General features: G+C 48.8%; 7 protein-coding genes and 1 long non-coding RNA gene across 18 annotated transcripts; 4 read left to right on the top strand and 4 right to left on the bottom strand.

Moving 5' to 3' along the window:
• Positions 1-4,110: 4,110 nt before the first annotated feature.
• RAD54L (RAD54 like) lies at positions 4,111-23,802 on the top strand. 2 transcript variants are annotated; one of them, XM_054833733.1, is made up of 18 exons: positions 4,111-4,230; positions 4,334-4,414; positions 5,429-5,548; positions 6,309-6,369; positions 8,130-8,265; positions 9,055-9,124; positions 11,532-11,820; positions 12,205-12,329; positions 14,181-14,331; positions 16,170-16,296; positions 18,404-18,478; positions 18,914-19,044; positions 19,151-19,261; positions 19,406-19,529; positions 19,846-19,924; positions 20,012-20,191; positions 21,565-21,728; positions 22,916-23,802. In XM_054833733.1, exons 1-18 carry the CDS (start codon positions 4,228-4,230, stop codon positions 23,115-23,117), a joined length of 2,229 nt encoding a protein of 742 aa, XP_054689708.1. In that variant the 5' UTR covers positions 4,111-4,227; the 3' UTR covers positions 23,118-23,802. The 2 variants fall into 2 exon arrangements, with proteins under 2 accessions (XP_054689708.1, XP_054689709.1); XM_054833734.1 differs by lacking the exons at positions 4,111-4,230; positions 4,334-4,414; positions 8,130-8,265 and having other exon boundaries at positions 5,505-5,548.
• A 13-nt stretch (positions 23,803-23,815) lies between these two features.
• On the bottom strand, positions 23,816-32,792 carry LRRC41 (leucine rich repeat containing 41). 4 transcript variants are annotated; one of them, XM_054833729.1, is made up of 10 exons: positions 32,538-32,787; positions 32,365-32,451; positions 31,747-31,817; positions 29,809-30,958; positions 29,132-29,377; positions 28,084-28,248; positions 27,644-27,742; positions 27,036-27,158; positions 26,025-26,100; positions 23,816-24,797 (listed from the first exon to the last, which is right to left on the bottom strand). In XM_054833729.1, the coding sequence occupies exons 1-10, from the start codon at positions 32,692-32,694 to the stop codon at positions 24,563-24,565; spliced, it is 2,409 nt and encodes an 802-aa protein (XP_054689704.1). In that variant the 5' UTR covers positions 32,695-32,787; the 3' UTR covers positions 23,816-24,562. The 4 variants fall into 4 exon arrangements, 3 of the variants coding, with proteins under 3 accessions (XP_054689704.1, XP_054689705.1, XP_054689706.1); XM_054833730.1 differs by lacking the exon at positions 29,132-29,377 and having other exon boundaries at positions 23,939-24,797; positions 32,538-32,791; XR_008578057.1 differs by lacking the exon at positions 23,816-24,797 and having other exon boundaries at positions 27,568-27,742; positions 32,538-32,792.
• A 139-nt stretch (positions 32,793-32,931) lies between these two features.
• On the top strand, positions 32,932-34,388 carry LOC129209391 (cytochrome b-c1 complex subunit 6, mitochondrial). Its single transcript, XM_054833735.1, has 4 exons — positions 32,932-33,063; positions 33,155-33,178; positions 33,477-33,638; positions 34,127-34,388. Exons 1-4 carry the CDS (start codon positions 33,022-33,024, stop codon positions 34,157-34,159), a joined length of 261 nt encoding a protein of 86 aa, XP_054689710.1. The 5' UTR covers positions 32,932-33,021; the 3' UTR covers positions 34,160-34,388.
• A 985-nt stretch (positions 34,389-35,373) lies between these two features.
• Positions 35,374-38,953, top strand: NSUN4 (NOP2/Sun RNA methyltransferase 4). Of its 2 annotated transcripts, none has more exons than XM_054833599.1 (6): positions 35,374-35,492; positions 35,946-36,364; positions 36,528-36,682; positions 36,820-36,974; positions 37,638-37,762; positions 38,530-38,953. In XM_054833599.1, the coding sequence occupies exons 1-6, from the start codon at positions 35,388-35,390 to the stop codon at positions 38,801-38,803; spliced, it is 1,233 nt and encodes a 410-aa protein (XP_054689574.1). In that variant the 5' UTR covers positions 35,374-35,387; the 3' UTR covers positions 38,804-38,953. The 2 variants fall into 2 exon arrangements, with proteins under 2 accessions (XP_054689574.1, XP_054689575.1); XM_054833600.1 differs by having other exon boundaries at positions 35,374-35,488.
• A 513-nt stretch (positions 38,954-39,466) lies between these two features.
• Positions 39,467-49,717, bottom strand: LOC129209669 (vitamin D3 hydroxylase-associated protein-like). Of its 3 annotated transcripts, XM_054834428.1 has the most exons (15): positions 49,360-49,716; positions 47,887-48,000; positions 47,396-47,539; positions 46,307-46,440; positions 45,710-45,916; positions 45,218-45,258; positions 44,866-44,990; positions 44,116-44,241; positions 43,223-43,320; positions 42,955-43,054; positions 42,254-42,297; positions 41,764-41,803; positions 41,175-41,283; positions 40,677-40,822; positions 39,467-40,084 (listed from the first exon to the last, which is right to left on the bottom strand). In XM_054834428.1, the coding sequence occupies exons 1-15, from the start codon at positions 49,567-49,569 to the stop codon at positions 39,959-39,961; spliced, it is 1,764 nt and encodes a 587-aa protein (XP_054690403.1). In that variant the 5' UTR covers positions 49,570-49,716; the 3' UTR covers positions 39,467-39,958. The 3 variants fall into 3 exon arrangements, with proteins under 3 accessions (XP_054690403.1, XP_054690404.1, XP_054690405.1); XM_054834429.1 differs by lacking the exon at positions 44,116-44,241 and having other exon boundaries at positions 49,360-49,717; XM_054834430.1 differs by lacking the exon at positions 45,710-45,916.
• Positions 49,718-55,764: 6,047 nt separating this feature from the next.
• LOC129209616 (vitamin D3 hydroxylase-associated protein) lies at positions 55,765-67,964 on the bottom strand. The gene is made up of 15 exons (XM_054834287.1): positions 67,416-67,964; positions 66,306-66,419; positions 65,817-65,960; positions 65,350-65,483; positions 64,813-65,019; positions 64,222-64,262; positions 63,474-63,598; positions 62,571-62,696; positions 61,730-61,827; positions 60,953-61,052; positions 60,328-60,371; positions 59,630-59,669; positions 57,392-57,500; positions 56,363-56,508; positions 55,765-56,062 (listed from the first exon to the last, which is right to left on the bottom strand). Exons 1-15 carry the CDS (start codon positions 67,623-67,625, stop codon positions 55,934-55,936), a joined length of 1,767 nt encoding a protein of 588 aa, XP_054690262.1. The 5' UTR covers positions 67,626-67,964; the 3' UTR covers positions 55,765-55,933.
• A 2,374-nt stretch (positions 67,965-70,338) lies between these two features.
• On the bottom strand, positions 70,339-83,217 carry LOC129209506 (fatty-acid amide hydrolase 1-like). 2 transcript variants are annotated; one of them, XM_054834034.1, is made up of 17 exons: positions 82,823-83,217; positions 80,824-81,007; positions 80,400-80,689; positions 79,021-79,134; positions 78,167-78,310; positions 77,707-77,840; positions 76,390-76,596; positions 75,923-75,963; positions 75,228-75,352; positions 74,869-74,994; positions 73,603-73,700; positions 73,121-73,220; positions 72,771-72,811; positions 71,925-71,964; positions 71,250-71,358; positions 70,776-70,921; positions 70,339-70,684 (listed from the first exon to the last, which is right to left on the bottom strand). In XM_054834034.1, exons 3-17 carry the CDS (start codon positions 80,568-80,570, stop codon positions 70,556-70,558), a joined length of 1,725 nt encoding a protein of 574 aa, XP_054690009.1. In that variant the 5' UTR covers positions 80,571-80,689; positions 80,824-81,007; positions 82,823-83,217; the 3' UTR covers positions 70,339-70,555. The 2 variants fall into 2 exon arrangements, with proteins under 2 accessions (XP_054690009.1, XP_054690010.1); XM_054834035.1 differs by lacking the exon at positions 75,923-75,963 and having other exon boundaries at positions 76,493-76,596.
• Positions 83,184-87,101, top strand: LOC129209507 (uncharacterized). 3 transcript variants are annotated; one of them, XR_008578098.1, is made up of 4 exons: positions 83,184-83,654; positions 83,754-83,868; positions 83,957-84,076; positions 86,927-87,101. It is a non-coding gene; the product is annotated as an uncharacterized LOC129209507 (long non-coding RNA). The 3 variants fall into 3 exon arrangements; XR_008578097.1 differs by lacking the exon at positions 86,927-87,101 and having other exon boundaries at positions 83,184-83,428; positions 83,534-83,654; positions 83,957-85,029; XR_008578096.1 differs by lacking the exon at positions 86,927-87,101 and having other exon boundaries at positions 83,957-85,029.
• The last annotated feature ends 24,484 nt before the right edge of the window (positions 87,102-111,585 follow it).

Here is a 111,585-nt window from a genome sequence, read left to right on the forward strand (position 1 = left end):
GGGCAAGGAGGTATTTGGAGAGGGAAGCACCAAACCCATGAGGAAGCAGGCAGGTGTGCAGCACTTCTGGGGCTCACAGCTCACTGGAATAGCAGCTGTGGAGAATTCTCTCCCACTCCTTTTGCCTTTGCTGCTTTAAGGAAACAGGATTTTGTGGGTCTTTTTGTAAATAAACAAGATTACCAAAGATTTATTTTTTTTCTCTTCTAACAGTAATAAGGATTAGGTACCACTGGGGCCAAAGGGGCAGCAGTCATAAATGAATCACAAGAAACTGTGAAATCTAATATGTGATGCGTGATGGTGAAGGGCTCCGAGACTGAAGCAGTGCCACCCTGCTGCAGGACACCAGAGCCTTTGGGTGTGCTCACCACACAGCGGGGTTCAGGCTGAAGCGGGTGCTGTACGGCTGCGATGGAGGGTACCGCAGGGGCGGCTGGGTGGGATGTGGGTCAGCCCCACAGCCCTTCACCGCCAGGCACAGCTGTAAGTGCTCGAGCACTGTGGCAGCTCAGCAGCCAGACAGCCGGGGGTGGGAAGCATGTCAGCCACCCGACTCACATCAGTCTGGGCTCATGACTCAGTTTTCTTTTGGGTGACGTTCATGCAAACATGCTGAAAGCAGCGGCAGTGCTGGGATCCTTGCTGCTGAACCTCTGCCTCCGTCCAGCGTGCAGCCCGGCTGCATGTTGAATGGCACCTGACCTCCAGAAAGGAAGATTTTTCTTCCTGAAGTTAATATTTTTAAAGCACTTAATGTTTCCTCTCTCAATAAGTGGCTTTGGTGGAAGGGCAGTTGAGCTGTCTCTGGCAGTGATGAAATGGGATCACTACTCCAGCTGACAGCAACTTGGTATGATCATACTCAGTTTCCCTCCCGTGGTTTCCAAAGGAATTAACTGGAAGGATATTTAACTAATTACTTTCCCAGCTGAATATGGCCAAGCTATGCTGGTGCATGGGGGTCTTCATCCTGCAGTCCTGGTCCCTTCATAGCTTCATCTGAGAAGATCTAGGTGGCACCGCTGAATTTTGTTAAAGCTGTAGCTCTGCTCTTCTTATCATGATTACAGATTTTCACTGCCGCTTTTCATTACGGAATGGCTGAAGCTGTTAGATGAGGTCTGAGGTGTGCTTCCATCAGGAGACATTTTCTCACATTATCTCTCCCTCATGCTGTTTTCTGCCTGCCACAAAGGTCACAAGCTCGCTTGGGCAGGACCTGTCTTTATTCCTGCCTGCAAAGAGCTGGATATGAGGCTCTGATTCCTGCAACACATTTCTTAAAAGTTTCTGTGAGGAGCTGGGGAGGACCTGTGCTCTGCAGCAAAAGGAAGGAACCTTTTTTTTAAAAAAAAAGGATGTAAAAGAAGGAAGATCCCACAAATTAGGGAGGTCACGGGAAAGCCACTGCATCCAGCAGGGACTGGGTGGAATAGTGGTCCCACTGCAGCATGGGGGTGGTTGACACTGAGAGAATGCCATGCACTCACACCATGGTGGTGGCTGGAAGACAGGCTCTGCTTGATGATTTTTTTTTTTAACTGTTTTTTTTGGCCTAATCCTGTAGAGTCCCTGAGGAGGATGTTTGGCATCTTCTCCTCTCCTTGCTCATACTGGAGGGACTCAGCATCCTGCAGAGACAGCAAGGGAAATCACAGGATTATTCCCCATGGTGATTATCCTGTGATCTCTCAGGGCTGTATAAATGGGAGCTGATTACAGCTAGAAAAGGAGTAAATTGTGTAATTAGAAAGGGGGAAGAGGGGAGGACTTAACCTCTGCCTGAAGGTGCCAGTTTGGAGAGAAGAGTGGAAAAGAGAGTGCCAAGCGATGCCTGTGCTGGGACCTGCAGCACTGGAAAGGGCCATCGCTGACCTCATCCCTGGCTGCTCCTGTCGCCTCAGGCAAGGCTGTTGGACTTCCCCTCTGGAGAAAGAATGGAATGTTTCTTTCTGCTGTATCTCTTAGCCAGTTTCTTTGGGAAGAAAGGGAATCTCTCTCGTGCATGCCCACCTTGCCCCAGGCTTGCAGCATGGTCGGCTTAGGAGCAGGCTGGCTGTGCTCAGGCATTAGCATCACCCCAAATTTCCCTCTGGGACTTGTCATGAACGGTTAGAAGAGAAAAGCTGTTGCACGATGGAGTCCTCAGTGATCCTGTGTTGGGTGCAAGATGTCTAGGCTCTTTCTTGTCACTCTATGGAGAGCAGGAAAAAGCATTTTGCCTCCCTTTCCTCTTATTATTGACCCAGCCTGGCCTGGGCCAGAAAATGTGTCTGTTCCCATTGCAGGCAAAAAAGCATGCAGCAGAATTGCTCTCAAAGCTGTGGTAAGGGAGGTTAATGTGAATATTATTCATGCCAGGAAAAATAGCCAATTACCTTCCTATAGAACCACTCTCTGCCCAGTGAGCCAGTAATTGCAACATCTAACATTCGTCACTGAGCTCTGAAAGCACTTTGGGAATAAAATACTGGCAAATGGATTTGGATTTAAAAGGAAAAGACAGGGGGGAAAAATAAAGTTAAGGTACTAGATATTCGGGAGGTATAAATGGCTGCAGAGCATCTATGCCCACTTACACCTCATGTCCTAAAGATGCAAGAACTTGACTTTGTCTTATATCCCCTCTATTTTATGGTCCATGTTTTAGAGGTGCATAACTGTATTAACATAGATGTTTAATAAACTGAATAGAAAAATAGTAACTTGAGGTGAGGATAGTGTCAAAGGGGCTTCTTGTATTTCGTGATGTTTAAGAAGGTTGACTGTGCAACTGTGACTGAAGTGTTTGCAGTTAATTTATTGCCCAAGTTTACCAGTGAAACAACCAACCAAGGGGATATCCATCCTTCCCCTTCTCCTTTCCCTCCTTGCAGGAGGAAGGAAAGACAAAGTCCTTTTAAGAGCTGCAGCGCATCACATATTGAATTGTTTGCTTTGCTGGACTGCAGTGAAGGCCACGTTTCACTCCCCGCCTGTCCCCAGGTGTTCCACGGATGGCGTCTGGAGATGTGACAAATTTCCCAAGATCTATTAATGCTGGCAGCCGCAGAGGCCTCCGGGAACGCACAGGCTCCAGAGGACATGCTCCCAGTCCTGCAAGAGGCACATCTTGTGTCACAGGCTGTGTGGGAATCTCACCTTGAGGGTGCCTTCCCTGCCCGCTGATGGAAGAGTTAACTGCATGGATCAGAGGACTTGGCTTATTTCATGGCGTTGTTTGGGTTCCCCCTGCATAGCCAGAAGGAGAATTTAGCTGGGTGTGTCCAAAATGCTGTGATTTTGCAATTTGTAAAAAGTCTGTCCTTTAAATTGCTTGGTGAGCACCAGGCCTCATTTATCATGTCAGGTGTGATCCATGGAACAGGAACAGCCTCGCTTTTTCCTGAGGACTAGCCTGCCCTTCTCTTTCAAGGAAAACAAATCTACTCTCAAATTGCTGCTGCTCTGAGCTTGCTCTTCACCCTCCCCCCAGCTCCTTCCCCAAATACCCTTCTGGATGTACCAAAGGGATTGTCTTTTTGTTCTGCGAGTGCACAGAGGTGGTGGTCCATAATCAGGGCCTTAAGGTCCACCATACTCTGAACAAGTATGTAAAATAACATAAAATTGGATTGCTGTGAGCCAAGTGCAGGACCCAGCACTGAGCCTTGCTGAACCTCATACAATTGTCATACTGTCAGTCTGCCTGCCTGTCTGTCTGTCAGTCTGCCGGCCTGCCTTCCTGTCAGTCAGTCAGTCTGTCTGTCTGTCAGCCTGCCGGCCTGCCTTCCTGTCAGTCTGCTGGCCGGCCTGCCTGTCAGTCTGTCTGTCAGTCTGTCTGTCTTTCAGTCTGCCGGCCGGCCTGCCTGCCTGTCAGTCTGTCTGTCTTTCAGTCTGCCGGCCGGCCTGCCTGCCTGTCAGTCTGTCTGTCTTTCAGTCTGCCGGCCGGCCGGCCTGCCTGTCAGTCAGTCAGTCAGTCTGTCTGTCAGTCTGCCGGCCTGTCTGTCTGTCTGTCTCGGTGGGTCGGTCAAGCCCCCTTTCCTCCCTCCCTCCCTCCCTCCCTCCCTCAGCAGCGCCCCGAGCGGGTCGATGCGGCTCGGCGCTCGCTCGGCCATGCCTGTTGCCTCGGAGAAGGGGTGGGGCCGAGCCCGCCCAGTGCCTTTCCCGCCTCCATCTCGGCGCGCGCGAACCGCTCCGCGCGTGGGACGTTACCGTTCCCCCTCTTCCCTTCCCTGTGAGGCGATGGTGAGTGCCGGGGCGGGCGGGGGGCGCCGGGCCGGACCTGCGGGGCTGTGCGGCTCCCCGGCCTCGCTGCCCCCTCAGGCTGTGTGCTGTGCCTCTCTTCCAGAGGAGGAGCCTGGCCCCCAGCCAGCTGGCCAAGAGGAAGGCGGGCGACGAGGAGGAGGAGGAGGACCGGCACCTCCCGACGGTGAGCGAAGTGCCCCGGACGTAGCGGCCTCGGAGGGGAGGGAGGGGAACGCCCGCGCGTTGGGGCGGGCTCAGCCCCTTGTGGCACCCGGGGCCTCCGCAGCCATGGGCAGGGGGATGCGGTGCGGGGTGGCGGCGGACTCGCCGCTGCCGAGTCAGTCCCTGGAGGTTGTTATCGTGCCCGTCTTCTGGGGACTGAGGATCAGACCCCGAGTTTATGCTGTTTTCACCAGTTGGGAGAAGACTTGTGTCTGGGCATGTAGTTGGTAGAACTTCATCATGTACAGATGATGCTTCGCAACTATGGAAAACGCTGTCTGTGGGAGAGCTTCCAAGTGTTTTGTTTGAGGGCTGGTAACTAGGAACAGGTAGATGTTTAAGGCAAAACACAATGTTGTGATGCTATGTTCTGTGTCATACAGGTCAAAGAGTCTCACCTAGTGTTTTCTGTGTCACGTCCTTTCTTCTGTGCCAGCAAGTGGTCAAAGCCATGCCTCAATCTGAAGAGGACTGTGTTAAATCAGGAAATGGATCAATGACTTATTTATCTTCATGCCTTGCTAAGTGTCTGAAATTTAGGTTTCAGTGTGAGGCCTTTCACCTGCATAACAACAGATGCCATGGGAGCCTCTGGGGACTTTCATGTAGTTTGTTCCATGCTATTGACCCTTCCTTTTTTGTCCTTCTGCTTTCTGGGGGGGAGGGATGACAACAATAGGACAAATCTTAGCACAGACAAGCCTGCCCTTTTACAGGTTAGAAAGCAGTAGCTATTTTCTTAACTAGGAGAGTATTTTAACCTTCATGCAGGTCAAACTTTAGGTGACCTTGGTGGTGTTGCTGGTTCTGTCCTTTGGCAGTAGTGATGAGTGACGACTGTGTCTGTTCAGAGGTGCTCAGCTGGCTGGGTGGATTGCCTGTGTGGTTAGGTGCTTACTGAGTGTGACAGCGATGCATCTATCTTCTGGCCTCACCAGATGCCCCTGAGTTGTTTTGTCTTGGTTCTGTTTTTCAGACTCGTAAGAGGCAGAAGCCCGTCAGTGAGACGGAGAGTGGAGAATGTTACAGGTCGCCTTTCCGGAAACCCTTGGCTCAGCTGACCAACAGGCCTCACTGCCTGGATAGCAGTCAACATGTAAGTGGGTGTTACTGCTGGCATACCATAGCAGGTGGTTTGCATATGGAGCTCATTCATCAAGGGAGTCCAAGTGCTTCCATGGACTCATTTAATCAGAGGTGTTATGAAAGTGCCGCAGAGTCTTTAGGAGAGACCTCTGGCTAGCTCCAACCATGTTTAATGTTGAAGGAGGTGAGGTGGGGGAATTTTCTATAATGGAAATCCTGAATAAGAGAGTTCTTGTGGGGTCTAGGTGAAGGACGGTGCCCAGGGATGTGGGTAGCTTTCCACACAGATAGCTCACGTGCTGTCTGCTTGCTTGGTTCTCTCTGGGCTTCCGCTGCTGGAGACCAGGTGCTTGACTGGCTGCATGCTTGCTGGTCTGGAATGGATGTTTCTGCAATGGTAACCCAGCTCCTTTACAGGAAATGAATTGCCTGAATGAATTACCAAGGTGGGGGAAGCAATGGCATTTAAAGAAGTGAATAATGCCAGTGGGTTTGAGAAGATGGGAGTTATGAAAAATCAATTTCACACATTAGAAAACCCAAAGGAAAATGGTTTTGAAAAGCAGAGTTGGGGGGGGGGAATTGTCCTGGTTTGTTACTTTCTTCCTTTTGGATACTCTTGAAAATAGTTGGAATTGAAGCTTGAATAGATTGAATAGAGGGACTTTAAGCACTTGGCAAAATTGAGCTCTCAAAAAAATGTCCTGGGTTTGCCTTCTTGAGCAGTCTCTGATTTCAGACTTAAGTGTGTTTTCTTTCTGAATTCCTAGGAGGCTTTTATCCGCAGCATTTTGTCCAAACCCTTCAAAGTCCCCATTCCAAATTATAAAGGTAAGATGAGGAGGTTTAAGGATTGTCTGTGTTGACTGACTCGGGTAAAACAGATGATGCTCAGGCCTGTCAAATATATCTGTGGGGATTATTGTTATTTTTTGCACTGATGCATATGTTCCAGAAATCCTGACTTAATTTTGAAAGAAAAATACCAGCACATTAGCAAAGTCTTCATATTTCTCACTAGTGTTTAGTTTGGATAATCCCATATTTCAGAGTTGGATTTTGTATTCTTACTGCTATGTATTTGATGTAGTGCCAGAAGATTGTACACCATATCGCATATACAAAAGTAGATGAATTCCAAGCGATGAAGGTTTACCATCTAAATAATATCCTAATGATACTAACAGACAGAAGGCTGTAGGTGAAAAAGATAGCATGTGCCAGTTTTCTTTCTACTTGGCTTGGTGCGTTGAGTCTCAAGGTGATCTTCAAAGCAAGGCAGTTTTGAAGTTTAAAGCCTCAGCTGTTTGAATCAGTGAAACACGAGATCTTAGAAACAAACGGGCCTGTTCTAGTCCCTTTTTCCCCTTCACCATCCAGCTGAAAAATTCAAATGCAGATCAACCACTTTCACTCAAACTTTAGTTATAAAAATATGTCTGTAGGCAGACACTGACTATGAAATGACAAGCCCCAAAAGAGTTTGACAAAGTTAGCTTGCGGAAAAGCAGATTTGTCAGGAATCTGAAACAGAACTGTAACTGGGGAAGCTGCTTTCTGTGACTGTAATCTTCCTCTTTTAATTGGGAGATGAGGCTGTTTCATGTGCTCTTTTCTTGGTGTGCATGCACTGTTGCCTCAGCTTGTGATACACTTCGGTTTTGCAAGGAGCTTTAGCAAGCAGTGGGGAAATTGGCCCTGCTTGAATCTTTCCCAAGTAAAATCAATCCTGGGAACACAGTTGCCTGAGTTTTGATGGGAAAAGTGATTTCTTTGCATGTTCTTTTTATGTTCATCTCCATTCCAAAACTGTGACATCAAAATATAGTACTAGGAAAAGGAATTCATCCTTGGCTTCTGCTTTTCACAGAAATTGGCTCCAAGGCCAAACATCTACTATAGCTCAGCAGAGAGAAAATAATACCCTAGAGTAGGTAATGGCAGTATGGTGCTAACTGTGATACTGTAAAACTTCATCACTGTTAAAGATCAATTCCTGACCTTGCATAAAAGATACAACTCTGGCTAAGTCTGGGTTAGGTAATCCAAAAAGAGGATTTGACATTTGGGAATGTATTTATTGAGCTCCTGAGGTGTATGTTCTGGAATCCTCCTTGTCTGTCAAAAAACTAGAACAACAACCTTTGGGTACGAGGAGTAGCTCTGATGCCCAGAGATCACTGATGGAGACAATGTGCCTGTTTGTGGTTGGATGCCAGTGGCACAGGTCTGGGATGAAGCTGTCACTCACCTTGCAAGACGGCTTAAACTGTTGCGTGCCAGCGTATATGGCATCTGCTGCACCTAGTTGTACCTATTTTGGTGCACCCAGTGTGACGGGCAGCGCCATTGCTCCATCTTTGCCTCTGCTTCTTGTATTCTTTCTTGCCGCAGAGCTACCCACTGTGTGCTGACAGAGTGCTGCCAAACAACCACCCTGCGTGGGTTTGCTGTCTCCACCAGCTGTGCCTGCATCTCCACTCCAGCACCCAATTAATTCACTCAGACTCTTTAAATCAGGCTCTTTTGCAAGGCTCTGCTTTCTTCCAGGAAGCAGTTGTTCTTTGAGTTGTCCCTTTGTTTACTTTCAGGGCCATTGGGCTTGCGCGCGCTGGGTATCAAACGAGCAGGGCTGAGGAACCCGCTCCATGACCCTTTTGAGGAAGGAGCTCTGGTCCTGTATGAGCCCCCGCTGCTGAGTGCCCACGACCAGCTGAAAATAGACAAGTGAGTCATCACCTGGCACAAATGCTTCAGCTCTGACCTTGTACGTGTAGGTTTGTGTGCTTTCTTCCCAAAAAAGTGTCTGAGCTGGGGTCTGAACATCAAGTGAAGTTTGGTTCCAAGTATTCTGCCTCTGAATTGTTTCAGGTATGGTAACAATCAAAGAAGGAATGTACCCATGCTGGATTGTTTGTGTTCTTTCACCAGCTGTTTCATCTCCTGCTCATCAAAAACTTAAACTTGTTGCAGGGAATGAGGATGCACACATGGAGAAACTGCTTAGAAAATCTTATGGCTTAGTTGTTAGTCAGGGAACATCAGCATCTAGGGACCTGCAAAAGGAGATGACTGACAGTCAAATGTTAGGCTGCCTAATGGTTTTTATTCTGAAGTAGTTCCTTTTGTGCTGCTGTTATAACTTAAAAGGGCTGTCAGCTGGATCTTCATGGACAGAGGAGGGGGTTCCTCTCTCCAGTAATGTAGTTACAATATTGTTATTGAAACAAGGAAAATAATAATGATTTTTAAACTATGTCTCTGAACCACATTCTGCCCTTGTTTTAACCACAACCCAAATAGATGTTTTCACTGATGTTTTAGATTGTAGATCAGGACCCTGTGACTTGATTCTCAAAACTGAATTAATCCATTTTTCGCTTTCTTGTTGGCAGTTGCTTCCCTCATGCCACTGGGGAGTCCTCAGTATAGGAGTGAGATTTTTAAAAAAACCTAAACATATGCTGTGCTGAGTTCATTAATCGCACTGTCTTCTTCCTTGACTGCCTCCTGCAGGGACAAAGCACCTGTCCATGTTGTGGTGGATCCTGTCCTCAGTCGTGTTTTACGGCCCCATCAGAGAGAAGTAAGTTTTCCACTGGGACCTGGGAGAATGGCTGGAGAAATTGATGCTTTTCAAAAAGCTGTAGTTCCTTTGCTGGAATTGTTACCCACCAACTGTGACAGTCAAACAGACTCTAGTCTGTTGCAAATACAAAGTGAAACATTTGTTTTAATCATCCTCTTAGAGGTTTGAATGCTGCAAGTATTCTCTGTTCCGTGTTAAGCAAGAGGACATGCTGGGAGTATTACAGCAGTCCTGTTTGTCCTTAAAAATGTGGAAATTTACTGCTTGCTTGTGGGTGAGAACTTTCTCTTCTCTTGTCTCTGATCAATCAGAGTTAGAGCGCTCCCAGCCTAAACGTGATGCTGCCTAATGCACAGGTGTGTTCCCTGTGTTTGTAGGTCAGGTCAGCTCATAGTGGAAACTGGGGAGTTTCTGTGACCGTTGTGCACTGGTTATAAAAGGCTGACTTGTGTCACCAATGATATCTTAGGAAAAGACCAGATTCTGCAGTGAGATGGGATCTTGCAGAGTCAGGGCTCAAAGTCCAGCCTTATTGTGAAGTCTGGAGAGGTAGCTCTGCTGAGTGGCACTCAGTGTGCAAGGTGATGGGATAGAGTTGCAATAAATTATGTTGCAGCCCAGTCTTGAGTCGGGCAGGGCAGACTGTCCACCACTGTGTTTTGCTGGTCGGCAGAATTAATTGAATCTGCAGTCTGAGCAAGGAAACGCTAAGGCTCTTCTTTCTAGTACGATGGTTCCCAACACAGTGTGGAGTAGATTCCTACTTCATTGTGTTTTATTTGGAGGCTACCCTTTGTAGGTATGAACTGTCTGTGACCTATGTAGACTTGGAATTTGCCAGAAGCAAGTGCTGAAAAACATTTTATGTCATAAATATTTGCAACATCACAATATCGAACCAGTGTGTACTAATCTCCAAATATCTAACATAGGTATCTGGACAGTTGGAAGTTCATCACCGATGCAGTATGTTATCATTTAAGCCTAGAGGCAGCACAGATGGAAGCTGTGATTGCTGATCTTGCAGGCTAAGCGGGTCAAGCTGGATGTGTCCCTGCATGGGAGATCTTTAGATGGCTCTGGAAGCGCTGTAGGCTGCTCCTAGCTTGTACTTTTATCTCTGAATTGGTACTGAACCTGTGACCCAGTGTAATGCTTGTCTCTGGCTACATAGCTGGAGGCACTCTGCTTTTGGGTTAAGACGCTGCCTGCTGATGCTTTTGTCAAGTAATGATAGTTATGTTGGTGTCCTAGGCACGCTGTTTTTTTGACAGCTAGATATCTCTGATAAAGCAGTCTCTGTTCTAGTCTGACTAGTAAGTTTTTGCCTGCTAAAATTCCTATGCTGCTTTATTCAGGTGATGCTCCCAGACTGTTGGACAGCTTTGCTCTGTCTCTGTCATGTCTTTTGCCCAGTTGCTGGGAGGTTACCCAACTGGATCCCCAGCCGAATGCACTCTTCTAGTCAGTAACGTATTTCATAATTGTTCAACTGGCCTAAATAAACTTCATTAACTTCTTGTTAAGGGCCTAAGAAAGAAAGAAAAGGACTTGATAGTGCAAGTGAAGGTGCTCCATCTTTCAGTCCTAAATAGTGGAGCACAGAGGGGTGAATCCATCCAGGTGTGTTCGGCTGTGACCCTCAATCCCTGCTCTGTTGGCACAATGCAGGGAGCTTGTACATTCCCAGGACAATGCCCCGTTTTTTTCTGACACTCTATCATCATGTGATAGAGGAACATTTTTTGTTCTTTCCCCTTTTATCTGTGTTGGTAATGTGTCAGAGCCTAATGCAGGGCTGAGCTCTTCTCCCCATGTGATGTGGGCTATAACCTCAGCCCTGTTTCTTCTCTGAAGTTAAATCTGCTTTGGACCTTGAGCCCCCAGGTGAGTCATCATGCTTCTAGGCAGAAGCGATGAGGGCTGCTGAGGGTATTCTGGGAGTTAATCAGGCAGCAGAAACAATTCTGCTCTCTCTATGATTCTGTGTTTTTAAAACTACCTAATTGGGTGGTGTTAAGATGATTAACCTGTTTGCAGTGATTGATGCAGGTTAGCTGATGGCCTGGGCCTATCTAATGCAGCCAAGGGTAGAAATGTCTGGGAATTCATGTCAGGAAGCAAGTTGTAATTGTACAGTTAAAATGTAGTAGGATTTTGTGCATGTTATGAGGTACGTGTTGGCACCAGTAATGTTGTTCCAAACCAGATGCGGCTGCATTTTAGCTGCGTCTTGGGTGATTTCCCTCTGTCTCATTAGAACACTGCATGTCCCCAGGGATGTGCTACGCAGATTTGCTGTTTGTTATAGTATCAGTCCTGTGTGTTGCGGTAATGAAGCTGTAATGAAGTTGTCATTCTGCTGATGTCCCCGTCCTGCTCTGAGAGAACAATTTTTTCACAGGGAGTGAAATTCCTCTGGGACTGTGTGACGAGCCGGCGGATCCCTGGGAGTCACGGCTGTATCATGGCAGATGAAATGGGGCTGGGCAAAACCCTGCAGTGCATCACACTCATGTGGACGCTTCTCCGGCAAAGTCCAGACTGCAAGCCTGAAATTGAGAAAGCCATGGTGGTGTCTCCCTCCAGCCTGGTGAGAAACTGGTACAATGAAGTAGAGAAATGGCTGGGGGGAAGGATCCAGCCGCTGGCCATTGATGGAGGCTCCAAAGAAGAGATTGACCGTAAACTAGGTACAGAAATGTTTGCAAATGGTGCGGTTGGCTGGCTTAGGTCAAAATCTTGCATTGGAAGAAGCCTACAGCAGCTGATGTGAACATCTCTGAGCTGTCATTAGAGCTCTGGAGAGTGATTAAAGTCTCTCCACTAACATGTGCCTCTTCTTTGCTCCAGCCAGAAGCCAGGAAAGGAGTGGGCAGAGGTGGGAGGGGGATGGAAATGGGGCCAGTTGTCGGGAAAGGAGCATGGGTATACGTGGGTGGAAGGGATGCTACAGAGTAATTGAAACAGACAGGTTTTCCTAGATTTTTAAGGCAAAAGTTTTGACTAGAGAACTTGAACCCTTTTCTATTAGTTTTCCTCATCCATCTTTTTTCCTTTTCCGTTTCCATCTGCAGTTGGCTTTATGAACCAGCGTGGCCTGCGAGTGCCTTCACCGATCCTGATCATCTCCTATGAGACCTTCCGACTTCATGCCGAGGCATTACAGAAGGGCAGTGTTGGGCTGGTCATATGTGATGAGGTACAGGGGAACCTTTAAGGGTAATCTGTTCCCAGTAGTTTTTCCCAGATCTCAAGAAACTAACTCAGCTTTTTGAAAAGGGGAGAGGGCAGTGGGAAACAAGGTTTAGCTGTGGACAGGACTCTGGTATTTGAGAGGCTCTGGGTAAACTACTTGTCCATACTGGGTAAGCCTGAACAAGAGAGGGTGTTTTCAGGATCAGAGATAGGAAGAAAATCCAGGTGGTGGTAACTGTGGCCAGTTTGTAGGTCCCTGGCAGGGTGGGGGCACCTATTAGGGCTCTCTGTGTGAAATATGTAGCAGAAAGGAGGTCTGCTGCCTGTCTGACTCTGGAAGAGGCCTTACTCTGTTGGGATGGTAGTGCCCTGGCTCGCTGATCTGGTTTTCCTTTGTTCGTGTCTGTCTGTGCTAAAGTGGTAAGTACTTTCTGTTTGGCCTGGCCTCATGTTCTGCCCAGTAATTTTTAAATTGGCTCTGTTTTGAACAAGAGGTTGGACTGGAGACTCCTGAGGTTTCTCCCACCCTAAATGATTCTGTGATTGAGCATGCTCTTGTGTGTAGTGTTGGCTGCTGTCAGCCACTTTATCTGGCCATCTTACTCCGTGCTTGTGGCGGAGTTTGAAGGGCACTCCTGTGGCAGGACACACTTCCTCTGTCTGTAGTCTCCTGCTTGGGGCAGAGGTAGGAGAGCTGGGTGAGGAGTTACTTCATGTGCTGCTTGTTCAAGAGGAGACAGACCCAGCTTGACTCCTGGCTTGCTGACTGCTGGGTCTAGCTTTGCCAAGCCTGTGTTGTCAGGCTCTGCTTTCGCATGGCTGAAATGGAATTGTTTTTTCATTGATCGTTCCCTATTTGTGGTTATAGGTAGTGAGAGCCAGAGATGCTCTGAAGGACAAAATAAAGCAAATGCCCTCTGCCTCTTTGAAACGATCAAGCTGGGGGCCTCAGCCTGCTGAGGTGTCCTCTGCTGCCGGCTAGAGGGGATTTGTTAAATAGTGGTGCCACCCAGTGGTTTGGTTTTGTGTTTGTTAGAACGGTGTTAAGAGGAGCTTAAAAAGTGTGAGGAGCATCCTCACAAGCATAACTCCTGTCCACCTTTTATCTACCAGGTCCGTGACTGCCCACACCTCTCAGTGCCCCTGGGGTGGGGCCAGCAGCTAGGGATGTTGGGAATGCAGGTCCTTGGCCTTGTGTCTTCTGTATATTTCAAATAAATGCTCGGCTCTGCAGTGCTCTGGCACTTACAAAAAGCATGTCATCACTTAAGCTTTGTCCTACAGCATAGCACTCAGATGCTAATAAAGTTGCTTTTCCCAGGCATAGGAAATGGGGCCTGTATTCAGATTACCCCTGTTAGAGGTGCAGAACCTATTTTTATTAGTGTGCAAAGGCCTGGCAATCCTGGATGTAGGTGGTCTGAATGGCTTGTGATCTTGACCTTGGGTGATGCAATGTTACTGGTGCAGAGTTCAGTGCCTGGTGTTGGTAGCTGAAAACATCCCCATCATTGAACAGGAAACCATTCTCATCGTTAGACCACATGGTGGTTGTTATTTTCATGGTAGGCCCTCTTGCCTGGGTGTGATTCAGGTGTTCCTGGTCCAGGAAGCTTGTAATGTCACGTTTCCTCATGTTACTGCTTCAGGTTTCCCACCAGATTCTTGCCTTTGAAAGAAATCTGTTGCAATAGTTGAATACACATCCATAACTTAGTCCATCTACCAGGAATGGGAAAAGTGGTGAGATGCCTTGTGGGGCATACAGCATGTCAGTGTTGATGGGGATCTCCAAGCTGCTTCCCATCAGGACCACTGGATTTATCACTTTAATTCCTTTTTTCTTTTTTCAAAGGGCCATAGACTGAAGAACTCTGAGAACCAAACATACCAGGCTCTCAACAGCTTAAATACACCTCGACGAGTCCTTATCTCAGGCACCCCCATTCAGAATGACCTGCTTGAATATTTCAGCCTAGTGCATTTCGTCAATTCAGGCATTCTAGGTAAGAAGTGAATGTGTGAGACATATGCGGGAGGGGGAGGTTGCTGGCAGTGCCAGTGAAAGCAACAATCAAGATGTTAGAGGGAAGGTCGTGTACAGGTTGGAGATTTATTGTCCTTCAGTTTGTATCCAGAAAGTCTAGATCAGAGTCCTCTGTTCTAGAGGCTGGATATCATCAGAGCTCTGTTTCAAGAGGATTGTAATTTAAAGTACACCGATCTAACAGGTATTTTGGAAGGGGAATTAATAATTAAGGTAAAATAATTTATCTTGTGATCTTGTGTAGCTATACCGGTCAGCCAAAATGTCCGCGTAGGCTAGGAGTTACTCTGACAATAAGCCCTTGGAGATACTGTAGGAGTTGCTGGGCAGGAAGAGCCTGCTTGTAATCGTACTTCCCACAGCACTCCCAGGCAATAGCAAATTCAGAAATCTAAGCCAGGAATGATGTCTTTTAGGAGAGGGTCCGTGGAGAGGAGGGTTTGACATGACATGCTCTCTGCATTGAGCACCAAGACAGCCTGGTAGACAGCTTTTCCCTCTTCCCTCTCTTGTATCCATCTGCACAGGAGGTTGAAGTGCCTGGTGCAAGGCGGAATGGTGTACCTTGTGGCAGAGTTAGGCAACAAAGCCTGAATTTCTGGCAGTCTGCCATTCTACTTCCAGGTAATCTGAGAGAAAGCTGGGGGTGACGTCTAGCATGTGGAGTTAAGAGTGCTCTTGTGCTTTAAGGCAAAGGACGCCTGTGAATATGGGGTTAACTTCATCTGAGAGAGAATAAGAGTCTGGAGGTGAGATACTGATTAGTGTGAGTTTTCAGTGAGTTTCTACAATTGCTAGTAGCAGACTGAAATATTGTATCTCTGACTCCTATGCCCTGCTTATGTCTGCAAGCTCTGTTTTAATTTTAAAAGCAAAGTAGTCTTTGCATCCTCTCCTGCATCACTGGGTTACAAGCAGGTCTGTTGCTTTCCAGTGTGGAGCAGCTTGGCTTTGTCAAGAGAAGTCATTTTTTTCTGTCAAGGAATGGAAATAATCTGTAAATCATGCCCTTGTTGCTACAACTCACCACCCATGTTTGTCTCAGATTGTTTGGCGTCCAGTCCAAGAGGCTTCTCATTAATTCTAGTGCATGCACAACTCAGATTCTTAGTCTTAGAAGCAGCATTAGGGCTGTATCACTTTCTGTTCATCTGTTCTGCCCCCAGGATTTCTCAAGGAAAGGATGAGATGGGGTGGTAGATGTTCTACATCCACTTTTTCCATGTGCTTCAATTTTGGGTAGTTATTACAGGGAGCTGATGTGATTTCTCCTGCCTGCTTGACGTGTACTTTGGGCAAGGCTAGTCTCCCTGTGCTTCCAATTTGTCTCTTTCTGAGATGAGATTAATACTGTAAATACTGCCAGCAAAGCTGCATGCATGCAGAAGTCATTTTTCCCACTTTCAGCCTGTGACCAGTAATAAGCAACTGATTACAGATAATTTTGGAACAGGCACACATAATGCCTGTGCTATTGTTTGCAAGGACGAAATCTGGAAGTAAAAGTGTAGCTGGAATGGGAACAAAACCAGTACATGCTTGACTGGACTCAAGTTTAACTAAAATTGTATGACCTTTGGCAGTGCATTGTTGTTGGAGTACAAAATTATTTTCTGTTGTACAGATTTGCCTGTTTGAATCTTTCCTGGCTAGAAAGGAAAACAAACCATACTGATGGGGCAAGAGTTTCTTTTATCTGCTGGGCCCCATGCTTATGGTATGATAATGGGGGCAGTGGGGTACTAACCAAAATTTATTTGGTGGTAGTTGTCACCTTTTCACTTCTCTTTTGTACAGGGACTGCACAGGAATTTAAAAGACATTTTGAAATTCCCATCTTGAAAGGCAGAGATGCGGATGCAAGTGAAGCTGAGCGACACAAAGGAGAAGAGAGGCTTAAAGAGCTGATCAGTATTGTGAACAGGTGAACTTCATCCCTTGTCTCTTTGCAGAGCTTTTGCATAAACCCTTGGTATACACTGGTATGTTTCCAAATTACTGTTGTAGCTGTAATGAATTCTCTTGCCAGTTACGTCTATTCAGGAAGTGATTGTGCAAGTATTTATTGCCTAAGAAATCTACATAGCATGTAGCTTTACTCCTGAAAAATAGCACATTGAATTGGCACAGTTAGCTGCAGTCACCCGCAAGCAAACGTATGCAGATACTGAATCATGATTTGATTCTTATGTTTCTGTTTTCTCCTGGGATCTGAGGCAGCATTCTTTTATTTGTGTTAATGTAAATGCAGTGTAGACTGGCTCAGACTTGAGATCCATCCAGCCCAGATGTTGAGTGACAGATAGAAAGAGTATTAAGAATGTCACTCAGTTCTGCTGTTTGCCCAAGGCACAAAAAAGCCCAGATCACACTTTCATAGCTGTGTTGGCTCTGTAGGACTGTGATTAGACTACTAGTGTCAGAGATGTGACTTTTGATCTCCAGAAAACACCTCTGATGTAAAATGCTGTCTTATTTCTCTTTGGTTGATTTTTGGTATTTGTTTAAACCTGGTTTCTTTTCTCTTGAATACAACCAGTTTATCCACATCTGCTGGCAATCACTTGTCTCTCTCTAAGAACTCATACTAGAGACTCTTTTGAATTCCCAGCATTGCTGGTGTGTTCATTTTTTTCTTTTTTTTTTTTTTTTTTCAATCTGAGCTTTTGCAACCATCACAAATACAATCCTGCAGTTCATAGTCATGGTAAATTGAATTTCACGCTAAGTACAGCTTCTCTATAAAAACAGCCCTGATCTTGACTCAGGTCAGCTTGCAGAAGCCTAAGAGAAAGGAAAGGTTGGGAGGAGAAGAGCTTATTCCTTCTTGAGGTGCATTTATTTCTTTTTATAGTTGATGGAAAAGGGGTATAAAAGTGTGTTCAGGAATGCTTGTGTTGAGGTCTGTGTCCTTTCCTTTATTGTGCAACAGTCATGGTACACAAACAGGGAAGGTGAAGCACGTAGGTAGGAACAGATGAATCGGTTGAATTTGGTAGGAATTACAAATGAATGATGTAAAGGCATGTGGAATCATAGGTGTACGGCTGGAAAGGCCCTGGAGAAGGTGTCTAATATATCTTGCTGTTCTAAGGTAGAAGGTGTTAGATCTAAACTGTCCCTTACTTAAGCCCCACCCAGCACTGAAGACCTTATAAATTCCCCAGGACACCTTTTCCAGGGCATCACTGTCTTTGCAGTTAGAAAATGCTCCTAATGTGTAACATAAATCTTCCTTACTGCAGTTTAAGCCTGTTACTTTTCATCCTGCTGCTTATGGGTTTGGAGACCAGATTATTCCTTCCTTTGACAGATTTTGGGGCTGTCATATATCCCTGCTATCTTTCTTCTGTAGGTTTCATAATATCATATTTTCGATGTTGCCTGGCAGAACTGGGTTTCTGCATCTCTTTCTTATTCTGATTGCTCAGTGCAGCACTTTTTCTAGTCCATCCCATCTTTTCTAAAGTATGGTAGAGCTGCTTCATGGGGCGTTTCTAGAGCCCCAAAGGATATGCCCTTTGCTGAAATCTTTGGCCAGACAATGAAGCCATCTTGGCTGAGGATGGCTACTAAGTTATTACATGGGGAGCTGCCTGCTTGTGCTTTGGGTTATGTCCATAGTGTGTGGTGGTTAAATCCTGTCCTTGTTTGCTGTTCATGCTGCTGGTCTGTTGTAGCTCAAGTTGAGAATGCTTTTGGTAGTCTGAGGAAGAGCCGAGTTTCTCTCGTAAGGGACTTGGGCTCTGTTAGGTGGGATCATGCCTGATCCCTCCAAATCTCATGAACCAAATTTGGAAGCCTCACAAAGACAGTGGGTTTTATTGGGTTCTGTAGCGTGGGCTGATGAAGCCTCTCAGCATGGCTTCGTGTGGATGGTGGGTGTCTGGTCTTTGCCATGTGTTGGACTGTCACAGTCTTTTGGAGATAACGTATCGAAGGGACTGTGTTTTGAGCTCATGAGGAATAATAGTGATAAAACGGGGTTTTGATGTCATCCAAGCATCTGATCTTAATTTCCCTCCCTGCAGGTGTTTAATCCGAAGAACTTCAGACATCCTGTCCAAATACCTGCCAGTGAAGATTGAGCAGGTGGTCTGCTGCAGGTACCAAAAAGCATGTACTCTGCCTGGGAGATTGAAGGAGCAACAGGAAGGACTAAAACATTGCAAAAAGCCCTTCAGTACTTACAGTGACTGCTTCCCTCTAGGAATGAGATTGTAGCCATTGACAATATGTTGCTTTTCCTCCTGAAGCAAGGATGGACAACCCACAACTGGTGGTTCTGATAGCCAGCTGGTCTGCTCTGGGTAGCTGTGTACAGCAGAGCCTTGGGCTGTGCAGAGTATCTGCAAGCTTCTCTTCCAGCTCTGGACTGAGATAGCAATGGTCTGCCACAGCCTTGGAGGCAGTTCTAGGCTGTCCATGCTGTAGCTAAAAAAAATCAGGCTAAAAGGAATGCACTCTGTAGATAGAGGAGGAAGAAGCATGGGGCTGGTTTGGGCGTGGGCTGAGACTACAGAGCTCTTGTTCTGTTTCAGACTGACGCCTCTGCAGGCTGAGCTGTACAAGAACTTCCTGAAACAAGCCAAGCCAGTGGAGGAGCTGAAGGAGGGCAAAATCAGTGTGTCATCTCTCTCTTCCATCACGTCCTTGAAGAAGCTCTGCAATCGTGAGTCGTTCCACTCATGTAATGGGTTTGGGTTTTGCGCTGTTGGTGGGGTTTTTTGGGTCTCCTTTGTGCACCCCACAGTCCCTGAGCTCTGTTTGTTCCCCAGACCCTGCTCTTATCCATGATAAGTGTGTGGAAGAGGAAGAAGGTTTTATGGGAGCCCTGGACTTGTTCCCTGCTGGCTACAGCACCAAATCTGTGGAGCCCCAGCTTTCAGGTACTGTGGAACTCAAAAGTACAAATGTGCTGCCTAACACAGGCAACCATGAGACTGCATTTAGCATCTTATCAAGTGCCCCTCCAAGGTCTGGAATTTGGGAACTTCTGCTCTAGCTTTCTTCTTTCTTTCCTTTTTATCCAGGAAAGATGCTGGTTTTGGACTACATCCTTGCTGTTACAAAAAGCACCAGTAATGACAAGGTGGTTTTAGTGTCTAACTACACTCAGACACTGGACCTGTTTGAAAAGCTCTGCAGGAACAGGAGGTTTGTCTTTGGGCTTCGTTTGTTTAATCCTGCAAGACTGTACTTACAGCCTACACTGTAGAAGAAACTGGCTATTTCTAAAGTTTCTATCAACAGAAACTTGTGATCTGTCGTTTACCTCGGATGTTCCTGAATTTGAACTTAATGTGGCTGGTGCTTTGGCTACTGGGGTCACTCAGCAGAAAAGCTCTGGCCCTCTACAAAAGCTCCTAAAGCTCAGGCCCTCATTAGAAGGCTGTTTGTGAAAGATTTTTCTCTTTCAAGTAGGATGACCTAAAGGTCGCAGTCTGATTGTAGCAAATGCTGTATATTCTAGGTATTTATATGTCCGGCTGGATGGCACCATGTCCATTAAAAAGAGAGCGAAGATTGTAGAGCGATTCAACAGCCCCTCGGTAAGTAGAACCTGCCAGATCTGAGCAGCTGTGAGTAAAAGTATGGCTGCCTCTGCAGTTTAATCCAAGCCTGCTTTTTTTCCACAGAGCCCTGAGTTTATCTTCATGTTAAGCAGCAAAGCAGGTGGCTGTGGTTTGAATTTGATCGGGGCTAACAGACTGGTTATGTTTGACCCTGACTGGAATCCAGCTAATGACGAGCAGGCCATGGCTCGTGTGTGGCGGGATGGCCAGAAGAAGACATGCTATATCTATCGACTACTTTCAGTGAGTCTTACTCCTCTCACCTCCTCAACGTGGAGTTCATGGTGCCAGCCCAGACTGCGGCTGCTGTGATTGGGATCAGAGGGGGAAGAACCCTTTTATGTCAGTGACCAGAACTGATTGGAACTTAGTTGCTTCCTACCCTTAGATGTGTTGCCATGGAAAACCATGAAGGTTTGAGCTAGAGGGTCATTACTTCAAGCCTTAGTTTCTAATGGTGACTGGCTTCTGAGAAATAGAAACAACTGCAACTTTCCAGATCTGATGCTCCTTTGAAGTCATTTGGGCATCTGACTTCTTTAATGTTGTGGGATGTCTGATGCTGAAGTTGCGGTCTTTCAGTCTGGCTGAAGTCTGGTTTGGTTGGGTTTATTTGTACTTAATAAACAGCAAGTACATTCCCAGAATTACAGCAGCTTTTGGAATGGGGCTACCAGTTAGCAGGTGGGGTAACTGCTCTGTAAAGGAAAAGCCCGAAGGAGACTCATCTTTTCAGGCTACTTGTCTAGAAGTGCCAGTGATTACTGCTCAGAAATGTCCCCCCTCTGCCCTTGTTCACCTTATTAGTTCAGCCTGTGGGTGGGTTTGTTGTTGGTTTGGAGGGTTTTTTTGTAAGCTTGTGCTCCTTGATCAATTATTATTTTACTTTGACAAAGCAGATGTTCTTTGCCCATCTCTTCCTCACGGCGTTCCACTTTTTCTGTGACCTGGCTGCACCTGGAAGCAGGAAGGTCCTTTGCTTTCAGAACTAGCAAACCGGTCTGCAAATGATGACTAATCACCCTCCTCCTTTGTATTACATTTGTTTGCAAACCAAGCATTTTTCTCTTCGTGTTGCCTTAAAAATGTAGCCCATAGATGGGCTTTCTGCACATCTGTTCTAGAAGTAGTCATGTCCCTCCAGACAGCAGGCGTGATTGATCTGTGTGTGGGTGAACCAGCAAATTACTGCTGATGCTTGTGTCACCTAGGGCTGCCCTTGTTGCTGTATTTTAGGGGAAGTTGTGTTTGGGTTTTTTTGTGAGAGAGTGGCTGTAGCTGCTCAGCTCCTTTCCCTTCCTGTCAGCACAACCTGGTGCAATGTGCGAGCTCCAGCCACAAATGGCAGCTGCACTTCTTCCTCATCCATACATCCATTGGATCCTCTCCTTTAGCCACAGTGAAAGAGAAGAGAAGCAGAATTGGGTTAGATCAGCAACCAAGTAGGACGTGGTTAGAATGCAGCTAGTAAAACCTGCCTGTCATCTGTACTGGTCTGGCAAGGCACTAAATGGTCCTGACAGTTTACTGCCAGTTGATCTGTGACACTTTCCTGATGTAGTGTTCCTTTAACAAATGTCCCAACTGTGCTTCATTTCTGACCCCCTCTCCTGTAGACAGGGACCATAGAGGAGAAGATATTCCAGCGCCAGACCCACAAGAAGGCCCTCAGCAGCTGCGTGGTTGATGAAGAGCAGGATGTAGAAAGGCACTTCTCACTCGGGGAGCTGAAGGAGCTCTTCACATTGAATGAGACCACCACCAGTGACACCCATGACAAGTGAGTATACCGAATGACTAATGGATGGGGTCAGCAAAAAAAAACCCTCCACAGTTTGGCCTACTGATTCTGGGGTTCCTCAGGCAGCAGGAGGAAGCTTAGAGAGGGAGGGCCTCAAGTGTCTCTGCTTCTAAAGCTGTTAACCACCTGGAGATGAGCACTTCCTTGCTGTCCTCCCTTTTTGTTGTCTTGGAAAAGCTGTGCTGGCTGGACAGATGAGCAAACTATCTTTTTGCTGCCTGTGTTTGGAGGCTGTGAAATACTACACCTAGTGAAAAGAGAGAAAACGATCAAAGCTGTTCAAATTGGTGGAGCCCAACTTGGTTCTTCCTTGTTACTCTCTTCCTGGTAGTTTGTGACCTCCAAATGCTGAGCTGCTTCCTCTGCCAGGACTCCTCTATCTGCTAAGAATACATGAGGCCAGCCTAAGTGCTATTTTGGGGACTGAAAGAATTTTCTTCTCCATTCTCTGCCCTTCTCCCCTAACCCTGAGACCTGTGATATTGTAGCCACCAGAAGGAGGACAAGGAGTGCAGGAAAATGCTTCACTGTGATAGTTAAGTCTCTCAGTTCAGGCAAGAAGTGAAGAGGATTAGTTTTAAGCTGACTCAAAGCTTAGCTCTGTAGGTATCTGGTCTGCATGGCAACAAGCCTTGCTGGCAGGGCTGCTGCTGCTCTCTGTCTCCTTATGTGGCAGCTCAGCAAGCATCTCCAGAACAGCCTGAGCACAACCTGGTGGTGGGAGCTGGGATGGAGCGGTTTGGAGCATTGTGTGCTCTCTTGAACTCAATAAGACTGACGCAGCGCAAAGAATGTGTTAGCAGTGGGGATATTCACTTGAGATCTGCTCTAAGCAACATCCCTCACCTCTCAGGGGAAATTCCTGCTGAACTTCCTCTAGGTCCCACTGGACCATTCCCACATGGCTAAACATGGAGGGGGAGTGCCATTAGAAACAGAACCCTGGGGTTTCCAAAATGTGAGTCATTCCTTCTGTCATACATGCCAGAAGGCGGTTGTGTGTTCAAATTAAAGGTGGTAGTAATTCATCCTGTCTGAAAATCCAGTTGCCAGTGTTGCAGGTGAAGGGGAGTTAATCCAAATGTTACTGGGCTGCATTTTTAAACCACCTGTATGCTAAAGAAGCAGAGGAGCCTTGCACTGACCTTGTGCTGGCTCTGTTCCAGGATCAAGTGTCGTCGCTGTGTGAATGGCCACCAGGTACGGCCCCCTCCTGAAGGGTCTGACTGCACCTCTGACCTCTCCCAGTGGAACCACTGTGCCGATAAGCGGGGGCTGCAGGATTCCGTGCTGAAGGCTGCATGGGATGCTGCTGTCACCTTCACTTTCCATCATCACTCCCATGAGGAGCAGCGAGGGATTCCCTAACAGGTTACTGTCCCCTGTGGGGGCAAGGACAGGCTGCTGTGGCAGTCCACCCCACTTTAATCCCTTTCAGGGAAAGGGGCAGTGGGGAGCAGTACATGCTGGATTGTCGCGTGGCTGTGGTATAGCAGAACAGCGTGGTTTTGGAGAGGCTGGAAGGCCCTTAGCACTGGTCAGTCTACTGCAACAGCAAGGAATCTATGGCTTTTTCTCTGCTGTTCTCTTGTGTGCTTGAAAAACAGCCCTTTGTGAACTGGGAATAACTGGACCTTCTGTGCTTGATCAGATTCAGCACTGCTGCTTGTGCTGTTAGTGTCTGTGCCTTCCACTCAGCCAAGTTCTGCCTTCAGGTTTAAGTTAAGCCTGCAGTTACATAGCACTTGATGGGCACAGTCATGTTTTTTTCCTTGACAGCTCTAGCTTACAGCTGCTGATCAGAAACTTGCAGGATCCATTTCTGTTGTGAAATGTGAACCTTGCTGATTACTCGGGACCAAGAGGATTTATTCAAGGAAAAAAACATAATCAGCTTGTATGTTGAATATCTGGCCTGAAAGATCATGCAGGCAGTAAGAAATCAGGCTCTATTAAGGTAACTCTATTTCTAAAACCACTTGCTTTGTTATGGGCAGGATCCCCTGATCTAGCAATGTTTTAATTAGGTCACATTACAAGCCAGTAATAAAATTTACACTTTAGTACATTCTGGGTCTTAATACTTTTATTATAAAAATGTTACAAAAGAACAAACTATTCCAAACCTCTGTAAAATGACTGCAGACACTGGAGAGGCGCAACATGATTGCAAATAAACAGCAGGCTACTTGGTACATAAAGATTTTATTTTTTTGTATAAAGTAAAATTTTTCCAAATGTAGAAGGTTGAGGATGGGGGCTTTTCTAGCTTGTTTTCTACTCCCTTTAAGTGGAGGGAGGAGTTTTTATTTCACAGATCACAGAACGGTTGAAGTTGGAAGGGACCTCAAGGTCATATTGTCCAATGCCCCTGCTCAAAAGCAAGGTCACCTACAGCTGGTTGCCAAGGACCACAGCCAGGTGGCTTCTGAGTCTCTCCAACAATGGAGATAGTTATTGACAAGACATTGGCTGAAACAACATGAAATTTCTAACAACATACAGTGAAATAAATACCTGTTTGTTCAGAGATCTGCAGGAAGTCACTGAAGCTCATTTGGTATCTGTCCCACTTAAAATATTCAAACTGAGAAGATGGTAAGAGTTAGATCACCTGGAAATACAGCTGACCCACATGGTCTTGTGTGTCATGTCACTGTTGTACCCCTTCTTCAAATGAATAGAAAAGTGACAAGAACAACTGTACCCTGCTTGAACCAGGGAAGAAATCCCCACCCATGCTATGAAATAAATCTCATTGGCCAGGGACTGAACTGCTTAGGTTCCAGCTGATCAGTTTTCTCCTGCGTCCATCACATAACACTGATGTAGTCAGCAAAGGCCTGGGAGGAGTCCCACGAGTCGTTGACTACGCTGCACACTGCTTTGAGACGCCGAAGTGCTTCTTGAGCTGTTTCAGCATCCTGGTCCAGCCAATTTTGGAAGAGGCGGAGGTGTGTGAATTGAATCTGTCCCCCTCTCTGCTGGATATGGCTTTCCAGCTTCTTTGTGAACTCCAGGAGCCCATCGGGTTTGATGCAATTTGAGCTTTCCAGGGGAAAGAGGACAAAAAAAAAAAAGTCATTAAGAGTCTCAGCTATAATTTGAGCAGTTTAAATTACTATTCCTTCTAGTAACTACCAGTGCAGGTACTTGAGGATATTTCAAAGCAAAGTACAACTTTCTTCAGCAACACAAAGTGTGAGTTGTCTTTTAGTTTTGATGAAAAACAAAACTGAAGCACAGTACTATGAAGGGCTGGTAGCTTTTTAAAACTAAGGTAGTAACTACTGACAAGCTAAGCTTGTTATCCTGGCCTCCTTACTACTGACTTAAGTAGATGTAGCTGTGGCCTTAAAATGTAGCTGGACCCAAGCTGCTGGCTAAGCAGTGCCAGGAGCACTTCAGTCTCATAACAGCTGTCAGCTGCCTGGACCAAGGGGCCTGGCCCAACCTACAGGTCCCAGCACAGGCCTCAGCAGTAAGTGATCATTTCTCTCTTCCTTCTGAGAAAGTCTCAAGAGCATGTGTCAGATCCTGGTGTTTCTAGGGGATTAAAAGGTCATTTCACCTGCATATGAAGTTGCATGCTAGACTTAATCCTGTGAGAGGCACAGTAACAATCAGGATTCAAGGCTGCTGAAGGAGTGGCCATGGTTAAATAAATTGTCAGGCCTGCATTCTCAGCAATGTGAGCCATTAGGATGCAAAGAAGGCAGCAGGGGAAATCAAGCAAAAAAGTCATTAGTATTGCAGAAATGTCACCCTCTGTGTGCTTTGTGAAGGTTACTGCGTATCTTTATGGCCACTCAGGCTCAAGAAGAGAGCAGAAGTTCAGGCTGAAGACCAAAGGCAAAAGGAATGCAGAGGCATTCATGGGATCTGACATGCAATGACAGCATTCTCTCCCTATTCCAGAGCAGTGGGAACAGAGCTATTCACACTGATGCCTAAGAATAAATATATGTAGGGATGTTAGTTCTAACCTACAGCACAGGAGGAACTTGCAGCAGCCTCCCAAGGGAGCAGCAAACCAAAGCTGCTTTTAAGATGGAGCTTGACTCATTTATAAAAGGGACAGCAAGATGCCTCAGAGATGCTGGAGGTCCCTGAGGTTGTATGTGCTCATTGCAGTGTTTCTCTAAGCTTTTCTTGAGCACGTGTTCCCTTGAGGAAGGAACAAAACCATGTTCAGGCTTCTTCTGCTGTCTGAGCCCAGCTCAGCTCCAGCCCTCCCAAAACAAGAAATTCAGTGTGTTTAGAGCAGCAGAATACCTGACATCGAGCTGGCAAAGAGAAGAGGAGGAATCTTCAGAGAAAATATCTGCAAGGGCAACCAGCCTGTGATTCCCTAAGAGGGGAGAAATGCAGGTGTTAGATGCAAACTGGGAACTGTCTTAAATATTTAAATAGCCACAGGGCTGGGATAATAGTGCAGAAAGGAGGCTGTGAGCAGGTGCGTGCAGCACAAAGGGCTCATCTCTGCACCCTCAGTTTGTCCCCCTCAGTGGCCTAAAGCAAATTTGCCCCGCTGAGCAGAGTGTTGAAGGCAACAGAAACGTTTGCTGATGGAGCAATTTGTTTCACTAGAAAAATCCTGGTTTTGTTTGAGAAGTCAATATGCAGCTTTGTTTTAAAAACGGGCAGTAGTACCAGGGTTCAACTCAAACCTCAGAAATTAGGTGTATTTCAGGTGATCCCAAGCTTTCCCATTTCATTTCCTTAAAAGACCAGAAAATGATACTCTGGATTTACCTGAAATTCATTTCTCAGATATTTCTACTTGGCCTGTGATCCAAAAAGCCTATCATTTCTGTAAATTCAGTTCCACTTCTTTGACACAAACCCTTCCTTTACTTATCCCATCCCTCCAGTGGCTGCCAACACCTTTTAAGGCACAAAATACCCAAACTTGGGCGAAACCTGTGCCTCCTGATGAAAGGCAGCGCATCTGCTGGTGGACGTATTCCTGTTAAAGAGTCTGAAGCAGATTAGCGTTCACTCAAATCTGAAGTCCCACTGATACTTGCTTTTGCTGCAGAGAAAAGCAACCGCAATGACTGTGCAGCACCTGGGCTCTTGGTACATTGCTGAACTCAACTGAAATTCTGCCCTTAAAAAATGAACTTGGTGCTCCTTATTTTGTGAGCTAAATCCACTCTATTCATGCCTGTGTTTTCAGCACAGAGGTCACCACCTAGCAAAGGTCCTAACTCCAACCCTCAAGTTATCTCCAAGAGAGCTGGTCTAAAGTCAAGGTCCCACAGCAACATTCACAGTACGCACCAAGGCGATTCCCAGGCAGTTTGAGGCTCTTCAAAGATGAATTTCTTTTCACTGTATTGATTATTTCCGACAAAAATTCAGTAGTAGAGCTTTCAAACAGCCGGCAGAAGGAAAACGTTATTTCTATGAAAGAAATGGATTGACAGTACGTTAGTACTCCCTGGGCACTTCATTATTCCATAATTACATCCTGCAGACAGCTCCAGTCCTTAATCCGTATGCAAGAAGAAAGCTTCCCCAGCAGTGGATTGCATACAACAGTACCGCCGATCTGTCACGGGAAGAGAGCGGAGATCACACCCAGCGAAGTGGCTTTGCCAGCTGACCCAATTAAAGGCTAATGCGCTCTGCAGGTTAAAAACCTTTGTTTTATAGCTAAGAATATGGACTCTTCTTGGCAGCACACACCAGTTTTGCAGCTGTTCCTCTCTCTGCCCTACTGGCACAAAGAACCAGACACGTTCCCACTCTGCCAACAGCTATAGATCTGCCCCAGTGACATTTGATTAAACCTCACACATCTGAAGATCACCTCTTAAATGTCAGCCAGCCACAAGCAGCCACCTGTAGCACCTTTCCAGGCACCAGCACCCAGGAGTTTGCTGTACCTTGCAGTACGGGATCCTGAAGCAAAAGCAGAACTTCTTTCTGGTGCTCAGCCAGGTTCACATCATGAAAGCTCACTTTCTTCAAATTTGGATTATACTCTAAAAGCAAAACAAGTTCTCGGGTAAAGTACTGTACGTCCTTGGGATAAAAAAACCCTGATCCAACTACCAGCTAATGCTCAGAAACTGAGCTGGACTGTGGATAATTTGTGCTGGGTTGTGGGTAATTAAAAAGGAACCATCCTGCTGTGCAGGATCATTCACATGCTCAGCACAGGAAGTGGGATGGCTGACACCCATTTCCTTTTCTCAGGAGACAAGGACGTTCACACTGAAGAAATGGACCCACCTAAGCTGGCTTCATGCTAAAGGATGGAAGATCGCAGCAAGGAAGCTATGCTGTGTGTCACGGTGATGCTACCTAAAGCTCAGCAGAGTACCTTTGAGTGCCTCCAAAAGGAGCCCAAGCTCCTGAGCACAGGGCAGCGTGGCGCTGTCAAGGGACAACTGCTGGAGGGACTTTGACGCCTTGAGCACTGGCAGCAGGAACGCAGTGTGCAGAGGTTCCCTGGGGAATCGGATCTCCAGCTGCTCCAGGCAGCTATCTGAGGGAAGAAAAATAAACAACAATGAAAGAGCTTGGTCCGGGGTGCCCATCTTCAACATAGCTAGGTCCTAGAGCAAGCAAGAAGTCCACATGCCTGACGTGACTATCATTTAGGTTGGTAGAAAGTGCCTATGTGACACACCCTGCCTCACAGAGCTCTATGGCAGCTCAGACCTATGGTAACGTAAATCCCTTAAGGCTTATTTCAGGACTCCTGCCAGGCCACAGGGCCACCACTGCGTTCTGGCAGTGAAACAATGCTTGAGAAACCAGTCAGTGTCTTCCCAGAGCACAGCTCTTCACTGACCCACTCAATACACGCTCAGGCTTTGCTTACTGCTTTTCTGGTCATTCAGGGGCTAATAAGGGTGATGAGAGACCCATGAGCTGAGAACACACTGCTACAGCTCCCTGACTGTAATCCAGAGGTTTGGACAGTGCTTTGCCATCACGTGTGGTATTGTGACGATCAAGAGATGCTTTTCTTCTGCTTAAGGGTCTGTCCAAGGCTTAGAGCTGCCCAGTCAATAGGAAGGACAAAGCAGAAGCTCCCAACCAATGTACAGATCTGGTGGGATACACTCGTTGTATACGCTGCGTGGCCAGTCACTGCTAGCAGGTTATGACTGGATCTGTACAAAGCTGATGTTGCAGCAGGTTAGCATATAGCAATAAAATTGCTTTGTCCAAGACTCAGGCTCCACAGAGCATGTCACATACTGGAAAAGACAAACTGTAACACCATCTAAATCAGAAAAGTGAGGCTGTAATTGCTTAATTACACATCACACTAACAGTGCAGAGTTCAAATCTGCATGCCAAGCTTTTACGGCTCTATCTGCCTGCCACGTCCTGGTCATTGCTCAGAATTTGTTTCCTACCTGGGATTTCTGCCTTGCTGCAGCTTGGATTCCCCTCTGGCCTGTTCCCCTCCAGCTGACATTTGAGGTCGAAGCTGACTGAGAGCGTGTGGAGCTGGGGAAAGGCGCTTAGGATGCAGCGAACAAGCTCCATGCAAGGCATGTGGGAGAAGATGTCGCTCACACGCACCACACGGAGGTGGCAGTCCGAGTGGCGGGAGAGGGCCCGGAGCCCCGAGAGGATGCAGATGATGTTAGCGCCCAGGCCTGGAACAGCATTTGTACAAAAAGGTGTTAGCTGTGCCTGGTACAGGCACCAACACACACGCGGCTGGAGCTGCACCAATGGCCAGGCAACCCAAGTCAAAGCCTAAACTCCCAGACTGCTTTATCCACGTGTTCTTAAACTATGGCACTGATGGTGTATATGGGAGATGGAGATCTGGCTCTTCCCTTTGCCCTCTCTGGATGGCATTTAAGCACATGGCCAGGGGCTGTTTTGGGGCAGAAGGGCCCCATTCTCTCCCTCAAACAAGTCCTCACACTCGTTAACCATCTCTACCGATGCCATTCTCAAGATCAGGTACCAATACTCTTACAACACCCATTCCAGTAAAAATAAAATCAGGGTAAACCTGAGCAGTAAGTCAGACCATTAGACCAAGGCTGGAAGGAAGCAATCTGTTCATACCACTAACCGTTGTAAGACAGAACCAAGTTTTCTAAAGACACCCAGGAGCTCAGCAGGTTACTCAGAATCCGACAGGTCTCCTCAGTCAAAGGAATGGAGAACAATTCCAGTGTGGACACACTTCGGAAGCGGTGAGCAGCTTTCAGAGAAAAGATCCCAGCAGATCCTCCTCTTTTCTTACAGCCAGCATGGCCAGCGCACGGAGATCCTGGGGAGGAACTAGTCCAGTTCTCAGCGTTTTCTCCCTCTGTGGCACTGTTTTTGTCAAATAACCCTGAACTATCCTCTCTAGCAACAGTAAAAACAAAATCATACAGGTCTTCTGGGTCAGCATACAGTCTCCTGCTTCGTCTGAGGCAGCGACGTTTCTTCCCTACCGCAGATTTCAGCCGTCTGCGTGTCTTTCGGAGAATGGGATGATGGGACAGCTGGTCTGAGACCCAACGATGAGATCCTCCCTGAATACTGGTGTGGTCGCAGGGCACCTCGCCGCTCACCTCCTCACATGCTTGGTTTCGCAGAGGAGGACTTCTCGGTCCAGAGACGACAGAGTTCAGGCGAGCATCAGTCCTGCACCCACTCACCTCCGGGGCCCTGGGGGATCCCTCCTGGTTCTTGCCATCGCTCCACTCCCTCTCATTGCAATGGCCCCTCTCTGCTCGCTCTTGTGCTGGCTCCTGGCTTTGGGCTTTGTCCTCCCCTCTGCAAAGGCCACACAGGCTGCCGTGATACGTGAGGGCATTTCCCAAGCGCCAAAACCCAGCACTCATGCTCAAAATGAGGACGAGAAGAACCGTGTCAGGAACGGGCCAGGAATACATGGACACTTGGCTGACAGAGCCATGGTGAATCAGCCGGTGAAGAAGTAAAACCAGCGAACGCCTGATGGACTGGTCAGAGGAGAGGAGGTGCTGGAACTTCAGGATCCGCAGGGAGCCTGCCAGATTTTCAAGCACTTTCTGGTTGTGCTCAGCAGCGAGCTCCACTGCGCCCTGCAGCATGTTGCAGAGGGTAAGCTGGGAAACGTGTGGGGAGCTGTGGAGCAGTGGCGAAAAGTGATGGTCGTTGAGACGCCAGTCAGAGGAAACATCCAAGACACCATGAAGAACGTTTGAGAAGAACGTTTCAAGGAACTTCTTCCTCCAACAGGTTATATTCTGCAATTAAATTACCTTAGGTCAACCAGGGTAAAACCTATTCAACAGGACCATGTTAACAAGAAGTCAGCCATGATCTTTCTCATTCTTTTTCAGTTAAATTATTGCTCTCTGCTAACGTGGTAAATGCAGTGTCCAAGAAAACCTTCTGCTAGCACAAGTGAGACTACCTTCCTAGTTCTCAACATCCTTACTCAGTGTATTTGTTCAAAAACCATTACTCTCATCGCTATCTCTTCATCTTGCTTCTTAACCAATTTAAATGTATTCAGCGGTTTGAAGCTAAGCCAAGTTTTCACAGATTAAAAAACCACATCAGGAATTTTCTTCCCGAGCGTCTATTTATAGGCTGTGATTAAGTTGTGTGTTAACCATTCTTTTACGATACTGAATCAATGGAGCTGCTTCAGTTTTGTTACATAGACCATTCTTCCAAACTCTTCTATAAATCTTTTTCTAGCGCTTTCTAAGACATCAGCACATTTTTTTGCCAGTGTAGGTGGAAGATACTGTTTTTATCCTCTGTTTCCCCAAGAATTACATCTCTAAGGACAGAATTTATTTTTGCAGCACTCTCGCTATCGTGATATGTACACTACAATTCCCTTTATGAATCCTGTTCCCAAAATGATTACGATACCGCGGTCACACCTTGGTCCGGAGCTCTACAAACGCTTACAAACAAGCACCAGCAGCACCGTCAGGCTTAGAAATGAAACCTCGCAGAAGATGGCAGGAACGGGGGTGCCTGCGTCGTGCCCCTTCTCCCACCGGCAGTGTCCCCTCACCTCCGAGTTAGGCGGCCTGGTTTTCATCACGTCGTCCCACAGCTTGCGCCAGATGGGCTGCGTCGAGAGGCCTGGGGTGGGGAAAAAATAATCAAAAATAATCAAGCTTTCACCCCTTCTCCCCATATGAGCGTTCCCCCCTGGAGCTGTCCCCATGAACCCCTGCGGCGAAAGGACGGTGCTCTGCGGCCAGGGCAGACCACCGCCTCTTAAAGGACGTGATTTCAGAAGCGGCTGGTTCTGGTGGTCCCCCGGAGGAGCAGAGGTAGGGCAGGGCCCGCCGGAGCCCTGCCTGGGCACGGGACGGGGCTCCAGGATTTGGCCGCGGGGGCGTGTCCGAGCCCCGGTGGCGGGGGGCTGTGCTCCGCGGGCGTTCCCCCCTCCGGCCCAGGGCTCCAGCATCCATCCTGGAGGGGCTCGTCCCTCCTCTGGGGGTGCCCCCGGTGTGGGGCTCACCTCTCGGGGTCAGGGGCACCCCGCAGTGTGGGCGGGCGTCTGGGGTTTGTCGTCCGTCCGTGTCGTGTCCGTCCCCCCCCCCCCCCCCCGCCAGTTCTGGGGGCTCGTCCCTCCCGCCCGGGGGTACCCCCACGGGTTTGTCACCGTCCCCGCCGGTATCACCTGCTCTCCGCGCGGCGCCCTCGGCTCGCTCGAGGCGGAAGACGGTGAGAAGCGGCAGGAGCCCCCGCAGGAGGTGCCCGGGCAGCGCTGCGGAGAGCCAGAGGGAGACGGCGGCAGAGTGCGGGCAGGCCCCAGGCCCCGCGCCCCGCCGCCCCGAGCCGCCCGCGCCTTACCCCAGACGTCCCGCTCCAGGGCCCCCATGCTGCGGCTCACCGCCGCCGCGCTCAGCGCGAACAGGCTGCGCGGCTCCGCCACCATCGCCTCGCTCAGCGCCGCCGCCATCTTGGGAAGGCACACCCCCTCCCTCCCGCGCGCCGCCGCCGCCGCCATCTTGGGAGGAGGAGGGAGCTGGCGGCCATGTTGGGAAGGTCGCGTCCAGCGGCGTGCCCTTCCCGCGCGTGGCCGCACAGGCCAGCAGCGCAGCCAGGCCGAGCCAGCGCCAGGGTTGCGATCCCCAGGAAAAAGGGCGCGGCAGCCACCTTGAGACGGTCACAGGCGCAGCAGCTGCCGCCTGCCATGTTTGGAAGGGAAGCGCCCAGGCCCGAAGCACCACCCTCTGGGGAGGCGGTCCCAGCGCGCTGCGGGCGCGTTTCTGCTTCCGGGGCGGGCCGCGGCACTTCCGGCGGGTGACCCTGGCGAGTCCTTCTGGGTGGCGGGATGGGGCTGCGCGACACCGTCGTTCACGCCGGGGAGCCTGAGGTGAGGCCGGGCCGGCGGGGCTGCGCCGGACCCCCGCGGGACGTGGGCGGTCGGTAATGGCTGTGCTTTCTTTCTTTTTTCTTTTCCCCAGGAGGAGGAAGAGGAAGAGCTGGTGGTAAGACCGGGAGCGGGGCCTGGGGGGCCTGGGCCGCCCCAGCGCGGGGAGCTGGCAGGCCGCGGTGGCGGCGGGGGAGACCCGCAGCTCCCGGGGAAGAGGCCCGGTGCCTTTCAGCACTGATAAACAAACTCGTAGGGGTTCGGGCTCCCGTTGCCGCTTTGTGCTGGCGATCCGCAGCGATCCGGCTTGAATCCGGGCTTCGGTGTGGATATACGGCTTCCCCTTAAAGCAAAGGCCTGGGGGAAGACGGCGTCTCGAGGGTCTCCCCCTTCTCATGGCAGTCCCGTGTGTGCAGGATCCTCTAACCACGGTCCGGGAGCACTGTGAGCAGACAGAGAAATGCGTGAAGGCGCGGGAGCGGCTGGAGCTGTGCGACGCGCGGGTGTCCTCCAGGTCCCAGACGGAAGAGCAGTGCACAGAGGAGCTCTTTGACTTCCTGCACGCCAGGGACCACTGTGTAAGTGCAATGTTCCTGCTGGTGCTGGGAGCGGAGCTGCCCACAGCTGCGCTCCTGAGAGTGCAGACAGGTCAAGTGTGAGACACAGTAGCTGTTTGCTCAGGGAGCTCTGAAGAGCTGTGAGCCTTGATGCTTTTCCATGTTAAGTGTTTGGTTCCTCTTCGTTACAACAGTTGCAGCTGGGATTCGGTAGGTTATTAAACAACTAAATAAGCCAAATGCATTGTTTCTGCCCTGTAAATGGCACTCTGCTATTTCAGTGTTGTTTTTGCCGTTTTAAAGGTAAATCTTTTTAACCTGAGCTGAAACTTCATAAGAAATCTCATCCCGTTTGTTTTCTTGAATGACTTATCACAAAATGATGAGAAGAGCGGAGGACTGGGGGGCCAGGTGCATTAGTGGCCCAGAAATCCAAGATGCAGACGGTAACACCTGGTTGATTTCCAGCCCCAAACTGTGAGTTACCCAATGCTTTTGCCTCTTTTCAGGTTGCTCACAAACTCTTTAAGAACCTGAAGTGAAGGCAGAAGTGATTGTCCATCTGCTTCCACAGCCCATGTCGGCGGTTCCTGGATTCACAGCGCTGCTTCCCGCCGTTCATTCTCCATGCCAAGTATAAACCAGACGGCTTCCAGGCAGTGACTGAGCATCGCGTGTCACTGCCTCTGTTCTTGCGGAAGATGCGCAGCTGTGCAAAAACATGTCAATGTTCTGTAATTTTCCATATTAAACATAGAGTTCCCATGGAAATACCCTCTGTTTATTTCGTAGCTATTCTGCTTCTAACTTATATGGGGTTAAGATGAAGTTAGTGGGGGTCAGAGCCCAGGTTGTGGGGGGAGACTTTTCCTCACCTCTTTGCGCAGCCGTGATATGCGGTGGCTGGAGCCCAGTCCCACAGGTAAAATGTTTCCAAGCCCCACAAGACCAATATTTTTCACGCAGTAAGTTCTGACTAAGTTAAACTAAAGGAGTGACCCCTTTTCTAGGAGAGAAGTTTCCCACCTTTGAGGAAAACCATCGGCTGTCCCTCACTGTCACCTACTGCTGGAAGAGCCTCTGGGCTGCAGTCGGCTTCGCGGTCTTGCCCAGAGTGACCAGTCGTGTGGCTGCAGGCGGGCATGGTGATGGTGGTCCCGCTGCTCGAGCCCCAAGCAGAGCATGGGGGGTCACCGGGGGGAGCTGGAGCCCCTCTGTGCCAGTCCCCGGTCCCCCCTGCTGACCTGGGACCGTCCTGCAGAAGGTCAAGTTCATGCTCTGCCTGGTATTCTGAGCGGGATGTTTAGTAGCAGGAAAACTGATGTTTCAGGGGGCAGCGAATCCTTTCTCAGCTATTCCTCAAGGTGAAACCCCCACCTTTTAAATGTGGCTGTTCTTTATCAGCAGCTGCCTGTAACCCTTTTGCTGGTGGCTTTCAGGTTTAATCCCTAGTGGATTGACATGGAGCTTTATTAGGCTAAGCCTAGCATACCAATATTAGGCAGTTTTGGGGTTTTCGTAGTGCAGGCTCTGGAAAAAGAAGGTGCAGGGCCGGTCCGCCGTGCAGCCCGGTGCATTGCTGGACCCTTTTCAGCAGCGGGTGCCCAAACCCGGTTCCTCAGCGCCCGGGGAACCCAGGCGGGGGCTATTCGGCCGAGGGGGAGGGGGGGGCGGTCCGGCGGCGGAGCTGTGCGGGGCCCGGAGGGGGACGGGCTGGCGGCGGAGCGGTGCCGGTCCCGCCCCGGAAGGCGGTGCGGCGGAGCGCGGGCGATGGCGGCGCTGGGCGGGCGGGCGGCGGTAACGCTGCTGCTGCGGCGGGGGCCGCCGCCGGGGCTGGGACCGGGGCCGCGGCGGTACCGGTACAAGGAGAAGTGGGTGAGCGGGGCCGGAGCGGGTCCCTGCCCTGCACACCAGCACCCCCCATTACGCTGTTTGCCCCCCCCTCTTTTCTCCCCGCTAACCCTTTTGCACCCCGTTGCGTCCCTCTGGTCTCCCCGTTTCACCCCCTCGCACCTCTCACTGCGCCCTATAGCACCCCTCACCCGTTACACCCCCGTTACGCTGCTGTACGCAGCCGTTCCCCTCCTTCCGTACCCACCCCGCGCCCCCAGCCCCATTAAGCCGTTCCTGGTGCTGAACCCCCAGGGAACCACCAGCCCGTGGGTGTGGGGGGCACCATCACTTTCTGGGGCGCAGAAAGGCCCCAGGGACTTTTGGCAGCACAGAACGCGACACTGGATTCTTCCAGAAAAACATTTAGGCTGGGGGGGACACTGGGCTGTCGAGGTATTTTGTCTTTTAACATCTTTGGTATTTTTTCCACCCAAGGCTACCGTGGCCCCCCGCATCCCGCCCACGCGGCTGGCCCTGCACCACTTCGACATGAACTACAGCCTGCAGCTGAAGGACCTGTGGCCCTCTGTCCGCGCCAGCCTGCTCTGCGAGCAGAAGTACGGTGCCCTCGTCAACAACTTCTCTCCTGTCGACCACGTCACCCAAGAGCTGGAGCTGCTGAATGCTACTGATTTTGTTTCCGAAGCCCCCAAAAAGGCACAGCAATCGCAGCGGGGCACCGCTACGGAGGAAGCGGGGAGAGAGGAAAGCAGGTCTGGTGAGGGCAGAACAGTGATGCAGGCAGAGACGATGACGCAGGCAGAGACATCACCACCGCTTCGTGCCTCCATCAGCCCCAACATCAAGTGTTACACCTTCCCCAGGGGTGATATCACACGCTTTCGCCCTGCACGGTGAGACATCCCTGGGCCAGACCGCCCGCTGTCTTTGCCGGCCTCGGGGGCTGCACGTGTGTGAGCACACGCTGCCTCTGTACGTCCTCATCCTCGCTTCCAACTGCTGTTTTCTTTTCCCCTCGTGCGTTTGCTTTTTTTTATGCAAACTGGTGATTTCCAGGCCAGACACTCTGGGTCTCCTCAACTATTATCTCATGGACGCAGCATCTCTCCTGCCCGTCCTGGCGCTCAACGTCCAGCCGGATGAGTTTGTCCTTGACCTCTGTGCAGCTCCAGGTGGCAAGACTCTGGCTCTGCTGCAGACCGGGGTTTGCGGTAAGTGGAGGTGGGTGTTCCTTGTCCCCTGTGCCCATTAATGTCTGACCGTTAATCACTTCTCGTTATAAGAGTTGGGAATCGGATGTGCTTTTGCAAGAGTGACATTCCCGGTTGTGCGTGTTTTATCCTCTCAGGGCACCTGGCAGCCAATGATGTCTCCATTTCCCGGACAAAGAGGCTGTACCAGATTCTCCATAGCTATGTTCCCAAAGAAATCAGGAAAATTGTGAGCGTCACGTCCTGCGACGGAAGGGACTGGGGTCAGCTGGAAGGTGGCACTTTCCATAAGGTGGGTGATCGGGAACTGGTGAAGATAAACCCATCTAGGTCACTTTCATCCTGTTTCAGAGGAAGACAGCAGCTTACCCAACAGTATAATTGTATAGTTTTTCATAATCTTAAATGCAGAGAAAGAGATGAGACTAAGCCACAAACGGAGTAATATTTCCTCTTGCTCTGCCCTTCCTGCAGGATCTGGTGTATGCGTGGGCATCCGGAGTTGTACCTTTATCTGCCTGTGTAATAGTCCTTAAAAGATGCTGTTCTAGTCCATCACCTGCAAGGGGTTAAATGTGGAGATGAGATAACTCTTGTTTCTCAGCCACGTCCAGCCGCGGGAGCTGGGTTTGTTACCCCGGGAGGTGTCACTGCAGGAGCTCTGACCGCGCGTGGTTGCAGCTGTAGGTGCCGCAGTAACACGTACCGGGAAGACACACAGAGTAGAAACGCTAAATCAGGGCACGTGTGTGAGCGTGTGTCCACCATTTCTGTGTCTGTTTGCACATTTCTGAAACGTAAAAGCAGCCAGGGCGCACCCCTGCGCAGGGGCAGGTACCGAGAGCTGCTTGGTGCGTGGTAAGGGTGGAGGAGTCGGGCGAGGGGCAGGCTGTGCCAGGAGACTCGCTGAGCTTGACCTGTGCCCAGAACTGATGCAGGACCTCTGCTGCTGCAGGTCCTGGTGGATGTGCCCTGCACGACAGACAGGCACTCTGTCATGGAGCAGGAGAACAACATCTTCCACAAGAGAAGAACCAAGGAGCGTCAGATGTTGCCAATGCTGCAGCTGCAGCTGCTGATGTGAGTGAGCTCAAAGCTGTGTGTTTTGGTGCCATTTGTGTTACGAGAGCAGCTCTCCATGGCCAGCACTGACGCTTCTTGCTTTATGTGTCCCTGACCGGCCAATGTGGAAAGCGTGTGTAGTTTTCTGGAATGGCAGTAAGTGTAGGAAGGTGCAAATGTTCTCGGTCAGATCAAATGTCCTTCCTGCCCCAGCAGGAGCCACAGGAGGTCGGGATGAGGGTCTGAGGAGCAGGGTGGGTATAGTGTTGTCCCTTTGTGTGACGATCTCCCGGGTCCCAGCAGTCAGCCCTGGAGGATTCCCAAGTGTCCATATCTCCCAGCACGTGGGAGGATGTGGGGGTGCTTTGTCACCCCATTTTGCTGGGAAGGCTGGACGTGCTGACTGCGAGCTGGGGCAGTAAGGAAACAGAGTCCCATGGCAGCGCTGAGCTGCGAGAGCCTCTTCCCCTGTACGTACTCCTGTCCCATTCCTGTGGAGCTCAGAGCAGGATTACTCCTTCCAGCCGCTCTCCAGTAGCATCTCTCGCGTGTTACGTACCTTTTATCAATCTGAGCATCTATTTGACCCACATTGCCCTGGTCTAAACCAGTCCTCAAGTCGCAGTGACACAGTGAGAACTGCTGAGCCTGTGGAGTTCAAGGAGATTTGTCTCTCGCCTCCTACGAGTTATGTGCTGGCTTCCCAGTTTCGGTGGGTGGGAATGCTGGTGTCCCACGCAGTCCTCTTCTTCCTGTGACGGTGTGTGTGTTCATCTTGCCTGCAGGGCTGGGATCCTCGCTACCAAGCCGGGAGGAGAGGTGGTGTATTCTACGTGCTCCCTCTCCCCGCTGCAGAACGAGTATGTGATCGAGAGAGCGGTAGAAATTGCAGAAACCCAGTTTAACATCAGTATCCACGTTGAGGACTTGAGCCACTTTCGGACACTCTTCCAGGACACGTTTTTCTTCTTCTCAGATTGCCGGCTGGGGGAGCTTGTCCTGCCTCACCTCACAGCCAACTTTGGACCTATGTATTTCTGCAAATTACGTCGGATGTAGAAGCGGCGACAGACTGTGTGGTGGCTATCAGGAAATACCCCAAATTTCCAGGGAAAGAAAACTGCTTTATATTTATTTTTCTTTCTAAAATGTCTGAAAGAAAGTCTGCTTTTCGACTGCAGACATAGAGAATAAATGAGAAAGACCTGCTCTGGAGTCTCCTGAATATTCATCTGTTTGAGGTGTTTAATCTGGGAAAGAGAGAGAGGTCTTATCAGAGGGAGCAATTTGTCCATCCATCTCAGGATGGGGTAAATGGCCCTGTGCGGATGCTGCCCTCTCCCTCCTGTCCGACTGCTTTGATCCTACGTGAGCAGGTTTGGGTTAACAAACACCATCTGGGGATCTCAGCCTTTCTGTCCCAGATCTCACCATCTGCGTAATTGAGTTGCATCTGTCTCTGTTTATCTCCTACCTTCAGAAAGAGCAGCCTGAGGTCCTGAAATAGGAGGTTCCTAAGAATGCCCCTTGGAAATGTGCTTGGGATGCTCGAGATCTGGTGGGGGAAAGGCCAGTGACTGTTGCCATCCCTCACGGACAGGAAAGCTGTGGTTGAGCAGGAAGGTGTGAACACTCCCACGCTGGATGCCATTTAATGTCCAGTGGGAAGGTGTTTGTATGATTTTCAGTAATAACTGTGTATTCATATAATCATAACATCAGTGAAGGATTACTGGAGTTTATTATAAGAGTTCCTTAATAGCTACATTTTTATTTTTCTGAGCAAAATACAGTGATGGGAAGGGCAGACATGGCTCTGTTCCTTACCGGGCAGCCCAGAGTTACGTCCACATGAAGTTACTCCAGTGCCAGCAAGAAAATACTACTGAGCTTTTGTAATACTTTTCTCTCGGCATTGCCACGCTCCTGCAAGAGGCAGCATAGATGAAAGTGTGGATGAACCCCCATCCGTGTCCATCCTTCCAGGACAGTGCAGTTCATGGATTTATCTTCATTTGAACCCTGCTTAAGCCAGTCCTGCCCTCTGCATCGCATCTTGGTTCCTTACAGGAAGGAAGGCGGGGGGGTCGGGAAATGGCTTTTTCTTCCTCCTTCCCTCCTCGCTGTCACCTTTGCGCTTCCAGTTGCAAAGAAGTCGTGCAGGGCTGTCCCTTTCGCCTTGCTGCTGGCCCTGCAGGCGTGGGACCGTGGCGGCTATGCTGCTCTCTTCTCGCGGCTGAGGGTCTCCACCTCCTTCATGAACCGGAGGCACAGCTCCTCCTGCCAGGGCAAGGCCACGCACTGCACGGCCACGGGCAGCCCCACGGCTCCTGCCACAGCCTGCAGCGGGGACACAAGCCGTCAGGGGTCACCCGGGGGGAGGGCTCAGACCTCCAGCAGCTTTTGGAAACTTGGCGGGGAGGTTGGAGGCTGAGCCCTGCCATTCCAGCAGCATTAGTGCCCTGGGGCAGAGGGAAGGCTCTTGCTGTTCTTGTGATAGAAATGGTTGCCAAATCTTAGGCAGCCTGTTTAAGACCACCTCCACAGCCAGCTCCCTTTTTCTTCAGCATCCTCATTCCTGATCCATGCTCCGGTGACAGCCTGGGCCTGGTGAAGGGGTCATGGAGCAGGAGGAAAGTGCTGGGCAGCACTGTGGGCTGTGGCTGTCACAAGGACCTACTCGAAAGGAGCCACATGGCTCCCTTCTGGTTTCAGCCTATAATCCAGTTTGGGGGTGCTCCCCCAGTCCCTCCCCAAGCCTTAGTGATTTAGTTTTTTGGGGCTTGGGAGAAAAGGGATTTGTGAGATATATAAAGAAGAGGTGGGGATTTTTTTGCCCTCTGCTCACATTGATGGAGACATTTAAGAGCCCCTGGTATCAGTGAAACTAATACTTGAACATCTCTGCTCCACCACTTTCCTTGTCACATACCTGTTTCAGCGTCCGGTCCCAGGGGTCATCACAGCATCCTTGGTAAAGCTTTAGCTCTTCCTCATCAGCCTCTGTCACCGTGCTGACCCGTACAACCCCAGCAGGGAAGTTCAAGACATTGTAGAGCATCGTGGAGGAGATGGCAGCTGAGAGAAGCAGAAGAGAGAATGGAGGTAGTCACAGCCTCCTGTCTTCCTTCAAACTTACACATTACATGTTCACTGAAGCCCCTGAGAACCAGCTGCTGCTGGGAGGAGAGATTTCACAGAGCTGGTCATCTGCAGGTCCAAGTTCTACTGCAAGAAACAACTGCCATCAGATCACTTCATACATGTGTCTGTCTCCGTCTGCTCAGATAGACTTATGGTAGTTATTTTCCCTTCTTAATGCCAATAAAATGCTTAGGTGGGTGGAGAAGCTCCATGGTAGTGGATGTTCCTTTCTAGTCACAACCACTGTGGTCCTCTGTTCTCCCGGGCATGTCCCAGACTCACTTACTGAGGAGTTTCCCGGGGTATCCCGTGGTGAAGGCAGGCCCCAGGACAGGGCACAGCACAACGTCCAGCCGGAGTTCCCTCCACCGGGCGATGAACTCGGTGCGGTACACCTTGGGGAGGAGAGAGGAGACCACATGGAGGCCATATCCACACCTGGAGCATCTTGACTTCTCCAGGGTATGCACCAGGCTCTGGCATGGCCAAGGAGGCAGCCGCAGGCAGCTGTGCTCAAGGGAAGAGGCAGGGGAGCATGTGTCTGCCTCCACAGCACGTGGCCAGCCTGTGGCCAGGAATTGGGAAGGTCCCTCTTTAGCTGTCCCCGCTCCCAGGATAGCCTTTGTTGTGCTGGGACCGTCAAATGTGGGCATTTGGGAATGAGCACTGTGGGCAACCAGTAAAGTCCTGGCTGGGTTGAGCCAAAAGCCCATCTGCCCCGTTCCTGTCTCTTTTGTGCCTCTCCCCCCATCTTGTCTCCTCTCCAGCACCCCCCTGCATGACTCCTTTCCTAACTGATGACCCTCCGACCTGGCACTTGCCGTAAAGCCTCAACTTGTAGCAGGATGCCAGAGAGAAAAGTCCTCAAAACGTACCTCTATTTGATGGTGATGATTCCACATCTCCTTCACTGACCTACATGTGGAAATCGTAGCAATATTTTTAAACTTTAAGAGGAGGAGGAATTGCTTAAATAATCCTCCAGGTTGATAAACTCCTGTGATTTCAGCAATTACTTAAAACAATACATCTTTCACAATTTGACTGAAGTTTCCCTTTGGCATTTGGCCAAAGCAGTTAAGCAACAAACGTCTGGATGAAAGTTTCTCTTGTGAGTCTGGATTCAGTACTCATATCCACCACAGGCTTCCTGCCTGACGTTATCCACCCAAATCCCTCAATCCTTTCAGGATAACACTAGGGGCAGTGCGACCCTGGGGAGATGTGTTCCCAAAGCCACCTCCAGGATGGAGGGACAACCCCTGCAGAGAGCAGGTCATGAATCCAGTTCCCCCCACCATGGACACTTAGAGGAGAAGGTACCGTTTGTGTTCATGGACATCCCTAGGGATAATGCCATCTTACCTCATTCCACCCAAGGCGCTCAGGTAGTCAGCCAGGCGGGGAAACTGGAAAGGCAAGAGGTTCCTGTTAGGGACGTGACATGGGGGTGCAGTAACTTGTGCCACCCTGGGAAACCCCTGGTCCTGTCCTGCCTCTGTCCCTGGGAATGCTGCACTGAGGGTGAATGACGACGATTGAAAATGTTCCTCATGGTTCTGAATTTACTTTGCTTCCATCTTCTGGTTGTTGGTTCCCAATTTGTTTCTTGCAGGCCAATATTTCCTGCTCACAGAGGAATGCACTGACTTGAATCAAGTTGCCTTTCATTATTTTTGATAAATCAAACATTTTTTAGCTTGGTATCTCACAGAAACAAGACCTCTACAAGCACTTTGAATGCCTCCCACTCCCACACTCACCTTTTTGATCCTGTCAGCTGAGAACAAACCAACTGGATAGAGAGGCAGAGAAAATGGAGGGTGGAGGAGAGAAGCCCTACAAAAGGATGCTCAGCTAGTGAGAGGGCTACCGTGAGGGCCAGCCCTTATTAATGACCAGGAGTCCCCGTGAAGGTGTGATCTTTGAGAGGCCTCCAACACAGGGACAGAGCTTCAACCTCAAGTCCCTGTGCTGCAGTAATCCCAGCGCATGAATCTGTAGGAAACTGGGTGCTGCTGCCTTGCTGACACCACTCTGCCTTGAGCCTGAGGCCAGGGACTCACCAGAGGTTTAAGAATCAGAGCCAGCAGCTTCTTCCCCAGCTTCGGGATCTTGCAGCAATTCACCTGTGATTTCAAGTTTGGATCTACAATATCTCCTGTGCTGAGAGATGACAAGAGGAAGGGATCATGCCAGAGAAGCCCTTTCGCAGAAACCCGAGTATCTCCTGTTTGGGGTGGGAGAGGTGGGCTCGTTTTGCCTGTGCGTTGTGCTCATGGGCGTGGGGATGGAGGTGCCTTACAGCACTGCTGCCAGAGGGCTCCTACTTACAACACGTCCAACCAAGCATGGCCTCCATCAGCAAAAAATGTCTTCAGAAACAATTCATTCATGACGTAGTGGATCCGAGGTGGAGAAAAGGGCACCAGCTGCACCAAAACATAAGATAAGTTGGCAACCTGGGGATGTGAATAATTGCCAAGGCTTGATTGTGGATATACTTCAAAGGCAGAGCAGCACCCCTCTGGGCTCCACACTTTACCAGCCCACGCATCTCCCTGTGGGATTATTCCTCCCTGACAGCCATTTGGCTCAGCTCTGAGACCTCTCCAGAGCTGTTCCCTCCTCCATCCTGCTGCTGGCAGTCACTGAGCCAGAAACTGCATGTTTCCCACCTGTCGCAGCAGAATCAACATCTCTCAGACATGAACTCGCTTTGCTATGTAGAGCACCACCAGCCTGTTTCTACAGGGAGGGAAAGGCGTTTCCCATCCCATGTCCCACGGTCCAGGAAGGACAGAGGTCTCCATGAACATTGAGGACGAAAGAGGAAAACACCTCTCAGAGTCCTGCTGGGGAAGGACAGACCTAGAAAACGCCGGGGCAACCTTCCAGAGTCAAATGCAGCACTTTATGGATGCTGCTGTCTGGTGTGGACCACAGCCAGGGCGAGCAGAGATGGATTCATTACATCCCTGACTCCTTGAAGGTATAAGCTTGCTAATTGCTGGTGCTGTTTCCCCATGAGATGCAACGCTACCTTGGGTAGGCGTGTGTCTGCTTTGTGTTACATGGCTGCAGTAACTTAATCTCATACCTCTGGCAGGTCATTTATCCCACAACTGGGCTTGGGAGCTATGTCTGGTTTCTGAAGCGTGATTTCAGCAGCAAGGAGCAAAGCTGGGGACACCTCAGGGAGAAGAGCGCGGGGTGGTTGTGCTCACCTGGTGCCCGGCTGCCTGCAGAGCCCCCCTGGTTTCCTGCACCGCTCGCCGCATGCAAGGGGGCAGTGGGAAGTAGCCGTCTGTGTCGTAGTACCCAACCCGCAGAGGAGCAGAGCTGGAGTACACCTGGAGCAAAGAGCCACCACTTAAGCATTTCCAACCCCACTGGGGGCAGGACTGCCCACTGCAGAAGGGGACAAAAGCTCCAAATGTTAGGGAGTAACTAATTTTCTGGTTTGCTACTTATAGTTTCTATAGGTTACCCTTTCTAAATGTCCACCCCGCCTTTTTCTCCAGCTTCCCCTTCATCCCTCCCTTCAGACAGAGCACAGCCACTCCAGACCAGCAGACTCAACCATTGGTACAAAGGATAGAGGTGGAAACCCCCCCTGAAGTTCATCTGCTGCAGAGGGAAAGGAAAAGTCCTCAGTCGAGAGATTTCCTGCAGGAGTTTCTCCTCCTATCTCATCTTCCCCTAAACTTCTCCAGCTTTTTGCTCCTGGTGTTGCCTTCCTCCCCACTCTTTTCTGGGGTCTCTCAATCTGATAAGCTACACACCAACTGAGGACGCAGAAAGGATAACTACTTATTAACCTATTTTTTTTCTAATAATTATGAATTTTACCCTCAAAGAGAGCTACAAAGTTCCTGAAAACCAGTACCGTAAGGATAACTGGACCCTTAAAGAATGCATACATTGAGCATGCAGCACCCTCAAAAGACACAGGGCTTGCTGAATTAAGGACTCACCTCCTCATTGAAGGGGATGGGGGGCACGGTGGGGTCCAGCCAGAACATGTCCTGGCAGAGCAGCGCCTTCATGCAGAGGGCCAGGCTGTCCACATCCCTCGCCATCGGCCCCAGCGCGCAAGGAACTGGATTGGGACGAGAGAAAACGTCCACATTAAGCAAATGGGTGCACCAAACACTGGTCCACCCCTCTGCACCGCCACATTGGCTGCAAGGGACGATCAGGCAATGGGGTGGGATGTTTCAGATGGCCTCCTGATAGGTCTTGGCGAACTCTGGCTTTCCTCAGGCCTAGAGGTGGACGTAGGACTCTTCACAGCACATAGAGAAAAGCAATTAAAAATTCACGTACCTGCCAGGATCCCACTGACTGGGTCACCCACTCCAGACAGGCTGTAGGAAAAGAAAAATCAGGATATTATTGTTTCAGTAACTGTGAGATATTCCCAGGAGTGGGCTCTTCAGTTCAGCACCCAAAGCAGAAGGAAATTATTGAAAGTATTTGAAACAGAAAATTTTGGTCAAAAAACCCCTAAACCCCAACAAATCCTAATTTTTGTTTAACGAAAAATGTTCCATTTTGGTGTTATTTAACCGTTTTAGCCCCCTTTTCCTTTTAACTCCAGGTCAGATTTGCAATGACAACACTGCCCTTTCGAAACAAAACCTAGCAACGCTGCCTCTTGGGAGAGGTTTTGAGCAAAGCCAGCCTTTAAGAAACTGTCTTCTCCTCCCCCCCCCCCCCCCCCCCCTCCCAGTACTCCGTGAGTACCTTGCCCCTTCTGCTGAGTTTGACAATTAGCAGGCTCCTCACAGGGTGGGAAGGGCAGACCCCAGCACCCACCTGAGCCTTTCGGCTGTGGGTTTGAGCCCGCACAGCCCGCAGAAGCTGGACGGCAGGCGGATGCTGCCACCGACGTCCGAGCCAATGCCCAGGATGGAGCCTCCCCCTGCAATCAGGGCTCCCTCCCCTCCCGAGGAGCCCCCGGGGCTCTTCTGGTGGCTGAAGGGGTTCAAGGTCTGGCCAAAGATGGGATTGCTGCAGTCGTAGCTGGGGACAAGAAAACCAGAAAAGCAGGCTGTCAGCAACAGCCTTAAGCCTTGAGTTTGTTGGCTCTCCCTTGCAGTGAGCTTAGGTGGCATAGCCAGCCCCATCCTTCCATCCCGTAAATCCCTCGGGACATGGCTTATTCCCATGAGCCTCCTCTCTCCCTCCCATGCACAAGTGCACTTGATTTCTCTTATGTCACGGTAGGATTATTTCCTCATAATCTTATCTGAAAGCTATTTTCATTTGAACTGAGATTGTTGGCAGCTGATGGAAGAGGGACTCGTCCAGGCAACATCTCAGGAGACAGGAAGGATCCTGTCCCAGGACTACAGGCTAGGTTTTAGCTTCAGGAGAACAACCAGAGGGAAGATTTCTAATAATGTATGTTACTTGAAGAGGGATTGTGGCACGTTGGTCATTGCAAATGGGATGGCCCCCTGCCTCTTCAAAACCTTGACTAGGACGCTGTCCTCCTGCACTGGAGTGCCCAGGCATTGCACAAGCCCACAGGTCACCAGATGCCCCTGCAGAGAGCAGAAGTGACAATGGACATGGTCAGCACAGTGCCCGTGAAGTTTTGGAAGGATTATCTGCTGTCTCCTTTGGGGGGGGGATGGCGGTATTAACCCACTCCCTTGCAAGCCCTTGCATGAAGGGCCAAGGACTGCCTCTCCTGTCCTTGGCAGAGAGCTTAAGGGGTTAAGGCTTCTTCTGAAGCTGTCCTTGCTCTTGTCCATGCTATTTCTTTCTCCTGACCCAGATGCAACTCCATAGATGCACTAGCTCGGGATCAAACCCAGTGTCCTGCTGTCCAAGTGAAGCCACCATTGGATGTTCAGGGAGGGAATATACATCCCAGGCAAACACAGTGTGATCCTTTTTCAGTTAGCCTTGGTGGTTTGCTTTGGGGTTTGCTTTGGAGTTAGAGCCCTCTTAACTGTGTTGGTAAGTCAACATGGAGGAGACTGCCTAAGAAATTCAGCTCAGGAGTGTGTGGTCAATCCTCATCAGGGCTTGTCTGTGAGGGGGTCCCTGGTGCATCTCATGCACAGGCTCTTTGCTAAGAGTTTCAGTGGCCAGGCTACAGCACAACAGGGATTAGAGGTTAACAATTCCTGCTACTAATGACTTTCTAGAAGCTGAGCCATGTTCTTATCCCTGATACTGCAAACCTCTGAGCAGAAGTCTGAGTTATCGCCCAAATGACCATGTTGCCCAGCCTGTGCTGCCTCATGTATCAGAGAAGAAATCATTTGGGTGTATAACTATTCACCCCTTGGTTTTTTGCTGATGGAGGTTTCTAACTGCCAGGGTTGCAGCTGCAATGAGATGTGGGGCCATAGCCTCAGACCCAGCCAGGCTTCCCACGGTGTAAGCAGGGAGGGATCGGGCCCCTTCCCCATTCTCTGTGTCCCACCACTTCAACACCCAGCCCAGCTCATGATGTGTCAGACACCTCATGGGCACCAAGGGAAGCACCTTGTGGCCGATGTGATCCTTGATGCTGACGGGGATGCCATAGAGCAGCCCTTTCTCCCTCTGCTGTTGTATTTCCTGGAGCTGCTCCTCACACTCCGGGATAAAATGCCGCAAGCAGTTTGTCTGCTGGGTCACTTCCAGGGCCTTTGCCGGACATGTGGAGGAATAGGTGTTAGTTAAGAACGGCATCATTACACAACTGCATTCAGTAGCTACCTGGATCTTCAAAAGAAGGGCTAGTGGCTTGGCATGAATGGTAACCCCCCTCCCCAGAGCATCGCAGCTCAAGCCGTCTCAAAGGACTTTCCAGTGATGGGTCTGACCCAGGAGACAGAGAGATCCCTGTCTTTTCATATCTTTCTCCTGATATCTGCTATATTAAAGACTTGTCATAATCACCAGCTCTAACAAGTCTTCTCAGCCACCAACCCACACACCATGACATGGAGAACATAAGTTATTTGCCCATCACACGGCGGACAGGCGCTCACCTTCTCTAAGTATGTGTAGAGGACAGTCTTGGGGTACAGAGACCCTTCCTGTAGTCTCTCAGTGAGTTCCAGCAGGGGCAGGGACAGGATGGCATCCGTCTGGACATGGGGGACCTGCAAGGGGAAGATGAAGGGAATGCCAGGACAGCAGCTCCAGTTACCTTTTGGCTCAGAGGGGATAAGTCTCTTAAGTTTTGCCAACATTATCAACAGAGCTTGCTGGAAAGGTGGACCCTGCTTGTTGGGCTTTAGACCTTGAGCTGCTGAGTGTTTCATCCTGAGCTTGGATGTCATGAACATGATGCAAACACAGGAGCCCAGCTGTCTCTGAAGGTGTAGAAGAGCTTCATGCATCCACTGCAGCAGGAAGGTGGACAAGGCAATACCTCACATCAGAGCCTTCCTCCTGGCACTGTGGGACTGACCCACTGACCAAGAGTTAATCTCAGCTGGGCAAACACCAGCCTGGGCAGAAGGTACCAAAGTCCTTACACACAAGTCTTAGGCTGGCCCTTCACCCCTCAGAATGGGTACAGGCAGTGTGGGTCAGCCCAGTCTGAGGACAAACATCTAATAGCTCAAGCCCAGCAAACTGCAAAGAAGTCAGTAGGGACTTACAGGTGGGTAAGGTCTACTCAGGTGAAGAAGACTGGCAGTTCTTAGTGCCACTAGCTTTTTTTAAAGATTTTTATATCATATTTATATAAATATATTTAAGAAAAAAGGTTTTAAAGATACATATCGCTTGTAGCTGATATGCTTTATCTCCAAGTACGTTACCTGTGTAACCATGAGCTGGTTTAACCAGTACCTAGTCAGACATGAGCAGGGCAGGAAGGAAAGGTGGTTAGAAATCAGTGTTGCTGTAGGAATTCAGGGCCACATCCATGCTGGTTGGGCACCTGCCTCATTTGTCCCCATGTCATGTCCTGGCTGCTCCCAGGGGACACTGAATGCCCTGTGCTTCATTAGTGTTAAGTGAGGTCAAACACCTTCTGGGCAGCCTGCTGGGATGGGAGGTCTCACTTACTGGGAACCCTAGTGAAAGCTGTTTTGAAGACTCTCCAAGAGTCATCCATAAGCCAGGTTTTAGGGGTGCAGACAGATGAACTTAGAGTTAGGAAGAGTAAAAAGCTTTCTTGCTTCTACCTAAAGAGGCAAGAGACATTTCTAGATCCTGAAAGAACTGAGTTTTGGATCAACAAAGGTCCAGTGCTTCATCCAAAAACCTCTTCCCAGTGAGTAATTCACATCTCCCTGGCTGGAGACTCTCACCGCATCTCATCTAGCTTGAGGAGAGCAGTGATCTCCCTTCCTCCCAAGGCAGCCTTTTCTCTTGTTGACGGCTGCTGGCACATCTCCCCTGGACTCCTTGTTATAACAGCTATGGAGGCACGAGCTGGAAGGAGGAGCTGAAGAACAACATCAGCAGACACCCTGGTGGGACTCAGACCCCCCAGAAGGATGGGTTACCTGCTCCCTGAACTGCTGGACAGCCTTTGCCATTTTCTTCACACCTTCATCCCGGGTCCTCCGAGCCTCTTCCATTTTCTTCTGGATCTGCCTTTTGCCCAGCCATTTCCAGACACCCACGGCTGCCACTGAGCCACAGAGCAGGGCGAGGGCAGCAGAAGGGTCCACCTCCCTCTCTGGCAGGAGCTGTCTCAGCTGTTGCTGGATCATAACGTGGCCTTCTGGTCTCCAGGGATGGAGTGAGAAAGAAAAGCAAGGCAGGAGCAGGAGACCTTCTCTGCCTCCCCAGACCTGTCCCTCCTTGCAGCACTACTGCCTTGGATCAGCAAATAGTTTGTAGGTCCAAAGCTGACCCCTGCGAAGCTGCCTTCAGTGGAGCGTGCAGTGGAGAATAATTGACCGGGAAACGGAAAAGGTGAAGTTTGGCCAGTGAACCGTGGGGCATCAGGTTTACAGGGGCTTTCTGGACTGCGGAAGTTCTCAGCTGGGGAGGAAGGGCTGTGAGATCAGCTGAACAAAAGAAGCAAGGAAGTAGCTCCTCTCCTATTTCCTGCATTGCCTTGGAGTACAATGGGAGAAGGGGAAAAAACAGCTTGAAATAACAAGACTTCCCTGCGCAGGGATGGGGAATGGTACGACGAGAGGATGCATAGCTGTGGAGTACCCACTGCCTCACCAAATCCCTTAGCCTGTGCTGCTCCCATGGTGGCCAGAGGCTGTTTTAGGAGTCCTGTGGCATAGGGCTGCCGTGATGTCTGTATGCACCAGAAGGAGAGGCTCTTCCACCCCCCTGACAGAGCATGCTGATATGGCCTTAGGAGTGGAAAACCCCCCAGGGTTGCAGGCCAGAAGCAAACTATTTCCAACAGACATGGGGGCAGTTAGTGTCTGAGTTTTTTTCCAGCGCAGATGCCTCTCACCACACGCACACAAGAACCATGCACTGAGCTGAAGGCAACAACCCAGCCAACATCAGCCCCCAGACAAATGCCATGGTCTATCTGTGATCATCTCTGCTGCTTTTTGATGATGTGTTCCTATGGGAACCTATGAGTTCCACCTTGCAAAAGGTTCTTTGGGCAGCTAGATTGTGCATTGCAAAATTTTGCAAGGTTGCACTTTATGGCCAGAGGCCCACAACCTGATCCTCCTCCAACAGAGTGTGGAACTGGATACGGAGAGGAAGGTGAAGAGCCTCCTCCCATCAGGGCTAGGTAGTCCTCTAATGCTTGATTTTTTCATCCATTGTCATGTCCTTTCTTAGTGGTTATAAAAGTTCACCGTTGTTTTCTGTAACCATTTGTGTCGGTAAAGCATGTTCTTCTCTTTGTTCTTAACTGGGGAAATTTATGAAGCACTCTGAAAAATATTGGCTTTGGCATCCTCTGAGAAACAGTCTGGAGCTGACAGCAATTAGCTGCATGGTAACAAATGAAGCTGGCCTCTTACTGTATTCCCTTTCAGTGGTACCCTTCTCAGAGGGTGCCTCCTCGGCACAGGCACTGCTGGGTTTAGGAGAGCAGTGGCATGGGGCCGTGCCTGCAGCCCATCCAGCTCCAATCCATGCTGTGCTCCGACCCTGACCTTTAGACGCTTGGCAAATGTTTAATGGAGACAGTCAGCTGTGTCTGGACCCACCTGGCCTTTCAAAGGGCAGATTTATCAGCAGGCACAGCTGCATTTCCAGGTGGCCGGATGCTGCTGAGGAAGCTTCTTTCCCTATCAATATGCGAGCATCTCCACGTCCTTCATGAACCAGAGGTATGGCCCCTCCTGCCACGCACGTCACGGCCACGGGCAGCCCCGCGGCTCCTACCACAGCCTGCAGCAGGGACACAGGCAGCGGGGAGTGATGTAGGCAGTGAAGGTTGAATCCACCCTCAGGACCGGGATGAAAAATCTGAGCCTGTTTTGCACCCTCCGAGCAGACCTGCTGAGGTAATCCAAGAGCCATATGAAATTAAAGAGTCCCTGCCACGGAGGGGAGCAGCTACACGGAGGCGGATGGGCTGCGTCACGGTGGGTGGCTTTGTGTGGACCCACATCTAGGCAAAGGGGAGCAAAGTGGTGCTTGGGAGAAAACTGTGCTAAGAAGAGACCACTGTCCCCATGGGGAAACCGAGGCAGGGAAGCAAGTGGTGCCCCAAGTCAAATCTCAAGTCCATAGCAGAGGAGACAGACCCATCTGACTCACAGGTCAGTGTTCACTCCATATTGCACTGCTGTGCACTAAACAACCAAGGCCAAGTGCAATGTTTTTCTCGCCCGAAAGGATCCAGGTCCAAGATCAAACTCACCACTGGAGTTAAAGCCTCGACCCTTTTGACAAGAGTCAGCCTGTAGCAGCTGGTCTGGGATACCATTGTGGCATCCACGACATCTCCTTCACTGTGGGCCATCGCAGCAAACAGGCAGTTACACCAACTCAGACAGTCCACTCCTGTCTCCAGCAAGAGCTGCACCGTCTTTGCTTGCAAACCCAAAACTGCACCGACTTAACGTCATCAATGCCTTCAGCTCTCAAGCAGGCTGGGTTTTGACAGAAATTTTCCATAAACTATCTTCCCTCTAAATTGGTAATAATTATTTTTAAGTACACTTTGACTCCATTTTGATTAAAATGACAAAGAATAAATTCTGACAGTTGTATCTCATGATCCTGTTTTTGGAACCAAACATTGATGCACTTATTCAAAACAGTTTACAAAGCAAGATATGTTAACTATGCTGCTCTGAAAGAATTTTAAAGACATTTGACAAAAAGCTGAAATCACAGTGAAATGGGCTGCTCCCCTCTGGTAAAGTTGTTCCAGTTGGCTCAGAGGGCTGAATAAGTATTTTCTGGGAACTCTCCAGTTTCTGACTCATTTCAGCCTGGAATATCTATTGGAAGCATGAAACTTTCCTCAATTACACTCCAACTCCACCAACGCTCACACAACATAACAGCTGGTAAGAAACTTGCCACTACTTAATCTGCACCTTTCCAACAACCGACAACATCAGTTGAGAGGTGAGGGTCTGCTTCTATCAACCCTTTTTCATGTTGCTAAGCCAGGACCCCGCTGGCTCTCCCTAAATAAATTGCAATAGGATGGGGAGAGAAACCTCCCATACCAACCCTCACACCTCTGACAGCAGGGGCTGCTTTCTCTCCTGACCATCCCTACATCCTTCCCACTTCTGTGGGTGTTCCACTATTTTCCTTGGGCCTTTCCATAACCAAGTGGCTTGTACGGATCCTACTCACAACCTCTCCGGCAAGGTAGAGACACCATCAGCAAAGATGCTGCAGAGAGCTGTTAGTTCTTCACCAGAAGTACAGGAACATTCCTACTTCTTCCGTCACACCTGGTGTCTTGCACAGGTCTGACCCCACCGAGTAACAGCGGAGACCTCAGTGCCCTGATGGTGAAGGACTGGGATGTTCCAGCTGCTCCATGGCTGGGCACAAAGCTTGCAGTGGGAAGTACTGGTCTCACCATGGGCAAGCAGGGCAGGGGAGGAGCCAGGTGATTTGAGAGCAAAGTAGCACAACAGTTACAAGGGGGAAAAAAAAAAACAGACAAAAAGAAGAAAAAAAAAAGAAAAAGAGCAGATTGAGGCTGTGTTTGGAGATAAAAGGATTTGTGCAGCTAACAGCTGTTTCAGAGTGAAAGATGAACCAACCCTAATTCTTGCATTTTCCATTTTTTGTGTTTCAAGGGTGAGCCTTGCTATGTTAATGTGTTTCATTTCACCTATTTTTTTCTAAACAGTTGCTTTTAGCTACTTCAACTACCTCCTCCCTTGAAACTTGTTGAAATGAAAGTCTGGGACCCTGGGGGCACTGGTGTCTGTCCCTAATGCCCTCTGCCACTTTCTGTGACACCAGGGAGCTCCCTTTGCTTCAAATATTATGAGGCCGATTGACCTGTCCTAACAACTCATGTTCTGCTGGTATTGGTTCTGCTGGAGAGTTTTATTTGCTCTTGATGTTGTGGCTATACAAAGCCTAGCCTGCAAACTAAAGAAAAAAATCCCTGCAACATAAGGTAAAAGCAAATAAAAAGACCAGATTGTCTGATGACTCAACCTGTCAACGTCGCTCAGCTACTTATCTGGCTGCAGAACGAAATATGGGGTGAGGAGAACAGACTTAAATTCTTAGTAAAATCAGAAGGAGGAAAAATTACCAAAGACCACAACCAGGATATTGTGTTAGAGATGAGAGAATCAAGCGTAAATAAAGCCCTTTTGGCCCAAGCAGCATTACTACCTAATTCCCCGAGACAGAAGAAAGCCTGGACTTCGGTCAGTGCCCGGCGGCTGGACGAGTGCTCTGTAAACACACAGTGCAGGTCTCCGAGGGCTGCACAGCCTGAGCCAACAGCTTATGGTGAAGGGGCCACAGAAGCGTTCGAAACACAGCGACGCTGTGCCGGTGGGTGTGGGAAGGAGCTGACATCTTCTCGCCAGCCCGGGGGAAGGCTGGAGGAAGAACTCTCCTGCAAACCTAAAGTTATGCCCTACGAAAGGTCTTTCCCTCCTTGAGGTTCAGCGCCCGAGCTCACCAGACTGCTCTCAGCGTTGCCCTCTCCACTTTCCCCCCATGTTCTTGCAGCAATGCCAACTGACATAATGGACAACCTGTCTTGAGAAGGACCCTGAGTTTTACTCAGGAAGGTGCTTTGCTCTCTGCCAAGCCGAGGATCTTAGTTGCTCTTTAAATTCCTAAACAGACCCCTACATCTGGTCCAAACCTGTATCTTGTCTCCCTGATGCCTCTTCCATCTTTTCCTGCACCTGTCTCCACCTCATCCACGCAGCGCCAGGAAAGCTCTGGCTGAGCTGCAGACCACGGCTGAAAGCACCCATGCATTCTGCTTCGGTATCTGTTGGATCGTAGTGAAGACTTCCCTTTGGGTGCTGGGTCCTGGGAGCCAATGCTGTGGGATCCTGAGATCTAATGATTGGCTGGAGGCAGGAGAGGGGAGAGTGGGAGGAACAGCAAATCCCTTCCAGAGCCACCCACAAAGTGCAGCTGGAATGCAGAGCGCAAGTATGCATGGGGAAATTCCTTTTAGAAACAGGACCCTTTCACTTCACTCAGACTTGCAAAGACATGGAGGGGTACAGGGGCAAAGGGCACTGCTCTTTCCTTGCAAAACAACGTCTCCCTGTGCTCTTCCTAACCAGGAATACTACCTGGACAGGTTACCTGTTTAATGGTGAGCTCCCACCTTCCCTGTGAGAAGACAGCTAAAAATCCTTTGCTCCTGGTCAGAGAGAGCCACTGTAATTTGGCAGACTCCCATCAGGCAGGAGCTCTGTGGCTGGTGCCGCCCAGCAGCAATCTTGCAGAGGCAGGGCATCTTCTGGGAGCAGGGCTGTGCTATGGATCTTCTCCTTGCTCTGTGCTGAACGGAGGATGATGAGTCAAGCTGAGGAGTCAGGACTCACTCTGTGACTCAGACCTGCCTGTGACCGCGGGAAGCTGCTGGATGACTGCAGCATCCCTGCGCAGCCCCAGGGAGGCAGATAAATAACAACAGCAGTGTCACTCCTTGGCCCTGTGGGGGTCTCTTCCTGTTGGGGAAACACTGGCTCCAGCCCCAGTGCCTGGAGAAGGCATGGATCACCACTAACGATGCCTTTTCTCAAGGCACACTTGCTTATTCAAAGCATTTTGGTCTCCTCCATCACCACCACCTCTTCCTCCACCTTGAGAGCAAAGGACAGGTTGAGAAACAGCACACAATTGTCACGGTGACACTGGAAGCACCAAACAGTGCGAATAGTCTAAACATAGCCACAGAAATGCTTAAACTCACATTTTCCTCAAGTGCTTATAGGCAATAAAAGAAAACCAAACCAACCCAGCCCTCAAGCAACCTTCTTTTCCCGTTGCTTAACTGGAAGAAACAACGAGGAACCAGAGTGAAGGCAAAAAGGCAGACCATTTACCATTTCCTCACAGCTTATGCTGAGAGAAAGAAAATTAAGCTTTCCACTACTTACTGCACAATTAAACTGCAGAACCCACTGCCACTGTTTGGTGTGAAGATCAAGAGAGTAAATGAGTTCAGGAAGGGGCCCAACAAGTTCATGAAGGAGAGCTTTCTTAGCAGCTATTAAAAATGATGGGCTGACTGCAAGTCTTTGCCAAAAAGCCTCTTAGCCAACCAATGGCGCAGCCAGAGGGGGAATCCTGCACTTACTAGGTTATACTCTCCGACAAACATCTGCTCCTGCCCACTGTTGGAAGTAAAATATTGGGCCAAACAGCTCTTTGGTGTCATGTCATGCAACAGGTATCATTACACTATAGTTAGTGGACTCTGGTCCAGCATTAACTCTCATTCCTTTCTTTTGTTTTTTTTGACTCAATTTAACTCTAACAAAGAAGGGCAGTTTTGGCAGAGATGAGATTTTTGCTGACTAATTTTAAACAGCATTTATTGCCAGTTTATTGAAAACAGTGGTTCAGAGTCTGCAGGTCACTATCTACTTTGCTTTGTGCATCAGGTAGAAGGTGGCTGGAGTGAAGGGCAGGGAATGAAAAGTCATCATAGTGAAGGCAGGTTCCAAGAAATCACACATTTCTCTTTGTGCCATGGGTAAGCGTCTCCACCTCCTTCATGAACCGAAGGCAAAGCTCCTCCTGCCATGGCAGAGCCACGCATTGGACGGCCACTGGCAGCCCCACAGCTCCTTCCACAGCCTGCAAAAATTAAACACGGTGTTAAGTCAGAGCACCGGGGGAGACACACGAGGGAATGCTGTCTTTTGACATTATGGGAAGAGGGGCAAAAGGAAGACATGCAAGGGGATAGACATCAGGCTGGCGTACACCAGCCTAGCTGCACCACATTCAGGGTGGAAACATGGTATATGCAACTGCATTAGTAAACAAGCTCCCACTCTCATCAGGAGATGGAGAGAAGCCTTAGGACAACGTGCCAGTGGTGTCACTGTGCCAGTCATAGCTTTCTGCTAAGACTTAAGCTCTTTCCCCACTGACCTCTTTCAGCCTCTTATCCCAAGGGTCCCCATAGTGCCCTCGGTAGTGCTTCAGTTCTTCTTCGTCAGCTCTTGTGACCGTGCTGACCGGCACCACCCCAGCAGGGAAGTTTAAGACATTGTATAAATTGGTATAGGAGGTCGCAGCTGGAAAAGATCACACTAAGCATGAAAAATGGCACAATTTAGTGTGCTGGGCCAGCAGTAACTTTTGGATGATAATTTGGGTTGCAGGAATTGTGGTCTGGAGTTGCTGGACCTGAAAAGACTGTGAAACCCTACTGCCTTCAAAGGGACTTTTGGTAGGATGGTTTGTGGGCTGCATGGCTGCTGAGACCAAAAAGCCCCATGCCTTCATCTGTCAGTCAGGTGGAGGTTATCTGCTCCAGGAGAGACACATATGAGCGTTTGATCACAGAGTCTGTATCTGTGTCTCCCATACCCCAGGGAAAAATCCCAGCCATCTGCTCAAGATAATCCAGATGTCGAGCTCTGTAACACCGTCTTGGGGATTTTGGATCCCAAAGAACTGTTGCTAGAGAGGTGGAGGACCCTGACTGTTTGTTGGAAGCTATAAAAAATTGCTTCTTTCTGCAAGTCACAGGCAACAGAGCCTTTCTGCTATTTGCAAAGTCTTGGGAAATGTAAGATGGCCACATTCAGAAGAGCCCAGCCTTATGCTGAGGTCTACCACCCCTCTGACAACTATTCTCACAGCTACTCTCTGGTGAAAGAGTAGCTCTTGGGCTTTCTACAGGACAGACAATACAGGGAAAACTCACCCAGGAGTGACGGGGACAGATGTGCCACTAATTGCTGCCCCATAATAATCCAAACACCTGCAGCTCAGATGAGGTGAGGGTATGAGAAGACCCACCCAGAGGAGACCTCTCCTTTGCTTTCTTCCCCAGAGGAAAGACTAGGCACCACACATGGTTTGGGGAATGTCCAAGAGACCAAAACATCTTGCTCCAGCTCTGCCCACAAACACCACCATGGATGCATCCAGAGACATCTCAATGGAGATTACCAAATAGTTTTCCAGCATAGCCATGGTTAAAGGCTGGCCCCAGCACGGGACAAAGAATCACATCCAGCCTTAGCTTCCTCCATTTAGCAATGAATTCAGTGCAGTAAACCTAGAGGGAAAGACAGAGGAGATGACAAACAATGTCTGACAGCAGTGGCAGATCAATGCCTACAGCATAGGAAAAGGAGGAAAAAAACCTTCTTGGATACAACTGAAAAATCAAATAAAAATTGAGCTGTGCTTTGAAAGAGCCGACGGATTCTTCCACCTTTAGGTTTCCTCCCAGAATACCATGTGCTGCCCAGACCTAGACACTAATACTAGGAGAGCGTGTCAGAGTTGATTTCTTTGAGTATTAACCCAGTCCTTCCTGTGAACAGTTTTGTCTTTGAATTTTATTGGAGATCAACAAGAGTTTGAAGAATTATGTCTAGCTGACTAAAAAGTCAAATTTCCTGAAAGCTTTGGTTATTTTGGTAGAAGAATCTAGAAGACATTAATTAAAAATATTTTCACAAAACCTTCTTCATTCTGCATCAGGATACAGGTAAGAAAAAGAAGCAGCAACAGACAGCTAGGCAAGCCCGAGGTCTTCCCCCCAAAATGCAGGAGGCACAGCTTCAGACTCGTACGATGCTTCCAAGAGAGATCTAGATTTGTATTTTGGTTTTCCGCAGCTTTGCTGAACGTCAGGCAATGAATTAATCCATCCCCAAAGAGCTGTTCTACTTTGTCTTAGTAAATAGACAGGGAGGGACCACAGTATGGCTGCTTCTGCAGCCATCTTCTGGCTATAGGGACACATTTATCCCATGGTCCAGCCCCTCTTCTGCACAACTCTCTTACCCAAGTTTTCTTTAAGGGTCTTCCACATGTGTTACAAAAGTTTGTTTATTAGTCTGACCTCAATTTTCATCTGCAGTCTGACATCCTTCCTGCTAGAAGTTCAACAAATGAGATGGGTTTCCAGGAAATAAAGTCCATGTAACCTGATTTTTTTTTTTTCTGAGAGAAAAGCTGGTTGCTAGCCAAAAGTTTTGAATCAGCTTTTGTTTGATGTAGATGAAAAAAAATGTGAATATGGTTTCACTGAACAAAAACAATCCAAAATATCTCTGAGGTTGACAAACAGTTTTGAGTTTTCTTTTCGGTTGTTTTTTTTTTTTTTTTTTTTTGAGGGGGGAGGAGGAATCTGTTTTCACCAAAAAAACCCAAAACCCCACCATTTTCCTTCCAAACACTCCCATCAGCCCAGTGACCAGGCAGGTTTGTAGGAGTTTTTCTCTGCCCTAGACCTGCTGCAAGTGAGTGTGCAAGTCCATCGAGTGACTGGCACTGATGGAGGCTGCGTGGTGCAGGCTGGGGACACGTTTCTTCTCGGGGAGGGTTGTGAGGGTGTCCCAGGGAACACGGATCCTGCCTTGTGGGAGGACACCAAAACAGCTTGGCTTCTTCAGCCTTGCAAAACACCAGCTGGAAAGGGATACAATTGCTCTCTATAAATAGATGAAGGACAAGGGCGGCAGTGGAACATACCAGAGAGGAGAGACGCTACTTAAGCTCAAGGACAGGAATAAAATGAGGATAAACTGGAAGTGAATAAACAGACGGGAAATGTGAAAGTTTCCAACCATCAGAGCAGGGAGGACAGGAGCTGGCCAATAAAAACAAATGCAAACATAAAACTGAACTGGTTTTAAAGAGGAACCTGATCAGTTTGTGGGCAGCACTGGACTCAGTTGCCCAGGAGAATGCATGCTGTCCTATGTTCCTGATCCCAGATGAACTCCTACAAAATCCACCTAAACCAAAGAGTTCACAACTACAATTTTTGATTCCTAAGGTTTCTGCTTGATAGTTCAAGCATGGTCTTAGCTAGTGACAATAACACCTAATGTCTGAAATGAAGGATTTGCACCAAGAAATGGAAAGAAGAAGAAATGAAGCCTCATCTGTAGTGGCTGTTCTTATGCTATTTCTGCTTAGAAAATGCAAGGCAAAGGATAATCTTTCCTCCCCATCCTGTAGTAAGCAGAGTCTGCCAAATGAACATCTATTGCCCTGAGTTGTTATTGCTCCTTGCAAAGCTTGACTTTCAAAGAAAAACCCAGCTGCTTTATTTTCACATGATCCATTTCCTACCCCAAATCCATCACAGAGCTCAAAGCAATTGCTAAGAAACTTTGGGAATCTCTCACTATATTTAGTAAGAGGGAGAAAAAAATAATACCACATTACCGCCACTGCTCCATGCTGATCCCAGAGGTGTTTGGCAGACCTGGAAAGGTGGCAGAATTAATCAGCTTTGGGACTGTGGCAACAGAAAACAATTAACAAAATGCACAGACAGCCCATTGTTATGGAAACCACGTGATCCTTCTGGGAACAAGCTATAGGATCACCCAGCTGATTCCACTGGGTTCACATGTGCTTACAGGTACATCAAAAGAGCTGATGCTAAAAGCATGCCACCGTGTCCAGGTGCTGTGGCACCAAGACAAAGATTGTGGCAGTCTTCTAAATTCACTTGCTCCGGGTTTGGTGTATCTCTGTCTTTTGGAGGGGCAGGTACTTCACACCACACTGCGCCCATGTGCAGAGACCTCTGCATTAACTTGGCATATGATGCTCTGGGTACCAGAATCCACCTGACGGGGAAAGTAGCCCGTATCTGTCTGTGCTGATCTTCCTGGAGACATCCTAGTCCTGCCATGATGAGGATCCTTGAGCTCTTAAAATAATCTCTGGATGCATAGCCCCAGATAACACTGTGCTAAGCCCAGGTGGTGCTGAGGCAGCACATATTGATCTGGCTCAGCCTGTGCTGCACAGCCCTGTGACAAGGCTTCGCACAGCGAGCTGGCATCTACCTGCATGAATCGGTGGACGCATCCACGTGCATCCCCTTTCTCGAGAGCTACTTCAGTGCGTCTTACCCCACTCCGCAGAGAGCGCTGAGATCTCGAGCGATTCGTGGGTACTTTTGGAGGGAAAAGAAAAACCTGCGATTAGTCAACAACAATGCAGCTGAAATAGCTGGCTACCATGTCATTGCATTTTGGGCACACTTCTTGCCTGAGCAGAAGTTGCTCTGAAGAGTAGGTGTGGTATCCAATAAAGTGGTTTTACTCCCACATTACTTCATAATTTAATCACAACCACCCATGCCCTCTAGATCACACTGCTAGCCCTGGAAAGCATCTTCTGGATGTGGGGATGCTGTTTAGATCCTTGCTAGCGATATCCATTCTCTTGGGACCCATTGCTGGATGAGCTGTATGGCTCGTGGGTTCCTGAGAACAGATGATATTTCGACCTCCCCATGCAAAGCTCCCACAAAAAGATCCACTCAATCAGATCTACTTATCAGACCCACTTGATAAGTTCAGCCTGGGTTTAGGGACTAAGCGTATTTAAGTGTATTTCACTATGGAGCCTATCAGGCACTTAACATGAAGCACAAAGCACTCCCAGAGGGGAGCAGCCTACCTCCCTGCACACGGAAACTTCCCCGCCTTGCAAATTTCCTATAACACAGGTGAAACATGTCCACACACTTACTATGGGTTTCAAAATGATAGCCAAGATCCTCTTCACCAGAGTAGGAAGCCTGTAAGTATTGAACTGGGATTTGAGGTTGGGATCCACGATGTCTCCTTTGCTGGAAGGGCAGAGAGTGAAGAAGTCAGGACAAGCCACCTGTGCCAGAGCTACAGCAACAGCAGTGCTGTTTCCAGAGCAGGGTTTGTCTTAGCGGGGAGTTGCTAGAAGACAAAATCTACCTGTTTCAATCTGAAACACTGAAACAAGAGATGCTTGTGGGGTTTAGATGCTCAAGCGTAAGTGTTCACTGCAAAAGTTATAAAGAAATAAGTACTTTACTGCCTACATTGTCAGTGCCATAAAGGCTCTGGAGTGCTTTTCAGCGGTGGGGCCATGTACAGCCCTGGGGCCACGTACAGCCCTGGGCATGTTTCACCTTGAAGTGAGCAAGTGTCTGGGTGTGTGCGTGACTCCTAGCCAGGACTAACCCACCACACCTCTGTAGAAAGTTCTATAATGTGTGATGTTTCCCATCGCCAAGGACTAATCACACACAAAAGTAATTGCCACAGCACTGCTGGCACATGGTATCTTATTACCCTACTGTGTTATCCACATGTGTGAACTGCTCTTGTGAACTAGCTGCTGCTCGTGCTAAAATCATCCTTCCAGCAATTGCTCCTCTGCTGCCCATTACTGAGTTTGCACCCAGAAGAATATAAACACTCTTGATGCAACCACTGGCTATAGAGCGCCAAGTCTCATGACCCACACTGAAAAGGGTGTTTTACTCACAAGCAGTCCACCAGGTGAGCAGCACCATCTGAGAAAATCCCTCTGGTGAACAGCTCATCTACCACGTAGTCAATCTTGGGTGGTGCAAAGGGAACAAGCTGCAAGAAAACCATCCACGTTCAAGAGGTGACAAAGATGAATGATTCATAGAGCCCTATGTGAACCTCCCTGCCTCACTAGTGAGGTGACTGGGAAGTGGTGGGAAGCTTGGGCCCTCCTTGCTGCTGTAGAACAGCAAGACCTCATATTCAAAGGGACCTGGGTTAGCAGCCCACTGTCCTTTCCTGTCCCCAATGTATTAACACATATTGTGACCTGACACAGGCTCTACGCTGCACACATTTTTTAGAGGCTTCAAAACACCAAGTATTTTTAATTAATTTGCATCACTGGAACAACTCCCATATAGAAATTCCCATTAGTGGAACCACAGAATAATGTCAGGTAGAAGGGGTCCCTGAGGGGTCAACTGCTCCAACCCCCTTCCCACTTACCCACAAAGAAATCTGCAAACTGCGCTTAACAGCTGAGGGATTGCAGATACTGTTGTGAGTTTGATATTTATGGGGACACCAAACATGGTGGAGAAACCAGTGCTTTACAAAAGGTGACTTGGAGATATCTAAAGGTGATTCTCCTGTCTGCTAGGCCGGGAACGTAAGCAAGATCGCTTCAGTTTGGGAAATAAACTGTTGCACGTGCCTTCCTCTTCAGGATCCTTGCAGCAGGGAGGGATGGTGCCTGTTTTATAGGCAGCAAAAGCAGAGATGGCAAGTGACTTGCCCAAACTCTGTAAGGAGCAGGATAACAGCTCCAGGCAACCACAGGCACGAAAACCCACCGTATGGCCTGCATCCTGGAGGAGCTTTCTGGTCTGCTGGATGGCCCGTTTCATGCTGGGCGAGGGCTGGAAGTAGCCATCTCCTTCATAATACCCAATCCGAAGTGGCTTTGAACTGGTGTAAACCTATGAGAAGAGGAGCCATCACTTGCACACATGAGACGTACAAGATTGGACCATTCCCAGGGCTCAGGGAGGCAGCAACTGAGGTCTCCTGGGTTGGAGGAATGATGGGAGCAATAGGACTGGTGGAAAGCAGTGTCATTCAGAACATAGGTCTGCAGCAGTGGTCCTTGGAATGATCTTTCTGACCCCACCTCCTGCCATGTGAACACGGCCCAACTTTGAGAGAGAGCAGGTGTGATAGCACCTGTACAGTCCACGTGCCTGCGATGCCTGGCTATGGACAGAGTTCAGGGGCTGTTCCTCTAGGGCAAGCAAGGTCTGTATTGTCTGGGTGTCAGGGACAACTGGAAGATCCTAGGATCCTAGGGCCTGAGCCAGAAAGACACAACAAGATGGCAGAAGCAGAGAGCTAATGGCAAAGAGCAATGATTTCTTAGGTCAGTGACTGTTAAATCAGGCTCTCTAATTAAAGGTGTGAGGGGCGAATTCCTCTGATCAGGAGAAATCCCCCTTTAGGGATTGGGCCAGGATGGAGCCAACAAGCTTGTTCTGGACATTGCTGAGAAGGGGTCAGCATCCAGCAGGTCTCGTCAGGGCAAGCCAACCCTGCTGTGCGGCTGCTTCTTGTGGCTGCTCATGCTGGCTGCCCTCTGCTCAGAAGGACACTTACTTCCCCGGGCCCTTCACTATCTTGAGACATGAAACCAGATAGGAATCTCCCAAGATCTCACTTTGTTGCTGGGCAAATGGAAGCATGGGACTGCCTCTGAGCCTTACCTCCTCATCAAAGGGGAGGGGGGGCACAGTGGGGTCCAGCCGGAACATCTCCTCACAGAGCAGCGCCTTCATGCAGAGGGCTAGGCTGTCCACATCTCTCGCCATCGGCCCCAGCGTCCCTGTCACTGCAAGCACAAAGGTCCTGTCGTTGCAGGTAGATGGGCTGGTGCTGTCTCATAGTTACTGGTAGGGTCCCAGCATGATTTTCAGTCAGGCCAGAGAAGAGGAATGGGGAACGAGTGTAATGTGCAAGCAGCGAGCAAGGAGGACCAGCAGGAACAATCTGTAAGTCTCAGAGCAGAGGCAATGCACTGAGGCTGACCTTCTGGTGCAGGCTTCTGCAGGCACGATGCCCACTCAAGAGGAGGGCGGACTGCAGCCCTCCTGCCAACAGCAACATTGCCTGGCAGCAGCTGAAGCCAGCACAGTCTCCTGGAAGCATCTTCAGTGAAATTTCCCAGGCCTTTGGTATGCACATCTCACCTTTCTCACTGCCACGCATTGCATTGCCCGAATGGGTGTTGCTTCAATTCTGCTCAGATTCAGCTAACACCTACCACCATCCAGAACAGAATAAATGGTGCAAAAAGGTAATAGCACAAGGCAGGTCCTGGTCTAATAGACCAGTGGTTTTGACTGGTCATGGGACACATAACTGAGCAGGCACATTTGCTGGCATTTCAGCAGGAGGAGGAGATGTAACAAGCAAAGGTTTGGCATTAGTAATATATTATCTGGATGGACTTACCTGATTTCATTCCTATGATAGGAGAAACCACACCCAGTTTGCTAGGAACATAATGGGAGAAGCAGATTAGTAGCAGCTCTTGCGCTAAAGTAAGCTGCAGACTTTCCATTTGCCCCCAGTCAACATCTAGGAGGGAAAAAGGTCCTGCAAAGACTTGGCATTTTCTAGGCTAAGAAGACTTCCATGGGCTGTAAGCTGCTAGGGGCCAGAGAAAGTTTTTATCATCTCTTTTCCCTGGTGCATCTAATTCCTCATCTGTGAGCAAACCACCTCTGATAAACAGAAAACTCTTACAAGCAAAACAAGGACTGGAAAACATCTGGAAAGGAGATGACTCTGTAGTGTTTGCTTTCAGAATCCTGGCCAGGGCCATTAAAAGTAGAATAAATCTTTGCAGTGTTAACAGATGGAGATCACCACAGGTCATTAACAGAGTCCTTAGCCATAGCTGGCACAAGGAAACCGGCAGGTTAGGGTGCTAACTGAAACCTGTTGGAAACCACGGACCCTACTGTGAATTTTGATGCACTGTGGGGCACACTTTGCAGCCTCTACAGTGAGTGGAAGAAGAGAATAGATGTTGGCATGTACCTGATCCTGTTTCCTGTGGGTTTGAGCCCGCACAGCCCGCAGAAGCTGGACGGCAGGCGGATGCTGCCACCGACGTCCGAGCCGATGCCCAGGATGGAGCCTCCCCCTGCAATCAGGGCTCCCTCCCCTCCCGAGGAGCCCCCGGGGCTCTTCTGGTGGTTGAGAGGGTTCAGCGTCTGGCCGAAGATGAGGTTGCTGCAATCGTAGCTGGGGAGAGTAAGATCGGCAGGTGAGTGAGGTTCTTCTGTATCTGCAAACCATAAATACAGGGCACAGAGCATCCATGCAGGGATGAGTGCGGAATTAATCCCAGCAGGAAGAATCAGTATGAAGTAGATTTGTTGGGACAGCTGGATTTAAGAAGAAAGAGGCATCAAATATAAGAGAAATAATTTCAGATTGAACTGAGGAGGCAATTAACTCAACATGCATGATTGGCTTGGACAAGGGTGGGAGCTTGTGCATGTGGGCCCACCCTCTCTCAGATAGCAAGAGTCACATCTCATAGAGATTTCATGGCGGCAAACACATGATTACTTTATCATTGTCTGTGGGATGTTGGTTTTCACGAAGGGGACTGCCCCCTGGCTCTTCAGAACCTGGACGATGACGCTGTCTTCTTCCTTCACTTGGCCCAGAAACTTCACCATCCCTGCAGAGGAGACGTGGCCCTTGGGGATGGGAAGCAAAGCTCTTTAGGTACCAGGGAAGATGCTGCTTGGAGCTGCGACAATAACAAACATAAGTCCTGATGGGTCCTGTGACAATGTTCCCACCTAACTTTTCTCACAGGCAGACCAGGACCTGACTACCCCAGGGAAAACCAGATCAGAGCAACTTAGAAATTTCTGCAGGGGGGGAAAAAAAAAATCATCAGAGGAAATGCAGGTTTGCTGGTCCCACAGTATTTGGTAAGAGGGATCTCTTAGCCAGTCTTGATGAGGATGGGATATCCTGGGCTGTTCCCAGCCCCAGGCCAAGAGGCAAGGGAATTATGGATGTACCTTGCAGTTAATATGGTCCTTGATGCTGATGGGAATGCCATAGAGCAGCCCCTTCTCCTTCTGCTTCTTCAGTTTCTGGAGCTGATCCTCACAGCCATGAATGAAGTCTACCACGCAGTTCACCTCCTGGGTCACCTCCAAAGCCTCTCCAGAACAGAGAAGAGCAGTAAGACAGATGAATGGATGGAAGGAAGGAAACAGTATTTAAATTGAGTTTTCAAGCTGAAAATTTGATCTCCTCAAACCACTAGCATTCATCATTCAGACCTTACCTATAAACTTTAGATGTTTCTTGCTGGAATAATTTTCTGCCCTGGATCTCTCTCCTACTTATTTGCCCATAAACCACCCTTCAGACATCACAGTATTGACAAATTGTGATCCCCAGCACTGCTGGTTATCTCAGCAAATGAGCTGGTTTTTCAATTTGAAAGCCCCCGCTGCAGAAGAGCCCTGCAGCATTTCTCCCATGCTGGGAGTATCACTCACTTTGCCCATGTAGGAGTAGAGGACACTTTCTGGGGACAGTGACCCCTCTTTCAGCTTCTCTGCCAGCTCCACCATCGTCAGCGAGAGGACATGCTCAGCCTGGGTGCCTGGGTTCTACAGAGGGTAGGAAATTGGGTGCAGAGGGACAAAAATGACCAAAAAGGCTGATGCTGAGGCTGCGAATACCCATTTCTAACATCTGCCCAGCAATGGCCTTGAATGGAGAATTTTAGGAGACATTCCCTGTAGAAGTGCAGACCTCCCACATAGCACTGCGTGTGCTGGAGTGGGGAATTTGCTGACGGGGAATTTGCTGAGTCTTGGTTCATAAAAACAGAACCAAAACACACAGAACACTGCCTCTTGACTGGAGAGTTACATGAACCTGTACGAGAGGTTTGACCTCTCCCTGTTTACTCTCCTGCAGGCCTTCACCTCTCTCTACTAGACAATGTGTTGAATTCAGCAATTCAACCAGCTAAAGTTTTACAAAATTTATCATTAACATGGGGAAAAAAAAGTGTGCGGGCTGTTTGCAACCTCCCCCCCCCAAGAAAAGAATAGCAGTAGGTATTTATTATGGATTTATGACAAATCCTGAATCCAAGGACCTGACCTCCTAAAATCCAGGTGCTTCTTTACCTGGGCATGGGCAGGAGGAAATGGCTTTTGGTCACTGATGTGCAGATGTTGGAGAGATATGAAGCCCCCCCTGTACTCAGAGGATGATGGGGCAGACAGGTCCCTGTGGAGGGGCAGAGGTGAGGAGGATGGGAGAAGAAAGGCTTGGCAGTAGGGACACATGAGGAGAAAAGGGCATAGAGAGGTCCGGGGTGGCGATCTGATTCAGAGGGTCCCAAACTCTGATCCATCTTTTATCCTCAGAATTCCCTCAACAGGTTTGTATGAAGAAATACTTCCTTTATGCTGTTTTTATAGGAAGGTTTTTTGCAATAAGGGAGTGTGGTGACCCTCAAAAAAATCGGTGATGATCCAAAATGTGCACATACGCTAACCACCATTCAAAGAGGGATTGATCATCACTCCCCCATTTCTTTGGTTACCCAGTATACAATCCCTTCCTCCCAAACACACTTTCCCCCAACTTACCTCTTGTTTAAACCTGTGAGCTGCCTTCTCCATTCGCTGCAGGGCCAGATCCCGTGTCCTTCTCGCCTCCTCCATCTTCTGCTGGATCTGCCTATGCCCCAGCCATTTCAGTAGCACAATGGCTGCAGCTGAACCGCAGAGCAGAGCCGAGAGGGTGCGAGGGTCTCCCCACAATGGATCTAGGACCTGCCACAGTTGCTTTTGGGTCATGATTTCTCTCCCAGTCCTTCCCGTTCTAGTCCAGCTACAGAAACCTGGGTCTCCCAGCTTCTCCCAGGGAGGGCTGATGAACGCAGACTATGCAATTGCCTGCTGTGCAAGATCAGCTCTGAAGCAGAGTTGCATTAACAAAGTCCAGGAATGGACTTTTTAGACCATGGACTTTGAAAGAGTCTGCCTGCCCGAGAAGCACTGTGGGTCAGGCTGCAAAGCAGCGTGCTCAGCTCACGTTGGGTTTGGGGGGGATGTTCCCCAAGGCTGTGTCTCCCCAAGACACTGTCTGCTGCCACGCTTGACTACACACAGGGGACAGAGCTGATTAGAAAGCTGAATGTCTGCAAAAACCAGGTCTGGAGTGTCCCTGCTATACCCACATCTAATAATTAATTAGCACTTAAGCCCATTAACTAGAGGTGCTCTGCCATCATCTCTGTCCCTCAGGCAGCAGCATGTGCAGCCTTTTGAACCTGGGACAACATAGCTCTGCTTGTGCTGGGGAACATGGTGCTGGGGGTGAAATTGCACCTATTGGGGAAGAGGGACCTCAGGAGAACCAAGAGTATGAAGGTGCAAGAGGACACCGTGACTCTGGAAAGACAGTGTAGAAGGAGCTATGTGAAGGTGCCTTCAAGGATTATGACTGCTCTGTGTCATTTTCAAGCCAAGCCCCTTTCAAAGTCTTTTGGCAACCCAGATCCTGGGGACAGCACTTTTGGGAAATCCCATCTGATGGGCCCAGCATCCTATCTGCTCTCCAGTTTCTAAGCCATCTTCCAGCCAGCACAACGCGAAGGAGCCAGACCACATCGCCTTACCAGCCCCAGGAGCTGCCCCTTGCTCCCCACCCACAGGACTGTCCTGTGGCTTAGTGCAGAAAGGAGGGGCTGAAAAAATTAAGCTCCTCTCAAACCTCAAGGGTCTGCCTGCAAGCCCACAGGAAAGGAACAGGGGATGTCTCTGCAAGTTCATTGCCAAGATGCAAGGCAACATTGCTGTATCTGGAGAAATGCTGGCTCTGCTCCAGGCAGTACGGTAGCAGAGCTTGTAAGGAGGTTTTACCCAGGGTAATCATTGCTCTCTGGTGAAGAGGTCTTGTTTGGGGACCAAAAGCCAGTGATGGTGCTGCTATCATGTTACCTCGCTTGTTACAGACACGTCCCATGGGGTTGTTCCTGTGGCAGCAGGGAAGATGTCTGGGGAAGAAGCAAGACCTAGAGAAACTGGCTGCTGACTGGAAAGGCGAGGAGGATCCTCTATTTGGCCAGGACGGAGAGCAGAAAGCCAAACAACTCAATATGGATGCCACCAACCTCTCCCCACTGACTGTGGGGATGTCCTCTTCATTGCCCCATCCCAGCCTTCAGCTTCAGTGCTGCCATTCACACTGACCTCCCTCTGCCCAGGCTGGGCCGGGAGCAGCCTGTAGCTGGCCCTTTTTGGCAACCTCAAGTCCCCAGAGCAGCTTTGGCCCTGCTCAATGTTGCGTCCCTTGCCATGGTTCACTGGAGGTCTTTGCTCAGGGTTTCCAGTGAGGAGTGTTTACTGGTTCCAGTCCACCGGTGTCTTCGTAGTTTGGACTCCTGCACCCTGCCCACCTCCATGCCAGGGAGAGAGCAGTTAAACCAACAGAGCCACGCAGTGCTCAGCTCTCCGAGAGCATGGGCACACGTGGCATTGCCTCTCCTGGGACAAGCTCCTCCAGGCTTGAATTTTAAAATGCAAACAGATAAACATCATCCAGTATTTTCTGTGTGGGTAGGGAACACCCGCAACTGGTGCAAAACTCCACCCACACTCTTCTGGGGCTTGGCTTTACATAGCGTTCAGTCCTGGGATGCCTGGAGCTCCCTCTCTCCTTTTTTCAAAGCCTCTGTTAAAGAATCAGGGTCCTGGGGGCTGCTTTCTCCTAGGCTGGGACAAACCTCTCTGCCCAGCCCTTGAAAAGACCCCATGCTTTTGCACGACTCTGGCTTAAACACAACAATACATTAAAAAAACCAAACATGAATCCTGCCAGACCTTTGTTACAGTCTGCCTGTGACATTGCTGCATTGGGTAAACGCTTTTGCATTGCGGTATCTCTTTCTGGAGCACCCTTGGAAACGTGCCGGGAGCAGCCGACGCTGCCAATCCACGTGTTGGCAGCTACCAGTGGCTGGAAAACCTCACTGGAAAACCTGGCGTGACCCCCTCTGCCACACAGGGGGACGGGGTGTGCAGGGCAGGCTGTCTGTCTGTCCCCGGCACGCTGCTTTACACATGCAATACTGCGAGCTGAAGCCCTTCGCACCTCTGCTCTGGGGAAAGCAGGAGTAGGTGTCTGAAGGAGATGGGAGCTGATGATCCCTCCAGCTTTCTCCTCTGTGGCGTGCAGGGTGCCAGCAGCCCTGTGCTGTGGGAAGTGGTCCAGCTGCCTCCCTGCTTGCCAGAGCCTGCAGGCAGACTCAGCTTTGACCTTGGATTGCTAGTCTGCAGCAGGGAAAACACCAGATTTCATCCTCAGGGAGCTGAGGATGGAGGGGAAAACCCCTTTCCTACAGCACTCCAAGTAGGACTCTGAACGTCTTGGGCAAAACCAGTTCCCCTGCCTCAGTTTCCACATTTGTAAGAGAAAGATCATGTTCTTGCACTTCCTTGGGGAGTATTGAGAGGGTTATTAAAATCCACGCCAACCCCCCACACAAACACAGACCCAAAATAACACTTTCTGATAACAAAACATACTGTATTAGGACAATGATTGGAAGTGCTCCACCACTGCAGAGCTCGCCTCGCTTTCCCTTTGCACCCCAAAGCCAGCAGCCAGCACAGCCATCACCGCATCCTCACGGAGGGGAACACGAGTCCTGGGGGCAAGTCAGACCAAAGGACGACCTGTGGTGATGTGAGCTGGGATCCTGCTCCGGGCGAGCATGCGGGACTCAGACAATCCTGTTTTTCTTCAGGATGAGTGTCTCCACCTCCTTCATGAACCGGAGGCACAGCTCCTCCTGCCACGGCAAGGCCACGCACTGCACGGCCACCGGCAGCCCCACGCTGCCGTGAAAAGCCTGTGGCACAAACAGAGGGGGACAGGGCAGGGGGACGTCCAGGGGAAGAGATGGGGATGCTCACGCCCCTGGGGAACCTGGCGCCACTCACCTTTGCCAGGGTCCGGTCCCACCAGTCCTGAAAGTACCCCTTGTAGCTCTTTAGCTCCTCCTCATCCTCGTCCGTCACCATCGTGACGGGGACCACGCCGGCGGGGAAGTCCAAGGCGTTGTAGAGCATGGTGTAGCTGACTGCCACTGCAGGAGAGGGAGAGCTCAAAGCACCAGCCTGCTGCAGGGAAAGCCTTCGCCCCACTCTGCGTACACGAGCTGCCAGCTAGCCGGGCGCTTGCACTGGGAACTCGAGGGCTGCGGGACGGAACCCTGCCCCTCGGCTCCCGCATGCACCGGGGGGTTGTCCTGGGTGTACCCCACGGGCTGGGGCTGCAGCTGCCCCAAGAGCTGAGCTCTTCCCACCGCTGGCCGGTGCCTTGGGGATGTGAGGGCAGGAGGAAGAACGCTTCCCATCGATACTGGTGGAATGCCGCAGCAGGGATGTGCTGGAGACAAAGGTCGGCGGTCCTACCTGAGAGCTTCCCAGGGTAGCCGATGCCGAGAGCCGGGCCCAGCATGGGACAAAGCATGACGTCCAGATTCAGCTTCTTCCACTGGGCGGTGAACTGGTGACAAAACTCCTGAGGAGGAAACGCACTGGTGGTCAGCGGGGAGGATGTGCTGTCCCATGGCTGCTGGCTGAGGCGCTCCTTGGCCCTTCCCCAGGAGCATCCGTCAGTTGTGGGGTGAGCTACATCAGGCTATACATCCTGCTATAATCCATCCACTCTTTGCTGCCTGGCCAACAGCCCTCCCAGCGTACAAAGTACCCTCCCCCCTGCTAAAACTGGAGGTGGGGAAAGATTGAGCGTGGGGGCACATGGCAAGCTGGGACACAGGCATGGGTCTTGAGGAAACCAGAATGGAAATAAAGGCAAGTCTGCTGCAGCTGATGGCCTACGTTTTCAAGTGTAAGAGTAAAAAATTCAGGTCTGATTTGGGATCATGAATGTGTCTACAAGTGGTCCTAATTCTAAACATGCTGAGAACTTGCACACCCAAGTAAGATCTGTTGATAAGTGATGTATGTTCCTACCTCACATCACCAGTGACTTGATCATCTCCTAACCTTGGTGGGTATTGAATCTGCCTCTTCCCAAAGAGAAACAAAACAAAAACTATCTAACTCCAATTTGCAATGTTTTACCTCAATTTCATGATGAAGACTCCAGACTTCATCCACTGTGCTGAAAAAGGAAGCAAAACCAATGAAAGGCATCAAGAAGTGCTGCAAAAAGCAGCTTTAGGGGCAGGGAAGAGCATTAAAAAGCAGGTGGGCACAAGTTAGCTCCACTCCTGGAGCTGCAGCCAAGGGAAGGGAGGACTTTGGCAAAGCCCTGGCTTTCCTCGCAAGGGCTGGGGGTCTTATTGCTGCTTCTGCCCACGATGGAGGGCTGAAGACTAAAGGCAGATTGGTGTACTGCTGCTTTGGCCTGACAAGTGTCCAGCCCTACTACTGCCACTGCGCTGAGAAGGTGGAAGCCCAGGCACATAATTTCTCAAAGGCCAGGCTGGATGAGACAGACCGATCCTCTGGTGTGGGGACAGACACACTGCCTTGGTGGCACAGCACAAAATACACCCTCTCTGCTGCGGGATTTGAGTCCTTTCTCATCACTAATTGCCCAGCATTGACATCACAGCAAGGAAGAGGAAGCCTCCTGCCCTGTGCATTCACCTTCCTTCTGTCTTACGGTGCCCCTACCTCATGGCATGACGGATGCAGTAACCAGTTGAGATTGTATTTCATTCCCACAAGCATCATCCAGTTCTCAAGCAAGAACTTGTGAGCCCCCCCCCCCTCCTTCCATCCTCAGTACTAGGACAGTTTGCCAAACTCTGCAGGGTTATGGTGCTGAGATAAACTGCTCTCAGTTTGCTTCCACCCTTGTATTTTCTGCCTGGGGCAGCATCCCTAATGTAGCAAACACTGCTGCTCCTCAAAAGAGAAACCCAAATCTTCGCACATTTGTTCAGGCTCAGATTTACTCACTTTGTTCTCATGCTTCTTACGATATGTGAAAATCGAGGCACCTGTGAAGGAGAAAATAAACTTTAAAAAAAACAAAATAATTTACATTAATCCCAGCCCTGTCCTCTGAGACAGCTCTGTCACAAATACAAGCTGTTGACTCAGTGCTCATGGGCAGGACTCATGGATTTTCCCCAAAGCGGGGAGAGGAAGAACAGAAATAGCATCACTCCAGTTTGGAGATGTGTCTAAGTATAGCTAGGAAGCAGCGCCCAGAGACTTCTCTGTGGTAAAGCCTTACTACAATGGGAGACAAGTTATTCACCACCTATTGCTTAACTCCATCTTTGCTAGGAAGAAATGGACCTTACAAAGGGTTTGGCAATCCAGGAGAGGAGAGTTTTTAGCCAGTGCGGTGACTTTGCCAACCAGAGGAACAGCCCCATGCTGCTTTTCTCCAGCTCCCCTTTGCTGAAAGAGAAAAGGGTGTTTAGCTGAGCAGTGTTAGGAAGCAAACACAGTAGATCAGCTTTCACAAAGCCAACCCCTCTGAACAGTGTAGCTAAGTGACAAAAAGAGGTTTGCTCCATTCCTCTGGGCTCCTCTGATTCTCACAGTATTAACAGGATATCAGCACCCAGTTTCCTTTCATCTGTCAAGGCTGGTAACATCCCAAAGAGACTCAAGGTTTTGCTGAATCACTTGATGGTAAGCTCCCCAGTAAATCCCAGTACATATCAGCCACTATCTACATCCAGTAGATCTGCCACCTGTACCCAGACGCTAGCCAGACCCTAGGGGTGATTTCATAGGAAGGCACCGATCACACCAAACCATTCTGGGCTATACTTACAATTTCTTGAGAAAGGAGGCACCACCATCTGCAAACATTCCCCTGACACAGAAGTTAAAGATCACATAGTCCACATTCATAAGTTCAAAGGGCACCAGCTGGAAGGACAACGGAAGAGGAATCAGTGGCACAAGCACAAGGAAGCTATGTGAGAGAAGCCGTTGAAGGCTCACAATAGGCCAAGGTTGGCTGAGGTTTTCCTGGCAAGCCCTCAGGAAAGACTCTAGCATTTGAGGCCACCAGGTCCTCCCCATCCCATCCATCCTTCCCTGAAAAAACAGTTTTCCCTTTGAGCAACAACTGATGAGTCAAAAGATACAGGATGGGCTTGGCCCCCTGACGTCCATAGCAGCTCCAAGGCACAAAGGTCCCTCCAAAACTGGCAGTGGGTGACAGAGGGCATGAGTCTGTGCTCCCCACTTCACTCCTGATCCTTGTGCAAGGGTAAGGGGGAGGCGTGCAGCCATGACCATGCCTCACACACAGGAGATGTCTTGCTGAAATGGCAGAGAGGAGGAAGGAGACAACCTCTGTTCAGCACCCTAGAAACCCGAGACCCTAGGAATGGGTCTGGGTCAATATGTGACTGCTTGGCTAGAAAGGGTTTGCCATCTGCAACTGCCCTTTTGTTTTCTCCTTAGGTTCTTGTTTCCAGATACAAAACCAGGAGGTGGCTTTCCATGCAACATGCAGTAGATGTGTGGAACCGCTTGCCAAAGGGTATGATGCAGAAGAGGTGAAACTGGCTTGAGAATAAACTAAACAAGGACTTGGACAACAGCTTGTCACAGCCACTGAAGAGAGGTGGTCTGTCAGGCTCAGGAAACATGCTGAGCTGACAGTAATCGTACAGCACCAGGATTGTAACCTCCCTGGGGGAACTGCCTCAGGACCCAGGTTTTACAGCACCTAACACAGCGTGGATCTCAGCCTGGGTGTAAGTAAATGCACCCACTCTACAGACAAGTCATACAGCAGTTCGTCTACTCCCTAGCATGTGTTATGGGTCAGGGTGGGCACCCTTTTGTGTTCACTAGCACCTAAAGAGCACTGAGGTCCTGCTGACAGGGGAAATCAAGTTGCAATATAAAGAATTTCTCTGTTCCAGAAGCAGCTATCTATTTTCATCAAAGCTGTGGGAAGCTGAGTGGATTCCAGGCCCTCTTTCCCTGCCAAATTTGCTTGATGTTCACACACAGGTCCCAAAGACATGGTAGGAAGGAAGAATAGATGCAGCATGACTGTTGGATTCATACAACATCCTACCGTGTGGCCAGCATCCTCCAACAGCTGCTTCGTCTCCCGGACGGCACGTCTCATGGCAGGGCTTGGCATGGTGAAGAAATCGGTTTCATAGTAGCCTATGCGGAGGGGCTGCGTGCTGGAAAACACCTGCAGAGCAAGGCAGAACACCAGCTGGAAGGATGTCAGTGGCATCAGGAGCCAACAGTACACCCATGCCACACAGTGAGTCTGGAAAGCAGCACTTCTCTTGCCCACATGCCCACCCACAGCATGTGGCAGGATAGAACAGGTCCTGGAAGGCTCCCATGGGCCACTGGCATCTTCAACCTGAGTGATGCCAGGTCTTCTCAGAGACCTTTTCCCTCTTTGAGGTCCCTTACCTCTTCATTGAAGGGAAGGGGGGGCACTGTGCTGTCCAGGTTGAACATGTCCTCGCACAGGAGCGCCCGCATGCACAGCGCCAGGCTCTCCACATCTTTTGCCATCGGCCCCACTGCTGCGACCACTGGAAGAGACCAGAAGAGAGCATTCATGGTTGGGGGTCTTTCGAGGGCATGTCCTGCAAAAGCAGGACCTCTTGCCATCGTTTTGACTTAGTCTAGTGTTGGCAACAGTTCCTCTTTGAGAATTGGGCTGGGGATGCCTACAGGTGCCTTCCCACCAGCAGGCCCATCGTTATGGACCCAGAATTGTTATCCATCAACATGTACCCTGATGTCTCCATTTCATGGTTTACAAAATTAAACAAAAAGCTTTGTCGATCACAACACAAGGACAACATAAGATCCCCCCCCTTTTGACTGCTAATCCCACCTCCCATGAAGCAGTGGCAGACAATGCAGCAACCTGGGGTTTACAGGGTGTGTTGAGGTTTATGCGTTACACAAACTTCTCTTGCCTTATGCATATTCTGGTTTCTCAGGAATCATGTATGGGGGTGGCTCTCTGAAATAGTCCCTGAAAGGGAACCTGCTTCCCTCTCAGAATGTGTTGGAGCAGGTCCCCCATAATCAGCTGAGGGTCCTTCTCACCCCTGCCCTACTGCCCTCCCTGGGGGACAACCATCAATTCCTACCTGCCTTCTGCCCAAGGACACCAGAAATGATTCCTTTTTTACTGCGAAGAAAAGAGACGCACAAAATACAGCAGCTGAGTAGTTTTCACCGAAGGGAAGGGCTTTAAGCAGTAGCAAGTGGTAATGGAAACACTGCCCTCCCTTTGGAGATGCAGAGGTTGGCAGAATGAAGGGCCAAGGGGAAGGCCAAGAGAGACCAACCTAGGCCAGAATGATTTATGCCCTGTCAGTCAGGAACAGCCACCCCCTTAGCATGCAGATGGAGAGGTTTCCCCATCTCTGTTCTGAGTGGACCAATGCTTCCCTCCATACAGGTCCCAAAAATTCTGGGCAGGAGGTAGAAACGAGACCTTCCCAGTTCCTCCCAAATTTCCCCCTGCCCACAGAAGCAGGAACATCCCAGCACAGCAGTTGGTAGGGTGGCAGCTGGGTCTCACCCAGAGACATCACTGCATTACTCGCAGTACCTCAGTCTGTTCCCGGTAGGTTTGAGTGCACAGATCCCACAGAAGGCAGCAGGGAAACGCAGACTCCCTCCTACATCTGTCCCAAAGCCCAGGATGGACCCACCTCCTCCTATAAGTGCCCCTTCTCCACCAGAGGAGCCTCCGGGGCTTCTAGTGTAGAGCAGAGGGTTGAATGTCTGACCAAAGATTAAGTTCTTGCAGTCATAGCTAGAGAGAGAGAGAAAGAGAGATTGCAAATGAGAGGAATGTAGATATCTGCTGGTGTGGGACCCAGTCACAACAAAAAAACCCATCAGAAAGTAATTAGGTAATTCACTAGTTGTTACATTGGCATTGCTCAGTCTGAGGGGGCTTCCCGAAGCTCCCATGAAGACCACCAGCCTTTTCATGGCAGCCCCAGGACCTGGATTCACTGCCAGCTAATTTCAGTGTCACCAAGCCTTCCCCAGACAGACCCAGCAGCAGCACAAGGACATCAAACCTCCTGGAAAGGCTCCCCGTTCACGCTGTCCCAAGTGCCACAGGACATCCAAAGCAGCCCACCTGGAGCAGGTCCAGGCCCCCCCACCCTGGGGGGGCATTGCTGAGCCCCTGCTTGGGAACAGGCCGAATGCCAGCTGCAGCGATATTTGAACACCAGGTATCCCAGGAACTGGTGCAAAGTCTGATAATCCCTGGCACAACCTCTTTGCGTGGCCTTTTTTAAACGCGGTCAGGCATTGCCGCGGTGCCGTAAGGAAGGCATTTCACACGGCTGGGCAACAGTCGTCCACAGAGGAGCTTTACCAGAGTTCACTTGGCAGGACACGGGGACACTAGCAGGGTGGCTGTCCTGCAGAGCACACCTGACCTCACCCCATACCAACGATGTCAAGAGTGGTCTTGCCAGATACAGCAGGAGGTCTGGGAGCAGGACATTTTAGGTCATTAGCTTAACTAGCTAACAACCTTCCCCTTCCATGAATATGTGTTTGCACTGTGTAGTTAACAGAACCACCTCTGAGGGGTTAATAAAAAAAAAAAAAAAAAGAAGTGGTTTAAAAACATCCAGCACAGGAAAGAGGGCCAGCGATTTCTCTACTCTTCTCTTCCTCCTCCTCTTTTGTTTCTTTATTTAATTTGGAACTAGAATTAATTGTCATCCTGAACGTAAATGTGTTTATTTTTTTAAGTAAAACTTAAAGACACTAAGGATGGGGACCAGGAGTTGTTATTTAAAAAGAAGTGGGAAATGAGAATTAGACTTGATAGAAACTCTCACGTGAGATGAGGGTGGGAGGACTGCCGCCATGCCGAGGGAAGGGAGCACCCACCTACCTGATGAGGGACTGGGGAACATTGGTTTTGACAAACGGAATTGCCCCCTGTCTCCTGAGCACCTGCACCACCACGCTGTCCTCTGCCGCGGGTTTATTGAGGTTTTTTATAAACCCTAATGTGGAATCATGGCCCTGGGAACACAGGACAACAGGGTTCCAAATGGAGGATTGCAATTCCCCCTGCCCCCATATTTTTATCTATATATACAAGCATGTGCATGCACCTCCAACAACCCGTCCATCATGCGCACGTTGCGTAGTGTGTTTGTAGCAAATCTGACCAGCCTTCTTTCGGCTCATACGGGAGACGGGCAGCAAAGCCCATCACCTGCCAGGGCAGGCTATCCCACATCAGCTATGACAAAATCCAGCTATGACATTGAGGTCAAACCTCCCCCTGCCACCAAACTTCAAACGACAGGGGTCTCAGGATACATGCAGCATTGTGCTGGTGGTACCTGGCAGTCAATGGAGTCTTTGATGCTGACAGGCACCCCGTAGAGCAAACCCAGCTTCCCTGTCAGCTTCGCTTTCCGGAGCTGGGTCTCGCTTTCCTGCAGATACTCTGTGATGCAGTTGGTTTCCGTGGCGATTTGGAGGGCCTTGGGGAAAGCAGACAAAACCCGCAGGTGACACACAGCCTGCGGCATTGCGCAACAGCCTCCTGCTTTGCAAAGGACACCTCTCTTCCCAGTTTTCCACCTCCCCATCTGGGCAGTTGGTATCAGGGCAGCCCCTTCTGTTCCTTTTTCCAAGACATTTTCACGCCAAACTCCAAAATGTGTCTGGACACAGAGGGGCATAGCACCTGTGATGGACAGAGGCACCCAGCCCAGCAGAGTAACAACAGCTGTTGATCAGGCTTCCGGGGTAGCATAAAATAACAACCCCAAAGTGGGGACCCAGGAGGTGATCAAGGCATTACAGCAAAAGCAGAGAATGAAAGCGAACACTGAGTCTTACGAGGTTTAGCAACCCATTTGGAGATGGAGGGGAGACAATAGCAGCACTCTGCAATTTCCCTATAGCTATACCTGCCCCTGGGAAGGTATGGGCTCCCCCAGGGAGGTACGGGCTCTCCAGATGCTGAGCTTGCTGCTCCCCTTTGCTCCAAACCAGGCCAAGAGCCATGGCAGCCAGATGCCCAGCTCCTCCCTTGCTCACAGCGAAGTGCAGAGGGGCCCAGCACTAACCTGCAAGCAGTTACAGCTCAGCAGCGTTTTAACCTGCATTTGAACCTTGTGCTAGGCTTCTCCCAAGAGAGCCAGCCCCACCATTGGTGAGATGCTGCCCTACCACCCTTGCTCCTCACCTTGCCCACGTAGGCATAGAAGACATGGTCCGGAGGGAGGGAGCCATCCTGGAGTTTCTTGCAGAGCTCCGGCAAAGGCAGAGGGAGGATGGAGATCATGTTCACGGATGGATGCTAAGGGAAAGGTTGAACAGGCAATGACATACCTCTACCTCAGCTGGTGGGCTCCTCCTCTCCCCTTAGTGCCCACTGTAACCCATCCAACAAAATATCTGCTGTTTGGTGGCCAAATGCAGTATCTGCCTCAAGACTGCAATCCTGCTCCTACCCTGATCCCACCGAGCATGATGTGAAACCTGCAAGGCCAGAAGTAACCCAGGCTTTCTAAAGTTTTCTTTTCTTGGCCAGACCGGTCTCACCAAGCACCTGCTGTTTAAGGAAGTGCCTTTCGTGCAGTCTTGTTCAGACAGGTCTTGGCCAGGCCTGGGGGAACTGCTTGGTGCAATGATCTCTGCTGAATTACAGTGGGAATTGATGGCATTGTTAGAGACATTGCTACAGCAAGAAACAAAACTGGACCTGGTGCCAGCTCTTCTCCTGGCATCACCAAGGTATCCTACAGGGAAGCGCACAAACCAGGGAGCCCCTTGGCTGACAGCAGAGGGGTCATTTTTTTGGCCAGCAGAGATTTCCCTGCCACCTACTAAATACCATTAAAAAAAGCATCAAACCTCATCCTCCAAGCTGGACTCTGAACCTGAGCGAGTCCACTCCAACCACAGGTCAGGCAGTTTGATGGGACCGCAGCAGGTATGCCGTGGCCAAGCCAGATTTCTGGGCACCGTGCCTTGGCATCGCGTCCTGTCCCTGCGCACAGCGTCCTCGGGCTGCGCGGCTGCACTTTGGCCTCCGCTGATAACCCGTCGCTTCTCGCCTTCTCCTACCGCCTCCTCAGCGGCCAGGCTGAGCCTCCTACCATGGCGGAAGAGGCCGGAAAGCTTTCAGACGAGAGGCAGGGATTTTCTTCTCCCTGCCAGTTACGGTTTGCTGGCGCCTGCGCCGCTGTCCGTTATTCCCCGCTGCACCGGCTGCCCCGGGAAGCGTTTCTACCCTATCCCTGCTACGGAGGGGATCGCTGCATTGCTGGGGGGGTGGGGTGCATGCACATATAGATTTAGAAAGGAAAAAAAAAAAAAAAGAAAACTAAATCCCCGTAGCTCCGTATTAGGAGCCGGGATGCCAGGCCAGCTCTGCGAGAGCAGCCCCGCAGCTGCCCCCGGCAGGGAGACACCCCCCTGCCCGCGGGGAGGGCTGCACGCCCGCTGTCCCCGGGGCTGTGCTGAGGGGAAGGGGCAAGGGTGAGGAGCCATCGCCGAGCGGGCGGAGGCGGCTTGCCCTCCCGGGGCGCGGAGAGGAGAAGCGCGGCTTATTGCACCCACCTGCTCCCGAAAGCGCCGTACAGCCATCTCCATCTGCACCAAGCTCCGCTCCTGCCTCTGCCGCGCCTCCTTCACCTTCCTCCAGAGCCCGCTTCGCCGCCGCCATCGCAGCAGCAGCAGCAGCAGGCCGGCGGCCGAGCAGCAGAGCAGGGCGGGCGGGGGGACCCGCATGGCGAGGCTGACCGGCCGGGTGTGCCCCGCTCCTCCCGCTCCCGGCGCCTCCCCGCGCCCGGCCGGGTCCAAGGGCACCCGCTCTGTCGATGGGGAGGTGGGGAAGAGGGAGGCAAAACCTGGGGAGGATTCCCCGGGCGGGAGAGAGTTAGACTCTGGAAAGGGATTTAACCAGTTTGCTGCTTTGCGAGCAGCGGCACGGATAGGGAGGAGGAGATCTGGGAGCTGGAAAAGCTCCTGGATGAAAACTTACCCGTCCCTGTGCTGGGTGGTCTCTCTCTGATAAGGTTTATTTATTTTGCCGTTCCCTAAGGGAGGCTTTGATCTCCCTGTAATTTTTCAGCCTCTCTGGGGATAGTCTTGGCTAGGAGCATCAAAGCAGCAGAGGAGGAGTTCCGAAGATACCTGTCTCCTTTGCGTTTCCTGAAGCCAAGCAGCTGCGTGGGAAAAAGAAACAATAAATGTCCCAGCCTGTGCCCAGCAGAGTCCACTTCATCACCGGCAGAGCATGGGCGTGCCTGTGCTTTGCTAAGTGCTGCAGCTTCCAGCATAGAAGTCTGGCATCCCTGCTCAGGCTGGGGAGTGCTTTGCACTCAGTTTTGAGGGAAACTCCAAAATAAATTATTTGTCTCCAGCCCCACATGGGGTCTGTCCTTAAAAAAATCTTCACTGCTTGCAAAACTTCAGGAGCAAATATTTCAAGCTATCCAGTTTAGATGCTGCCCATAGGATTGTGGAAAACCTGCTGGGAAGGATTTGGGATGTCCTCTCCCTCCCCCTGCCTCCCAGCAAGATGAGCTGTGCCTAAGCCACCCTTGGCAGATGCTGAGCTAGAAAATGCAATGGAGGGTGATGTGCCCCAGACCTGATTTTCCTGGCCTTTTTCAGGCCACTGGCTTTACTTTCACCATCAGGCCATCAGAGCTACTTTAGCAGCACCCAAGCAGCTTGCACCAGAGCCTGGTGCCCTTTTTCCCCACTGTTTTTTTTTATTACTATTATTATTATTTTTCTTCTTCCCCCTTCTTTAAGACCGTGGGGCTCAGAGGATTATACAGTAATGCAAGCTTCCAAGGGTGCTGCAGTCCCCTGCACGCAGACTACTTGGGGCACAAGAAACTGCGAGGGGAGCAGGGTTGGGGGGGGTTCCCTTGCAGTGAGCTGGGAGGATGGGATCAGCTCAAGGTTGGTGAGAGCAGATGCTGTGATCCTTATCTCCTTCTCCCTTCCTTCTCATGCTGGAGGCTTCAGCTCTCCTCAGTTGCACTGATCTCACCCAATGGCAGCAAAATGCCAAAATAGGGCTGTTTCCCTGTAGGCAGTAAACCAAGGTGCACCTGAAGTCTTTTAACAGGAGAGCAGGAAAGGTGGTGAACTTTGGAGAAACAGAAGTTAAAAACTAGTTCTGGTGGAAGAGAAAATTACTTCTCCAACCCTCTTCCCCTTAGTTTAAACCCTGCTTAAAATCTCTCATGCAGGAACAATTTTCAATTTCTGCAGTTCAGCTTGTCAAAGGGAAGAAAACAAAATATGAGCTTTATGCCTGGAGCACCTGTGCCTCCGGGAGCTGCTGCTGGGGATCCCCCTTCTCCCCTCTCCTGGGCAAGTGTGTGTGTGTGGGGTGAATAAATGGGGTTGAGGTGTCAGGCAGGACAGTGGCAAGGCTTGGATCTCTGCTGGGGCTAGCCAGCTCCAGAAGGTTAACCCAGTGCATGGGGAACCCCAAAATGCAGCAGGTCTCTGCTGTGACCCAACTGCCAGCAGAGATGGGACAGGGCAGAGGACAGGGGGGCTCCAGCATAGGCAGGTGGCGGCTGGGGACACCCTGTCCAGGAAGATGTGCCTGGGACCGCCTAAGAGAGGTAAAATGGGTCTGGCCTTGCTCCCCGTGGGCTGGGGGGGGGGGGGGGGGCAACTGCTGGCTTGTGGAGCGAGCGATGCTCTGATGGCCCTATGGGACACTGGCCTGTCCTTGCCAGATGAGCAAGTGGAGATTTTCTGCTGCTATGTCCATAGGGCTGCCCATATGCTGCAGCAAAGGGGGCTTGAATATCAGCGTGCCAGAAATGAGGATGGATCCTGCCCCTGCACCTCCTGCGCTGCCTGGCAGGTCTGGAGCCTGTGGCTAAGGGAGGGTGAAAGGATCAGCTAGATCTGTAAAGGCTTTCTTCCCCCCACACCCCTCTGTGTGTCCACAGAGCCGCAACTGGGTGGGTACCACCACACCCTGGCTTCTATAACCCTGTGGTTACCAAAGGAGGGGCAGAAAGGCGGCGTCTTCTTCCAACTGTGACACATCACACATGATCAGCTGGACCGGCTCAGTCTGAAGGGCTAGCTAGCCCCTATTCATCAACACCAGAGCAGACGTCAAAAGCGTGGCAAGCACGCAGCAATATTTTCCTTAACAGTGTCTTCTGGCATCCAGAGAGTTGTGACTTCTCAAGCCAGAGGTTAGGTTTCAGTGACTAATAGCTGGGTGCTTGTACAGATATTTCTGGAGTGAAGCAATGCAATTCTGGCACTCACAGTGTCCTGCAGCAGGGAGATCCACAGTTTATCCACGTGCTTCAGGGAAGTGACGGCTCCTGTTTGCTGCCCTTGTCTGATTTCGTTTGCTGCTCCTTAATTTCAGAAGAGGCAACAAGCAACTGTTCGCTGTTCACCTGGGAATTTATATACTTCTCTTCTTCCATTTCAGCCTGCTGCTTTTAGAATGTGTCCCAGAGGTTAACAACCTGCTCCTGCCACCAGCTGCCAGACACCCCCCTCCCAGGATCTGGCCCTCTGGAAGAAGATCCAAGCTTCATTTACAGCAGCAAGTGGTCCCTCCTGCTTCATTTCTCCTCTACTTGCAGGTGCCTGGCTCTTGAGGGGGATTCATCAACATGATCTGCAAGAAGGTGAGGCAGCTCCTCAGAGCTGGAGTTTAACCCCTGCTCTGTCTCCATCCTGGTACACAGCTCCACAGCAGCCCTCCTGCTGCTAACCTGGGCCGTGAAGGAGCCGATGAAGAGAAAGTTTACCCAAGCTAACCACTGTGTAAAGACTCGGGAAAAGGTTGTCCAGCAGCTCAGGCAAGAGGTAGTGTCACGTGGGAGTGATTCCTTTCGGCCCTGCAAGAAAATGTCATGTTTCAGTCAAGTTGTTCACTTGGTGATGCCTTTGTTGTTCCCTTTGTAGTCACCTCTGCCTGTAGAAGGTGCTTGTTCTCCTCACTGATTGTGCTCCAGAGCTCTTGCCACTGGGAGGGCTGGTTGCTCCATAATCTGCTTCAAGCTGGAGTATCTGAGTTACCGTAAGTAGAGTGAACATATAGTTTGTGCCAGCTTTGTGGACTCTGCTCTGAGGCGGATTAGGAAGTGCTCATGTATTTTCTCCACCAGCACAGGGGAGGAGGAGCTGACCTGGAAGAGGACTGTGACCTGTACATGCAGCTTGCACTTGCACAAGCTCTCTTTGCTCGTTGTGCACCTGGCAGCTATTGCGTGGTAGCTTGATGGAGGGTAAGGAAAAGTTGAAGAGATCACAGCAGTGGGGTTCCCAGGATGACGAGGACCCTTGGGGAGATCCCTAAGATTGCTGAAGACACCTTAAGCAAATACTGCACCTGGCAAGCACTGGGATCAGGCTCTGAAAACCTCCTCTCTATACAAATGGGGGTGTGGAGACTCATTTCTAGTAGTGCCTGTGTTAGAGCAATCTAAGTCCATACAGCTTTGCATTTCATGTGAACATTAAAAAATAAGGAGAGGGGGGAAAAAAAGAGAGAGAGAAAGAAAATTTAAGTGGCTAAAATTACTCCTGTAGTTGTTTTACACAGCTGAATGAAGATAATTGTATTGGCAATTGTGAGTGATTACAGTATTATCTGCCATCAAAAAAGTTATTTTTTTGAACACTAAAGGAATTAATGATACATAAAACTGTGCTTAGATTGAGTGCATTCATCAGCAGAAATGCCTGGTGCTGGCACTGCTACACTGTAATTACTCCAGCCGCTCAGAGAAAGAGAGCAGGAGATAGGGGGCTATTGTGGATGCTGCCAAAGATTTACATACATTTACACGCTGAGCAGCTCTGGTGCTCCGGGAGGGAGGAGCAGAACCAGGGCAGCAAAGCTGATGGGTGGGGGGGCAAGTTTGGCCCCTGCTTTTTTTTTAGTGTGCATTACAGAGCAAAGAATAGGGGATCATCTCTGCGTTTAAAACTTTACAGGGTGAAGCTGGCATGGAGAAGATGGTTAAATGCTCCTCAGAATAGCAAGGGATGAGCCCAGGCTTTATAGGATGCTGCCTCATGGTGTCTGAATTGATAAAACCATTCCTGGGGTCACAGACAGTGAGTGCCCAGCCCTGGGAGACTGATGGTGGTGGTGAGAATGGCAGAGGTGGTGTCCTCAAGGGACATCTGCTGTGCCCTGTGCTTCAAGTGAGCCCATCATGCTGCTGCATTGGTAGGGCTGGGACGCTGGGTACATGTCGGTGGGGCAGGGTGAGGAAATCTAGAAGAAATGCTCCCTGGCTTGCTCCACACCTTGTGGCCCTTCAGCAAGGAGACACGATATTGGGTGGGGGGGGTGTTTACAGACTGGGGTAGCCCAGGAAAAGCTGTTACAGGGGTTGAGAGCAATCTGTGCAGAGCAGCAGGATGCTTCCCACAGGGCAAAGAATTTGGAAAAGGCTTTTAAAAGAAGGGCAGTGGGTTGCAGCCCCTTTATGGAGCCCATGGTCCCTCTCCAGTGATGGACCCATGCTTCACTCAAGCAGGGAATCTTAAAACCTTCCGTGATCTCCATCTTCTTCTGCACAGCTGCCTTCTGAGCTGTATCTTGAGCTAAATTAATAAAGAGGAGCACAGACCCTTTCCAGCCCATGAGGGAACACTGGGTAAGGCACGGCGAGCATCATTTGCAGCTCCAAGAAGACATCGCTGCTGGGTGCATTTGGCCTTTCGGTGTGAGCCACCAGAGAGCAGGATTGAGCTGCTGGCCTGGCACGAATCTCGCACCCGAAGGCTTTTGCGCCCTTAAACCCTGCACTGTATACTCTGAACTTGCGAGGAGCGTTGAACGAAGCAGAAAGCCCTTTTTTGGCTCTTTGGGTGATGGAGCAGCCCGAGCTTTTTTGGGGAGCAGTGCTTTGATTTTTCGGTTTTTACGTGCTCTTATAAAATGATGGGAGTTTTGCTGTTGGTCCATCTGGGCCAGGCTGGTTTTGCTAAGGAGGACATCCCTGCAGGACTTAATTCTGCAAACTGTGAGTCCTCAGAAACCTGCAGCTCTGCTGCTGCTGGGATTTGTTGCAGTGTCCAGGACTATGCCTCAAATCTGGCCGACTGCCTGCACTTTTGAATGAGTAGGGGCATCTCTACCTTCTCTGATTGCATATTGCAGAAAGGGGGAAACAGTTATCGTTATTTGTATTTGAAGCCCGGCAGGCCAAGTTTTGAGGCTAGCGGGGGGCAACCCCAAGTTTAATCCTTACAGTCTTCCCCCAAAGCAAGGTTCTTCCATAGTTTGGGGTCAAGATTTAAGTGGGGTCCTGAGTCATATCAGGGTCCTGAGCCGTCATCCATCTCTGAATGTGACTGGGCTGAATCCAGACCTCCTTGGCCACTGGTACTGTGGTTTTCCTTACCCGGAAAAAAGCACACAAATCCTGATTTTTATTTATTTATTTATTTTCCCCTGAGAACCCTGCTTTCTGAACAGGCCAGGAGAGGGAGACAGCCTGCCAGTTACTGCACAGCCCAGATTTCCAGCTCTCCCTGTTTGCCATGGGAAGGGAGCAAATGCACTTAAATACACACATTGATTTTCCCAGAGGGAAGGTCTGATCTGTGCAGGCCCCTGGCTGACCTGCAGTTTCCATTTACATAAGCAGGATGGGCATTGGGCGGGAGGGGAAACTGAGGCACAGAGCAGACTCATGCCTTGGTGGAGTTTGTTGGCGACATCCTTCTTTTTGAGAACCTCCTGGGTTCTCTTGCAGGTTGTGATTATTCTGTGTCAATCGGTGTAAACCTCCCCGTGCTCTGGGTCTGGGGTGAGCCCACCAGGTGGGCTATGGGGGGCCATTTTAGCATCACCTCAGATGTCACCCCTATAGGGACACACAACTCGTGCGATGCCAATGCACCTCCTGCCCCGTCCATGCCGAATGTCTGTTCAGTATCTTGCACAACGGCAGCTGGTCCCTGATTCAGACCCCCGTGATGGAGAAGCAGTGGGGACCCCCGGCTGGGGGTGAGCCATGGTGGCTGAGCTCACCCCAGCACCGTGAAGGTACAAGGGACATGAACGTGCATGGGCAGTGGCGCGGGGGCCTCGCTGAGTTCTGTATGTCATCTTCCAGGAGCGACTGGAAAGCTGCAAAGCATTGCGGCCCATGCTCACAGCAAGCAAGTCGATGGATCGATCGGTCCCTCCCGCCGCCCGTGTTTTTCCTCCCCCTCTCATCTCTCCCGGGCCCGCACTACTGAAGGACTGGTGAGATCACCCCTGCGCTGAAAATAAATAAATAAATAAATAAATAACCAAATAAAAATGCTGACGTGGAGAAGTCAATCAGCTTTGTGTGGCCTTGTAATATCTCATTTTATCCGCGCCACGCTTTATTAAATTCTCATAAACCTGTCAATGAGGACAGATACCATTTCAGTTTACCCCATTAGTTCTACACAATGACATCGGGGGAGAGGAAAATGGGGAGGTGCGGGGGAGGCACTCGGTGCGGAGAAAAGAGGAATGAATTTAAAGAAAGAAAAAAAAAAAAAAAAAAAAGAGAAACCCAGAGCCAAACTCAGCTTCGTGACAATAATGTAATAACATCGACGCCCAGGGAAAGTAATTGAATTAAGTGGCTTTTGTTAATGGTTTTAAGATTTAGAAATGTAAATAATAGTTAGGACTCTTTAATGGGACTCTGGTTTTAGGTAACTGCAGCCCTGAGAATAAGAAATGCTTTGCTGTTTAATATGATGTCAGATAGTTTTGTTACTCCTCCGGTTTCATGCCTGCAAAGCATATTTTGCAGTTTTAAAGCCGGGTGTGTTTATCATCTTTCCTTTCTAACTTCAGACGGAGCTTAATTCGGGAGTATTTGCATGAACCCTTCTTAGCCAGTCCCTATCAGTTATTTGCACCACCAGGAATAAAGTATTATTTCTCCCGAGCTGCTTTGGAGAACTTCCTGACTGCAGGGTTATTCTGCTCCGAAGCCTCCCGTCTATTTACATGTTCATTAAAGGCAGGCGGCAGCGGGTGCTCTCTGCGGCAGGGCCGGACTCGGCTCCCGGGAGTAACGCCGCTGGGAGCAGTGACGTTACACCGGGCTTAGGCCAGTGGGGATGGAGAATCCAGCCGACAGGTAGGATGAGCCGGGCGATTTAGAAATGACTTTCATGGGAACTCGTTCTGCTTAAAATATTATTGGATTTTCATTTAGGAACCTATCAAAGTGCAAGAATAAAGTCTGAGCTGCCTAACCCACATAGGTCTAAACAAACAGTCCTCCCTTCTGCTCCGGGATCTGACAGCTCGCGGATTGGAAAGAGTCCTTCGTTAAGGCACGGGCTGAGTCTCAGGGAAACCCACTGTGCCAGGCAGAATAGGGGGCTTTGCATTTATTCAGGCTGAAAATCTCCCCCGTTGCAGGGTGAAGGCGGACGCCTGTCCTGGCGCTCGCTGGCCTGTGCCGCAGGGATGCTGGCTTCCCTGCTTGTCCCCTTAACTCTGCCTCCCACATGGGGACCTGCAGCTCCGCTCCTGCCGTGCAGGGAGGTGAAAGCTCTCCGATGGCTTTTCCTCCAGCCCAAAAGCAAGTGAGCAGCTCTGCATACACCCTGTCACTCTAACACATCCTCGGGGAGCTTCTGGTTTGCTTCACCCGTAACCTGCAGTGATCTCTGCCATTGAATGGCTTCAGCTCTGCTTCTGTGGCTGGGGAGCCTGCCTCACGGCTGCGAGCTGTGCTTTCCATCCCGTGGGATCTCAGGACACTACACAGCCTCAAAAGCCTTCCACCATCACCTTCATAGGCTTGGATAGACAGAGAGCCTAAAAGACCCAAGCCAAACCTGACCCAGCTCACATGGGCAAAGAAGAGAGTTCTCAGATCATAAATGCAAAAATAAAGGGTTCAAGTTACACATTTCCCACAGGGGATTTCTTAAGTAGATTGTTTGCAAAAAAAAAAAAGAAATAGTTCAGTTCCTCTTGGAGAATTTGAGGTTTCTAGCTGCCGTCCATTTGCCATATTGCTGTACTTGAAGCTAAGCTGGGGTAGAACAGAGGGATTTGTTCCTTCCCTTATAGAAAAATAAGAATAAGAATAGCATTGCAATTATAACAAGAAAGACCTCACTATTGTCCCTCCATTAGAAAACCCAACTGCCCTGTTAACGATCAAATTCTTAAAACCAGCCTCTGACTTAGCAGCTTCCCTCTGACAGGTCCCTTTTTTCTGACCATGCCACTGTGGCACTGACCGTGGCAGAGGGAGAGGTGGCTGCAGGCTGGGCTCCTGCCCTGGGCTCTACTGCGGGTGCTGCGTCCTGATCTGGGGTGCTCGGTCCCAGCACAGCCCTTTTCCTGGGGAGGCTGTAATGCAAATGAGGTCGGTGGCTTTCCCTCCTCTGACATTCAGTGTGGAAACAAGAGAGGGATGGATGGTTGGAAATTTGGGGGTTCAGTGTTTTCTATGCATCACTGTTTCCCAGAGGTGGGCTGCAGGCTCAGCACCTGCCTCTCCTCTGGGATCCCGCTGGGATGCTGCTGTGTCCTCAAACAAACAGGACAGGATTTTTCTCCCTAAGCCAGATTCCTGCTGTCCTGTGTCCTTCCAGGGAACAAGTGACCTGCATTGGAGGAGAAGAGCCAGGGACCCGGGAGGGGTTCATGTCCTCCTCTGCCTCCAGCAATGCGAGGGGCCACTCTGTCTCCCTGATGGGAGGGCAGGGACAGCTTCGACTGTAGTCCATAGCTCTGCTTTGCCAGTCAGGGTGCTCAGCAATGCAGCAGGATAGCAGCTGGAAAGAGATTTACACAGCCCTATAGACAGGTAAGAAATATTTAATGCTTGGAGAGCCATTAAATAATTTGCCATGGTAAGACCCAGGCGATGCTATTTTCTGCAGATAAAAAGCAGGTTATTTTTCATTAGCTGCAAAAAGGCTGTTGGTGGCGGCGAAACTTGCCACTGGGTCTCTAGCTTGACACAACACGAGCAGATACGAGCAATATCCTAAAAAAATAATTGAAATCCACTGAGGACTGTGTTGAACTGCTTTTTTTTTAAGTGCATCAGGTGAAGCAACAAGGGGATGGAACGACCCTGATCCAGGAAACAGTGCCGATGGGTGGGGAGGCACATACGCAGGTACCTCGAATGGGAGATGGGAGGATGCTGGAGCCACTCCCAATCTGCCAAAACTGCATGTGGACAGGAGCCTGGCCCTGGCTGCAACATTTTGTCCAAACAAGACTGAGTTGCAGGGTTTTTGGTGGGACTGTCCTGGGACTGTCTTCACCAACAAACTCCCTGCTCAGCCAGGAGCCTGTTAGAAGCAGATGAGGGAAGACCAGCCCTGCGAGCCAAAGAAATTGGACTCCAAATGATTTACATGGAGCATGAGGGGCACCAGAAGGGCAGGCAGCCCAGAAAATGAGATTATAAACTATCATCCCCTGTTACACGCTGGGATGTGGCTACAGGGTGGCCCTCTGGCATCATTCAGGGAGGCAGGCGTGGTCTAGTGGTGAAAGCAGAAGGCTTTTGTCTCCTCAGATTGGAAAATCCCCCATCCTGAGGAGTGTCTAGGAATATGTTTGAATTTCTGCTTTCCCTCCTGCAGCCCTTTCCTGACCTGTGCGCGGTGCCTGACACCTTTAGAGGTCACAGGAACATCCTAAGTGGTCACTGCCGCATCTTGCTGTCCCCATGGCGTGGTCTGGAGATGTTTGTGAAGTCAGTGTAGGAGCAGCAGTCTGGTGGACTGAGATAGTGGAAGGGAAGAAGCCCTTCCTCCAGCTGGCCAGGTCCTATGGAATGTGGCACCTGAGGTGGACCAGCTCAAGCTAGCAGCTCTGGGGCTGGTGGTACCTGCAGGGCATTGCTCTGAAGTACTTTAAACACTGCATGTTTTGGGGAAAGGACAGGAGAAAAGAACCTGGACAGGGGATACAGGAGCCCTCATGTGGATGCACCAAGCTGCTTAAACTGTTTCAGGGTTCAAGCAAGGCCAATGTTGCATCTGAGCCAAGAAAATGCAAAATAGTTCATCTGCTCACATAAGCGTGAGACCCGCTGGTAGAGGCTTAGGTTTTTAATGTTCTTCACCTCTACGACATGAACCAATAGGAGGGGGAAAGAAGCCCTAAAAGGAGTCCTCAGAAGAGGCAGAGCCTGGTGTTTAATCTGCGCTGGCATGGAGGTAGTTAATAAGATAATCTCTGGGCCCTCTAACACAAAGAGAAAGTGAGTTTTCTGATCCATAAAGGATCAGTCTGCAGGAAGCCCCATCAGACTCCTCGGCGTGAAATTACACCACAGCAGGGGGGTACAGTCCTGCTACTGTACAACATTAAAGAGATGAATTAGGACTTGACATTCATGTGCTTAATATGCCTATTCCTGGCATTATCCCACAAGGACCAGTCACCACCAAGGACTTACGGTCACCGGGTCTAGGAAGGTATTTAGGGTTGCTCATTTGCTTCCTTCCAGAGCCAGGTTATCTGGCTTCCCTATCTAATTTCTCGGCATTAGGAGCAGGGGAGAGTGCAGCCCAGCTCTTCTATCTCACAGAAATCTGGTCTGGTGATTAAACACTGGGTGCACCCTCGTTGCTTGAATAAATCACAGCAATCCTCTGGACTGGTGTGTGTCGAATGAGGGAAAAAACATGATGTACAAAAAATCATGACTTGGTCCTCAAGGGGCTGAGAAAGGGGGAGAGCGCCAACCTTGAAAGTATGTCTCTCAGTTGCTGCTAATAAAAAATAAATGTTTGCTGGAAAGGAAAGCCCCAGCAGATCTACAACAGAAATTACTCGAACTGGGTTAGCCTCCCCAGTGTTAAACCGGCTGGAGGTGTGCCTTGGACAAACATGGGCACTCCAAGCTACTCTACTGAACGGGCTTTGCCGAGAAGCCAGAGCCTTTCCAAGCCCCCGTCTGGGCTGTGTGAAAGTTCCCACCCGTTTGAACTCCAAGCCAGGGCAGAGTGCTTTTGGTTTGCTTTTTATCCATGAAATATTTTGTTGAGAATAAAATTTTAGGGGGAGGGGGAGAACCTACTCCAAATTCTGGAAGAAATAAAAAGGAAAATGTTGGCTACGAGGCCGAATAGTTCTGGTTTTGAGCTGATCATTTTCCAAGAGAAAATCCAATTTTTTTTTCAGAAAGTAACTGTCCTGCAGGAAATTCCTGATTTCACGGGTGTGCCGCACTTCTGGCAAGAGCACTAGTGATCAAACTGATTGAAAAGCCATTTAATTGGAACTGTTTTAAGAACAAACTAAAATTTGGCAAAGTTAATGGGGGAAAGCACGGACAGGCCCAGGAGAAATAAATGAGAAGCAGAGTCCTCCCAGAAGCTGATTTTGCAATGGTCTGGCGTGGAGAAAGGGCGAGAGCCTCCCTGGCATGAGGACATCCCTGCAGCTGTGATCACATTGTGCAGCATGTGGGCACTTTGCACCCCACAAATCCTGCTCCTCCGACTCTCCTCTTCAACCATTTTCCCTGGGGAAAGGGAAGAAGGAATATGGTGGGAACCTGGGACTCATCCGGACATGGAAGCGATGCTCAGCCTGAACGTGCTGAGCATGAACATGTAGGATCAGTCCTGAGCCTGGTCGCGCAAAACTATTTCTTGTGTTGGACACAGTGGATGCCCAAATTTGTAACCTATTTCTAAGCACTTTGGATACAGACACGGTCTTGCTTGCCCCACTTGAGAAGGGATATAGCAGAGAGGTCACTAGGCAAATTAATGGAAGAAAGATGAATCGGAACTCTTAAACACAAAGCTGCGGTGTCGGTATGGGGACTGTACTACCATGCCCTTTTCCTTGTTTCTCCTGCCCTATGTAACCCATGGGGATGGAGATGAGCATTTCTAGGAGCTATTTTTTTCCTTAGGCTCAGACTTCATGGGAATATTTTTCTTCTTAAATGTAAATCAGAGCTAACATTGTCATTGGTGAAATCAAATAACAATTTATATCCAGATATCTTTACTCTTTTCCATGTAATAGAAGTTTTGGAGCTGGGCTCATACATCCTGACATCAAGCCAGGCATGGAGTTTCTTCTTGGACATATAGAGCAGTCTCTGGTGAATGCAATTGTCATCAGATAAGCAACAAATGGAGTTCATGGTTAAGGTGGCCGAATACCCCATCTCTATGCATAGGATATGCTCCCTGCAGTTGTTTTCTCTGCCTAGAGGCACCATCTCGGCGAGTGATGTGTGGTCACCACCCCATCTCCCAAATCTTCAACAAACTAGTCCTCAAGTCCAAATAAACACTTTCAGGATGAAATAAGAAATGAGCTTTGGATGCTGAAAACTGCCCAACATTTTGGTTGTCCCTTTGTCCAGACAGGGAAGACACAAAGTGTTCCCAAACCCGTTCTGTTGGTTTAAAATAAATCCCAAGAAAAACATCCCTAAGTAAACCAATGTGTGGAGACTGATGGAACACTTCGCACCTGAATGATAAATCCCCCTTCTCCAAGGGAGTGACGATTTTTTTTAGTGTGCTTGGCTTTTGTCTCCTATGAAATTAGAAGTCTCCTGCTGAGGGTTGGGTTTCATGTCTGGGTCACAGTTTCTACAGAAAGGAATTTTCATTAGGGTCTTGGAAACACTTAAGCCTCCCTGTGCAACTGATCTAGCTGAGCTTTTCATAACCAGCAGGACCATGGATGCCATCAGCAATCAGGGGTGAAATCTCAAGCAACCCGAGAAGGAGGTATGAGCCTTAGGATGAGACAGGGTCTCATAGCGAGATTAACATGGACTGTGAGGGTAATTAACCACAGTAACTGTTTGCTGAAGGTGAGGTGTGGGGTACCTCCTCATTGGCAGACTTTAGACCAGAGGATGGATTCCCTGTTTCAAGGGGGAGTTAATTCACGAAAGTCCTTTGGCGTGTGATGTGCAGGGCGACAGACCAGATTATGAAGCTGGAACAGAGATTTGGGGACCAGTCTAGCAATAGCTGAGTCCTCAGGCCACACAAAGTGTAAGAAGTAAATAACCATTCCCAACATATCAAATGACGTGGGAGAAAGAGTGTATCCCAAAGAGACATGAGACCTAGGAACTTCTCACAGGGCATAAAGCCCCAGATATACCCTGATCAGCAAAATTCAAAGAATATATTTCTTAGCCTGGGACTTGTCCTGTTTTCTGAGGACTTCCTGAAGGGACTAGTTCCTGCTCTATAGCAGCCCCTCATGGAGTTAAAGCAGGCATATATTTAAAACTACTTTTGCTTTTTTCTCTCCAATTTACACATCAATAGTTTGGGGTTATTTTTTTTTGGGGGGGGGTGTTTTGGGTTTTTTGTGTGTGTGTGTGTGTGTGTGTGTGTGTGTATGCTGTTTTCCAGTTATTCTCACTATTTTTCTCTGGACTCTCTCCAGCAAATACACATCTTCCTTGAAATAGTGCTCAACACCAAACATGCTTTTCCATCTCATGTCTAATCAGAGATGAGTAGAGAGAAGATGCATCCCCATGTCCTATGGGCTTTATCAGGGCTGTCCATGGTCGTAAAAGTGCCTCATGGGTATTGTACGGCTTAAACCAAGCAGTTACACTGAAAATCTGTGACAGCAGTTTTGTAGGCTGCAAATGGCACACTCTTTTCTGATTTTTTCCCTCTTATTGAATGTGATGAAAATGTGGAATGTGTCTCCTCCCCACATGCAGCTTTCTCTGAAGAGGCAAGATGCCAAAACCACAAAATGCTTTAAAAGGAAGCAAAATAACTGTTGTAAGGTGGCCCTCTTCCTCAGTCTGCTATATTCAAAGGTTTTCTGCATTGACTAAAACAATTTTTGACATATAATTGCAAGAGAAAAGAGCTGTAAAGACTCTACCATGGCTCATACCCTGATAATGGGTGATGATCCATTGCAATCCAGCTGAGCTCTTGAGGTTTGGGGTAAATCTGACGAGCTGTGAATCTAAAGCATCAATGAACGTACAAGGATATTCAGCCTCCTTTGACAAACAGGAAAACCAGAACAAAGAATGTGAAGCTTTTTCTCCAAACCACATGTAATGGGGCAGCGGAGACAACAGCAGCGAAACAGACATCTTTGACTTGCTCAAGGTCAAGGCTGCCCGGTTTCTTGGCTGAAAGTTAATCCTTTAGTGTGGGTGGTGGGAGCCCTATTTTTAGGTCTCTCTACTCTTTTATAGCTGATCAGATTTTTACCTCCTGGAAGCTGCTACACAGTCTCACAGTGCTCTTCTTGCAAGAACTTTTTTTTTTTGAGAATAAAACTGCTTTTTAAACATTTGGCAACTGAGGAGCATGCTTGGGTGGTGCTCTGGGCTCTTCAGACCCACCTTCTGTCTGGAGCAAGGCTGTTGCCAACACCAGGTCAGGTTGGCCATGGCTGTGTCTAGCCAAGTTTTTAAATCCTCCAAGGATGGAGATCCCCCACTTCTGGTGGCCTGCCCCAGAGCTGTACCACCATCGCGGCCAGGAATTCCTAATATTCAGTCCCAATCTCCCAAGCTGCAAGTGGCAGCTTTTGTCCCTTGTCATACCATCATCTTATAGAAGAAAAGTTTGGCTCCATCATCTTTGTGCCCCTCTTGAAGAATTTGTCAGCTGCAGCTTCCAGAAAGGGCTGGGAAGAAAGTGCTGATGGAGCTAGTGTGAATGCAACTGGGAACCAGAACCACCATGAAAGACTGGGATCCTGGGAGAGCTAGTCAGGGGCTGCTTTCCCAGTGCTGGGGATAACAGCTCTCTGAATTATCTGCACTCTCTTTAATGATCCAGATTGCCTGTGCCTTGTTGCAAGGCAGTTCCTCTTTAATCACGGTATTTAGAGCAATAATTGGGGTTGTAAGGGGTCTTTGGAGGATATCTGGGCCACACCTCACCTCGGTCATACTAGAGGCTGGAGTTGGTAGGAGCCCATCCTTCTTCATCAACTATACAGTAAGCTGAAAGCAAGTTCCTGGTTTCTAGGGAACTGAAGTGAGGCAGGATGGAGAGAGTGGTGTTGTCCTCAGAGTCCCACCATTTCCTTAGCTCTGGAGCTGTAGCACATGGTGCTGTTTTAAGCACACCGCAGAGGAGACTCACAATTATAGGGTCTGTGTGACAAGTATGAATGCTTCTCATGGGCTTGGACGGAGGCTCCTTCCATGCAGGAGTTGGTAACCTATGTTGGGAAGCTCTTCAGGGCAAGCAATGGGACTTATGTGTCTCTGAGTGCTGAAGGCTCCTGCTTTTGATGGGAATTACTGGGAGCTCCCCAATTATGTTCACTCATTTCATTTCTGCAGCAGACTTGTTGTGTGCTGCTGGGCAAGCCTCTCAGTGTCTCCCTGTTTCTGGTTCCTACCAGGAAAATGTCCACCGCCATCTTCTCCATTTAGGTGATGCACCTCTCTGAGGAACGGTTTATTTTTACACATGATGGCTATGTACAGCGCTTTGCACCACCGAGCTCTCATCCGGTGAGAAAAAAAAAAGCCTCAAGTGGGATAAAAAATAAATACTAAAAATAGCATGCTGCTGAGCAGGTTTGTGGGGCCGCTCTGCCCAGCGAGGCAGCCCTTAGGAATGCAACTAGAAAAAGGACACAGGGCAAGGGGAGAGACAGCCCTTTCCACCGGCCCCCACCTGCCCCTTTTTTCCCTACTGCGTGAACCTACTGTAGATTTCTTGAATTTCCCTTTGATGTTTATCTCCCCCCAGTAATTCTCTTCGGGGGATTTGCCAAAGCGACGGTTAGAAGAATACAGCCTGGAATAGGGCGGCCGAAGGGCGAAAGAATGTTAGAAACAGGATTAAGATCATATTCTACAAGCGGTTGTCAGCTGCTGAATAGGGCTAAAGTTTCTTATTGGGCCGGGGTGCCAGAATGCCTTTGGATTCTTCTCCCCTCTTTCCCTCCCCTCCGCAGGGCTTTCAGCGTGGCGAGGAAAGCATAATCATCGCCCTGAATGGGGAGGTGGGCTCTCGCAAACTTCACCCCATGGTGCAGAAGCTGGGAGAGGGGGTCAGGGCATTGCTGCGGGTGTTGCAGGCAGGCAACCCGGTTGCTTGGGAAAAATTTAAAAAATAAAATAAAAAAATGGCAATGGTGTTAATGCTGAAGTGGCTGGAGGATTTTAAGGTGCAAATCTCTGTATTAGGGGGAGCATATTCACTTTTGAAAGTCCCAAGCTCAGTTTCTTGGTTTTTATTTTTGTTTTCCATGGGATTTCATGTCTTTTACTGGGCATTTTAGTTGTTGCTATGTTTTTTTTTTTTTTCTTTTTAGCCTTCTGGCTTTAGGTGGGATTGGCATCCTGGTGGGAACTTAATTGGAAATATTTGGGGCTTGCTTCTGAGTGTAACAGATGATAGGAAACGGAAGTTCCAGAAGAGCAGAAGAATTTGGAAATAAGGAGGGGGGGGAAGTGTATTTTGAAAACCAACAGAGGCAAAAATAAGAGAAGAAATTTTGGAAAATTTTGAAGCTGCTTTCATATAAAACAAAAATACAAACACACTGAGCTTGCCTGGGCAATGGAATCAAGTAGTATTAAATTCCCCAGGGAAATAGTCGTGTGCTCATTTCAGAAAGGTAAGGGCACACAGGCTTTTGATGTTTCCACCTGTAAGATGCTTTTGTCTTTTTTACAGGTTAGGACCTTATAATAGAGAAGATTTTGAAGGGGTCAGTGTCCTCGCCTTTCCCAACCTGCTCCACAACAGATGGACCCATGTGAGTCCTCTCTAATGTGCACGTTCCAGTAGAAAAGAAGTGTTTCTGGTAAGTTATTCAGGTTAATTTAGGGAAATCTGGGTTTCGTTTGACTTTATGTATTTAGACTATGCGGGTGTGGAACGTTTTTCACGTGTTCTGCACAAAGCAAACAGAAATCTTGCCATCATTTCTGGTTTGTGTTGGAAAAGGAAGTCTTACAGGTAATATCATTTCTGGGCTGATCGAAATAGCTGGGGAAAGGAACAAATTAGCTTTCTGGATCGTGACTACAGGTAGCTATTCTATAACGAAGGTTTGCATTTTTCTGTAGCCCTTGCCTGTTTTAACATATCAGGAAAACTTTTTCAAGAAACCTGTTGACTAACGGGTGCTCAGCAGAAGCAATAGAAATCCAGCAAGAGGGACAGTTTCCCCAGAGTTTGCAATATTTGGGGAGTGGGGGGTGCGAAAGCCAAAGGGGTTAAAACCCAGCTCCCAGAGCCCTGTGAATATGAAAGCATCTCGGCTTTTAAATGAGTTTCTCCCTTGTGGTTTACAGAAATTTGACAGCTGAATACTGAAGTCAAGGAGTCCTTTATCTGCATGACAAAATCTCATTAATTATATTTTAGGGACTCGAGAGTAACTTTCTTGATGCTCATGGTTGTCTGTACTGTGAAAGTTGAGTGAAACAGAGAATGAATGACATCATCATGTCCAAAAGCAACAAGGTTCAGGAAAGTCAAATAGCCCACACAAAATGATGTAACATAAATTAGATTTTTTAAATTCCTCCGTTTTTCATAGTCCTTAACAAATAATGCTTTCAAGTCAAACTACGAGGCTACATTCTGTAGTTCTTATTGATTTCAGTTGGAACCTTGCCTAAATAAAATGTGCCTGCTTTTTTTTTGACTCTTTAAATCCATCATTCCTTGCTATTACTCCCAGACTTTGTCACGTTGCTCCCCTCACGATCAGCCCTTGTTGTGTGAGTGCAACCTACTTGCATGCCGTAAGAGTTCCTGCCCCAAGGAGCTGACAAACTGCTGTATTTTCGCACTTAAAACTCATGCTTCCAATAATCCTCAGTCATTTAAAGTACAGGAAGATGAACAATCACTCCTCATTCAAGTCGAGTGCAAGGAGACAGCGTTATGGGAGCAGAAGGGAGCATCGCAAGGGCTGCTTGGGCAAAAGATGCTCTGTGGTCAACATCCATCTGTAGCACTCACATACTCCTTCTCCCATTCTGCTCCTGGGTCAGTGTTTTTCTGTAACTCAGGGGTTTATACAAATGAAAACATGATGAATATATTATGCCAGTTAAAGGCGGTGTTGTTAGCTTGCTCTCACAGCTGGAGAACACAGAGCACCTTCAAGGCCATATCAAGAAATTGCAGTGACTGCACCGAGGTGACCCAGAGAACAGCAGCCACCTTAATGCTCCTTCCCCAGCCAACTGCTCCCCGAGGACATGCCCGAGACCAGTGAGCCTGCTCCTTGCCTCCATTTTGCATTTGCCTGTGGTTGTACCAACTTCTCCTGAACAGCCACGGCCAGCTGTAACTGGGAGACATCGGCGGCAGGTCTCCAAGGAATTTTCCAGGAGAGCAACACAACTTTTGGAAGCCAACTGAATGCAAAGTAGGACTAGATCTGGCTCCTTAATATTCGTAATTCCCATGTTGCAGCAATGCCTCTGCCTTATGTAAAGGCAACTTCATGTCCTGTCCCACCCTGCGACTCAAGCAGATAAAGCAATATCAAGCATTTATTCTAAAACACCCAATAATGTATATAATCTGTTTGGCCCTTTTCATCTCCTTTCTTTTTTTAATCAGGGATGAGAAATCATAAAACAGGGGATGGCACCTTTGAAAGTGAAGAAACCTTTTCGAGAATCACTGGGAGATGGGCTGTTACCCCAAATCTATACAAAAGAAGAAGGTTGGTGAGAAACTTGCTTCTACCTCATAAATTTATGATGCAACTGTCTGCCACCAGCTTCTGGTTGGTTTGGCACTGCCAGTATGAGGCAAAGCGCTCTTCATTGCATCACTCAAAGTAACCTCAAGACTTGCCCAAGTAGAAACTCAAATATTGAATCTCTTTCCCCATGATGCTGGCCTGTACCATGGCCATCCTGGCTAAGGCTGATGAGCTCAGCGATGGCTACCAGCGGCAGCAAACAGCTTGCCGGCACTGGGTGACAGTCAGGGTGACAGCTGGGAGCCTGCGAAGGGGACAGGCGACTCTAAACACATGCTTAAACACGGCGCTATTTGCCCAATAATCGGTAACATCGAGAGGGCGACATTAAACAAAATAATAAATTGTGCGCTGGGCTTCAAATTGGATCCCTTTTTTATTTGATTTTGCTAGGATTTATTCCATTTGACAAACCATGCTGTTTAGAATACAATAGTGGCATAATCACAGCCCGGGGCCCTCATTCTTCAAGATAATGGGATACTTATTCATCTAAGGCAGGTACAAGTCTGTCCTTGGCTTTCATTTTACAAGATTACTTGTATTTCTATCTCGTTTGCAATAGGTGATATCTGTCAGAAAGCAATTTCCACCCAATCTGGGGTTCTTAATATTTTGTCTTTAAACTCCTTTGCTGTTGATTTTTCCTTCCCCCCACCGCTTGGCACGCATTTGGCAAGCAACCTGCGGACAAGCCACCTTTTTTTTTTTTTTTTGTGCCCCTTTTAAACAAATAAATAAATAAACAAACAGCATCTCTGGCCCTGTTTACATAGCGCGACGATTTATTAGTTAAGCGTGACAGCACAGGAATTTTTCATTGTACGAGACGTCCTGGCTGGTGTGTGTTCCACTTCATCGTCAAGAAAAAGAGCGCTGCGCTCGCTTTTGTGTGGCCTGACAGGCTGAAAGTTCAGCAGATAGGAGCCAACCTCGTCCCCCCAGACGTGCCAAAAAGCGGTGTTTTACAGGCCAACCAGAGGAGCTGAGCTGAGGTCCCGATTCAGGCTCCGAGGGCTTAGCTTCAACATTTTTTTCAAGTAATGGTGAATAAAAAGTGGGTGGGTTTTTCGGGGTTTTTTTGGTTTGGGATTTTTTTTTGCAGGAGCACAGTGATTTTTTTTCAGGTATTGTTGAGAAATGAAAAGAAGAAAAAATGGTCCACTAGCAAGGTTCTGCTTGGTGCTAAAAAGAAACATTTGTTTTTTCAGTTAAAAATGAAAGGAAATGGGGAAAAATATGTGATAATCTGTTTGGACCTAAAAAGTATTTAGATAAAATTCTAGCTGTTTGGGATATCAGCCCTTCCAGATTCTCTACGTGAAAAGCTCTTCTCATTGCCCTGCTTTGCCATTTCCCTTTGCTTATCCCTGCAGCCTCCTGTGCTGCTTTTGGGTCCCCCAGGTTAATTTGTCCTTAAATTTTGATTGTGAAAATGCAACACCTCCATCTTGGTTGATGATTTTCTTTTCTTCCCCCTCTTCCCCCTCATCCTTGCTGATAGCTGCAGGAACATGGGCAGATGTGAAGTCCCCTCCCAGCCCTGGCTCTTGTGCTGAGACCTGATGGAGATGTGACACATTCCTGCAGGTAACGTAGCCCTGCAAACGTCCTGGGAGGTGGAAGGACTTAAAAACGCAGGTGGAAGCAAAGCAAACAAACAAAATTGGGGAAAAGGGGCTGAAATCAAAAGCTCATATCTTGTCTCTCTTTGTTTAAGCCAGTTAGAGGAGCTCCGTGCAAAGAGGAATTACTTTGAGGTAACTCAGACACCTTTCTTTTCTCCGTGGGTGTCTCCAAAGGCAAAACTAATTCACTTCTTCTGCTCCATCAGGTCTCCCCTCCATTGTTCCCCACTAATGTAATTTTTTTTTTTTTGTCTTACTTCAGAAACATTCCTGCCTGAGTAATCGTCTCTAGCACAGAGAGCGAGGAGAGGAAATTAAGACTTTATTGAGGGTTTGAGAGATATCTCATGTTTCAGAGCGGCTCAGAAGGCCTTTTTTTCCCCTTTAAGGTGTGTGTTACGGGGAGGTTAGGCAAACATGTTGGATGGCTTAGCTGTGGGGGAGACGGCTGGGGTGGAGCGGGGCTGACCTTCAGGAAGCTGCGACGCTTCTCTCGTCACAGCAATAAATATGTCCTTACTTCCACACGGGGGTCTGTCTACAGCAGGTGATCTCTTGGGGGAAGAGTTTCATGTTCGGTGGTCTCCAAGGGCAATCGCAAGAAGTTTTTAATAGATAGTTCCCAGTTTTACTTGGGGAAGGGAGGAGGCTGGACTACAGGAGGTGTCAGGCCAGATTTTTTTTTTTTTGGTGGCATGAAGCAAAACTGAAGCTGACACATAACTTCTGAGTTGTTCTTTCACTTTCAACAGCCACAAGCTGAAGGGAACTGAGCTGCTTCCACCAGGCAAGTGATTTATCTTCTTATAGGAAAGTTCATTTTTTAACTAAAGAACAACGAGACCGCACACATGAAAAATCCATCAACAAAGGTTCTTCCAGGGTAACACAGTGGATTTCAGTTTTTCCCGTGTGTTTCCCAGGGCAGCTGTGGAGACCCGCATGGAGATTTTAAGCCAGCTTCAGAACGTCTTTGTTTTTCTCTGCTCCTTTTCATGGAGCCCTTGAAGAGACGGTGTCCTGTCCCCAACAGCCACCCTGGCCATGGCCACCAAACTGCTGAGATGGTTCACTTTGCTTAATTCACAGAGCCTTTGTGGTGCTCGTGACCTATTAATTGACTCCATAAGAAAGAAATAACGGAGAAATTAGCATAAATATTGCACTTGGGATTAAACTGTGCTTGCAGGTGCCTTTGCAGTAAGGGGTGCAAAAATGATAGCTCCAAAGTCGGTCTGGGAATAGCAGGTGCCTCACCTGAGCTTCCTGATGGTGTAACTTTTAGCTTCCCAATGTCCTGTGGGAAGGAGTTCCCCCAGCTAATGATGCACTCTGTAAAACAGGACCTCCTTAGTTTGTTTTGCAGGTGATGGAGGGACCTTGGGTTTGTTCATTGAGCACCCCGGTTCTCCCCAGTGCAAGAGGAACAACCCCACGGTTCGGAGGCTTTGCAAACTGCGGGTGACCTGTGCTGGGAGCGGGACGGTCACAGCGTGCAGTGGAGTGGAAAACAGTGCTGTGCAGATGGCGTCACCAACACGGAGCACTTTGTGTCAGTTTACATCATTTTTATTCTGTCTGTTATAAACCTACCCAGATTTCTCAGTCATGTCCTAGAGTGGACCAGTCATTGTGATATGTTTTCCCACTACTATTCCTATAAAAAAACATAAGGAGATTCTCTCCAAGGAGATGAAAAATCCTACTAATGTCATCTTTTATTGGACCTTTCACTATGTTTATTGAAAAAACTCGCACCCCTGTTTATCAGTCCACCTATGTGTTTTCTTGCGGATAAGGTGCAATCCAATGCTTTGCTATTTCGCTTTACTAATGCAGGGAGAATGTGTTTGAAATAAAGCCAAGCTGAAGGAAATCCGTACCTTGCTGGTGGACTGAATATGCTTTTTGCCACTGTGTGTGAACAAATTAACTTTGCTTTAGCTCCCTGTATTCCCTGCTCAGGACTTGTTGGGAAGATGATTTCCAAAACCTTGCAGAGTGGATGCTGCTGAAAGCTCGAAGGTCTGTGAGCATGGCCTCTGCTCTGGTGGCTTCCAGGAAAAGTAAAGTTGAGAAGCGGACTTGGCTTGTCCCAGTGCTGCCCCGCTCCCAGCAGGAAAACATCTCGAGGTGCAGGTTTGTGAAAAAGGAGCAGTATTAGGGCTGCAAGGGCGCAATACAGACACCCTGCTCCCAGTCCTGCAACATGGAGGTGAGACTGGGACTAATCGCAGGTCTTGGCTGAATCCTTGGTGAATCAGGGCTTGGAGAAAACTACTTCTTTGATGTCTGTTGATTTCTGTGGAAGTCAGACATCTAAACACCTTTCAGGCTCTGGGTCTAATCTGGGAAGGATGGTGTAGGTAAGGTGCTGTCCTACCACTTCTGCACTTGGACGCTATCCTGCCACAGCAGGAATGGAAGTATTTTCCTCCATCAGCTGCAAAAGGCAAAGGATCAGCTGCAGTCTGACAGCAGGGAGGCTGGTTTTCACCCCACTGGACAATCACGGTCACCTGGGGATGCTGGACTGTCTGTACCTGGTGGTGGGAGAGACCAGAGGAATGGAGCTGAAGAATTTCCCAGGGCTGAGAAAAAAAGCCAGCCTTCATCAAAAAAAAAAAAGGGGCTACAAATCCTGAAGACACCAAGTACAATGTATGCAAAAGCCTCAAGTGATATACGGACAGAAGTTGCAGGTATTTAAGTCACTTAGGCATTATTAATATTTGCTTTGTCAAAAGTGAGATAGGTTTCTCTGACATGTGCCTTGCAGCAGGTTAAAATAAAAGACCAGCATGGTCCCTTCTGGACTTGCAGCTCCTGAAAACAGAGCCAGCCCCAGTGTGTAATAGGATCTTCGCTGCTATTCCGGGGCTTGAATAATATTATGGTGACTTTGCATAGATTTTGCCCTTAATGCAAATAGGGAAATGATTTTCTAATCAGGTAAGATAAGGCTGAAACATGATAGATAGAGTCGGACCTGTTAATGAAATATAAAGAAGTAGCCTGTAGGTCCATAAACTATTCTTAAAAATAATGCAACGTTTTAAAAAAAAAGAGTTTGGCTAACAGTGATGTGAGAGACCCTTGATGCAAATCTTTGTAATGAGTCCATTTCGATGAGCATTTGAAATACATATATATGTATTTATTTGCATTGATATGTTTATATGGCTTTACATATCAACTTAGTCAGGAAAAATTGAATAAAATGTCTCAGGTCTGGGAAATGAGAAGAGATTATGAAAAGCAGATTTAATATAGCACCGTTTTTTGATGTTTGTGGCACATTTCATCACATTGCCAGAGACACCCAATTACACAGCTTGCAGAATAATCAGCAAATGGGGGATCTGAAGGAGAATATTAACTGTGGTCTTTTTTTTCACCTTCCTCCTCCTCCTTTTTTAGCAAATATTATGTTATGCTTTATGGAAATGGATCAAAATGCCACATGTGCAGTTAATACTGAGCTCTGGAGCTCTTTCAAATCTTATTTTTCCCCTCACATTGTATTTTTCTGGAACAAACCTTCTGATAACTTTAGGACATGGTTTTTAAGGCCAAAACATCACCCTGAACTTCCTGCAAGTCTGGGTTCCAGTTTTAGCAGGTGGCTGCCTTTACCTCATTGACCTTGCACGGGGGGCAAAATCAGGTCTTATTGTTAATTGCAGATAACCACGTGCGAGGACGTGATTGTGGCTCATCCGTTTGTTTCCCTCTTGGTGGAGGCAGGAATTGACTGAGCTATTTGGTGGCCTTGAAGGTCACAGGCTCTCCTTATCCACAGGGTTTTTAATATTCAAAGCAAACCTGTAACTGCAGTGGAAAAGGAAATCTAGTGATTAATATTCCCCTTATTGTGGGAACAAATAACAATGGTTGCAGTCTAGGACAATTGTGGCTGGCTGATATTTTGGGTGCATGTGATCGAACAGTCCTTGAATGCACTGGTGGAATCGGGTTGTAAAAGTTAGAACTAAAAATATTGCAGGCAGGGGTGTTCCCAGGCTCTGCCCATATTCCCACTCTTCCTGGCCCTCTGCCTGGCTTAAGAGAAAGTCACTTTTCTTGAGAATGTCAGAAAAGTTATTAATCATTATTACAAATGTACTTGCTTTTCCTTCCTGATGACTTTTTCTCTACTATCTTTTTTCCTCTACAATATTTCTACGGTTGGGAACAGAAACAGGGATGTCGTATTGGTGGGGGGTGACTTTCTGAAATTGAATAATTTGATTCTTTTTCAAGAGCTTCATTATCAGATTACTTCAGGAAAAATCTCAATAAATTCTTTCCATCAGCTTCATCAGGCATCAAATTAGGCCTGTAGCCAAGATGGAAAGCCTTTGACATCGCTAGCAACTTCTTGCCCAAACAGAAGTTTTGCCATGTAGGTTGTGTTCAAACTAACCCTGAGGGAGCAGCAACGTAGAGGAACGAGCTTTGTAAAAGCATCTCCACCGTCTTCTCGAGCACAGCCCACCCTGGCTTGCTTGCCCTAGAAAAGGGAACAAGTCTTCCATCAAAAGAACAGAAACATCTCCAACATTGCAGGAGATCATTTGAGAATGGTCAAATTTACGCCGCACTGCTGTTTTTAAAGACAAACTCTCCGGTCAGATCTTTCCCATCACCGCCCCATCAGGCGTGGATTTATCTCCTGGCTCCTGGGAGGGGAGCACGATGTGGGCACTGTTACCTGACCCACACCCCGTGTCTGGGTTTTCTGCACTAGAAGACACCTCATAGGCACGACTGAGGTACAAACCAGGTGAGCCTGCTTGCGTTGCCACCCCTGCTGAAGGGCTTGAGTAGTTGTTAACGAAGGATTCACAAAATAAATTTTCCTTGATTTTTTTTTTTCTTTTTTATTAGCGGAGTATGAAAACAGGCAATAATTTTACAGAAAGCAGGACTGGCACAATTGGTACATAGCATCATGCTGCAGCTTTTCAGAAATGTATATAAACTCTTTTTTTTTTTTTTCTTTTACCTACCAGAATAAATAAATATGATACACATTTGGGTTCCTCGATAGTGAATTCTAAAGCACAAGGTCTTACACTACAGCTCAATTTTACAGCGATCTGTACAGTATATTACTTTGATTTCCTTTTTGTTCTCCTTTAAAAGCCTTTGTTCCTTTGCAAGATAGGTTTGACACACAAACACGGTTACACTTTGGAGCTAACTGTACGCCTTGGGTCAGAAGCTGGGAAAAAAAACAAATTGATTGCCTCCTGGCATGAGAAAATAAACCAAAAAGTTATTTTCCATTGCACAGACACATCTAAACTTCTCCGGTATGAGATGGCCCTGCTCAGTTGCTGGAGCTGTTAGAGAAGGCTCTGGCCGTTCGTAGGGCACCGGATGCAGTTTAACTTGCTATGGGTTTAATGTGTGTCTTCCTCAGGCAGCTTTTGCCGAGGGCTTTTAGCTTGGAGCCCAGACTATTAAAAAAAAAAAAATTGTATGTTTTTGTTAGAATGTGACAAATCTTATATTATTTACAAATTAATTCTGGGGCTAAATTTTGTCCTTAGCTGTGGCATTGCTCCGCTGAGATCAGTGCAATTACTCCACTATGGCATCACAGCAGTTCAGAGCAGTGGCTGGGTCTTGCTTTACAAGTGTTGGCATTAATGAGAGCCTTCATTAACGAGAGGCACCCAGATTAACAGAAAAGGTGACATTAGCATCTCAGCTTTTGCGCCTCTTCCCCAGGCAGCCTGAGAAAGCGGGGGACAGCACGGACGCTGCTATCTGTGCAGCTGGGAACGAAACAATGCGTCTGCAAAGGCTGTGGAAAACAGAGGCATTAATCATTACCGGGCTGTTTTGTAACATGGTGGGAAAGTCGCACACACACGCACACACACACGCATCAGAGTGGGGGATGTTTTGTTTGTTTGCTCTTGCTTTGCTGGAAATTTGTTTGTTTGAGTGTTTTTTGTGTTTTGTTTATTGCACCAACCTTTTCTTACCCCTCTGCTATGGATTTGGACTGAGAGCAGACCTACTCAGAGAAACAGCTTTTTGGTTTGTTTTTTTTTTTTTTCTTTACTCAATAGAAAACACAGGAGATGTATTGTGTTGCTCTAGAACAGATCATAAAAAATCAGCAAGGGGTGCATGGAGCGGTAAGGAGGCAGGAAAAGAAAAATCAACACAGCTTGTAAAAACCAGCAGGAAAGTTCTCTAATTGACTTTTTTCAAGCTGAATTGAGTTATGTTTCATAGCTACTGTAATTAAACTAATAGAATATGTTGGATCTGAATTTGCATTTCCTTTCTACAGAGGTTTATTTAATCCATTACGTATGAACTCTTCAGAAGTGGCCTGAAGTTGCTCAAAATTGTTGTGTCACTGGAAGTACCACACGTGGCACACGGGGACAGAAATAGCTCCGGTTCCCTCCTCTGTGTCCACCTGCTTTGGTTTTTCTTCAGCAAAGACGAGCATCTCCTTGGCTGGCTGCCGTGGCAACAGAAACCTAGGGCTGGTCAAAATTCTTCTCATGGTAAAATACCTAAATGAGACATGAGATGTGGGGGGATCTGCTTGTTGATGGTTATTGTCGTGTTTGGGAGTGGTTTTGTGTTTCCTACACAGAAAATAATGATTTTTGGTGGGGCAAATACAGGCAAAATTTCTCTCTCTCTTTATTCCTCTCTTTGCCATCAAGGATATTTCCACTTGTTTGCCAAAAAATAAAAAAAAGAAAAAAAAAGGAGAAAAAAAAAGGTTCCCTTTCTGCCTCCCAGCACCATTACTGGATCTTTTCTCACTGGTAATATTTAGTATTTCTCCTGCACTGTTTAAATACCTCCTTTATTTTATTAATATCTATCAGACTTCTCTTGCCGAGTAGAAAACATTTAACTGCAAACTCTTACCCTGAATAGTACGACCTCTTCTCTCCTGGGCCCTGATCCTGCGAGGACCGTAGCCAAAACTCTTCAAACTTGGGTGAGCAGGGTTTGGAGCTGTAGCTGGTTCACCAGAGAGGCACCGTAAGCAAAGCCATAGGAAGGGGAAAAGACTGGCAGAGGAAATTTCCAGATACACAATCTGTTTCAAAATAGGAATTAGAGAGATTTTTTTTTTTCCCCAATCTCTCCATCGGTGTTTTTAAAGGACCAGGCATATCCTTTTCCCAGCCTCCGTGCCATCCTGTGCATTTATTTGGCATTCCTTTCACGCATTAAAAAATCAACTTGATCGTCTGCATCACAAAACACAAAATGTTGCTTCTCTTCTTGTATTTATCTCCTTGCGGCTGAAACTGTACCAGGGATGCCCTGCCCCAGCACCAAGCTGGCACAGCATCCAGAGAAGATAGATTTTTTTATTTTATTTTCCCCATAATATTTTCTCTATCTGATGGGCTAGGCTCTCGGGGTTATACTCTTGGCATTTTATACCTATGATGGAAGAAACTGTGTTATATCCAGCTGCAATGTTTGTTAAAATGCAGCAGATCTCTGCCTGGACAGTGAGGGGAGTGAAACCTCATTCCATTTTGTTTCTGAGACTCCATCAACAACTTCATTTTCCAAAATAGTTGGGGCTGATGGAAGGGAAGGGAACAAGCAGACCTCACCTTCTCCATCGCAGATCAGAAGGGATTTGCAGTTCTTCCCACCTGAAAAATGTTCAGGTTTGTAAAGTTCAAAGAGGAATGATGCAGAATCTCTTCCTTTGGTCTTCCTGCTACATTCACAGGCTGGAATTGGATGGGGGGTTTCTCCCTGTGTTTTGTTTTGTTTGGTCAGAAAAAGCCCAAAAGCCTGGAGGCATTAAAATAATATGCAGGAAAGAGTCAGTTTTGACAGATAATTAATTATTAAACTTTTGCAAGCTGGGAGCCTAAATTCTAGCTTTTTTGTATTTCCAAATCAATTTTGGCTTTACATGTCAGCTTACTTCCATCATGGATGTACAATTTTGACCGTAAGAAGATAAAACCCAAACTGGGCATAAAATACCTCAAGGGCTCATATATATTTAAGGCAATATATTTTTTTTTCTTTTGTTTATTCTTAAATTTTAGATATTTTTATCCTGATTCAGAATGGGAGAAATAATCTCTGTGTAAAAAATATTCTCATGCCCTGGTCCAGGACCAGCTGCACCTCGGTCAGCTGCTGCACCACACAGAGGCAGATGAGGATGAGACTGAACAGAGATCTCTGGGGACTGATGGAGATCTGGACATCTCCTCTCCCAGTTCGCTTTCTGGGATGTGCTGGCCTCATCCCGATGTCCGTGATTTTAATGGCATGCCAGATGCTCTGTCTGGGAAGTTCCCGGTAGCTGCTCCAAGCCTGCTGCGAGGATGTCAGCGATACCATGGGGGATGAAGGGGGTCAGGCATCAGGGTTGGTCGAGATGTGTGAAGGCGGTGAATGTTAAAATGAATTTTTGCACTGAGGCACAGGGAAGAGTTTCTCTCCGAGGCTCTGTGGGCAAGGTCTCGTCTCCCTCTGGAAGATCACGGCAAATCTAGCGCTGGATCAAGCGAGCTTATCTCCTGCTCTCCCTGTCCCCGCCTTGCAGAAGCATTGCATAAATCCACATGTTCTGACCTTCCTGTGGCAAATGCGGAGGTATCCACCGTGACCTACGGTATCTGCCCTGATCCCAGCCGACATCGCGCTGTCCAGCCCTGTGGTGCCCAGGCAGAGCAGAGATGTCCGTCTCACCTGGGACAGCACAAGAGTGACTGAGACCCTCTGTTCCCTGCCTGAAACACCCACTGGCACGAGGTGCAGTTCCGTGGGCATCTTTTACTATTTGAAGAAGAGCTGAAGTCCAGATCTGGTCTCACTGCTGATTACCACCCTTGTTCGCTTCACCAGCTCAGTCTAGACTGGCAGCAGGGAACGACATCAGAAGGGGTGTTAATTAAACTTGCAGTTGCTCTGCTCTGGCAAAGCAATTCCATAGCCTACACATGTGCTGAGGTTAGCAGGAGGCGGAAAAAATAAAGGTGAATATAGCTTTATTGAGGAAGGGGAAGGAGAAAAATTAAAGCTTTGTTCTGGTGTCCCTGGTGTGGGTGACGGGCTACAAAAAAATGAAAACTGGGACTTTCAAAGGATCTTTTTGGAGACAGTAAATGTACTTTGGTGGTTTTAATTTAATCAGACTCCTTTGAAAGTGGCAGCCAAAAATCTACTTCCTATGAATACATTTGGTTTTGGCAAAGTGGGAGAATTCTGCTGATCACGAGGGCTGATTTGACAAAGTCAGGAAAACTAAAGCAGGAGAGAAAACCCTAAAACTGAAGTATTTGGTGCAATAGGAATATTTAAGGAAGATGTTCCATTTTCCTTGGAAGCTGGTGTGGTCGATTAGCTGCCCCCTCAGGAGGTCTGCTCTTGCTACAACTTTATGAGGGATAAAACATCATTTCCCACCAAACTTGGCTATTCTTACATCTCTGTTTGAAGGAGTTAGATGTTTTTTCAAGAGGCATTAGTGGAGTTGAAAACACTCCTTTCCCTGTGTTTTAAGAGGTGATTTGACCCCTGGCTTCTGCCAGGTGGGAGGTAGAGGGGCAGTAGGTTATGGGTCTACACTTCATGCTTAAAGCAAGTATGGACCAGCTGATCATCTGCAGTGAATTAGCACAGCTCTGCCCAGTGTGTTAGTGACCGACCTGGCTGAGACCCTTGGGATTCAAACCCAGCACCTGCCACAGATTCACTCTGGATTTTATGTAATATTAGAGGTTAGATCTGGGTATCATCCCTCTCTAACGCTCAGGATAACAGCAATGGGTTCAAAGGATTTATTTGTTTTGGGGGGGAAAAAAAAGAAAAAAAAAAAGTGATTTGAGTTGGCAGAAACAGTGCTTCTCAGCAAGGAAAACCACCCCAGACTGAGTGATGGGTCATTCCAATGAAATGAGGCTGAAACCTTACTGAAATAATTTTGAAGCTGGTGAATTTTGGTTACTTGCAAACCTTGTATTTTTGGCAAGTTTAGCTATTCCCCCTCAGCCCCAGCGAATACAAAGAGAACACAAAGCCCCTGCTTATCACCTGCTTTGCCTCCAGCAGTTCAGCATTTTTCACTTGTTACATTTTCACTTGCTAACCAGTTTCTGAAGCTGCAGGGCTTGAGGGTAGAATTTGGTGATCAGAGCGTTTTTCTAAACACAGCTTGCATTAATCAAGTTTTTGTCAAACAACCATATAATTCATGGTGTATGAACACACCAGGAGTTCATACAAAGTTTTTATTATTCTCTATTGTCAAAGTTGAATCAAAATGCTCTCCAAAAAGAAAACCCCGTAATTTGTAAATAGAGGAGTTTACACTTCACTGAAGATCAAAGAGGAAACAATCTAGATCAAAAATAATCCTCTGAATTTGGCTTTCATTTTTCTCCCCAGCCAGCAGCATTTGGCCAAT

This window comes from Grus americana, chromosome 8, assembly GCF_028858705.1.
Source record: "Grus americana isolate bGruAme1 chromosome 8, bGruAme1.mat, whole genome shotgun sequence".
NCBI lineage: Eukaryota > Metazoa > Chordata > Aves > Gruiformes > Gruidae > Grus > Grus americana.

Excerpts from the sequence above, each read along its gene's own strand:
- LOC129209616 (XM_054834287.1), bottom strand. The coding sequence starts at position 67,625 with ATGACCCAAAAGCAACTGTGGCAGGTCCTAGATCCATTGTGGGGAGAC. Across the intron at positions 66,420-67,415 it reads CTCACAGGTTTAAACAAGAG|AACCCAGGCACCCAGGCTGA; the intron begins GTAAGTTGGGGG and ends TACCCTCTGTAG. Across the intron at positions 61,828-62,570 it reads TCCAGGATGCAGGCCATACG|CTTGTTCCCTTTGCACCACC; the intron begins GTGGGTTTTCGT and ends GTTTTCTTGCAG.
- LOC129209391 (XM_054833735.1), top strand. The coding sequence starts at position 33,022 with ATGGGGCTGCGCGACACCGTCGTTCACGCCGGGGAGCCTGAG. Across the intron at positions 33,064-33,154 it reads TTCACGCCGGGGAGCCTGAG|GAGGAGGAAGAGGAAGAGCT; the intron begins GTGAGGCCGGGC and ends TCTTTTCCCCAG. Across the intron at positions 33,639-34,126 it reads TGCACGCCAGGGACCACTGT|GTTGCTCACAAACTCTTTAA; the intron begins GTAAGTGCAATG and ends GCCTCTTTTCAG.
- NSUN4 (XM_054833599.1), top strand. The coding sequence starts at position 35,388 with ATGGCGGCGCTGGGCGGGCGGGCGGCGGTAACGCTGCTGCTGCGGCGG. Across the intron at positions 36,683-36,819 it reads GCTGCAGACCGGGGTTTGCG|GGCACCTGGCAGCCAATGAT; the intron begins GTAAGTGGAGGT and ends TTATCCTCTCAG. Across the intron at positions 37,763-38,529 it reads CTGCAGCTGCAGCTGCTGAT|GGCTGGGATCCTCGCTACCA; the intron begins GTGAGTGAGCTC and ends TCTTGCCTGCAG.
- LOC129209669 (XM_054834428.1), bottom strand. The coding sequence starts at position 49,569 with ATGATCCAGCAACAGCTGAGACAGCTCCTGCCAGAGAGGGAGGTGGAC. Across the intron at positions 48,001-49,359 it reads TCCAGCAGTTCAGGGAGCAG|GTCCCCCATGTCCAGACGGA; the intron begins GTAACCCATCCT and ends TTCCCCTTGCAG. Across the intron at positions 44,991-45,217 it reads AGTCAGTGGGATCCTGGCAG|TTCCTTGCGCGCTGGGGCCG; the intron begins GTACGTGAATTT and ends GTCCCAATCCAG.
- RAD54L (XM_054833733.1), top strand. Across the intron at positions 11,821-12,204 it reads AGAGATTGACCGTAAACTAG|TTGGCTTTATGAACCAGCGT; the intron begins GTACAGAAATGT and ends TTCCATCTGCAG. Across the intron at positions 18,479-18,913 it reads GAGCAGGTGGTCTGCTGCAG|ACTGACGCCTCTGCAGGCTG; the intron begins GTACCAAAAAGC and ends GTTCTGTTTCAG.
- LRRC41 (XM_054833729.1), bottom strand. The coding sequence starts at position 32,694 with ATGGCGGCGGCGGCGGCGCGCGGGAGGGAGGGGGTGTGCCTTCCCAAG. Across the intron at positions 32,452-32,537 it reads CCTGGAGCGGGACGTCTGGG|CGCTGCCCGGGCACCTCCTG; the intron begins GTAAGGCGCGGG and ends GGCTCTCCGCAG. Across the intron at positions 28,249-29,131 it reads CAGCAAGGCAGAAATCCCAG|ATAGCTGCCTGGAGCAGCTG; the intron begins GTAGGAAACAAA and ends TTCTTCCCTCAG.
- LOC129209506 (XM_054834034.1), bottom strand. The coding sequence starts at position 80,570 with ATGCGGGTCCCCCCGCCCGCCCTGCTCTGCTGCTCGGCCGCCGGCCTG. Across the intron at positions 76,597-77,706 it reads GTTCCCCAGTCCCTCATCAG|CTATGACTGCAAGAACTTAA; the intron begins GTAGGTGGGTGC and ends CTCTCTCTCTAG. Across the intron at positions 72,812-73,120 it reads CCTGGATTGCCAAACCCTTT|GTGCCTCGATTTTCACATAT; the intron begins GTAAGGTCCATT and ends TCTCCTTCACAG.